Below are 121,896 nucleotides of genomic sequence, written 5' to 3'. Positions count from 1 at the left end.
TGAAGACATTTTTGAGCTTTCCAGAAACATATGCTATGGTCAGGGCAGTAACCTGGGTTGGCATTTCACTTGCTAATAATGCTGGTCCCAAATGAATCCTCTGGAGAACACAAGGAGATCTTTTTGTACATCACTCACATTTGCTAAGTGACCAAGGACTGATACTGACTCTTGCTCATCTCCCTGCTCTTCCAGCAGCTCTTCTGATGCACTGTGTACTACCAGAGACACCCTTGCTGGCAGAGCTCCTGCCTCTGTGATGGAGCACTGGCACAGGCTGCCCAGGGAGGCTGTGGAGTCTCCTCTGGAGGTTTTCAAGAGGTACCTGGATGTGTTCCTGTGCAACCTGTTTTTAGAGGGGTTGGACTAGATGATCTCTAAAGGTCCCTTCCGATCCCTACCAGTCTATGATTCTATGATTTTATGACCCCAGTCCCTTCATCTATGCATCCATCCATTCCCTCATCCATCTCTCCTTCCCTCCCCCATCCATCCATCCCCTCGTCCGTCCATCATCCAGCCATGCCATGCCCCGCCCACTCCCCGCCCACTCCCCGCCCACTCCCCCGCCCCGCCCCCGCCCCACTCATCCGTAAATCACGCCCCCCATCCGTAACCACGCCCCTCATCCTTAACCACGCCCACTGTCCGCCCCCTCGCGCGCCCCCGCCCGCGCCGCCGGCCGCGCATGCGCCTGGCCCCGGTGGCCCCGCCGGCCCCGCCATGTTGGCGCGGGCTGTGACGCGCGGAGCGGAGGCGGGGCCGGGGGGCGGCGGGCGCGCGCAGGGAGCGGGGCTGCGCTCGCTCCCGGGCCGCGCTCGGGACGTTCGGAGCGTTGCGGAGCGGGGCCCGCGGCCGGGGCCGGCCGGGCAGCCGCGGCCCGCAGGTGAGACGGATACGCGGCGACGGGCTGTGTCGGGCTCTGCCCCACTCGGGGTCCCGGTGGGGTCGAGGGCCCCCTTGTCCTGCGGGGCCTTTGCGGCCAGGGGCCCGCTGCGAGCGGCGCGGGACCGAGGCGGCGGGGAGCGGGGTCCCTTCTGCCAGGGAGGCCGCCACGGGGGCCGTTTGCAGCGCGGGAGGCCCTTTTGGGGAGGGGGGCTTCCTGCGTGCACGCGGTCGGAGGTGCCCCGGTGGCCCTGGAAGGGGGTCACCTCCCCGCGAGGGGAGGGCTGGCGCGTCCCGGTTTGTGCGGGGGGCGAAGTGGTGCTGCCTCCGCTCTTTGCAGTGGGGAGTACCGTGTGAGGGAGAAGGAGGAAGGTTACACTGGGTCTAAGGGTGCTCTGCCTCTGGGGGAGTGCAGGGGGCTCGGAGGGTAGCGAGGGCAGGCACCGGGCTCCTGGAGGTCGGGGGTCCTGGGTGGGAATGGCCGGGAACAAAGCGGAGCTGGCTGGGCTGGGGGGGGCACAGCTGGCGGATGGCTTCGGGACTGGGCTGGGACGCTTTGTGCCCCCTCTGAAAAAGTGTCTTCAGCTCTCCTTTTCCAGGCATTGTTTTGCAGTCGCTGTAATCTTTTTCTTCCTTCCCCCGACCCGTTCTGCTCATCGGTGTTTATTGTTCCCTGGTCTTTAAATAGGCCAGTGGAACTCTGGGTGCAGGAAGGAGTTTTGGGGATTAGTTCTGAGATGTAGCCATTAGAAATGGGGATGAAATTGTAGGTTGTAATTAATCTGCCAGTTTCCTCTTCTCCTTCTTTTGTGTAAAATTTAGGCCAGGCTCTGTTTTCAGTAGGTACTGTTCAGGATTTTTTGCCTCCAAATGAGAAGTGGGGTATTAATTGTGGGATATTAACAGCCCGTGGAGCCTTGTCTGGGGTCCTTTGTGTAGTTCGAGAGTTGCAAGGTGCACATCTGTTTCAGCTTTGTATGGTGGAGGGCTCCTTAGCTTGGATGTTCTGTCTGTTAATGAAACTGATGCTGACTTAGACCTGCTGGGAAGTCTGCATAACGAATATCTCCCTTACCCCATTTGAATATGGGTCATACATTTGAATAGAATGCCACTGAGGAATCTTCCATATTCTTTCCCCAGTGAGCTACACATAGAGATAATGCTAATGAAGAACCTCGGGGCACTCTCCCCACTTTGCTGATTTCATGGTAAAGCCTGTTCTGCAATCTCATTTAATACTGGAATACACTGCATTGTTGATAGTAAAGAAAGTTTGTGTAGTAACGAGGATTAAATACTATCCTGAACGCACTTCTTGTGATCTCTTTGATTCTGTGATTTTCCAAATTGTGCTTCTAAACATTTTCCTTCACTTCTGAAGTTCAAAAAACTGTAGTGAGCTGCCAGCACAAATTAACATGCTGCTCTGCTTCAAAGAAGCAAGGCTGTTTCTAGTGAGCCTTAGCTTGACACCAGGTGTCAAAAATGAATTGAAGTGACTTTGCCCCAGCCAGCATTCTTTTAAAAACCTATTTTAAAGAGTTTCTTCAGCTCTTCTGTAAAAGATTCACTAAACTGGAAGTCATCTGAGGCTGTAGTTCAACTATACTTAATCTGTAGCAGTAATAGTGGCCTGGGGACTTCTGCAACTTCTTATATCACTGTTACAACTTCTGGTGATGCCAGGTGTGAGGCAGATCAGCCAACTTACCCAGCCAGAAAAAAAGGGGTCATGCCAGATTCCCTGATTCAGTTTGCAGTGTGGTGCCACAAATGATAGCAGAGCATGTCTGTGGAGAGCATTGGAATCATCTCAAACAGACTTGTGAGGATTTGGCTCACTTAAAGCAGGATTGAGCAGAGTGAAGCAGAGGAGGGTTGTATGTTCAGCAGATATACTACAGAGGCAGCATGTGAGATGGATGATGAATCCTTCATTAAGCTCTCAAGGGGTTCAGAGGGGCAAGTGAGATGTAGCTGCTGCAGAAAGGACTCTTGGGCTGGCACGTGCATTGGCTTCAAGCACAGTGGGATGGAGCATACCAAGTATGGCCTTGCTTTCTTCCCCTGAATTCTAGTAACCCTCAATGTGATTGTGTTTTTTTTCTTCTGTTTTTCAACAGGCTTAGAAAAAGGTAGGGATTCTTTAAAAATAATAACAAACTACCTCCTGTTGAATGTGTCTCTGTAACTGTGTTCTTTAACTGTGGAGGTCAAGCCCAGGATGTCTGTATCTAAAGACATAACCTCTGCTAACTGAATTCAAAGTCTATCGATGTTACCTCAAGGTTTTTATGTCCTTAGTGTGTTATAACTATTAGAAAGAGGTAATTAGTCCACACTGAAAAGAAGCATGTTGGTAGAGACTCCAAATAAATTTGCAAAGTGTTCTGCTGGGAGTGTTTCTTCTAGCACTGCTGTATCACCTCCACAAACAGCACAAGTGAAGCCGTAAAAAATGATTTGCTTTTTCATGGTGGTTCCATTGCTGAAGTAGCTGTGATGCTTAGTACATGGCTCTTTACTTTTTTAGTTGTTGTATCTGTGCTGGCAAAGCTTTGAGAAACTGCACTATAGTAAAAATAGAACAACTGTGAAGCATTTGTTTTAAGAGCTGACGGCCTCAGAGAGTATTTGGTGTTTGTCTGTTTCACTGTATCAATAGTACAAAACTTTTTTAATGACTTAATAGCTTATGAAAGTTGATTTGAGTGGCCTCGGGCTAGGTTCACAGGGATAGATGCCTTTATCATGGATCTGGCATTGTGTATATGAGTGTCAATGTGAGTGGGAGGTAAAACCTTAAATAGATGGGGCAACATCTGTTCTGCTTTCCTTTCAAGGTTCTCTGCTCTGAGCTTTTTTAATTCTCGCAGCTGTATCTCATTGTCAAAGTACTGGATGGAAACTTGATTTTGTTTTTAACTATTTGTGATGCAATGGGTGTCTTAAAATTGGGAGATGAGAGCTTTATGGGTCAATTAAAAATGCTAGTGTAGAAGAAACATTTCTTAATGTGTTTGTTATCTCTAAGTAAAGTATCTTTAAAAAAACTAGGAAGTAATTAAGCAATGTTAGGTAATAGTCTCTGGAAGAAAAGACATTCCTCCTTTCAGTGTTCAGGCATTGATGAATTTTCCAGTTTCATCTGAATTACCATAGAATCACACAATGGTAGGGGTTGGAAGGGACCTTTAGAGATCATCTGGTCCAACCCCCCTGCCAAAGCAGGTCCCACCTAGGTCAGGTCACACAGGAACGTGTCCATGCAGGTTTTGAAGACCTCCAGAGAAGGAGCATCCACACCTTCCCTGGGCAGCCACTAAGTGTTTTACATGGTAGTAAGTCAGGATGAGAGCACACCTTTGCCATACAGAGCAGATACAGCCTGTATCCTCTGTCAGAAAGATCTGACAAGGGAACTAAGTTGGAAGTGCCTTGGTGTGGGAGATAAACGCTATTTGTGACATACTAGTGGCAGGAGTGTTTCAGAGGTGGTGTTTTTGAAGGTATCTTTTGGATTATGGGGTAGGAAGGGATCTGTTTGAACACAAGGGGAACTTGCAAGCAGAAACAAAATTTAAGTCCAATTCCTTTACGTGGCCTACGTGTTTCAGGAGATGAAAAGTACGAAAAGTCAAAACATTTCCTGTGCTCAGTGTCCTGTAGTGAATGAGGTCTTCCATGCTTATTTGGAGAAGCTGTTTTTGCGTGCTAATTTTTTGAAGAAAGCCTCAGCTACTGAGTTGTGTTGCCAGTGTTTTTGCTTTAAACATGCTGTGGGGAATATGTAATTTTGTTTCCTTTTGTGGAAACAGTGCTTTGTTGTAAGTCCTAATGACACTGGTCATATGATATCTCGAGGCTTTTGTTTTAACTGCTTCTTTGTGACTGATGCAGCTGCTTCATGGTGTGTTCTATAGTTGTGAAACGTAAGATATGTTTGGCAATGCCAATGCATTCTCCATTTTTAAAGCTACTGTGCTTGGGTTTTTTTTATGGAAAACATTTAAGGTAAGAGAAAGCTTATGTATAAGTGAAAGTAGAAATAGATTGTGAACAGAAGTTTTGCTTTCAAAGAAGTGCTCATTGCTTTTTCCCTGAGTCATAGTCACTTAAATTTTGGAGAAAACTTAAAACCTTTTTTCATTTTCATATTAAAGAGCATCAGACTTCCCAGGTGTCTCATGCCTACCTGAAACTGTCAGGTCATGCATTCCCCTGGTCTCTGAGGGACCCTGCTCAGAGGGGTGCCCAGGCAGTGCTGCATATAGCAAAACTGCTGATGTGTTTGTGTGCAGGTGTGGATGGGAGCAGAAGCGAAATTGAATGTCAGTAGTCAAAGCAGCAGGACTGTTTACCCATGACATAAGACACCTTCCTTTGGCTCCTTCTGCCTACTGGCATAAGTACTGGTTTGTCCTGCCTCTCGGAAGTTTCTTAATTTGCCTGAAGGTGGGAGGTATAAGCTGCTTTGGGATGGAGGTCCTGTCTAAGATGTTCCACTTTGCCCGAAGAAACAGTTGGCACAAAGCATGTGGGAATATGTTGCACAGGTCTCATGGCTAAAACCAGGGGTGGGATGATTTGAGTGCCTGTCCTAGCTCTGAGGACTTGAGAGTAACCGTTTTAACAGGTATTGCAGTGCTCAGCATCTCAATGTGTTAGTCACATTATGAATGGAAATTTCCATTTTTGCAGGGAAGAACTTTCATTCTTAGTGACAAGAGTAATCGGAGAGCCAGTTTTATCAGTCTGTATCATCTAAAAATTACAGACCAAGATTTAGCAACATGACAAATGAAAACCATGGTACACTGTAAATGAGCTTGATTGTACCTTCTTCTGGTCAAGTGTCAACTGTTGTTATAAGGAAAAGGAGCTTCCATGTCTTGAAAAAATAAAGTGGAACTTTTGAGGTGTACAAGTGATAATGATTAAATATTGGAGAGAATCCTGTAGGTCAAAGAAAGCAAGGATAAACATGTGTGTTTCAACCCAGTTCCTTTTCCCTGATGGTTTTTTTTGGGATCTCCCTGAAAGTGGTCTGCTCTAGTTTCAAGTTTGAATGTGTTTCACTTGCACTTCTATTTAGCATTGTGGGAAATTGATTCTTTTGAATAACTGACCTTATCTGATGATGCTAATGTGAAATAACCAGCAGGTTTTTACTGTACTGGCGTAAGCCCCAGTTCTCTGGAGTTGAAGCTCTTGTTTCTGTTATACATTGTTGTCGTATATTTTCTGTGTATTGAAATCTGTAAGAAATAAATGTGAAACATTGATTTTTAAATTATTCATAAACCTATTGTGGATTGAAAATTAACTGGAAGATTCATGCTTGAAGGGCAAAATCTGGTGCTGGAGGCTTTGGAGGTGGTTTAGATGAGGTACTTGCAGCACCAATGTGTCTCTGGGTGGTCCTGCCTTGTGCCCCAATCTCCTGCTGCAGCTGCCTTGGCAGAGCTAATGCTTCAGGCTTGAGTGATAGCAGGGTGATTTCTTTCATGCTGCTTATCTCATGGGAAGCTAACCCACTCACTAATGCTTTTATCAGTTTGCAAACTCACCCTGTGGCTACACCTTGCTGTTGTTCTCACAGGTAGAGGCAGGAATCGTGTTTGGAGGTCAGTGGACGGAAAGCAGGGACTGCTCTGGGATGGAGTGGCTAACTCAAAGCAGCAGAATGGAGGCAGTGGTCCCCCTTCAAACCAGTTGTTTCCAAATGCCTTTAAAGCAATGTTCCTGGGACTGCTGTTCTCCAGCTAGCACTCCACTTGTATAGGGGCTGAATCATCCATATGAATTTGTGCTTTCATGTAAAATTTTTACTGAAAGCATGAATTCTGCACTACAATAAGGCAGGGAGAAAGCTTTTTGTCTCAGCTCTGAAGGAGTCAAAGGGCTGGCCTGTGTCCTGCTCAGTGATGTTATCTGACTTGTGAAGGAGGCCAAGAGGGAGAAATGGGCTGCTCTTCTGCCTTGTCAACTTTTTGCTTCTCACTGCCTGACTCTCAAATAGCTTCGATGTTATGAAACAGTCACGGTTCTGGGCAAGTTTATGGCTGCCCACAGATTTTGAATAGAAGAGAGGAAGTGAGTAGCTTGCCCGTTATTTAAAGAAAGCCATGAGTAGTACTAGAATTGCACAGACGTTGGCATGTGTTCTGTATACATATGTTTTTAGAAGCTGATTATCCACCACAGGGCCCAGAGCTGTAGAAGACTTGTATTAATAGTTTATCCCCACTCTGCCTCCTCTCCCTGATCATCTTTCTGTTCACTGCTAGCGAGTAACTTTAAGTAGTAGCAACTAGAAGTTACAAAATACGTATGTGGTTGTAGTACAATCACTTATAAACAGCTATATTTGATTGCCTATTTATGTTGGAAGCTTTTAACAGGAACAGAATGTAACCACTTTTGTTCTCTTTAATGTTGGATTTGTAATTTAGCAGTGGTGGTGTTACATCTAGAAATGTGAGCTAGGCTCTTATGTTTGCTGTTCTAAGCTCATTTTATACAGCGGGACTATTTCCATCAAGATATATGCCCAATGAATGTATAAACTAAAGACTTTGTAGACTTACACCTCCAGACTGGAATCCATGAATGAAACACTTGAGCTACAAAAGAATCGAAGCGTAAATCTAGATAATTCAGCAATATTGCATTTGAATTTACTAGATTGCTCGAGTTGCCTTACATTGCTCTGTCAGTGGCCATGCAAATGAGAGCAGTCTCTTGTGGCTGCTCACATTTGTCACAGAGGAGTAACAATAAATGTGTAGGCAGTCACTCTCTGTTGTTTGTGAGACCTGGGCAATATAAAACACTGACATCTCTAATGGTAGAAGGGGTGGTGTGGGGGGTTTTGTAATCCAGGTGAGAGTTGGTACCACATCTTTCCTGTGAGTCTGAACATTTTGTCCTTAACGGCCAAATAGGGAGTTTTGTTGTTTTTTAAAGGACAGCAGTAATGATCATGTTATTGGCTATCTTGAGGTTGGTAAGAGTGTCATTAACTCAGTTACCTTAGTGATGTTGGTGATACCGCTTGGTACAAGAAAGCCTGGCCTGTATCTTTGCAAGTAGGCTAATCTTTTTTGGGGGGCATGGTTTAGCAGCTTATTTTGGTGTAAGGTTGAATATATGGAGAAGTTTGCAGTGAGGCTTTAAGTGGATGGTGACACTGCTCCCCTGGCATCTCCTTTTAACAAGAGGATAGAGACCCAGAGGCTGCTTGTGTGTGGTTTTTTCCGACCACAATTCCTTAATTTTATTTTACTTTTTCTTTATTCATAAAATGTCTGATCCTTTACCTGATGGATGGACTTCTAGCAAATGTGCTAGTTTTGATTGCTATTACATTTTAGAACTAACTTTTTTTAATAACAAGAAAATTTTTATCACTAATAAGAAACAATATTGTATCAGGTGTATTACTTAATACTGTCCTATCTAGTCTATCCTCTTAATTATTTTTGTCCCCTGTTAAACTGATGCTACTGTTTAAGAGCCGTGGTGATGGACCAAGACCTTGGTGTGATAGTGCTTCACATGCACAGACCAAAAAGACACTCTCAGTTCGCAAAATGTGTTACACTACTGTAGTCTGTCTTTCACCTGTTATTTTTGTGGGGTTTGTGTCTGGTGGTGGGTGGGGTTAAGTAGAGCAGAATAACAAAACAGTTAACATCCTAGGCAACATCTTAGTAGGCATATAGTCTAGCTTTAGCCTATGGTGGTTGCATTTTTCCCTTTCAAAACTTGTAGCCCTAAGGCAACCTGATAGATTTTGCCAGCATCTCTTGCCTATCTTCAAGGGTAAAGGCTTGCATACAGTGTTACAATAGGTGCTCGTGGTACCTATTGGTGCTGTCCTGACTCATGGAGCTCTGAGTTATATTATCTCTGAGAGAGAGCAAATTACCTCCCTGGAAGGGGCTGAGCAAATGAGAGCAAGGCTTACTTTCCTCTTAAAATTAATTCCTTGAGTGATGGTGAGTGCGCCAAGAGTCCTAGTTTCTTTCAGGATGCTGGCAGGGGTTTCTTGTCTGGTTTTGCTGTTGGCCATCATTATTGGTTTGAAGGAGGAGTAAGTGTTTCAGTGAGAGTGCTGTAAACCTTACCTCTGGCAGCTGAGACAATTATGTGAGCTCTTCTGCAGAATGCCAACCAAAATAAGCTTGGGTGGTTTAAACAGCCTAAATAATCACTCTTTGTATCAGTTGATCCTGAGTAAATAGGTTAGAAAGTACTTAAGAGCAGCTCAGCTGGTAGCCTTCTGGCAGAGAGCAGGGACAAGCAGCTGAGGATGCTGAGCTTTTCCATGGCACAGCTGTATCTAGAGGAGGAGATCCAAACCCGGGGCAGAGGCTTACAAGCTAAGAGACTGTTTGACAAGCAGAAATGTGGCTTCTCCCTTGCAAATAATCCTGTAATTGCAAGTGAAATGAGAGGTGCAATTCATAGTCCTCACAGGGAGTGAGTGTATTTTCTGGTTAGGCTGTAGTGATCTGCTGATGTGGAGTGAATGCAGTGCTGGTGAAATTTAAATGTGGTTTATGGGGATGCAGGGGATGGCTGTAGTGCTAGTTGTAGTTCTGACAGTGCTGCCAGGCACTGTGGGGTGTGGTGTGGGATTGCTCTGCAACAGTGTCCTGTCCTCCTCACTTCTGTACAGAAAAGTCCATGCTATGATTATAACCAGCTTCTGTTACAAGTTCAGATTGTTTATTCATTAGTAAAATTAATGGTAGGAGGGAGTTGAGCTGGAAAATGTGAATTTGCAAGAGAAGAGGTTGCATAGCAACACTTTATAGTCCTGAACATGGAATTAAGAATAAATAATGTTGGAAAAAGAAATGGGGGGAGGAAAAAATGAGTGGGTTGGAGGAAAAACACTGCCTTTGTGTTGACTTTGTTGTTTCAGTGCCATCCCAGATGTGTCTAACAAGTCTGACATTGTTCAAGATTTTCATTACTGAGAGCCTTTCATAAGACCCTCCACTGTGATGCTTGTGTGTGTCACTGGAGTAGCCTGACACGGCTTTGTGGAGATGGCAGGTTATGCAAAATGCTCTGGTGGGGATGATGGGAGTTCTGGATCTTAAGCTGAGTTTTAGAGAGCTTCATGCCACCAGGAACTACCTTCTAACTTGCCATCTCTCTGACTTTCTTCACCAAAATAACCTGAGAGGTTTCCTGATGACTTGTCTCTGTCATTCCTGACACATTAATAGTCTTTGCCTTTTCTGAGAGGAAATGTAGAGGAAGCAAAACCCATCAGCGCTGTTGCCAGCATCTCCTCACTCTGCTTTACCTTGGAATGAATACAAAACCTGACTGCCGTTGCAGAAGACAATCCTGCTAATTGCCTTTTGCATTTTGATGTTACTGGCAGGTGTTTTTCCTTTTTAATTGGGCATACTGTCTTTCAGCATTAGAAAGAAAAGCAGTGTCTCCTCTGAAATCCTGCTCTCCGTTTTCATTCTGGCCAGTAAGGTGGCTTCGAAATTGCTGTGAAACATTTCCCTGTAGCTTTGTGATCTTTTCAGTTCTATTGTGATTGGTGCTCTTTTTGCAAGCCCAGCCAAATAGCCTCCTGCTGTGATAGTAACTGTAGGGTGAATTTATGAAGAGCGTGCTTAACTTAGTATCATGATACAAGGTATTACTTCTGTTAGGACTTCTGTAGCTCCTGTGACTTTTATGCATTTAGTGTTTTACGTAAATGGTGGCTCTGCTTCTGAGACATACAGCGAACTCTGAGACTAGCTTGAAAGCAAAAATTAGTTCTGACTTTTTTCTTCTGCACTATTGTTAAAATGGATTTTATTTGAAGCTGTGGTCTTGCAGCATTGTGTATGAAATACTTAGTGCACATGGAAAAGAGCAGGACACCACAGATTTGTAGTGAGTTATGTGAACTTTCCCTCCAGGCAAAAAGTGAGGCTGTCCAATTTTCCACTTACAGTGGAGACAGAGCTCAAAGAGCTGCAGAAGCCAATAGTTAAATCTGTTGGAATTGCTGTACCCTACAGTCCTTTAAAATAACATCTGCAGTGAATAACTGTGCAAACATGTGTGACAATTTTTTTCTCTTCCTGAACCTTGTTCTAGATGTCAAAATTAACCTGGACTACTTGGGAATGGCGAAACATAGCCCTGGGATCCTGCCATGAACAGTAAGAAAGTTGAGATGCTTTGTGTATGCAAATAATATTTTTTTTTTAATGGCTAAGCCCCAGTGACACTGTTTCTGTTCAATTAGCAGCAACATGTTGTGTAGTTCAATGTGGACGTACTCACAGCTTTTCGTGCAGTTAAGAGCCAGTGCAGTAAATCAGAGGAGTAGCCCAGTAGGGGAGCATTCTTTGGGAAACAATTCTGGGGATTTCTCTGGAGATGGGGAAGGCTGCTATGGGTGGTGTGTTATGAAATTAGTGAGATGATAGCTGAAGAATGCTTTCCTGTAATGTGTAATTATATTGTGAGACTCCATTGTTATCTAGCGTGTAATTATATTGAGACTTCATTGTCACAGCATATCTTGAACACAGATTAGTTTGAAATGTGATTAGACAAATTAGTGGGAGAAAAAAATTGTGGAGTGGTAAAGATGACATTCTGGTTACAGTTTGTGGGAAGTCCTTAAAATGCTGACTAAGGGAAGCTGTCAATGTGCAGTGTTGTGTTACTGGTATCACTCCTGAACTGGCTGCTGTTGGACAGGTACCTTGGCTAAATAGGTCTTCAGTGTGATCTTTCATATCTGGCTTGTGTGGGGTGTTTTCTTTACATGAAATTAGTATTTAATAGATGTTGATTAAATGATATATGCATCCAAGAAAGCAGGAGCCTTTAATGATACTTTGAGTGTTGATCAAAATACTCGGATATTTTTCTTTTGTTGGTAGCCTGAAACTTTCTAGTTTGAAGGATACATAAATATTTATGTATGTACATGCTCTGTATTCTTTATCTAGCTTTTTATAGATGTTGCAGTAGGCATCCTTAATAGATACATTAAAAATTATTCTGATGAATTTTCCAAGTACAAAATAGATGACTTAAGAGAGATTGTGTGGGTGGGTTGCACGCTTGTAAAGTATAAATTTTCAGCAGACAGTGTTGATGCTATTTGTCATCCTTCTGAGACAGAAATTAGAAGGCCTTTGTATTGTGAAATATCATTATTTGGATATAATTAATTGGAAATGAACAATTCTTGGAAACTCATATCTAAACTCTTCACAGCAGTTTAAATGCTTGATATAGAATCATAGAATATGTATGATTTTATATCTATTATGATATATATCTAATATATATATTCTGTTCTCTCTATATAAATCGTATATAAATGTTCAAATGAAAACTATTGAGTTTTCTTTTGTAGAAGTCTCAGTGTTAATATCTGGGAAATATTACAACTCTGCTTTTGTGAAACCACTGTGGTTTTTAAATTGTTGTAGATCAAGTTGTGTAGCCTTGGGTTATTTATTAGAACAATTGATAAAGACAGGATAAGTTGTTTAGTTCTTTGTACAAAATAGTGCAACACAAGGAAGTACTCTTAAAGAGTGATTGCTTTCAGCTTTTTGAGAGGTTTGTTCAGCTTAGATTAAAAATATAAATGTGTGTGTTTGTAGACAATTAAATAGCTTTGAAATATTACCAGAATGCAACTAAAGCTTCAGTTTACTTTTTTCTTATCATGAATAGACTGAGCTAACAATTTAAGCTGTGCTGCTAAGAGATAAATCATTCATTCATTTTAGACTGTTGTGTTTAGCAAGCTTCACTGTTGGAAAGGTAAGATGGGGAACTTTGCTGTTCACAGGTTTACTCTGACAAAAACTTGTGGTTTCTTGTGGAGTTGAGAATGTGTATGTAATGTCAGAATAATCACACATGCATAGTGTAGTTAAGAGAAGCTTTAAGGATGGAAATGGTACAGATTGTGACATGTAGAATGGTCTTGGGTTTTTTGTTCCCCGCCAGTCAGTTATGTAAAAGTTTTGTGGCTTCTCTTCAGGTTTTTCTTTCGAGGTAGTTATTGGAGACAAAGGAGCTGGACTGTTGTGCTGGTGTTCAAGGTCGTTGTGTTTGCAAGGTTCTTAATGTTCATTTCTAGGACAGGTAGCATTAGTCCAATCTTGCTATTAATCCTGTAGTGTTAGAAAGTGTCTACATGCTATTAAGTAACAAGGTATGTTAACAACACGTGAAATGCATCTTATTCAATTCATGTCGTTTGTTTGGCTTATGATAAGCTGGTGACTGGTGTGTGCTATGTTGTGCTCTGGATAACCTTATGACCCAGTGTTTCTGGAATTATCAGTTCAGTGGTGGTGTCTTTTGAAGGTATGCTCAAAATAGTTGTTAGAAAACAGAGGAAACTAATGCCTTTAAGTTGATCGGCAGGCTGGTGTTACCTTAGCTTCCACCTTCACTCATTAACAACACTCCAGAATTAGTAAGCTCCCTGATGGTGACTGATGTTTGAAATCATGCTGGCTAACTTGATCCAGAAGCATTTTTTTCCCAGACCTTCATTTGCATATATAGATTTATGTATTTTTTTGCTAGGAGACGGTTTAGATCAAGTCTGCAGGTAAAGGACATGGCTGATGAAAATAACAGCAGGTGGGAAGGTTCAGAGTTTAGTGGAAAGTGATTCCAAGGCAGCTTGTCACAAGGATACTTGAAGGGTAGCTTAAGGAAATACCGTGGATTTAATTTCTCAGTGAAGCAGATGGCTCTGATACTCTGGCATGTGATATAGGAGTGTTGTACCAACAGGTTCTGCAACAGAAAATGGGAAGGTGGGCTTTAATATTCTGAGCTTTTTTGATTTTATTGTCAGATGATGTATGCTGACTATCCTAAAGTCACTTCTGAAAATGGAGCTTTCAGTATACTGAGGTCTGTTATTTTACTAGGAAACTGCACAGGATTTTATATCTTATTATCACTTGTTTCCAGTCTGGGGTGAAGTGGCCTTTTCGTTAACCCTTCCAGAGCAATGTTTAGTTCATGCCTCTAAATCTGTGGCATACACTCCCCAGAATGGAGCTCCTGACATAAAGAAGCAATCAGTGTAGACTGAGAGTCATAACTCTGTACTTCCAGGGCTCATGAGAGATAATAATTTAAAACCTTCCTGCAGTCATAACTGCAGAAATCCCCATTGCCTTTAATAGAGGAATGATGTGAAAGTTGTCTGCTTTATGAGGAAAGGCTGTTGGGATCTGGGGCTCTTTAGCCTAGATAAGAGGAGACTGAGGGGGGATCTCATTAATATTTACAAATATCTAAATGGTGGGTGTCAGGAGGTTGGGGCAGCACTTTTTCTATTGTATCTAGTTACAGGACAAGGGTATAATGGGAAGAAGCTAGAACCAAAACATTCCATTTAAGCATAAGAAAAAACTATTTTACTGTTGAGATGAGGGAGCCCTGGCCCAGACTGCCCATGGAAGGTGTGGAAGCTCCTACTCTAGGGGTCTTCAAAACCCATTTGGACACGTTCCTGTGTGACCTGATCTAGGTGGACCTGCTTTGGCAGGGAGGTAGGACTAGATGATCTCTAAATGCCCCTTCCAACCCCTACCGTTCTATGATGATTCTATGAAACAGGAGTTATGAATATTGTCATCGGCAGGGACCTGTTCTGGATTGTAGGTGTAGAGATAGCTGTACAATGAAAACAGCAGTCCAGGCAACTGCCACTGCCAGACCATCTGTGTGCCATGAATGACTCTGAACGATGTTTGGAACTGCAGCTGTGGATGAAGAGTTTACAGTACAGATGTTTAGGCCAAGGGCAGAAGACAGAGAACATTACTGCTGTACAAGTGAAAAAGCTGACGTGAACCCAGGAGAGTTACTAACCTATCAGCTCTGCATGGCTCTGGCAAGGAGCTGGCTTGTCTCGCTTGTGCATTCCTGTGTTTTGGAACACTAGTCCCTGCTACCTCATTGTCCCCTCTCTGTGCTGGCACTTTAAACTTACTGTCACTGCGATGTGTTACCTGCAGCTGCCTCCTTGTCCCCCTGTCCTTTCATCTCAGGCGGAGATTGCTTTGTGTGAAACTGGTCTTGTTAGGGTTCAGCCTAATGGGACAGAAGTCCATTTGTTATGCTGTAGTTACTGAAGGTCCCAATTTTGAGAGTATAATATAGAAGCGTCTGATATGGCAAAGCATTTTCCTGCTGCCTGTGATGCCAGTTTAAACTGCAGTTTTTTTACTTGGATGTGACTTATAAGCAGTGTATTCGTGATTTGATCTTCAGTGAACTGTTTTCTCTTGCTCTGATGCATGATTTATTTTATATTCCTGAAATAAGTAAAATAAAATTTTATTGAACACATTTTTGAAGTTCGTTAACAAAAGACAAGATGTAATTGCAGTTAACCAGAGTGCCAGCATTGCTTTTGGTGGGAAAGCATGTAATACAATTGCAAAATTTCCATTAGTATACGCTCTGTTCAGCTACATAGAGTTGTACTTCAGCAGTTTATTGGCTTCTTGTATGACATAGAGTTTTTCAAAATGCAGTACCTTGGTTGATTGAAGCAAATTGGTGGCTTCAGTTGTATCTCCTGTAGTCTAAGATATGAGATTTCTTTTGTGTGTAGGCTTGATTTTTATTGAAAATGTTTAAATACTTATGTACTTCTGGTTTGTAGGTGGAAAATAGTAATGGTTCTATCTGTTAATTATTGATGATCAGGTGTTGTTTGATCTATGTTAATGCTGCTCTCAGGTAATGTAACCCTGATGCCTGTTAAAAAAACTGGGAGGCTATGCTAATGTCCAGAAACATGTACAAAGTTCATGCTGAAAACGGCCTACATCAGTCTATTCTTTATCCTATTAAGATAAAAATATACTTTTAGCCACATACTTCTCTGTATTTAGAGAGAGATTCTCTTGTTATTACTACTTATTTAGAGAGCAAAGCAGCTCTGAAGAGTGTATTTGAATGTCAGGTTTTATCAGCAGCTGCTAAAAGGAACAACGCTGCTTTCCTCTTCTTCTTGTATGATTGTTCCATGGGTAGTTGCTCTATGGATGCAGGGAATATGTGGCTGCCCTCAGGTGAGGGAGATTGCCCTTCTTCCCTGCTGGGAGCCAGCGTCAGCTATGCCAGGCACTGCTTGCTCCCCATAGTCACTTTCTGTTGAATTGTGCAGCTGGTTGATTTATTTGGTTCAGCACAGGATAGGCAAGTGATAGTCAGGTCAAACTAAATGTAATGCATTATTGTTCCCAGGCTAGAATTTGGCCTCTTACTCCCTTTGCGTTTAGTCAACAGTCTAGTTTTCAGCAGTTCTGTTTTGTTAGTTTTCATTTTCATTGGTTCCTGGGCTAGAGAAAGGACTGTGTTAATGTGGTAGGTCAGGCTAAATCACAGCATCTTCCAGCTTTGTGTTTTCTGAGCATCACTGAAAACAGCTTGCCCTCTGTAGAAATGATGTATTACTGAGGTCTGTCCTCTGACCTAACAAGTGAGTTTTTTGTTAACTGTATGCTCATGTGTTTGCCACTGAGGTTGTGTAAGTTGATTCATTTAATGACTTCCTAGAGTGTGCCCCTCATGCTTCATTGTACACTCTAACATGTCTTTTGTCCCTAACTTGCTGTTGTTTCTGAAGAGCTGAATGTAACTGATACAGATAACCTACATAAGCCATGTTTATTGCGTATCAACTATGAAAAATCTAGAGCATTCTCACAGGAGACAAAATATAGGCATAAAAATAAAACAGCTTCCCAAAGTGTCTGTGATTTGTGTGCACCAGCATATGTCCAACACATACAGTGTTTTTATTTACTTCACGGAGTTTGGATTAGAATTAGTTTGACTTCTCTGTGAAATCCTAATCAATTTTGCATGAACCTTAGCCACACACTTTTTACATTGTCTTTCTAAATTCATCCTGAAGGTCATTTAATGTACTGAGTTAGATAAATTTATCATTGTTCATAAATACATGTCTCTGCTTTTGCATATCTTCAGAAATGCCAAAGTGTAACAGCAGCAACAAGAGCAAACACCAGAAATGGAAGAGAAGTGAGGAACTTGAACAGCAGTGAGAAATTTAGCTCTGAGCTCCTGGCAGGAGGAGGCAAGTTAGCGCTGCTGATTAAATTTGTCCTTTCTGTGGATGTAGTGAGTAGCTGTAAAGTTGTATGCATAGGTGTGAATTTCTCATCTTTGTGTAGTGGGCATTTAGAATCATTTAGTGAGGATGGAAAAGCTGCTAGCAGCTGCATCATTACAGTTGAAATTTAACTAAAACTGTTCTGAGTATAAAAATCTTATTTGTACCATGGAATTTGAACTATCTGAATCTCTTTGGTAATGAGAATTGGTAAATATTCATGGAATTGGAGAATTGTTTGGTTGGAATAGACCTTTTATAACCCCCCCAGTTCCCTCAACTACTCCTCATCAGGCTTATGCTCCAGACTCTTCCCCAGCTTCGTTGCTCATCTCTGGTCATGGTCCAGCACCTCAAGGTCTTTCTTGTAGTGAGGGGCTGTACGCTGAATACAGCACTTGAGGTGTGGCCTCATCAGTGCTCAGTACAGGGGGACAATCACTGCACTGGTCCTACTGACCACACAATTTTTGATGCAAGCCAGGATGCCCTTGACCTTTCAGGAATTCGGATCTAATTTTGTTGGGCGCAGTACAAATTTACTGTGTGCTACTAACTTTACTCTCTGTAAACGTTAAGAAATTTGGAGCTAGGTTGACTTGGAGTGGCCTGTTTAGGGAAATTATGTTAAGATGGGAGTAGTAAAAAAAATTGCTTTTATTTGTTAATAATTGAAAGGTGAAGTTTTCTTCCCAAGCTTTAAACAACCTTATTGAAAAACAGATTAAAGGAACATATTTTTGACCTCACTGAGTAGATGAATGGGAAGAAGATGCTTAACTCTGTACACAAATCCATTTGTGGTGCATGCTTGCCCAAGAAGAGACCAACTTTATTTATTGATTAGAATTAATTTAATCCTAACCTTAGAGTTTGGTGAAGTTGAGGGACATCTGTCTTTTGATCCCTTCATGCTGCTGTGTAGTATAGTGTTTGCCTCATGAGAGAAGCCTGTGCAATGCCCACAGGATGGTGAAACAAGGGATGAGACTGCAACAACCATCCTAATGACATTAACCACACTGCACATCATGTAGGACTTCACTTTCCTACCATCATACTCAGAAATGGCTATTTACAGTTCAGATGTAGACTTTTAAAACATCATTTATGATGGAAGATAAAGAAAATGTAGCCTATTTACTTAGCAGACTTATTTAACAGAGGAAAACCTGACATTTCTTTGAAACTACAGGATGTCCTGTGGTGCAGCAACACCAGGAGTTAAAAACCACTTTTTTTTACCAGCTGCTGTAGCATCACTGGGAGGAAGTGGGCAAATTATATGCTGTTAAGCAATTCTGTTTGATGCTGTCTCTGTCACGGCATGTTGAAAGTATTGCAAAGCACTCACTGAACTTATTATTCATACTTACAAATATTGTGTGTGATTTCCTTACACTAAATGTCCAAATCTGCCTTAAAGACATGAAATTTTAGACAGCCTCCTAGGTTAGTGTTGCTCATGACCTACTTTCTGAAGTCAGAAATTTATTTGTAATGGTACAGAGCAATTGGAAGAAAGAGGAGGGTTTGCCAGAGTTTCTGTTTTCTATTTTATGTAAATTGACCTGTTATTTCAAATCCATTACACATGTACTGTTTTGTGATCCTACCTAAAAGTACTGATTTAACTTTTGTATGTTAAAAGTACTAATTAAGAAATAGGAGTTCATGCTTTGGGCTGTGAAATAACAGGAAATTGCTTTAGAGAAACATCTAATTAATACAACTACTAATTTTTTTATCATTCATTTATTTTTATCAGTGTAAAATATATAAAAGTATAAAAATTTGAAATGTGTCTTTTTAAAGAGATATTGCCTAGTTTATATTTTGTAATGCTTGCTGCTAAATGATGTCAGCTAATTGAAGTATTAAACTTTGCCACTGTCCCAAATGGAAGTAGAAGTTCACTTGAATATTGTCTGATATATTTCATTTTGGTTAACAACTGTAAAATATCATACTCTGAGACAAATAAAAAAGAACAAGGAGTTGTTTATCAAATAGAGTAGAGCTTAAAAATGGGAGTTGTTAAAATTTTGGCCTCTTCTGTACAAATTAATGTGATTACATCTTGCACATAAGTGATTTGAGCTGTTTCTTTCCCTCTTAAAATAAAAAGGTGGCTTTAATGAGTCACAGCTTCCGCTTTAGTAAATTGTTCATGGGATAGGCAGGCTCAGGAACAACTGGGTTAAACCAAGAGATTATTTGAAAAATCTAGGGCATGTGGTCTCTCTGCTCACTTGATTGGTTTTCATAATTCATCCTTGTTTCCACAGCAAAGGACAGTGTAATATGTGAAAACAAGAAGCAGGTTTCTTTCTTTTGTTCTCCTTTATCTCTGTAATTTTATTGGAGAAAGTTAGTGAAGGGGGAGGAAAGTTAGTGAGGGGAAAGTCCTATTGTGTGTGAATGTTTAGAATGTGAGTCTTGGTTTGTTTTGTGAAAATCCATGGGATCTGCAAGGCAGATGTTATTTTGGGATGTCTGTCTGTGACTCTGCTTCAGTTCTTTTCTGTTTGACCACAGGTACATGAAGAACAGAAGAGATATTTCCGCTTATCAGAGATGATGTGGAGAGACACGTTGTGAGTAACTGATATGTGTTTTCTAAAAAGCCCATACTGCTAATATGGGAATTAAGTGTTATTTTTTTCCCCTAACTTAGAATAACTGTGTCATTTGCATAAATTTTCTTTGGTTCTGAAAAGGTGTGAATCTCGAGCCCTTCATAGAAACTGTAGACAAAGCTGATGACCGAAACAGAGATGGAAGACAGAGCAATAGAATATGTATTGTTTCATAAATAATTAACTGTGATGCTTAACTTCTCTGTAGTGACCAATCTACCTAAGGCTTTTACTGTTGACTGCTGAATGTGTTCTTAATATCAGTAAAAAACCCCGACATTGAGTATATAGATAACCTTTAGCAGGGTTAACTTGGTACTCACAGAGTATCTTCTATTAAGCTTACAGGTTCCATCTATTCTACATGACAGGATATTAGCACTTTATTGTCCTTGTCTAATTTAATTTGAATTGGAAGTCTCATATATTTGCGATTAAGAAGATGGGAGTAGTAACTGTCAATAGAAACTTTCCTCAAAGTTCATGGTTCCTGTCTGCTGGAACACAATAATATTCTAGGAGCATGCAGCTAAACTTTGCTCCCAAAATATTACAGAAAAGGAAGAACCTTTATGACGGAATATCACTGTGCCTAAATAAATACTTACAGGATTTTCTTTTATGGAAACAAGGTAATTTTTTATGATCATAATTAGGTGAAGCAATGTCTTATTTGTCAGACAGACTCCATAAATATGCTATGTTTCTCATGCTGTAGACTGATCAGCCAACTCTTTCTTTTGGGGCAATTAGTCCCCAAGGATTTCTTTATAATAGTGTCTTTGCCAGGTGCTGGTTTCTTTATGAAGCATCAGAAGTCCTTGTGCTGATTCAGGAGATAGTATTGATTTGGTTTACTCTGTGACCTTGAGATGGCTTGCTGTGGCCTCAGTCCATGGAGACTTTGTGACAGTTGACTGAGTAGCAGTGACAATATGGAATATTGTTTAATAATGTAACTTCGAAGAATAATAATCCACATTTTAAGTAAACATATTACTTTCTTTTGTGAGCAACCAGAATAGTGGATTATTTGTTTTCTCAGTCATGGCACACATTGTCCTCCTTGTTCTCAGGTTCTGGTCAGGGTCTTAGCTTAGAACTTGTGGGCAGAGCTTCCTGCTGCAGCTCCTTGAACTGCTGTGGTCTGCCTCTGAGACAGTCATCTTCTGGCAGTTATGTAGGACTTGCTAAGGGATCTGCTACTTCCTTAAGCTGTTTCCTTCATGGATGACAGTGTTCTTAAAAGCATCCTTGTTTAAATTCTTCAAACTCAACAATAGAGATTTCTTCTGATAGTAATGAGGTGAGGGAATATGACCAAATACTTGATTTAGTTCAGATTCTTTAGCTTCGATGTTTTAGGCTGCTTCCTTAGGACAAAGGAGCTTTTGATAACTTAAAATCTTTACTTTTAAAAAAAAAAACCAAAACCAAAAAACTCCTGTTGCTGTAACTTTCTAGAAAGTATAATGGTGAATGAAAAAGTTGAGTGACCATCTGATCTGAACAGACTTACGTAAGTTCGTGCTTTAGACAGGTACAGTCTGTTAGAGAAATACGGTTGTATTTCCTTGCCAGCTGGGTGTCACTTTACAGAGCCTGGAAAAAAATTGCAGTTGAGAGAGGATTTATTTTTTTTTTTTAAATGAGAGATCTCTGTTGTTAGCAATTTAATTGGAAATTGGAATTTGAACAATCTCCTTAATAAGAAATATACTTTAGGTATGAATGTTCCAAGTGCCAGTCTACATGCCTCAAAATATTTTCAGTGCTGCCACAGTTACTGCTGATGTGTACTTTTTTTTGAGTATATTTACAGATGTTGACTATATTTCAGTGTGGTAATTTTCAGAAAAGGCTTTGTGAAAAATAGACAACAGTTGTTTCATGAGGCTAGCATTTAGTTTGTACAGATGGTTGCTGTTAAGGAACTACTGGTTGCACAGCAGTCAACTTTTCATCGTCTTCAGCATATGGTTGGGTCAGGTTGTGCTCTGAATCTTAAGAAAGCAGGTAAGGCTTAGAGCCAGTGACACCTGCCGTGAACAGTTTCTGGATTTGCCTACATTAAAACTCCTCTGTGTCAGCATTAGTAGCTGCAGTAACAGGCAACATCTCTCCGCCTAGTTTCATTATTTCTGATGGGATTATTGCAGGGATGAAGATGGATGAGATACAACAGGATAGCTTGTGAATTCTATGGAGTTTAGTCCTTGTTGCAAGGTGCAAGTATAGGAGCTGATATATTTTCACAGTTCTACATGGTCCTAACCTTGACCTTAACCTCTGTGCCGTAATACCTCTCTGAAGCAGTATTTATAGTTATATAATGTTTGTGGGTTGTATAATGGAATATACTATCTACTGTTACTGGGTTTTTTTGTTGTGGTAATTACTGTGCAGTATTTCAGGTTAAAAGTGGAAAAATGTTTCACCTTTTGAATGTTCAAGCAGCAAGCTTTAAAGGGCTTAAAATATGTACTTCAACTTAGTCCATTAAATTAAAGAATAGCTTTTCTCATAAAGTGAGAATGTACAATAAAAGCTTTTTTTGTTCAGTAGTATTGACTCCTACATTCCTAAACTGAAAAAATAGTAATTCCTCAGTATCCTAGAATATTTCTACAGTTTCAAGTTAATTATTCAGTACTTAAACCAAAACAGAGGCGCTCACCCAATTCCCTATGCTGATTTTCTTCCTGATAACTGAATGAAGGTGCCTTATTATACTTGACATCTGCCCATGTCTGAGCAAGCCTAATTTGTGCAGTAGTAACAGGTACTTGAGCTGTGCCCTGGGTAATGGGTAGGTTAGGGGTGTATGTGACATGAAAGGGATATGTTGTACCTAAGCTATTCAGTTTCCTCCTCAATGGACTAAATGTTCCCTTGGCCTTCCCTGATCTTAGTAACCACATAAAGCTTTATGACCTTAAAATAATTGACAGTCAGCAGCTGGTTTCTTACCAGGATTTTTTTTCACTGCCAGTGAGGAGAGAGTGGGATCCAACTGTCATAAGTCCTGTTGTCTTCCTGGGGATCATACAGGTTTTTTTTTGTGTACTGTGTTGCTTCTGTATACTTTTTTTAAAAAAATCCATTCTTACCTAATACAACTTTTGTCATTTCACCAGTTTGGACATTTGTAGATGGTGAGGAATGAGCTTTAATATGCTGAAGTTGTAGCTGTAGGTGACTTGTATCAGTGAAAGGCTTTGTGAGGGATGGAAAATGCAGGTGAAATTCAAGTCCTTTACAGAACACTGAAGATACGGTAAATGTGGAAGTACTCAAACATTTTAAGAACATTTCTACATCCAATTGATGTTTTTGGACCAACTAATAAGGTTCATAATATTTTGATTCATCTTGCCACAACTATTTGAGAGCTATTTGGTCTATTTTGCCTATCCAGGTATGAAATTGATTAGATGACTTAAGCAAAATATTCCTTCGAATTATAAAACAATGATTTGATATACACACCTCAACATTATAAAAATTCTACTTTCTGCTACTTCACTTTCAGTGCAGTGTTTTGAGACTGTCCTTGCACATCGCCCTGACCTGGTGTCATGTGCAGCCACATGTGGAAACGGTGAGTTTTGGGTCTCTGGCCCATTGTGATGTGATGCTCTGTTACAAGGTAGTTTTTTTTTTGTCTTCGGAAAGCTTAAGAGCACTGAAGAATGAGAGGGAAAGGGGCAAGGGAGAACCCTTCTGCCACCTGTAATGCATGTTACAGTGCATGGGACTCCCCAGCCTGGTTCTTCACAGTTTACTGTCCAAGACCTGAAATACAGCATGAAGTGGTAGATGTGGAGAAGTGCCCTTTCTACAGTCTGGAGAGACATGTCTGTGGGGTATACTGGATATGAAATGCTGGTAGGGAAGCCGTCTCTGCTCTTGGTGAGGCTGTTGGCTACGAAGCCACAGCAGGCAAGTGGAGGCATTACTTTAGACACAAGGTACAGGTCAGAGGCAGCGTCGTCTTCAAGGACAGTGGTGTGTAGAGAGTGGCTCACTTGAAATGAACTTCAGAAATAATTCTCAAAGAGAGGAAGGGCCTCTGATGACTTGTGGCAGACAATTAGTTGATTATAGTTTCTGGCTATGTATTGTCTGACATGTCAATGAGTGTATGAGCAGACAGGTCTTTTTTTAAACTTTAATTACAGAAATATTTATATTAGTTGCCTCTCTGTGTTTGCTTTGAAATTTAACAATGTCTCTGCTATTGTCAGACTTGTTGCTCTTAGAGTTCAAATTAGGAAGCCCTTAATGGCCAAACCACGGATTGACTGGAGAGCCAAGATCCGTTAGGGCACAGATGCCGGAGTACGTAGGCAATGAAATGATCCCATTTTAGCTCGGGAGCACAGAGGCATGATTGTGTTTCTGCAAATGTTACACAGAGATTGGAATTGCTGAATGGTTTTGAGATAATAGGTTTGATTGCATTAAGTCTGTATAAAGGTTTTTCTTTGCCTGTGTAGCAGCTTTAGCAGTTTATTTTGCTGTCTGTACAATGTTTTACTAAAGGTCACTGTAGCTATGCAGGGAAACTCTGTTCTGATTTGGTGCAAGCATCTTTCTGGAACATTTTGAGATGTGTTAGGATGATGAGGGCAAGACAGTAGATCTTTTGGAGCTTTGCACTCTACATATTGGTGATGCTGCCATTGGCACCTTGTATCCTGCATGTTCGACTGTATTTTTCACAAGCCAGATGTTAACATTGCTTTAATAGTGCTCTGTGTACTGTACAGGCTAGTTTTGCAGTAAAGCACTTTACATAAAACACAAACTACTTGCACTGATTTAAAATATGGTTTTGTATTATGGAGTTCAGTGTAGTGGATCCTGTTCTATTCAACAGTGTCACTTCCTTTTTAGTGTATGCATCTTACCTGAAATTACACTGCTTGTAAATGGCATTTCAGGAAGTCTAAACTCATCTAGCATATGCTACTGCTGAATAGCTTTGGAACAGGATGTTGATTAATTTTTTAACATGATAAGGAACACTGTTGGAGTCTTTTCAATTAAAGAGAAGAATCCTTGCAGAATATTTTTTAAATGTCTGGTGCCCTCTTCCAATACTTCGCTCCTGAGCAACCTTGGCTCAACAGATGTTGCATCTGGATATTTGCAGCTGGATCAGAATGGCCTCTGATGAAAAGGTCTGATTGTGGTATTATGCTGTAAGGGTGAACAGCAATCAGCTTGCATCTCTTATCATCTTTAGTTTTCATGGCTTTTGATCAGAGAATCAACTTCTTGTACTGGGTTTGCAAGAGGCAAAGTAGTAACATAACAATTGCTTCTTACTTGGAATTGTAACGCTTACCTGACAACCTGGAGCTCCTGCTTCTTGCTGCAAAGCCTTGCAGTTAGTCAGCCTCATTGGAGACAGCCTTGTGTTTTAGGTTGTATACAAAAATAAATTTATGAACTTTCTTATGAAGCACATTTCTCATTTTTTAAACTTAATTCATATGAACGACTCAGTGACAAGTTTATTCTTCTGAATTGAAAGATGCTGTCTGTGCCTTTCCGTAATTCCATGTACGTGTGAAAATGCTGTGAAAAGTACAACTCAATAACTAGATTGCAGAAACTCTTCTTTAGATAATACACTGTTTGTATACCAGCATTGTTTGTCAGGTGATATTCAAAGGTGAAATAAAACATCTTTCATCCAAAGCGCTTAGAATGAAAAATGAAGGAGCAGATGGGGATCTATGGAAAATCAAACTGAGTGACTAAGAAGAAATCATTGCAATCTATCAGCATTCTGACCATTGTCAAGTGCCATGGTTGTTTGTTTTGAAGGAGAAATTATCACTGTTTTTTTTTAAGGCATTTTTGTGCTGAAGGGATTGCATGAAAGAAAACACAGAAGGGCTTGTTAGATGGTTTGTCAAGGGTTGATCTAGTGAAGGAGAGCAAATGTTACAAAAACAGCAAAGCTGTTTCTAATGCTCTGAAAGGCATTATAAAACAGCTTTTCTTGGTTGATGTGGTGAGAGGAGCAGGAGTATTGTATGGATGTGCTGTAGTTAATGAATGTGACTGAAGGAATAAGACAGGAAGACATTTCAGATGTCTCAAAGGTTTCAGAAATGTGGAGCTTTTGGGAAATTGGAGTAATTTAATTTTGTGAAAGATGGATTTTACTGGAGTAGATAACAAGGGAGGACAGGATACATCTTGACAATGTTAGAGAAGCTCTGGAAAAAATTGTACTTTTGACACGAACTCTTTATATAGGCAGCATACACTTGTGAAAGATGGCTTTTTTGCACTTTACCCAAATTGATTTGATGACATAAAATGATAGAAGACATTTGTCAGTGTAACTGCATTTCTTTAAGGCTCTTGCTAGCCCAAATGTTGAATAAGTTCTTTAGAGAACAGCACTTTTTGTGTTTCCTATATGTTCATTCTCATGCCAATGGAAAAGATCCTGCAAACAAAACACGTTATTTATTCCCCCCAGCAAACAAATTACCAGTCAGGCAAAATTGCACATCACTAATGATGTTGAACTGCAGGCAACACACAAAGCATAACTGTAGATCTGTCCAAAGACTCAGGTAGGATGTGGTTAGAAAAGAAATTAAAAGATTATTTTGATATAAATATTGTCATGTTAACCCAGGCTTTATAATGTTAAAATGCCTGAAAACCTAGTTGAAATTTTAATGTCATTTTCAGCCTTGATGCTTTGTTAGCAGAGAGAACCACTAGTAAAGGTCAGTGATTGTTTTTTAAAAAGTTAAAAATTGTTTTAAAAATACAGACTATTTTCTTTGGAATACTTTGTAGTGATAAGGAAAAATTATGTGTATCCTTGTGAAGGGGATGTCTCTTATCTTCTCTGCAACTACATGTTATGTTTCGGAAACCTGTGGTTAAATTCCTCTCAGCCTTTTCTGAATTGAACAAAGATGAGTAATTTAACTAAAAGAGCAATACATTTTTTCATTTAATTTACTTTTTGTGCTTCAAATTAGACCCAAATCTGCTATCATTTCTGTTCAGGCTTTTAACAGTCAAGGGAACAGCAAAACTTTGGTGCACCAAAGCCTTGGTCCTTGTGCTGAACCAGAATATTATGATTATATTTCCTCCTAGATGTCCTTGTGTTCTTGGGGCACATTTAAATACAAGACAAGTTAATTAAAAATTAGTATCCTAGATTAGATCCTGTTTTTGCAAGCCAAAAGAGGACTAATTGAAATTTGTGATAGTCAAGGGAATAGCAGAAATACAAGCAACAGAGCTGAGCAGTGGAGAGTATTCATGCAGAAAGATTTTGTGTGCAGTAGGAAGATTGGGATAAAGGCTTTTCATTGAGATGAGTAATTTTTAGATTTTTTTTTTTTTATTTAACATCAGACTTTTCAGTTGGTGCAATTTATTCTTGAGTAATTTTTTTTTCTTCTGCTGTTGATAGCCTTGACATATTTCTGTAAACCTCTCAAAAAAGCAGTATAGAGATAGACAGCATGCAGATACTTTTGGATCTGAATAGATTTTGGAACATGGCTCATCTGCTTTGTGGCTTTTCTGTGACTCATTTTGTTTCTTTGAACAAAAAACCCTACTTTTCTGATCAAGTACAAAAGGTGGACTCAGAGATCTTTGGCAGCTATTTACTGCAACTTCATGTGTTCTCCCATGTTAAACACTTCAGTGTGGTTGCTCTCATCTGAAATTACATGTTACATTTTATCGCCTTTGGTCAACAGTTTGTGGAGTTACTAACTTGTTCCGCATCGTTCTTTCCTCAGAGGGGAGATGTCAGCAATGCTTCATGACAGGTACGCTGCAAGTACCTGAATTCCAGCAGAGACAGATGTCAGTGGCGTTTTTCCAGGATTGCAACCTGGAAGCCTTTTTTTCCCATCTGGAAAATTGAGGCATTCTCAAAGAGCAAGTAACTTAAACAAAAAGACTAAGTTAAGGAGTTAATTTCTTCCTCAAATGTGATTTTCAGACAAAGCAAAAAAAGAAACCAACCCAGCTTTAGTCTTAATAGTTCTCTAATCCAAGATTTCTGTGGATTTTTATGATTTACTTCATCCAGCTGCACTTGCATCTGCTTTTAGGTATCTGAAGACCGATTTTAGAACAAGGAGACAGAAACAGTTACTTATCAAATCTTTCAGTCTGCTTTTTGTCTTAAAATGTACTGAAATCACCATTTAGCATTTCCTGATTGCAATCTACCTGTTATTTAATCTTTTGGTACTTATTCTTTGTTCTAGAAAGAAAAATCACAGAATTAGGGCAAGAGTAGAAATGCTCACCTTGCCTCAGAAGAAATTCCAACAACCTTATTTCAATGTCTTCCTTCTTTGGAAAAAAAAATCATAAGAAAGGAACAATTATATTTTAACTAACTGAACCTGATTTCAGGAAGCTATAAAATTGTTTACATTTTTATCTTGTGTTGTACTTTGTACACCTGTAATAGTTTTATCTGATGTGATTAGTTTTTTGGAGTGACTGCTTTCATTCTAACGAAGAAGGGAGAAAAATCCGTACGCCTCCAGTGCAGTATCCTTCTGTAGAAGAGAGATGTGTGCTGTGTCTTTGTTAGTTTTGGTGCTTTTTGTTGTTGAATTAGGTACTTCATCCTTAATAAAAAAGAAATGATAAGCTTAGATGCCTGAAGTTCATAATGAAATAGCTGCTGGTCAAAAGTTTCTGGCACTGTTTGTCAGGGAGCTTCATTGTGCCAAGAATGTGAGATTTATTTGATTTGTTTTCTGAGGATGTGACAGGGATTTTGAAATGTAACAGCATGAAGAAGTGTCTCAGGAAGGAAACAGTGTTGACAGGATTTGTTTTCCCTTGTAGGTATTGAAAATATTGCTGCATCAAATGGCATTGTTCATGACTAGCAATTTTCTTTTAATTCCATTTAAGACCTCTACATTATTCGGTTGGATTCTTAATGCCATTTAAGCCTTTAATTTAACTAGATTAATATAAAGAACTGTTTTGACCATTCTTATAAGAATAAATGCTCAATTATTTCTGTTCCAAAGGCTGTATTGATATTAAACCTTTGTTTTTTAGACTAAAGAAATCTAATAGAGCTGTTTCTTTAGTTTCATTGATTGAACTTGTGTACTTTGAACTCGGTCTAAACAGATAATTCATGGGACAACAGTATAAATTATTGAAGCCATGTTTTGACAGTAGCCAAACAATTTCTGAAGAATGATCCAACTCATCAGTATGCTGCTCTCTGCTTCCGGGGGGATTTTTCACTAGTTGTTTGATCTTGAATCAGATTTTCTGCTTGTTTTCAAAACAGACACACAAGTGCCTTTTGTCTGCTTATGGTGACTTGAGCATATTCAGTCTCAAGTTTCGCTTTTCAGACTTCTATATTAGTAAAATTCTTGTACACTGCGGTCACTCAGTGAATGCATAGAGCCTTTTAATAGTGGTTTGGTCAGTCAGTTCTGCTTAGCACAAAGAGTGGCTGTTTAATGAATAACGCTGTAAGACTTGAAGAAAAAAAAATAGAGTTTGCCTTAGAGGAGAGTTATGTTCTCTTTGTCCTCAAAAGCTTTCGGTGTCTAGTAATCACAAACACTACCTCTTCGTCCTATTTCCCTTGAATTATTCTGTTGTACATGATTTTATTTAACAGTCATACCCCACTCTATCCATATCAGTGATGTTACAGGCATTTTCTCTCCTCTTTAGGTCCATGAATTTACATCCTTCCTTCTTAGGCATATGCACTTGACTATTTTAGAAGCATGTTTTCATTTCAAATGAGAATATTGGCATTTTCGTATGAAGCCTTTTGAATATATTCATGCAAGAACTAAAGTTAGCAAATAAAGAGCTGGAAAAAATCCAGTGGATTTTTTTGAGGAAGTGACAAGTTTCATATTCCTTGGGCACTTGTGTTGGTCACAGCTGGTCTCAGTATTGTGTGTATGACAGTATATTTGTTCTTGTTTGGGAGGAAAGGATTTCTTAACCCTTTCAGTAGAATGTTTTCCTCAGTCAAACCCTTTTGGAATGGTTGGTTAAAAAAAGTAATTTGGAAAGCTAAAAGTGTTTCCAAATCACTTTTTTTAACCAACCATTCCAAATGACTTAATCCTTACTGAAGTAAAAACTGACTGCTTTAATGTTGTCTTCCATTTAGATAAAATATGTTTGGATTTTTTTTTCCCAAGTTTGACTAGGTAAAAGTAATGTTTTCTCTTTGGAGTATCTGAAAAACAGCACAAAAGTTGCTCTTATATGACTAGAAATTTATGTGCAGGCTTGAATATTTTGGAAGCATAACATAGGGTGTACTCCTATTAACTTTTTTGCCTGAAGAAAGGAATGATGGTTCAAAGCAGAGACATTCTCTTTCATATTTAAAAGCTGGTTTTTGGTTTTGGTTCAGGTATGTTTATGGGTTAACTGCAGTTAAACTCCCTCTGTACGTGGTTTCTGGATCCTAACATCTGTCTTAATGCAGCTTTGTTGTGTATGGTTTGTAAACCAATGCCTTTGACACATGAAGTATTTGCAATTTGATGTGGGAAGTAAATAGATGTGGATCTAAAATAGTTTATATTATATATGAAGGCAGTAAGCCTACTGCTTTTAGTGAGATGGGTAACCTTGCAAACTAGGCTAGCTGCTTGGGGAATCAAGCTGCTTTGTGCTGTGTTCAATACTGTATGAGCAGTTTTTGCTGAAGGGATCTCTCTGGAAAGTTCTCCAGCTGGTGACATGTTGGTAGCGGTGTAATGACATCTCATCCTGATTGTCACCTTCTCCTTTTTGTTTCTGTACCTCCATCTTCTGTCTGTATTGGTTGTAACTGTTATCTTGACGGCAAGTGCTGTGCGTAGTGTTACGAGTAACTGTTTCACAGCTCATTTTGGTGTGTGTTTGAATTGATCCAGCTGAAAACAGAGACTTTATCCAAAGTGATTTGGTGCTTATAGTAAGGTGCTTTAGCGTCCTAAATCTAAAATAATCTGCTCAAATGGTGTGTATAGTGTTCTCCCTTTGTGGGAGTGTGGGATTTACTTTTCTGCATGCAATTTATCCGTTGTGCCGCTATATTTAAACTGGGCCTGTCACTTCTGTGTGCAGACTGGCATAGTTCTTGAATTCATAATGCACAGAACACTGAAAAACTTTTAACTCCTGTTGTTTCAAAAATTAATCATTTTATTATGCAGTTTAACCTGCCTCAGCTAGAAGCTGATCATCTAAATAAACACTTTTGAAATAAAAATTGTCTTGAAAGGCAACAAAGCTGTCTTAAAATTTCTTATTCTTGTAAATGCTTTTGGTGCTAATGTTCAGCCATAATCAATATCCTTCCCATATAGTGAAATATGGAAGAATTGCAGTGTTCTTCAGTCATAAAGGGAAGGGGAAGAAAACACAAAACTTTTATGTGTGCCCCTCTGGTTTAATTTCATTTTGCTGGTAAGACTGGAAGCCAACTAATTTTGAAAAGGGAAGTATACCTTTCTTTGTGAGTGCTAAATAGTTTCGTACTTCCTACATTTAAAAAGAAATGAATAAAAGAAAGCCCCCAAACAACTGAAGGATGTGTGTATTTGTGCCTTACTTGAAGGGACTCCCCCAGTGCTAAAGAAACTTACATTATAGAACCCAACAGATAAAAACCACACCTCTACTTGTGTAGTTTGTTTTTCTAATTATAGACATATTCTGTATGTATCTTGGTGATAGATTTCTGATGATTCTATTGTCTTTGGACATCTGGGATGTGGCTGTGACTCAGGTTTCAGTTCACTTGGATGCAAAATCGGACATATCTTGGAAAGTAATTCCACAGTGGTGGAGGCTATGCTGGAAAATCAGGATACTTGGTTTTGTTTGGGTGTTCACTGTATGGGGAGATCAGTAGCTTTTAATCTGAAACTGATTTGTTTTAATGAGCTGCACTTAAAGCTTGCTAATATTGTTAAAGATGTCTTGTAAGAATGAGAGGTGCTACATTGCATCTGCATCAGTGCCTTGCCCTGGACAGTGAAAGTTAAAACAACCGTTAAGTTTGCACATGATCTGCAGGTGTGTAACAGATGTATCCTGCAGGACGAGTGAAGGCTGTTAAGGGAATCAACCCAGTTTCTTAGAGAGTATATTCTGCTATGGCTTGGTGAGTACCAATCCCAAAACCAGATGCGTATGGAAATCAGAAATCCAGATATCAGTGTGACTCCTTTGGTTTATGGTAAATTTCACAACTGAAAAGGACAGTGCACTGTTGAAATGCAGAAGTATGTCTGGGATAGAAAACTTTCAGCTGTAACTACTAATACTCTACCTCGTTATGATATTGTGCATATATTTATGCCTGACCTTCCCGTGACATTTATGAAACCTGAGCATCTTGCTAATCTCCTTCCACCTTCCAAAGCTATGTTACCACATCCAGCTCCATCCCATTGGATTCCAAACATTTTGAGCATGCAACTGCCCTGTTTTAAATCCCAGACTTCTAGTCTCGTTCTTGTGCTCCAGCTCACCTGTTACAGGCCAGTTGAATCAAAGCTGACAGCCAGGTGAGTGGAGGTGTATCAGCCAACGATCTGGAAGGAAAGTTAATTTGAAGTGAATGTCTTAAATCTTTAAACACTCTCAATTTACTTCTGTAGTCCCAGAGAGCATAGAGGTCATGTATCAACAAGTCAGCAAGTTCTTCTACCTCTGCTGGACAAGGATAGCAAAGCCGTTTTCAGTTGCTTAAATGTGGATTGACGTGACTTGAGTGAGTCAGTGATGTGGGAGTGAAGCAGAACATTTGAACTGAAGCAGAGGAGTTTGCAGGCTTTGTAAAGCTGTTCCCTCCCGGCTAGAGCAGCATCTTTGGCTGCTGTCTGGGCACTTTGCTCTCACAGTGAGGTTTTCTCTTCTCTTGTTCTGTCTCCCCAGTAATTAGAGCTCCAATGTGACTGTGTTCAATTCTGTTTTCAGATAATTAGAGCTCAGGCTGTATAGTAAAAGACATAGAAAGACATAGTAGTCTGTCTTGGGCTTTGCTCCGGGCTTTTTTTTTTGCCAGGACATCAGTGAACTGTCATTGTAAACCGGAAATCCTTTTCATTGCTGCTGTTTAGTGGGGTGTGACAAAGATGAGGGGTAATTAAGTGATGCATGATGGCTGGATCTGAAGGTTCACTAGCAATCTCTCTGCTATGCAAGGTTTTAGGAGTAATGAGGAGTGTTGTTTAAGAACAGGAATGGCCTTGTTCTCTGAACAGTTAACATACTAGCTTATAAGACCATTTACAATGCAGAACTTGGGAGCCAAGGGAGGGAGAAAGAGGGTAAATGAACTGAATCACATTACTGGAATTTGCTGTTAAAAAGAATTTATTATGTGCATTCAACAAACAAAGCTAAGGCTCAATAATTTTACTTAATTTTACATGTGCCCTTTAGATTCTATCTGCTTTCATCAGATTACAGCAATGAAGTAAAAGCTTAGTCACACTGTGCTTTGTGCATTGTTCTAGGGTGTTGGAAGAAAATAATCTCAAATAGATTGCTTCTCTGCAAATACTGGATTTATTTATTTTACATCAAATTGCTTCATATGATGGATGAGAATCCTGAACAGTTTTTAACTGTTTGTGGAATGTAATTATTTAACATCCCTGGTAGTCTTCAGAGAGGTCTTTTCCTTTTAATAAATCAGTATTTTGTGCTTGAATTGAGTATTGCCATTGCCCCCCTCCCCCCAGAATCCCTGAAAACACTTGCCAGGACCCAGCCAAATTTTGTCATACTTAAAAAAACTATTCTCCCCAGCAGCTGTTTTTTGTGGTGCAAAGTGCTATTCATTTGCTTATATTTCAACTTCAGTGAAAGAATCAAACAGAAGAAGGTATGTTTTTGTGCATGTTGTTGCTTGATCCAGGATATGAGCCAGAACATAAGGTTGCAGAAATTGGATGAGAAGCATGAAAGAAAAAACCCTCTTCTGTAGTAATGTTTATATAATACTCCCGTGGCCTAGCAGTTGTTGTAACTGTTGGTTTCCCTGCCTAGGTTTATTATTCACTGGATGGTTTTTATTTCAGTGTTCCCAGAGACTCTTGTGGCAAATGTTCATCTTATCTCAACCTGACAAATTCTTCAAGTTCAGTACTGACCCTATTGAATAAATATCTGGCTTATTGCCTTGCCTTCTTCCTTTCTTAATCTCACTGCTGTATCCTGTGCTTTTGGATTTGGAATATTGTGTGGCTAGCTCAGCAGAGATTTCCCAGGTGCCCCCAGAATTAATCTTGCCTTCTTTTCGTGTTCCCAGTATATGCTATTCAAAGGCCTCAAAAGCTTCAACTTGCAAGGATTTTAGTGTCATAAAAGTAACGAGTTCATTTGAGATTGCCTTTGAATCACTAGACACCAATACTGCTTTCAGTTTAAGGTTTGCAATTTAGAGTCAGTATTCCAAGTAAGTGAAGAAATGATTTGCTAAACTGCCAGAATCTATGCAGTGGCAGTTACAGATATCTGTAAATACATGGACAGGCAGGAACAGTTCAAGCATGACTGATGTCAGTGCTTGACTTGTTAAAGTAATCAGATTTTTAGAAAACATTTCATTATGTGGCATTCTAGCATTGCATTTTCCAGGCAACACTGTGCAATATGCAGCAAGATTTTGTTCAGGTGGTTGCAGTTGTATTTTGCCTGGTCTGAGTTAGTATCGTGATTCTTATGAGATCGTATTGTGCAACTTTGGTGTTATATTCATTCTTTCTGAGGTTCTTTGAAAACCTTTCAGGCATATAAAGTGGTGTTACAGCATTACTTCTGGTATTGTTTGTGATGAAAGTAACGTTTTGTACTTGTCATGATGTGTATACACCCTTCTGCATATTATCATTTAGTTTTGTGTGGGCAAAATGGTAATTGCATCATCTCCAGAAACCAAACTGCTGAACTTAGGAGTAAAAAACCTTAATTGTAAGAACAGGTTAGAACAAAGCTTTGTTTAATGTAAGTTTTGCTTGATTTGGAGATCCAGGAAAGTGATTATATAATGGGATGTGAATGTATATAGCTGAAAGAATAGGAAAGGCTTGTGGGAAGGTGTGATGAGCAAGTGGGTATCCTTATACACGTCTTTGTATTTCAGCTGGTTCTGCTGCTTATATGTAACTACTTGAGCATGGGCTTGGATTTGTCTGATATCTATCACCAAGTTTCCTAATGATGTTTCAAATTCGTGTAGTTGAAGTTGAGCAGTTTGAACTTAAAGTGAAGAATTACAACCAGAAATATCGAATTTGTGCATCAAAGATTGTCTAAGGTTGGAGAATTGCTAAATGTTGGTCTTGTGAAGAACAGTGGAGCATCAGAGTTGACATGCTTGGAGTCAGTTATCCACATAATTTATTAATGTTATTTCACACCTAATTCTGTAGCTTTTTTCTCCTTTCACTGAAGATGTGCTGCTTTTTCTGCTTGGGAAATTGTCAATGGAAATTTGACATGTAGAAATGGTTTTATACTGAAAGCTCAGGTTGGAAATGATGAAAAATGTCTTGAAGTCAATTTAAACTCATCCTTCCTTGTGTGCTTAGCAGTACAGATTATATGGCATTGATCCAAGTATAATACGGAAGGAATAGTGTTTATACTTGTTCTTGCATTTATATTTGCCATATTATGATATTAATGAAGCTTTGGTAGTGGGAGGTAAGGTGAGGAAGTTCGATTGCTGGTCTTGTGTGTGACAGTCACCTACTGTGCGCCTCAGTACTAACCACTTCTAAAAAATTACATTTCACAGTTGCTGTCACAAGAAATGGTTACTGAAAAGCTGATGGTATAATAGCTGAAGCATGTTATGTGAAGGAGTTTCCTCTGTTACCTTTTCACCAGACAGCTGGTAGTTTCATTTTGAACCTTTCTCTTCATTGTGTTGCAGAGGTGGTGAATAATGACTCCCTCTACACCTTTAGCATGACTTTTGTGACACCATAGGCTCTTAATGTATTTCTTCTTGCCTATCTACTTTCCATGCTAAGGCCAATCTGCAAGTTGTTCTTTGTACAGAAACCTCTTCACAAGTTTGCTTATCTTTTTAACTCTGTCTTTTATTCCTTTGCTGTAACTGATGAGATGGGGCAAAAAGCTGAGTAGCTCATACATCAAACCTGGTAACATGAGAAAATGATACTGTGTTTGCACCAGGCTTAGGAACTTTTAAGAGTGGACACAAGCTAGTCCAAGCTTATGATGTTGTACAAATCAACTGAAACTTGAAAGAAAAGTAGGATTTTACATCAATGTCCTACATGAAGTTAGCTTTCTGGTTATCCTGGCTTTTTACCATTTAAGTACTTATTTTCATAAATTTCCATGTTATCTTGTAGAGCAGTTCTTATTAATACCAGAAGGTGGCAGAACTGATTTTCCTAAAAGTTTTTTCATTGCAAGAAGCACAGGATGCTACAAAACTTATTTTAAAGCTGTAGGTCAAATTTTGGTCTAAAGCAAGTTTTATCGGCTTCTCCCTTAATAGTGAAGGGAGCTATTTAAAGGTATACTCATTCTACTGTTTTTCAAAATGTGAAAAACTGTGGTGGGACCCATGCTGTCTCTTAGATCTGAAGTTTGTGAAGTTGGAAGTAGTTTAACTGATGTGCAAGATGAGAAGTTGTCCATCACATGTGCAGTGGAATTCTTTCCTCAGCTGTGTTACAGGAGCCTGGTTTCCCATGAATGCTTTGATAATTTACAAAATGAGACCAATTCCTGCCTGTTCTGAACTCTTCAGGTTAGCTGGTGCAATGCAGGGATAAATTATGAATATGGTAACATATTAATTACAGTTTTATGTTGTAGCAGCTCTAACCACATACTCATTGATAGGTGTAGCAACGTTAAGTGCTTGAACCAGTAACCTTTTCCGTGCAAAAAAGGCCAATAAGCGTTTAAATTAAAATCTCTTATCAGCATAATATGTATTTTGTTCTGGCAAACTGGAAACTTTGTCCTTTTGGCAGTGTTGCTGTGCATTTAATGTCAAGTTGATGTAATAAGGCATTAGATACCATGTCATGTGATGAGTTCTGCCTTAGAGAAGCCTGAGCAATGTTTTGGTAGTGGAAGTGTTGGTACAGGGGTGCCCTGGGTGGGATGAGGCTGTGACTGCCCTGGGCCAGACCCATCTAGGGTTTGTTTTGTTTTAAACCCTTTTTAATTTTGTTTGAATAAATGATGCAGGAGAAAACCAAACCTTGATATATTGAGATAGATGGAATTTTTTTTCTTTCCTTCAGCACCCTCTGGCAGGCAAACAACTGAACTGCAACCTGTTTTGACTGTAAAAAAGTAGAGAACTGCAGCTGCAGAAGGTGCTGAAATCTGAATGTTTCTTGTTTTAGCTGACTTTTGTACAGTCTTTTGGTGCAATATCAGTTCCCCCAGAGGACCTTTACATCTCATCTAACAGTTTGTTTTTTTCCCTGTAATGTGATTTGTCCTGAGCCTGCTGTGATTCTCTGGGGCAGCACAGAGGAGTGATGTGACTGTTTTGCATAAAGGTCTAGTGTTCTTTGTAGAATTATATTATTTTTGCTGACTGAATTGCCATCAGGGCAGGTTGGAAGGGAAGTGATGCAGCTCTGCTATCGGTAGCTGTCACCTTCGACCCACCTCATGCAATCCTCTTCTCCTTAGAGCTTTCGGTTTTTGGGTGGGTGTTTTTTCCAGTTCTGTGTTTCAAAATGAGAGTTTTCTAGGGTGAAGTGATGTGATCACATGTACACCACGGTAAACATGTAGAAAACTGCCTTGAGTGTGCAGTAGTGCAGGGGAAATGGCTCAGCAGCGGGACCTGTAGAAGCTGCAACATAAACCTTTCTCAAAGCAATGAACTTCAGTTTTCCTTAGGAGTCAGATGAAGTTTTATGAAAGAAAGGTTTATAATCAGGAGATTTTAAACCTCTTGATGTAACTATATCATTGTTTTCAACTCAATATGTTTAGCATTCTTCTCTGGGCCTTCCTAGAAACAGCTTGTGTGTAGACTTCTCTGTACATACAGTTATTTTATGCAAAGCAGTATGTCCTCATTTAATCCTAAATTATGCAAATAATTATGTTGTCACTAAATAGGGAAGTTGTAACTGCAAAGTTGTTCCAGTCTAAGTGACTGTCTTAAAACTGTCACTTTAAATCTGCTTCTGGAAATGAATTCATAGCTTGTATGTTTGCCTGTCATAAACAACTTCAGTGAAGTAAATAACTTACATCTTTTGAAACTTTGCCTAGGAAACGTACAGTTTTCTTTACTTTTGTATTCTCAGACATGCTAGAGAAGAAAGCCGTTTGTAATTTTCTTTCTATAATTTATTATGCAGGAGTTTTGACACTTGCTGAGTTAGAAACTGAATACAGTGATACATTTCAGAGAAATATGAAATGTGGAATGTTTAACATGAAGTGTCATTTTGTGATCTGTTTTTATCTTCTGGAAAAATCTAACTGTAAGCAAGGTGTACACATTGAAAGTCTCTTATTTTTAAAAAAATTATAGTAACCATGAAGATTGTGCTAATTCTCTGGAATGAACGTGTAGTCATTGATTCTACACCTCCACACAACCCATTCAGCTGAAAGTGAAAGACTGTGACTTTTGGGTCATTTGTGTAACACCCAATAGTGCGAATTTACAGAAAATCTCCTTTTATTGCAGATAATAACTAGCTATCTTCTGGAGAGGTAGTATCTAACTGCAAGAATATTGCAGTTAAGACTGGTCCACGTAGTCAGGGCTGAAAGGATGATTACAGGCATTGTTGAGGACCAAATCTTCCTTGAGCTGCCAATGTACATCTTCAGTGTCTGTGCTCCTGGCCCTCTTTCCAGTGAAAGAGCCTGTGAAAACTGTCCATTTTTGTCAGTTTCCACTGCTGCTGTTGGGAATGGAAGAGCATCACAGTAAGAGACTTGGTTACTCAATTTTGCATTCCTTTTGGGAACAGACAGTGTGGAAGTTATCACTGACTGGATTTGGTGAGAAAGGGGGTCCCAAGGAAAGAAACCACATTTGATGTTTGGCTCCCAGGTTGCACACAGTGATTTCTGACAGCCTGGACTTGAAGTATCGGCATCTTTGTCAAAACCTTTTGATCTCCTCTGTCAATCTTTCCTGAGGGAAACATGTCAGACTGCTCACGCTGGAAGTTCTGTGGATTGCAGTTTAACAGAGTGGATCCATCAGAAGTCACAATGCAGTGGGAGTTGTTGTGCTCAGAAAAAGTTAATCTTTTTGTCTTTTAAAGAAATTGAGTCATTACAGAAACACACAATACGAGCAGGGATCAATGTGCTTTATTCTTGCCTCCTCATGCCCACTCTGTTCAACAAGGACTGCTTTGTTGTAGGTGTGCAGGACCACAAAAGCTCACTCCAGTGGATAATGCCAATATGGTTTAGGGAATGCCAAATGACTAACAGATTCCATGTAACTAATGGAAGAATGAAAGAAAAAGACTACAAACTTTTATTTTAAGAATATTGAACCAGCACATAACCAATGTAATATGCAGTTTGCTGTCTGTGGTGCAGGAAATGCTGAAGTTGTTAGTGGCTGGTGCTCAATCATAGCCTCCTTTTAATTACTAAATTGTTTCATATGTTTATATCATATGAATGAGATGTGTAAATGTATTTGGACATACTGTACTAATATAAATTGAACAGCCAACAGACCATAACATCTGTGGAGGAGTTGTTTAGAAATTCTTTGTAGTTCACAGTTTGACCTAATGAAAATAACTGTTGCTTCAGCCCAATTATTTTCTTCAGGGTCAATCTGGCTGCTGTGACTGTACATTCAGATTGATGTGGGGATTTATTAAATATAATCACCTGGGGAAGATGAGCGCGGTTCTCTGAATTTGATGTTAATTCAAAAGCATTTCTTCTTAGCAGTATGTTGTCAGCAGACTACATGGACTTGGATCAAAAGTTAGAAACCTTCATTAACTCCCTTTGGTTTTACCTCCTACTAAGTGTTTTAAGACCTTATTTTACCTCATGTCTTTTATGTAAGAGTAGTTTGCCTAAGCAAAGCTGTATTTTAATTATTTTTTTCTTGCATATTATATCTTGTAGCTTGTCATTAACAGTGCATCTTGACTCTTGGAAGTGATTTCTTGCTAGAAATCTTAACTCAATTTTGGAGCAAAGCCCTCTTCAAGAATGCACACGTGAAAATGAAGGGCATCCATAAGTGTCACAAAATATAAACTACTTTAATAGCTAGAAACACATACTTAGGAACAGATTTGAAGTTATTTCTGAGACTCTATATAGTTATGAAATGTACTTTCGGATACATTTTAAATATTTAGAAGGATTTATTAAAATAAAAAATGTATTGGAGCAATTAACTTTGGTTGTTTCTTGTGTGTCACCCTTTTCCTGTCAGTTTCTGGGAAGCTGACTTAACATTTAGCCTAAGTTACATTTACTAAATGGTTTTAAGAGTATCTGATTGTGACCTGATGGAAATGATGTGGGCTTTTTTTAACTGTTTACTGTTGCTGAATAATATCAGAAATTTAACACTTGGACCATCAAAATGTGTTTCTTGTTAATGAATGGTAGTTACAAGGACCAGGCTGTGGGGTTTTGAAGAATGTATGAAATGGAAAAAGTCATTACTCAACGTGATTATTTCTCAGTCAACCAGCTGCTGCCTCTTTGGTTTGTTGAAGAACATACATTTTTGGTAGTCTCAAAAATCATGTGAGAACTCGAATCTTTCCTAACTGAGGTGTCTGGGAAGGAAGAGGAAGTGGCTGTGTCAGCTGCTGGGTAATATTTGTCATATATATGTCTATATATATCTCTCTATAAAAACTTCTGTATGTATATAGTGCATGTGTAACATATATATACAGATGCTATATATACACATGCATATAGTATGTGTATGTATATTTAGGTATAAAAATAATTTTCATTGAAATGATGTATCCTAAAATGTTACTGCAGCAATTTCATAATGCAGGAAAAAACTGCTGAGTGGGTGGATGGCAAACTGCAATGCTTCTTATTAAACATGTGGTACATGCCGAGTGACTGCTTAACTTAATATTTAAAGATTTAGGGATTTTTTTTTTCCTATCCCATTTCAGAAATGGCCTTACAGATGTTACTGTACAGACAGGAACCTGTACTGCTTACAGCATTTAGACAGAAAGGATTGGCTACAAACCTAGTTTATCTCACTTCTTTATGCTTTACAACTTATGACTATTCCTTGTTCCTTGAGCAGTCAGCCCAATGTAAAAAGAATTCAATATATTTGATAGCAGCTATTTTGTAAGCATCTCTGTTCCATTTATAAGGCTGTATGCATCTTGATGTCTACAGTGCAATTGCTTCCAAGAGATGCTGTAATTTATATCTAGTGTCTGAGGGTGTTTTTTCCCCCCCCAGTTATTAAAAAGATTGAGACAACGTAGCAGATAGTAAATCAAAGTGTGTGTATAATTCTCAGAACTGTCTTCAGCTGTTTTAAAGCTTATTTCTTAATTTACTTCAATGTAATTGAAAGACTCTTTCTTTGTAAGGAGATCTTTGAGGTTTCTGGAGAAGTTGTGATTTCAACAAAAGTATAGCCAGGTGCATATTACCTTTTTTTTCCCTATACTTCAATATTTGGGGAAGGTTACAGTTTCGCTGTGAGGAACTGCAAATGTTCCTTTGGATTCCTTGTTATGCAGAGATATGCATTCCCTTCCTAGGAGTTGAGTTGGACTAGATGATCTCTTCCAGCTCTCGAGATTCTGAGATTCTGTGAATTTTGGTATGAATGTTTTAACAATATATGTTCAAAGGAATTGTATTAATTAGCTGTCTTGTATATAAGGCAGTGCTGTCAACACCATCATTTAATTATTCTTTTCCAGTAACTGGAACAGCTGCAGTTTAATAGATTGAAAAGCCAAAGGTGGAGACATAAGAAGCATCCATGTGAAGGGGAAGGAGCTGAGTAAGGAAGCCAATTAAACTATCGCTGTCATCATTATTTATTCCTATTCAGTGTCTAGACTTGAACTTTCACTTCCAGATTTGAAGTTAAAGTTATTACATTTGAATTCCATGGCTCTGTGAATATTTTACTGGGTTTTGGGGATTCTATTTTATTTTCTCCTGTATTAAAATGGCTGTGTGTAGTAGTATAGATCAGCTCAGCAGACTGGTAGTTGTAAGATACACGGAAGATCAGAGCAATTCTTTCCAATGTGAAACTGAGTTTTTTTCAGTATGGAGTGAGCTTTGCTAGTGCTACAATCATAAAGCAGAGGTTTTATCACATGGCAAGGTGCGTGTTCTAAAACAGAAGCGTGACTTTGTACCAATGAATCTTTAGAATGTAACTGTTTAAGAAAAGACCCTTGGAGATCTGAACGTATTTACCAGTCTTAATGCTGCCATTTTAACCTTTTTTTCTGTGTTGTTGAGTCTGGCATCTTCTATGAATAAATGCTTTATTGGTAGCAAAAAGTCTAATGTTAGAAAACAGTATTTGTGACAAATACTTAGATCTTTCTGTTGTCTGCATTTCTACATGAAGCTGGGAGATGTAAATCACACTGTCACTGTAACTTTGAACATTTTTCTTTCTGTAAAGCTTAAAAGAAGCCTGGGGTTCTGGAAGTGCAGAAGGCTTTTCAGGTCATGCTAGAGAGGGTTTGCAAGACTTGAGAACGTTTCCATATAGCATAACCCTCCTTCCACCTAGTGCTTTCAGTTCCTCTGATACTTGGTAGATGAATAAAAGGGGAGAGGTAAGCAGCTTGTTGGAGCGGAACAGAGAATCTTTTAACCGCAGAAAATCACTTGACTGAGAAAATATTTTTTTTGTTTTGTTTTAACAGTTTAAGGGCTGAAAAAAGAAGTTAAACTCAATCTGTGCAAACCTATGACAATCCCATGGCATGGTTAGAAGTTAACTTTTAGTTTTCTTATAAAAATTCATGTGTCATTCCAAGGTTGAGTAATTTAGACTAGTAAAGTTTTGTGGTGCCACTGGGTTCTCATACATCTGTCTGACTTTTTCTTCTTTGAACAGCAGTGAATGAAGTCTTATGGGAAATGCAGAGACAGTTTAAAGGTTTTGTTGGAAGTATACATGGCCCAGAAATATAAGCCTACTGTAAGAAGAGGTGTTATGCAGGTAAAAGGCAATGAAGGCACATGTGTTGAAACAACATGGTAGCAATTTAAGTGTTCAAGTTGCACAAAGCAAGGAGGAGGATGTCAGGAGACTAAGGAAGAGAATGAGAAGAGGTTTTGACTGCATTTCTATCTCGAAGACCAGGGAGAGCTTGGAGATGAAAAGATGCAGTGATCATCACACTTTGAAGGAGTGGTTGTGTGTGTGATGTGCTCATGTGCTTGCACAATACAGTGCTGCCTGCTTCTCTTGTTTGGGGCCAAATCTTGCTTCTTGATCAATAATGAAGAATGGTTTTGGTGGAGGATGGAGGAAGAGAGATAAGAAATGCCTTGGTCTGTGAAGCACTCTTTGGGGTTTTTTGTGGAATCAGAGCTGCACTGCTATACAGCCTCAGTCAATAGCTTCTGACCTTGCTAATGGCTGAGGTCTGTAAAATGGGAGCTTGGGATCTTGCCTTTGGTATTCTCGTTTCCTTTTTTTCTTTTGCCACCTGTTCAGTTACTTTATGGAGGAGTTTTCTGTGGAAGTGCTTGATAACCTGGCAATTACTTTGCTGTCTGTCTGCTTGGTGCAGTTTTGGAAAAACTAGTGTGGAAATTATAGTTTATTCTCATCTTTCGTATACAGAAATAATAAATATAAATAATAATTTATAAATGATAATACTTTTGCTCTTGGAACATGAATTTGCCTGTGAGAGAAATACAGAAAGCGAACCCCTTGAATGATCCCAATAAGGTGTTTAATCTGTGCAGTTATTATGGGACTTCAGCATTTAAGAGTTCTAAACTTAAAAGCAAATCTCCTATTTGGTGTATTTTCACAGCACTGCTCTAGGAATAATTATTTTCTTGGGAAGCAGGATTCTGCACAGAGTTGGAATGCTCCTTTTGGCCCCCAATACCAGTTAATTTGAGGACGAGTGGCAAAGTGATGTAATAGAACAGAAAATGTAGTATATTTAGTGCAATACACTCCATGAGATCAGATTATTTTTCCTATGTTTTTAAATGTGTAACTAAACTATTATTTTTAACTCTTAATTAAAGTAACAATAATAGACTGTGTTTTTTCCCTTCTCTTAGGGGTAGTTTGTGTAAAAGCATAGAATGCATTTAGATTTTCTTTTTCCCTGGGAATATGTAACCAATTTGTGACTGTCAGAAGAAAGGGGTTTGTGGGTTTTTTTCATTTTAACGTGCAGATAGGTGATTAATTTCTCATGTGGTTCTTTTGCAAGTGAAAAGCATTTGCCCGTTTTTAGAGTAGTACCTGGCATGCTGTTTCCTCTAATTCCATGTCTTGTACTTTGGCCATCTATTAAAGTAGTGGGTGCAGCATGTTAGGAGATCATTAAGTTCGACAGTGCTTGGGATTCATATGCTTTAAAAATATATTTACTGTTACTATTTTTGTTTCTGTGAAGTTTCAAATTAGATTTCTTGTGAATTAAAAGGAAAAATAAATGGGAACTCAAGTAGCCACTGGAGAGTAGATATTGGAGGACTAATGTTGCTCTGTAAGGTGAATGGTCTTGGGGTCAAGTGAGAAGTAGCTCTGACTTCTGGATGGGCACTGATTGACTTAAATACTAGTTAATGCTTGGGAATGACTCTGTGGCTTGAGTTGGCTTTTACTTTACTGGTCGAAAGTAAAGAGATACTTTTGAAAACATGTCCCACTGATTGTCCTTAACATCTGTCTCATATTATTAATGCTGTTGTTAATGTTGTTAATAAGAGTGTAATCAGCTCCCTGGGGATGGCAGAGCAAGCAGCTAGAGACTTTAAAAGCAGTTACCAGTTGTTGCACTGACTGCACACTCAACGTGCAGAAGGGAGTGAGAACATTTGCTTATTGTATTTTAAGACATTTTCTGCATGATGCAAATGCAAAAGCAAAATTGAATCCATGATTTCAGAATTGTGATTTTTTTTTTTTCCCTTTGTGTTTATAATTCAGCTTAACGTTTTGGCCTTCAGAGAAGTCATGATCTAGTAGTCTGGTGTGATGTATATGTATGAGGCTCTTGCAGCAATACTTACAATGCGTGCAGGCAGGCATGGCTGTTGCATGTAAATGCATGAATTCTTTTATTGAAAGTAAGATTTCTTTATCCTAAAGCTGCATACTTGCTCTCTTCAGGGCTAGTGTTTCTCAGTATTTGTAATATACACACTTGTCCTACACGGCATACGTCTATTCAGCATTCAGGTAGCAATTTCCGTGGAATTTGTTGCTTGTATTAGTGTTGTGTGTAATTTAGAACTTCCTTAAAGCAGTTGGAGAGAGCTCCTCAATTTTTTGTCAAATAGGTGCATCTGGTATTGAATTGGCCCTTATCTCTGACCATCCTGGGTTATTTTGGTTCTTTGCCTGTGATGTTATGGTAACAGCTTCAAATGCCCAAAAGTATTTTGGGCAAACACTTTCAGAAATGATGATCAGAAGCAGCAGCTATTCCCTGGTGATTTAATTCCAAAAATAAACTAAACAATGTAGGCTTCACTGTTACAAAAAAACCCTATGAGAGTGTTATTAAATGTTATTAAAACATAGAAATTGATAGAAATTCTGCTTCTGGTTCTATTCTTAGTTTCTGAATAGCGTGACAGGGTGTTGGCTTTTTTTTGTGATAGGATTAAGCTGTCCTGATGAACAGAAAAATTGTCTGCTGTACAAAGTCTGTTCTGATGTCTGTAGATTAAACATCTTAGTGTTTATTTGGTATAATTTGGTGATACATTAAATAATTGTTTTTCATTCTGTTATATTCCTATAAGGGAATCTGTATAGTCAAAGCTCAACTTCTTTTCACTAGAAACCTGCTATGCTTATGCATGATATGCTATTAAATTCGCCCTTCCCCTTTTTAATAGCTTGCCTTCTATGCTTCGTGCTGGCATCAGCCCCAGGAGGTCACCAAGTGGAGCACAGAGTTGCAGAGTGGTCCCTTATGGACACCTGCGTGACCGTCTGCTTTGTCAGTTCTTCAGGCAATTTGTGAGCTGCTGGGGAGGGGGGAGAGGCGTTGAGAATTAGGTTGTTGATAGCGTCCCTACAAAGCCTGCTATTAACAGCGTGCTACTCTGCTTCTCTACTGCAGAAGACAGAGTGATATTTGTGTTCCCATAGCATGTTGTCAAATGCGTGAGATTTTGCTCATCCTCCTTGGAAATGAGAATAGGAAAATGAGAGCATCCTGAACCAGAAGCTATTAGAAGAGCATACAGAAACCTGCAGTGATTTGCGCTTTATTTTGTCTTCCTAGCTATGGATTAGAAGGACTGATTTTTGCAATGGGCTTTTTCCACAATGGCATTCTTGTATTGTTTGGTCAGAGCTTGCACAGGAGGAAAACAGGCTGCTGAATTTAGCCACTGATCTCTATTAGCCGTGGCCTAAGGCTATGCTGAGATTTATATCCCATTTGTATTGTTGCAGCTCAAAAGAAGAATGTTCAGAGGATGACAAGTGTATTCTGAGTAGGTATGTTGTTTCATTTTCATATGAAACCCATTTTTTTTCCTGCTTCCATTGGTCAGAAATGAGGTTAATAGGAAGAGAATATAGTAGAGTGCTGCAGTGTCCCTGTTAAGGTAGAACAATAGCATCAGAAACAGTTCTTTAAAAATTAGCTGCTTTTATTAAATAAAGCTGCATTGTGCTGGTGTGCACAGTGCAGTCTTTCCTTTTTTTTTATACATCTACTGCAGTCAGCGCTTCCCTAACGAGGTGGCACTATTGTTGAGTTAGAAGGATAGAATCATCATATTGCTTTAGGGGACAGCAGGATTTAAAAGGAGATGCCTTGCAGCCCTGTTTTACAGATTGGAAGCATCGGTTTAAGGGCATTGGCAGAATCATTTCCTTGTTCTTAGCAGCAGCCACTGCTGTGTCAGTAGTGTGTGGAATGGAAGTCCTAGTTGGTAGTCTGTTATGGAAACGCTGTTTACTGTTATTGTAGTACCGTGGTGACAACATGCCATTGAAATGGAAAACGAGCTCTCCTGCTATCTGGAAATTCCCAGTTCCTGTGCTTAAAACATCCAGGTCATCGCCACTTTCTCCAGCATACATGTAAGTGAGAGAAATGAGGATAATAAGGTGGGATTGCTTTCGTGAGACTACCCTGTGGCAGATTACCCTATTGTATATTAAATGACATTGGCACTCAGAATTTTACCTTGCTTTCTATGTAGACCCCCCCCCCAGATTTTATCCTGGATGTTTCATGATGGATGTTGTGTCGAGTCTTTCCCTCTTTGTTGGAATGTAGAGAAATCGTGCAGGTTAAGCCATATCCATAATACTAGTCGTATCTGTTCATTTGAAAAGTTCGTGTTGCTGTTAATTTGTAGAGCTGATCCTGAATTGACAAGTTAAGCTTTGAAGCAGCCTTTCTTTGTAATGTATATGCTAACATTTCCTCCTCCTGACTGTTACTCTTGGAAATCAAACGTGAAATCACCTGCTGTATTGTACTGCACTTTTGTTCATGTAAGTTCTCATATGAAAGAAATAATCCTGCTTGGATCTTGTTTTAAACTTGAAAGTCTTAACCTTAATACAAATCAAATGTCTTTTTTGCAAAGTTATAATAAAAGCTTAACACATAGGTATAAACAATTCAGATCTGAATATTTACATAGTTAGGCAATTTGTCCATGTAAAGTAGCTTCACATAAGAGTATTTTAATACACATGGAAACAATATGCCTTTGTCTTGCCAAATCTTGATGGAGCTTTTGTTCACCTTTTGTTGCTGTGAGTTCTGTGTTAGCATATACAGGTGGCTTTTTTTTTTTTCCTTCTGTGAAATAAAACTAAGCATATGATACTGAATTGCTTCTGCCTTTATTTACGGAAGCACCTCCTTCAAAATGAGAGTGTTGCTTTAAAATGTGCAAGTAGCAGTGTAGCTGACTTCCCTATCTGGAAATTACTGTGAAGACTTATTACCTTCTAATAGTATGCAAGCCTAATTCCTACAATATTAGTGCTTTTGACCTTGTATTGTTGTCTTGCAAATAGGCTTTTGCTTCAGCTACTGTAGAGGTATGCTGTGTAAGAAATAGGTATTTACAGGTCCTGTAAAGGTCGTCTTTGATTGTTGCTGAGAATTGCATTGATAAGCAGTGGAGCTGAAAGAATACAACAGTATGGTGGTCACTATTGTTCTCGGTCAGAAAGACTGGCACTGAAGGACCTAACCTGCCTGTGTGGAACCTGTGCTGTGCAGATTGCCATTCAAGATTAATTTTCATGGAAATGCTACAGTCTTTTCACTCACTAAATGCACCAAATATGCTTAAGGCTACCAGAAGAGAAACTGTTTCCAATAAATGATTACTTAGTCGGAGTTCCTTAAAAATACAACTTAATACATTGAAAGTATCTTGATAAAAGAGTAAAAAGAGTAGTAGTCAGGCTTTTGAACCTATTTCAGAGAAAATGTCTTTAGAGTTGTATGTTATGCTTTTGTTTTTTTCAAATATAGTACTTAATAAGTGCAAGAGAAAATATGTAGCCTAGTCTCATTTGTCTGCTGCTGAAACATACGGTTTCTTTTGTGTCTTGACTTTAACTTGCTCTCTGTATGATCTGCCTTTTATGATAGAGATCAATTAGCTGATTATCTCTGTGTGTTGAAAGTATGTGCACAGGTTTAGTGATCATGCTTAACTATAGGATGTTGAGCTTATCTGGAACGTGTGAAATATGTGATCTGCAGCCTTAATCAGCTTTTTAGAAGGGCTCAGTGTATCCCAGTGTCCATGTAGATTTCACTGGCACCCCGTCCTGACATTAGAAGGACTCTTAAATGTAACATAAAATATTTGATATACTTTATTATAAAGAATGAGAAACGTGATGAAGTGACACCTATTTGCTTAGGCTAGCTGATATCAACTGATAAAAACCCCCTTTGTAATTTAGGTTGAACCGGTAAAATAGATGTCTGTTGCAGAAATTACAGCCAATTTGCTGATGTTCTACATGGTCTGATGTTTTTCACATATGTATATATTTATAAATTTTTTATTAATGATACTCTGCACACTAGGGAAAGGTTTAGGTTTTGAGTAAAAGATTGAGGAGTAGATGGCATGTGAAATGGAACGTGTGTTGATGTAAAATAAATGTCTGTAAAACTCTTGAATTAACAGATGAACACTACTTGGTATTTTGGATCTAGAGTATACAAGGATATAATTGATTTTTAAATTCTTTAATACTTGACATACTAATCTTAGAAAATAGGTTTGTAGTGTATTTTGGAATGTAAAGTAACGAGGTCTTAAAGACAATTTTTTTCTGTGCTTGAAATTCCAGTTGTTCAGGTTTTTCTAGTAAAGCTGACGTGAACTTTAAAAGCTTCATCATCCTTATTAAACTGATTGTCAGGACACATAGATTTTATTAGTGGGTTGGTTTTGGTCTGTGTACACAATATTTGAACTCTGCCTTAGTTTCCTTGTATTGAAATGCTGAGATTGGCAGTTAAGAGCATGTATGGCTTCTTGAATGGACCAGACACTGCTGTAGAAGAGTCAACTGTCCTACAAGCTGTGCAGCTGTGCAAGCTGCAGTGTCTGCTTGAGAAGTTTATGGTAGTTCCCAACACAGGGAATGAATATGAAGAGCTCATCTCAGATAGTTCTCTGCTGTGGGGAAATTTGTGACCAGGCAGTACATGAAATAAAAGACCTGCTGAAGTTGAGCTGATGGCTTTGTAGGCGAGGATGTGGTTCTGTTACGAGAAAGTCTGCTGATTTCGGTCGATCTGGTACTGCTTTCCTGGCAATGGGAAGGTGCAGCAGTGATCTGCTGCCTCTTGACTGGTGACTGTTTACTACTAATTATTTATTAAGGATATTCTCATTATATCCTGACTCCGAGAAGTACTTCTTCACATTATACAGAGGGCAAAGGCTGGAGGGGAATGCAGACATCCCCTGGTTTCTGTTGGAACTAATGTGGAGTAGCTTGAGCTTTCTCCCAGGTAGATTGGGAGATCCAGTGACATCGCATAGGGAAAATCAGATGGAATTAGAATTGGAGCATTGACATGTGACTAATACATGTAGTTGTAATGCAGCCTGGCTTAGGCTATGAGTTAGGAATGTGCAGAAAAAAGTACGTGCATGTTGCCTTTGTCAAGCTGCTTTACATTTTCCTTTACGATACGAACAGCATTGGGGCTTGGAATATAGATTCCTTTTGTCAAAATACCTGTGAAAACTGGTACGGCAAGTTTATGCTTCACTAGTGAAACCATATTCACATTTGTGTTTACTATGTGGGGACAGACCTAGGTCACTTACGTGGGCAGGTGAGCAGTTTCAGCAAGTGATTCAGAGGAAAGCACAAAGTGAATACTACCGAATTAGAGAAGAGGTATTTTTTTGCACCTTAGCTGTATATTGGTAGCCACATATTAAAACCAAAAACACATCTGTGACTGCCATAAGCATAGGTTAAGAATTGGAGCACTATTTCAGAGAAAGTGAGGAACAAATCAGAATTTATTTCTATATAGCAGCTTTGGGCTGTAAAGAAATGTCATAGAATGTTAGGGGTTGGAAGGGACCTTTAGAGATCATCTAGTCCAACTCCCCTGCAGAAATATACGTCTCAAGTATTGTTCACTGGTGCTGTCTCATACATTACAAGGAAAATGCTTTCTTATTTCACACTAGTGATGTAATTTATATTGCTTACTAACATTTTGCACATCTTCCATTAACATGAATGGGAGAAATATGTGTGAAAATTCTGGAAATAGAAGTACCTTGAAGTACATCTACAAATAATTCAATAATGCAAAAATACTATTTCGAAAAATACCACGCCATAGGCTTATTCTATAAGCCTGTGTTCATGTGAGATGATTCCTAGCTGTTTTCTGAAAAGTTAAATGTTCCTTTAAGTGTATTTAGTCTCTGACATGCTGTGTTGAAAAATAAGTACATAAAAAACACCTTAGTACAGAATAAACTTAGAGCCTTCTACCCTTTTACAAGGAATAAGGGGTTGATACTTTTAACAGAAGCTGTCTTTGCATGTGTTTTCATAAATAACTGACTAATGTTACGAGAAATAAATGTGATATTCCGAATATACTGCAGCCAAAGGGTTTGCAACACACTCTACCGTGGGTCATGTGGTTGGGAAATTTGTATGATAGGAAATGCTTTGCAGTAATGGAAATCAGTTACTGTGCAGAAAAGTAGAATAAATTCTTAATACTCTGGAGTAATCAATGTTAGTTTTAGCTGCTTATATAGGTTAATGCTTTTGTGTCATCTTTCAAACCTCTGTTTTGCTCTACAGTGAAAGCTCTTTGAATTTCTACCCTAATTAAATACATATAGAGTTTATGTTATACTTAAATGGGAAAGGTATAAATGAAAAATTAATTAGATGATTTCTTTGTGAATCCACTCTGTCTGTCTCTACTGTCTTCATTTGTAATTTTTAGTAAATAAACCCTTTGTTGGGCTCTTGAGCATCTGACAGACTAGGTGGTATTCACACCAAAACAGACTCACTTATCTGGTAACATTTCCATTTTAAGCAATTATTTCCGAGGTGTGGCAAATTTCAACATGTTGAAAATCAATGTCCAGGTCAACCCAAATGTATGTATTTTTAAACTAATCTGACAACACATGCAAACAGATGAATTGGGTGGGTAGGGAACAGAAGGGCTCACATCTAACAAATAGAAGACTACTCCTAATCCCATCAATTTCATATATAGAATTCTCATTTATGCCTGCTGATCTTACTTTTGCTTTTTAAATAATAGGTATTTTAACAGATTATTCTAAGTTAGAAATGTGGAATTTAATTATAGTAATATAGAACTGGTAAAAACAAGGGCATTGGAAAACCAAATCTGGTTATCATGAGGTTTCCCAGTACAAGTGTGTTTTTTTTACAGGCTTACAGGTCCTCAAAATTATGTTCTCCTCCTTATAAAGCATGATGTTGCAATATTGACATTTTGTTGTGACATGCTATAGCATCTTTATTGAATTGTCTTGAATATGTTACTGAACCTATTCTGCCAGAATGTCAGTTCTGCCAGTTTGTCACTTTTGCTATTATTTCCTTCTTATTGTGGAAAAATCTTGTTGTCCCATTGCTTTCTGCTCAGTGGCTTTTCTAGTGTTGCACGGTGTATTCTGTTGAAGTCTGGATGGGGATACCTATGGATTTTCATCAAGTACTTGGTGAATATTGGGGTTTTAAAACAATAATCACTTGTTCTAAATGGTAATAGTGGGAATTGTAGTGTAATAATGTGTAGCTATAACACTGAAGTGGAAGTGCACATCTATATAATTGCTGTAATATTTTGTTCAGCAGTGACTGAGATTGTTGCAATATAAAAGGTGCAAAAATGTGTGTGTTCATGGTGGACAAGTCAGTCACACCAGCTATCTGACATGCTTAGATTTAAACCCATTATGTAGAAGGGGAATAAAAAGTGTAGTTTAAAGTAACTAATGCCTCCATACATTCTCCCCAGGAGACTGTAATAAAGGAATGCAAAACCAAGTGTGAGGTGACAAAGCAAGAGGAATGGTAGAGCAGACCTAGGCAGCAGAAAGAGCAGGAGTTAATTACCAAACCCTAAGGTTTGCTCACTACTTTTCCTGGCTTTTATCAAAATTATTCTGTACAGTATATAGGGGAAAAAAGCCGATACTCTGGAAAAGAATTGTTTCTAAATCTATTACAGGAATAGAGTAGGATATAAATTCTACGATCAAATCTTGAATGTGCAGGTGCCACCTTTTTTGTGTATAGGATATTTTTGTAGAGAGGAGCTATTCCTATGTGTATGAAAACTAACTTGAAAGACACATCAGGTAGAACCATAGTCTGCTGGTGCATGCAAAATGGTTTTAAGTGTTTTGCAATGCACAGGAGGTATTAAGCTGCCTTGCTAAAATGATGGCTTGTCTTTTGAACACGAAAGACAAAATATAAAGGGCAGAGAATAGGATGTGCAGTGTCAAGTCCAGCCTAAACTACAAAACCTGTGAGTGGCTGTTTATTTCCTTGACATTCTAAAAGCTAAAATACAAGTATTTCTGCTTCTGTAGAAAAGCTACAAAACATATATTTGCTTTGCCTTTTTTTAATAGTAGGAATCAATAGACTAACATCAACTTTGGCAAAAAGTTGTTAGAGAACCGTTTCTAATTTAGCATCATTAAACAATCTGAGTCTGCAAATTTAAGCTACAAATGGCTGAATGAATGTAAACCCTTTGTCAAATAGATAAACGTGGATGTGATACTAAGGCTCCCAGAGAGACTAAATACTGTTAGGAACAAAAGCTTTATAGCAATGACGGAGCCAAATATTGCTTTGTTTCTGTGGAAAACAAATTTGAATTAACCAGCGGGCTGTAATTATGCTGCAAACAGCTTGAGATCTCTGATAGTTTAGTTGTTTAAGAAGGAATTTTGAGAAGAACATTTTCTCTGTGTGTATCCCTGGGAAATCATACTGAAATGGTTGCTCAGTCCTTTCTGGTGGCTTTGTGGGACCTAATTTTGTTGCTGCCGTTGGTCACAGTGTGGTCTTACAAGGAAGTGATAAGAAAAATGTTTGAGTGATGTTGGGAATATCCTGATTTCTGTGATGTTCCTCTTCCCACTCGGATCCATTGACGCTTGGACCCGTGATCATGTAATCTGAGTGTTTCTAGAAGCCTTCATCATTTCTGTTGATGCCATGGGCTTGTGTGCTTGGACAGAAACTTTTTGTCAAGATGGCAATTTGTGTGTTCAAGTCCAAAGAGACTTGACTGTATTTTTTAAAAGAAAGAAAGAAATAAAAAAGGTTAAAGACCTGACATATATGCACTAGTCTCTAAAACTTTGCTTCTATATTAACTTGAGTTGCCTTGAGCCAGACTCTGGTTGAACAGGATTCAGTGTCCCTGTCCTTCAAGTAAGTTTGTGTGTGTTGATCCCCTTGTGGCCTTGCAGAGCTGCTCAGACTACATTGCTTCAGTACAGTTTCCCCTTTGGACACTTCTTAAGCTGGCCATTGCAATGAACATCTCGTGTCTGAGCAGCAGCTAAAGTTGGTGAGCTACCTACCTCTGCTTGCTGCCCATCAGCAGGTGATGGCCTTTGTCCTTCTTTGATGGTTTCAGGGGTTTGGAATACCGTTGGCCAGGGCCTTGTGAAATTAAAATGCCAGTTCCCCCTGGTTTTATCTGCTATGTAGAGCCTGGTTTTCTTGTTCTCCTTTTACAGAACACCTTTAGTTTAGGGGAAAGGTGGAAAATGGATATAGAAACATGTATTTGTTTTATAATGTAAGAAACAGGAAGCTTTATTTTATCCCTTTCTCCTGGAGTAGAGATTTAGAAGAGCTCAGTATCATTGATGTTACTAAACAAATGTTTAAATGTTCTGTTCTTACTGTTGTCCCAAGCAAACAGCATTAAATGGACTAGTAACCTGATTAAATGCAAAGTGTTTCTAGTTAACAGCTTCTACTTCATCTGTTAAAAATACACCCTTTAAGCTATTGGGTAAAAGCAGTGATATCTGAAGCTGGCAGCATGGAACTAGTGGTCATAATAAGAAAGGGGGGCGGAAGCATGTTTCCTATGCCATTATAATGCTTTGTGTATATCCCAAGTGATTGAGGTTGTGCCTTCCAGTGCTCTTCTGGCATTCATCCTACTTTCAGACCTTTAGCAGTAGCCTGTGTTAGTATCTGTATGCCCCCAAAGAAAATACTGACGTGTTGGTTGCTCCGTTAAGAGAGGAGTTAACTTGCTCTGTCAAACTATCAGAACACAGGTGGCCTTTTGGGTTTTTTAATCTTTTAAAATGTAAACTTGCATTTTCTGTAGAAACCTTTGCTGTATTTTTGTACTAAGAAACCATGAAGAAATTATAAAACTGGTTAGTTTTAGTGGGTTTCTGACACCACAAAGGAATTAAGTTAGAAATGCCTGTTAAAAATAGTAATAAAAGATGTGATATTATTTTAAGGGATGACAACTGTTAAAGTAACTTCTTTGCCAGAATAAATGATTTCCTGAAATTGTATGCATAGAAAATGCTGAAAGGAAGACATGTGAAATATCATGATTATGTACTTACTTTGTTCATCTGCATTATGTTAATATTTGAATTTCTTGAGAAGCATTATGAGATTTTCTTTTATACGATGCTGCCATATCAGTTATGCTTATTCAGCTCCTAGGTGGCTATGTAATTTATCAGGGAATTCCTAAATTCATTACTCTGAAAGCTGGAACATCTGTTTATAATGGGAAGACAGTAAGATAGTCAATACTTAAATTATTTTTTGGCAGACTAAGCATACTAAAATACTTTTTGGCAGATTATGCACACAATGTAAAGAATTACTCTATATTGAATAGTAACTGAAAGTTTCATTGTGTTTCACTGGCCTTTTCATTAATCAGTACATGAACAAAAGAAATGTATAGCTGCATGTAAAGGATAGCCTTATAATGTACCACATTCTTTGATACATCATAAAGTAATAAAGATTGGTTGGATAAGAATATATTGATACGAAGTCAGTTTCTTTGTTGATAAATACCAGAGTACTGGCACATGCCAGGAGTGATTGTTGAAGATGCCGTTTACCAGAGACCAGAACACTTGCAATCACGGTTCATTGAACAGTAATTTGACAGAGAAAATAAGGTTATAATCCTTTCAAAAACAAGCTATTGAGATTCACCAAATTAAGAATTCACTGTCTGGCCAATATGGTTTTGGCAGGCTTTTACTGAGTTACATAAAGACTGTGGGTTTTAAATAAATCAGAGAATATGCTCTCTAAAATATCTTTAGCTGTAGGCTCCACCTCTTACTTTGTTTTCCGAGACTGTGCACTGTCCTCTGACAGAGCAATGGTTGACTGATATAAACGAACAAATCCCCAATAATATTCTTAGTTGCTTTGTTTCTGTTGCATCAGAATAAGTTTAACTCCTGAAGAAAACAGAACAGAATATTGTTTTATTTAATTCCTGCCACTGAGCTCTATACAATATGGAAGCTCCATAACTTGAATATTCTAGTTGAGAGTAAAACTTGTCATAGTTTCCACAGACCCCTGCTTATCATGGGTCACCTGGATGACTTAGAGCTTCTTTAACAGGCTAATAGTTGCTAAGTGCTTTAGAAAGCAATTTACCTCTGTGAATCGTGTTACAACTGCAGCCAGCTCAAAAATAATCATTAGTATCTGCTGGGAAGTTCCATTGCTTAAAGCATATTTTGAAGGAAGACGCAGATAGCAGCTATGCTATAGATGTGAACAACCGTGTTTGTCAGCAAGCCTTCAGCAAAGGGTTTAGTGAATAAGGTTCAAGGTCTGGCTACTGGATCTGTATCCTGTCCCCAGTCACAGGATTAGTGACTCTATTGCTCTCTATATATTTCTGTTTCTCCTTCAAAGTCAGTTGACAGTTTCATAATTCACTGCATTTAATCTAAAGAGATAGCATTTGGAATTGGGAACAGTAATGGACAGAAGTCCTGTAAATACTTAGGTCTGTCCATGCATTTTCAAATTGCTTAGTTAGTATTCTTCGGAAACACTAAGCTCCCTAATGTTTGGGCCAGTCTAAATATTGACTTATGCCACTTCTCCATATGCAGATGGTAGCAATTAAACCTTGAAGCTCATGAAGACCATTGAGATGTTTCACCTTCCTGTAGTCTTTTCATTAACAGAAGTCATGTGGTGGTGTTGGGACTCCACTGGTTACTGGTGTGGTAAAAAGATTTAGGGAATTGTTTACCTGACTAGTACTTAAAAGCCACTGGACTTGTGTCTCTCAAATCAATGAGATATTAAATAATACTACTGAATTGTTCCATTTGAATTTTTTGTCCACTGAGGTAGTGCTTAGCTATAGATTTTGCCTACCTGTGCAGACAAAAAACCACCCCAACAACCAACTCAAATGCAGCCCCCAAAATTCAGTGTAGCCTCTTCAGTTAGCTTTGCAAAACTTGAACTGCTGTAGGTTGTGGGATTTTTTTCTTAGCTTAATGTTTTGTTTGTTGTCTTTCTAGCTGTAAAGTAGTTGCTAACTGCATAGTAGATGGACAAGATTAATATCTTTAGAGAGTAAATAGATGGAAGCTAATCTAGGAAGCAATCACCTAAAGAAAGCTTACTTTTAAGGATATGTTTTAATGGTAGAAAGCAAAACACTGTAATTTACAACGCTCTCCAGACCAAGTGTATATATTGAAAGTGGTGTTAGTATCTGTAGAGCAACTTGGTGGGAATGATCCCTACATGTTATTGTAGTTTTAGCTGCCTCCTTGAAGTTCTTTTTTAACCTCGGTTAAAAATGCTGCTGCTGCACTTCTTGTTTAATGATTTCTATTGATCAGAACAGTAACATTAATTAGAGAATGAATTAGCTTTCTTCTTAGGTGGTATGCTTAATTGTGATATACTGTACTTACAATAAAGTTAAAAAAAGTCAATATGTTTACATTCATTATTATCTAATTAATTATAGTGCTTAGCAGACCTATGTTAATGAAAATAAATAATACCTTTGGTAAGTATCCAGATGAGACAGATGTACTTACTCTGTTTTTCTTGGGAGTTTGGTTGGAAATAAAGTGCTTTACCCATCTGTTCTGGATGTGAATGGCAGAGTTATTTCTGATTGTTCGTTTGCAGCCCCTCCCAAACAGAAATTTCATTCTCAGTACTTGAAAATGTCTTTGCAGTGCAGTTTTAAATTACTCGGGTTGTGTATGATAGAGTGCTTGGGTTTTGCTGTTTCTTTGTGTATTGGTACCAACACAGTGAATAAGAGCTGTTGCATTTTCACTTTGTCTCACAAAGACGGGTATCCCTTGTATGAAGATAAATGCTGAAACTGATACAAAGCCAATGACTAACTCATAATTTCTGCTTGCTCCAGGAGTGCTCTTTCCCTCTGAGTGAATGTCATAAGGCTGGCATTCAGGGCATCAGTGCACTTTTGTCAGATCTGATTGCTGACTTGCTTTCTAACTTCTGCCAAAACCAGCTCCTGAATGTCACTTTCTCCATAATGGGAGAGGTACTCTCCTTTGCTGCACTGTTAAGCTGTAGGTAAAAAAGATGGTGTATTTAAAACCCATAACCAAACAAAAACCCACAGATTCTTTTAATTTGTCATAATTGTTTAGATATAAAGCAAAACCCAATATGTAAGTGATACCATTTGGGTTTATTTGAATGAGTTTATTCTCATGTAGTTACATGCATCCACGTTAATGTTTGAGACTAGAAATGTAACACATATTCTGTGGTGAATTTTTACAGTGTGGAAGTTTGCAATTTTTAATGCCTAATCCACCCGCACAAGTTCCTGTACGTACAGGAAATGTGGAAGGGAGATAGTGAAAAATCTCTTCTGCATAAGAGCATCACGTTGTGAGCAGCTGAGCTTATACGTATGATATAGGTATTAGACAACTATCCATGATGTGCTGAAAATCGGGTAGGAGAAATAACTGCTTCAGTATTGCAAGTATTTGGAAATGCGCTGTATCTGCCATTGACTGTGCAGTAGTAACAAGACATCTTATGCTATGGAGGACCTCTTAGGACAGAGCTTGAGAAGTTGAGTGTGATATGACCCATTCAGAGAAACTCTTCCATTATCACTGCCATTCTTGGGGTAAATAAATGAATCATGGTCAAGGTCTTTGCCTTCATTTGTAAAAATTATGAAGTATGTTGGGAAATAAAAGTTAAATGGTGTTTGTGGTAAAAAGACCAAACAGCCAAGAAAGCTGGGATGTTGTACTTTTCCTAATGTTTTTAACTGTATATCTTCTATTTTCCTCTTCTGAGTTTAGAAAAAAGAGTATTTAAAAAAGCCCTTTACATAATGGCTATCTAATCTGATGTTTCAGAAGATCTTTCATGGGTAAATAGTCAGATTCATGCCAGTTGAATCTGCTTCCTTCCCACCCACGCTTACAAGTCTCGCCACATTATTTTGTGTGTATAAATTTAGAGACTGGATGTCCTTTGAAATTTTCCTTAGACTCTTTCCTTGATGTGATTGTATTAAAGTTAAAACAAATGACCACATAAAATCCCTAAACTAAACTCAAAACATCAGAGAACAAAGTGAACAAAAACATTTTAAAGGTCCCTTCCAAACCCTACCATTCTATGATTCTATGAGCTAGCAACTGTTTTGCTGCTGTTTTACATCATTGTATACACTAGTTGGCTGCCAAAGGTAGTTTGGAGAGCACTTTTCAAAGGTATACCCTGTAAAACTTCATTTAAATGACACTCTGAATTTGTTTTAGAAAATTAGAGATAATTCTGTTTCAAAAATGACACAGTTTTTGCATGCTGCAGGACATACATGCTTATTAATTTTTTCAGATGTCTGAGTATTGAGTTCCTACATTGGAAGTCAAAGCTATTTAGATGTGCCCTTGTTCCTCCTTTCTGTTATGTCTGTGTGCATAAAATCTCGCTGTTTCAAACCCATGTACACTGTTGAATGGTGAATTTGTTTTGAATTTGTTTTCATAGCTGACCTTGCATACCCATGGGTTTGAACAAAGAACCTCAGTACTGTCAGGATAATGTGTGAGTTTCAGAAACTACTCTAACATAGTCTGTGTACTCCCAAAATGGTGAGGGGCAGATACTTGTTTTAAAAAAGAAACAGAACTTTTTTTTTTTAACAAGAAATGGGAGTTATTTTTCATCTGCACATTCCAAATTTGTCCTGTGTCAAAACTTGGCAAGGGGAGGAAAATTTTAGCACATTCTTGTAATTTATTTCAAGTAATTTCTGAAACTTCTCTTAGAGGCCAATGTTTTTACCTGCATGTTTAAAATGTGGGAAACGTTTCGTAGCTGATACTTAGAGCAATTATGTCAAACTGCTATGAATCTTTCTTTGGAACATGGAGCCTTTAGTAATAATAAAGCTGCCCTCATCTGTAAATTAACAGCTTATATTTGCTAATTAATATTGTGTATATATGCATTATACGGCTATGCATGCTGTAGACAGCACATTAGAACATGGAAATTGCAGGAACTAGTTAATATTTCTGGAGCTGAAATTTATTTACATTTTATAATTATTACAGGTTAGTGTAGTAAGAATCTCACATAAAGAATCTCTTTATGTAAACCTAATTTACATCTCAAGATTAAAATGGAAGGCTAATAATAGTGCAGTAATTCTTTAACAATTCTACCTAAAATTAGCTCTTCCTATCTAGATTTGGACAGTAATTGCTTGGAATCAAAACCATAAGTATAGACTTCATGCTAACAAGTCTTAAATTAAGAAGTGGTTGCCTGCAGTAGCAAAATACTGGATGTCGTGTCCTAAACAAGTTGTTCTAGTTATGAGTTTCTAAAGGTAGCTTAAAGTTACAGCTTCAAACTCAACTATGTATGGTTTCTATTATTGTGCTCAAACTTGACCAAGATAATGCCAGCCATAAGAATGAAATGACTGAACTGTAATATTTTACTTTAGAGCTTCAGTCTTTTCATTTTTCTTGGCAATCTGATAAGATACTTGATTTTGAGAACTGGACAAAACCCCTGGAAGCATCCTACAATTCTGGAAGCACACACAGAAATAATGTGCGAGTGCCTTAGTGAACACGGAAGAAAAGGGAAAAATTTTGAGCTGGAAATGAAGCTTTTTATGCTGTTTTAGAGACTGTTAACACTTCACTTTTTTAGAATAGCTGAAGGGAACCACTAAGGACTGATTCTGTTGCCTGCTGGTGCTTGACATGTAGCCTTCATGCTGTTACATTTCATCCCAGAAGACTATGGTTTTAATACACAAGAGCACTGAATGAAAATGAGTTTGATCTTGAGGTTTCTTTCTTCTAATCTTCTCAGATCTCTGGTGGAAGAGGAGGATCCTCATATGAAAGTGTCTCTTGGTAGCAGCGATATGGGCATCTCTGCCCACCTGCAGTCTTCGAAGACAGGGACCACAAGATTTTTCACCAGCAATACTCACAGTTCTGTGGTATTACAGGTAATGAAATGTTACTGTGTCAATATTGATCTGTATGGGAAATTTCAGCTCAAAAAAAAGGAAAAAAAAATGTCTTCACCCAATAGACTTTATCAAAGTAATAATTACTAAAAAGCTTCAAAATAGTACATGTTAGTGTGCTGTGCTGACAGTGCCCACAAGCAAGCATGGCTTCACTTTGCCTGCAAATTAAAGGCTTGACTTTTAACAACAGCTTGTTACAACCCAAGGAAATGGTCAAGGTTTTTTATCTCTGTCCAGTCTCCATTTTGAAGCCATGGTATCATTTAAACTATCAAGTGACAGCTGTATCAAAGAAGCTCACTTGAATATAACCATGGAATTACGTTAAGCAAATGCTTGTACTGTCTCTTGTGTGAGAGCTGCCTTTAGGAATGCTCCTCCTTCATGTCACGAAGATGGCAGAGCCTTGCCAGCTTTGGTGTAACACCCTGTGCTGAGTGTGACTATATGGCACTACCATGTAATAGAATGTTCCTCTAATGGATAAAAATATTATCTTATCTGAAGCTTGAAGAACTTAGGAGATAAAATTACTTTACTTTTTGTTTCTGCTGGAGATTTTGCATACTATACTGTCTCAGCCTCACAGCTTTCATAGCTCTTGCTACTTTCCAATGCAGTCTTTTTCAGAAGTGCAGATTACCTGTATGACCCAATTTGTTGGGGAACTGCCACTTATCTTTTTGATTTTCTGCCTAATAGATTACCTAAGTTTTGGGACAAATAATTGGACTTCTTTTTTAAATTCAAAGAAACTGATGATTCTTTTGGTTTAGTTTCTAAGGCTTGAGCACGTGCACATAACCCTCCCTCATTTGAACTGTAGGCAGAGCTCACAGCTTATTTCCTCCTAATTCTTTTTTTTTTTCTTCAAAATTTGAGCAAATAGAAAATGTACTTGTAAAGCCTTTGTTGGTAGGAACTACAGGGAAGTAGTTTGAGTCATTGAAATACATTAGTTTATATAATCCTGTGTTTGGCTTCTGATCTGTGTGAGCTAATAGCTCATTTTTCTATTTGCACTCTGTTCTTTTCTGTGTGACAAATGGGAATGTTAATTTCTCCTTACTGTTGCAGTTTTAAAAATACAACCTTGCTTTAAGATATCTTAAACTTTTAACCATGTGGGCTGATGCCAAGGCTTGCCTGAGTGTTAACTCCATAAATACAAACATTTACATTCTTGTTAGTACTAGAAAAACATCAGACATGCCCAGTTGAAGGAGGATTTTAAGTCTGAGCTCCTGTTCTGCGCTGAAAGAGAGGAATATTCCACCCATCTCCTCCAGTATCCCAAACAGGGCATATCTTTAGAGAAAAATCTTACTCTGGGATGATGCTGTAGACTCCTTTTTTTTTCAAATCACATTTAGCCATTACAAAGAATTAAAAAAAAAGATCAGATATACAATGTGAGCTTGTTTTTGAGTTTTTGCCATGTAAACTTTAGTAATGAATTTGATAATGATGAAACCAGGCAACAGCTTTCCTTTCAGGCCCCAGTGTTTTGCAGCCTCTTAAGATTTCTAAGCACTGAAACTGATGTGAAACTAAAATATATCTAGAATGCATGTGTGTCCAGAAGGGGTAGGTCCAAATAGATATCAGTCTGTACCTGAAGAAGTTGCTGAGATGCCAGCTTACAAAACAAACTTCTTTGTGAAAAATAACTTAATTGGTAGAATAAAGCTACTTGGTAAAGCCCAGTGTACTTTGTATTCTTTGGCCATTTCTGGAAATTAATAATTATTCTGCTTGTTTTTTTCATAAGATGATAAATTAGTTCTTAGTGACTTTTTGGAACTACAGTACACATCCACATAAAAGTAAGTATGTATCTACACAAGGGAGAAACAAAAGAAATTCCTCCCAAATCAAATGGATGTTGATGTTATGCTCTTCTTGCAGGGTTTTGACCAGCTGCGAGTGGAAGGTTTGCTTTGTGATGTGACACTTGTTCCAGGAGATGGTGATGAAGTGTTTCCTGTTCACAGAGCAATGATGGCTTCTGCAAGTGATTATTTCAAGGCTATGTTCACAGGTGGTGTTTTTGTTAAAGTAATGCAAACTACTATCTCCAAATTGCTGTTGTTTGGACACTGATACACTTAATCTTGTGTGTGAATCAGCCCAGGACTGCAAACAACTCTCTGTACTTATCCTCCCCTTACTGTTGCATATGGGTTTTTTAATTAAACCATGATTTTTTAGTTTGATTTTAGATAACTATATGAAATTATTTCAACCCAATCATAATGATGGTATAAATATACCTACCTGTCTCTTTCAGGAGGAATGAAGGAACAGGATTTAATGTGCATTAAGCTTCATGGTGTTAACAAAATTGGTTTAAAGAAGATCATTGATTTCATTTATACTGCAAAACTTTCGCTTAACATGGACAACCTTCAGGACACTCTAGAAGCTGCCAGTTTTTTGCAGATTTTACCTGTTTTGGACTTCTGTAAAGTATTTCTTATCTCTGGGGTAAGACTTAATACTTGTTTGACATGTACAATGATTAAGGCCTGGATATGATTTGTTGGAGTTTGTTTTTTTTAGAACAACGACTATGCAATAGTGAAAGTTAAGTCTAAAACTTGCCATTATTCAATATTTGGATTCCTAGGAAACAAATTTGCTTTACACTTTTTGGAAACTTTATTCTCCTGAGTGTTGTGTACAGTGTGAGTTTGATATAAATGTTACACCACAAAATTCTTCTAATTCCTATCTGCATTGCAGTGATGATAGTCATAATTCCAAGACTTATTACAGGATTTCTTAGTTCATACCCTCACACTATATCCTTCCATAAGAAAGCTACTTGGTGAGTTGAAGCAAAAAAAGTCGTGGAAGAGCAACTTGCTGTTGCTGTCTGTGATGGTCACCACAATTGTGGGCTCTGTTCCTCAAACCAAAAAGATTTCAAGGAAGTATATCAACAGAGAGGATCACATGCTCCCTTCAAGATAAACATCAAACAGTTTTGCAGTTTTCTCTATATGAAAAACAAACGTCTGATTTTGTAAATGTAAGAGAGCTGTTGAAAATTCAGCTTCTTAAGTGGTAACTGGCGTCCTATGCAAGCTTTTTCCCAGGTTCTGCCTTCATGGGAAAAGGTATGTTAAGGAAAGAGATGTGCCATTTATCTGCCTCCAACCTCTTATTAAAAGCGTTAGAATTATAATAATCTGTTGTTTGTTGAGCATAGCTCACATTCACATTTGGTCAGTTTGGGTTGTTTTTCAGAGATTTTATTTTTTTAATACCTTTTATTACTTAAATCTCAGATACCAGAGGTTTCAGAGTCTCACTGCACGACTGCACTCATTCTAGCATTATAGTCAACTTACTGCATATATTTTCTGTGCTTCAGTTATGTTCATTTCATTTTATTTCTGTAGTTAAATCAGTACAATCTCACAAGATACGGTTATCTGTTTTCTCACTTAAATGCAGTACATAAGTGATATCAATATATGATGCCTTGATAGTTCCTGCCCTACAGTCTTGTATTAATATGACTCTCTGTCTTCCCAACAATACGAAGTGTGTACTTGTTGGGTTGCAGAATGGGAGCTGTAAGATCTGTAAGTGCTGTCAAAGCAGTTCTGCTTAGAAAGACACTCAGCCGTTATTTCTAATGTTTCCTGGAGGTTTCCTGATGTTGATGTTAACTGCTGATACACTTTACTAGAAATCTCTCTTTACCTGTAACAGGGAAACTGGTGCATTCTGCGTGAATTATAATACTATTTGGAATTCATCTTTCTGGTAGTCTGTAATGAGAAATAAAGAAACTGGTGTTCCCATTGCTGCTCAGAGTACAGACTCAGAATTGTGACCTCCCTAATGAAGTCATGTACTGGGATTTATGTAAACAGGAGGACTCCAGGCTGCAAATAACAGCAATCTATTTCATAGAGAAGGTGTTTGAGGCTTTTAGGTTCTGTAACACTACTATTTTGCTTTTGATTTTGGCTTCTTTGCTAAATGGCCAGTTGTCAAAAAATGTTGCAATAATGTTTCATTAATCTTAACACTTTTAAATCCTTCACCACCTATTTTATGTTGCTTAGGTCTTTTTAACTTCCAGAATGGTGCAGTCTGTCTCTCCAGAGTTGACATTGGTATAAATGCCAACTTGGAATAAGGTCCTGGTGTTCTTTTAAATGGAGGATTTGGAATTGCCTCCCTTTGATGGGAGGGGAGTCCCAGGGACAGCATGTTGCTATTTCCCCTTTCTGGGTAGAGCAGCTGCTTGTTTATTTTGTTTTCTTAGGGAAAGAGCTTCTTTCACCTTAAATTGTATTATTCAGAAGAATTTTTTTGTAGCTTAAAATGCTTGTGTTCTGAAAGTTCCTTAGCTTGCAATGTTGACTCAGTCACTGGTTTGGTTCAAGTAAGAAATGTCTTGTTTGATACCACATTTTGAAAGAATCAGGAGGACAACTCATTCTCTTAATTTTATTGATTCTCGTTCCTGAAATACTTGCATTTAAACCGATCTCTAAACGCTTTCATTTATACCGATACGTAATCTCATTGACTGTGTCACTCTAGAGGAAATACAAAACTGAGTCTGTGCTGTTAGCCTAGTTATGTTCTCAGCATCTGTGTATGAATACTTTTTGAATTAACTTATTTTTTAACTTACTGGAACAGGAACAAGACTTGGTGAACAAATGGGTTGGGTTTTTTATTCTTTTTTAATTACTGTATATTAGCTTTACAGAGATTGCTCCTGTTTTGCTAGTATCACTTCATTTTTGAAGGACCATTTTTGTATTGAGATTTCTGGACAAGTCTTGAGCTTATTTCTACAGAAATTAGCTGTCTGAACTTGGCATCTGAGAGCTGATGTAACTGTTCCCAGACAAATACTTAATTATGTTTCAGTTGTCTAGGGAGTCCATTATTAAGGAGATTATAGAAGCCCGTTTATGTAAAGCATAATGTAACTGTGTTATTTTGTAAGTGTTGGAAATATTTACAAAGAAAAGCATAAACATAAGGTAACAGCTTAATTTGTGTAAAAAAAAAAACAAAACAACCCAAACAGTGAGACCTTCAAAGAATAGTATATAACTGACTTGTAAGTGCTCTTTTATTTATTCTACTTTTACACTCCTGTCAAGTAACTCCTTGCTCACTAGTCTTTGTTCTGCAGCCTAATAGACTCCCAGAGAAATGCTGGAATACTTCCTAAGACATTTTCAGTCTTACTTTTAATATTGTTTTTAAATATTTACAGCTATACTATAGACTAGGACTACTCTCAGGTTCACATCTAAATAAGCCATAATATAATTAAAATGAGTAAAAACGCCACGGAAGTGTTTTCAGAGTAGTAAGTGCTAGAGACCACACAATAATATTTTAGCAAAAGTAGCTGCAGTGTACAAAATGGAGAAATAGGAGAAAACTATCAAAGTAAATTACAGCACTCAGGGGAAAATCACAGGGTAATGGGGAAGGGGATGTTTTACTCTAATTAAAGAAAACAGTCTGAAACATTGTAAATTAACGTCTTGACTCTGCCTTTTATATAGCTACTTAGGAGAATTTTATTCCTTCTATAATTGGGCTTTACATTTTGGTAACAATTAGCAAATTGTCCAATATTGAAGACTCAAGATTTGGAAGTTTGTCTTGTCACAAGAACTTGGTTAACTGAGGGTGGAACAAGATGGTCTCAGTTTTGTGGGAATGTGGGATCTAACACCAGGAATGTCTCTGCCAGAGACTAGAAATCAACCCTTTCTAATGTGTGGCTATGATTAGTTCTGTTTCTGAGGGTGGTCAGATTTCTGTGCTGTTATTTCTGGTCCCACAGAAAAATTGAGAATTTCAAGAGAAGGTAAGCTCTTTTAGACTTAGATGCTTTGAAACAGTGTCAGGTACTTCAGTGTCTAACAGTGACCGAAACAAAAAAAGTAAGTTATACTCTCAAATGTTTTGTGATACTGGGCCTGAGGACTTGGTTTTCTTGGCATGTTACTTTTCCTGAGTTGCTTTCCAAGGCTCTCATGCTTGCAGTCATTTTACTTTGTGTCTAGTTTTGTAGTATTTTATAGTAAATTAAGTTTTTACTTGGCAAAACTTTACTTGGGAAGTAATTACTTCAAAATTTTAAGGAATTAAGTCAGCTGCTTTCTCAAAGTACCTTGGCTCCTGCTTTGGTTTTTCAGGCTGTGATAAATACTGTGCTGTGCTTGACCTTTCTTTTTTGAAAAGCTTTTTAGTATTTTCTGGAACTTTGGCTTCTGCTTTGTAATGAGCAATTACGAGTAATATGAATAAGCAGCTCTGCTCAGCAGTTGAAGCCCAGGTGAAATAGGGTTTATTTAAAATTCCAAACTTCTTATGAAGCTGCTGAGGTGTTTGACTGGTTATGGCTTTTACCTCTTTCTGTGTGACTATCTTTACTAGTTACTGGATTCACTGTACAGCCAGTCTTGTTACTTCATCTGTTATTTCCATTTCTCCCATTTACTTAAGGGAGATTTCCAGAAGTAGCAGTTCTTTGTTTGTTGATGAGCTCCTAATGGACTGACTTCTGTAAAGAACCATTCCTATGCCTCTTATAAGTACCATAGCATGTCAAACACTTGAGTTCCTTAAGTGTTTAAGTAGCATTAGTATACTGTAACACTGTCCAATTTTGAATATTTAAGTACAAATAACTTGCATTTCATTCTGTAGATTTTTTTTTTTTGGATTAGGACTCAAGAATGTCTAGAGTATATCTTTTAATGACATAAAATCTGTGCAATATAATTTAGCCTGCCACATTGATTGTTATCTTAGAACTCAGTAAGATTGTAATTGTATTTCTGCCAAGGAAAGTAACCTTTAAGAATATATTTTATATGGTACTCTGATTTGAGCTGAGTGGTAGAATTTATTAGTGAGCCAAACAAAGAGCCCAATGTCATAAACATAGCATGGAATGCTTGCAGTCATAGTATGGAACCTGCTTTAGCCAGGGGGGTTGGACTAGATGATCTCTAAAAGTCCCTTCCAACCCCCACCATTCTGTGATTCTATGATTCTACATACAATTCCAGTGGATTTATTAAAGCAGTGTAGGGTAAACTTTGTGAGAATTACAGAGTGACTGGAAACTACTGATGTCATGTCCATCAGTTACTAACAGTGTGTCATGTGTCAATAAATTTCTCAAATGTAAGCAGTCCAGGGTTGTATTCAATTGCATAGGTTTATGGTGTAACATAGTCATGATAATACATCAACTCATTGCTTGCTGGGAGTTTGGTGACTGCTATGCATTCTGCAGTAGATCTAGATACATCATTGCATCCTGCACAGCATGTATTAGTGGTACAGAACATGAACCTTTTTTTTTTTTTGCTTTGATCTTTCAACTTCATGCATGTCTTTTCTGTATGCAGTGATATCCTTCTTTGTTTACCTTGATATGAAGGAAATGCAGCAAGTCTGTAGTTTGATGCCAGCAAACGTATTCCAAAGTAGTTTTAAAATAACTATATAGGAAGAGTTCAGATTGTGGCATACTGGAAGTCAATTCAATGATTTTCTATGGCTTTATTTTTATTAGACATCTCAAAAGACATTTTCAAAGTAAAAATGTCCCATTTCATTTACTTGACACACACTCATCTTACAGATAGGACCTGATTACAATATTAGTGTTTTTGAGATGTAGAATTAAAACTGGAACCTTTGACTATATGAAGGCGTTTGAGGGTATGTGAATGAAGACTGTAGATGACTGCAGATCTTAACTGTAGGGCAAGTTAGGTCGGTTTTTAATGAATTTTTAGAATCTCCTATCCCCATACTCATTAGGCTTTTGAATTGTCTAGTATTAAACAGCAGTGATCAGATTGAGTTATCTAGTATTAAAATCTTCTAATCTCTGTCATGACCAGAAGGTCATTTGAAGGTTTTTGAATTCTTAGGCTGCAATCAGGTCATTGTCCTCAATCTTTATAATCTTTTTAAAAATAACCATGAGATTCAGAAGCTTAAATTCTACTGGCATTACAAATATAATGAGAATCACCAACTTGTGGACGTTGTCAATGTTGAGTAGGACTGACATGCACAGCGACGAAAAAGCTTGAAATAGAATAAGGATTGAATGCAAAAAAGCTGCAATTCTCAGCAAGAAGCATTTGAAAATTGTCTTGCTTGGTATAAATGTCATAGAGCTTGCTGAAATGTATTGGCTGGGTTCACTGGAGACCTCCTTTATCCTTGCCATTCTTCTGCCTACCTCTGACTTGGATCCCAAGTGACTTCAGAGATTTGGGAGCCAAAGATACAAGAAAATTAGATACTGCAACAGTGTAAAGGAGATGATTACCAAGATATGGCCACTCAAGTATTGAATTAAAGTGTAATCCATACTGCTGAAGTATTTAATGTGCTGGGTATTTCCAGGACAAATCCTCCTAGGCTCATTGTTTTTAACAAATACAGATAGGAAAAATAAAATTACTAGCTTTGTCCTGCCTTTGACATGTATTTAGTTTTGAAGGTATTCTGTAAGAGCACCACTGAAGATCTATTGTTGTTCCTTTCTAAGGAATGGATTCATAGCATTGAACACTGTAAATAAATTGTCTCAAATATGTGGCATGTGAGAGGTATCTGTGCCATTCTCTTTGGCTGCATGATGACAACACAATTTTCATAATGGTAGAAAATGTCTAATGATGAGTCCTACTTTTGCATTTTTCTCTGTAACCTTGGGCTTTTCCTCTCTCAACAGTATTTTCCACGTCTTTCTCACAAACATGTTTGCCCAGCTTTTCAGAGATGAAGTGCTTATGATTGCTGTGTAACGTCATTGTATAATGTATTTGACATAATTAATATATGCCATCTGCTTGTTACTCGTCTCATTTCTTTCTTCAAAGTGAGGAATATGTTGGGTCTCTCCTTGCAGTCATGAATATATACATCGCATTGAATATTTATTGGCTCGTGTAAATCACCTTGAGAGTTGGGAAATGATGAAGAATTGCTGAATCTATAGTATTCATTGAATTCTACGTTATCACTTAGACACCAAATTAAGAAAGTGTTTTGATTCCTCTTTCTGTTTACTTAATAGGTTTCTTTGGAAAACTGTGTTGAGGTTGGGCGAATTGCCAACACGTACAATCTCACAGAAGTGGATAAGTATGTTAATAATTTCATCCTGAAGAACTTCCCTGCGTTATTAAGTACTGGTGAATTTGTGAAACTCCCTTTTGAACGTCTTGCCTTTGTGCTTTCAAGTAATAGCCTTAAGCACTGCACTGAACTTGAACTCTTCAAGGCAGCTTGTCGCTGGTTGCGCTATGAGGAGCCTCGGATGGAGTACGCTGCCAAGCTAATGAAGAACATCAGGTTTCCGCTGATGACGCCCCAGGATCTTATTAACTATGTTCAGACAGTAGACTTCATGAGAACTGACAACACCTGTGTAAACTTGCTTTTGGAAGCTAGCAATTACCAAATGATGCCATACATGCAACCCGTTATGCAGTCGGAGAGGACTGCCATTCGGTCGGACAGTACTCACTTGGTGACGTTGGGGGGAGTGCTGAGGCAGCAGCTGGTTGTGAGCAAGGAGTTACGGATGTACGACGAGAAAGCCCACGAATGGAAATCCTTAGCTCCCATGGATGCACCCAGGTACCAGCACGGCATCGCCGTGATCGGAAACTTTCTTTACGTAGTTGGGGGCCAGAGCAATTACGACACGAAAGGAAAGACGGCGGTTGACACGGTGTTTAGGTTTGATCCTCGCTACAACAAGTGGATGCAAGTTGCATCTTTAAATGAGAAACGCACCTTCTTCCACCTAAGTGCCCTCAAAGGACATTTGTATGCAGTCGGTGGTCGAAATGCAGCGGGTGAGCTAGGTGAGTGCCTCTCCTGGAGCGTGGCTTCTTGCCTTGCTTTTTAGGCCTTGAAAGACTGTGCTGCCCTGTGAATGGGTAGAGAGGAAACAAGTTGAAGTTGTTGGCATATAGCTTCTTTCTGGAAGTAATGCAAATGCATAGAGAATTTTTATCTGCATAGCATTTGCAGTTAATTTTAGAAGGACTTCCACCAAGACATTTCCAAATAACATGTGTCTTGTATATTGATGCACAATATCCAGTATTTTCACCATCATCAAACACAGAGCAAGCCTGTGTATCTACCTGTGTGTGTGTGTGTGTGTCTGTATGTATATAAGTGCAAATATATTAAACAAAATTACTTAAGCTGAGAAACCAAAGCCACTCTTTTCACTCTTAAGGGATACACAGCTCTCTAACTGGAACTCACTGTTGAGGGTTGAAATGAAGGTTGCATTTTAAGAAATACAAATTTTCTGGAATGGTAGTTTTGAACTAGTCCTTTTGGGTTTTGGTTTCTTTAAGAGTGCTAATGACTGAATGGTTTAACTCTCTCATAGAGCAGTGAGATGCAGATCTTCTGACATTCTGGACTTTTTCATTACTAAAAATGTTATCCTTTGCCTGTGACCTTGTGACTACATAGTTAACTTATATTAATGACACTGTCTTGCTGCCTCCTCTTTCTTTGGTGCTTTTTTTGTCAAGTAAAATGAATTGTCATTTGCAAGTGGGGAGAGAAAAAGATCAGTTTCAGGGAAAAATGCTTAGAAGCAAAGAGTAAATACTTGGTAACTTCTAATTTAACAAAAGGCTGTAGAGGATGGCCCATATTAATACACTGCATTTTCCAAAGCCATAATAGTTTGCATTTGCAGTCAAATCTGGGAGTGTACACTCAGTTGTAAATTTGTGTTTTAAAAATGAAATGTTACAGTGATTATGCTAGGAATTTTAGCATAATATGGTATTTAAGCCAGGTGTAACATTTCATTATTTGACTTGCTACTTCCAGCCCAGTGACCTGCTCTAGATGGTCCTGCTCTGGCAGGGGGCTCGGACTAGGTGATCTTTCAAGGTTCCTTCCAACCCTTAAGATTCTGTGTCTGTCAAGTCTTTGTGACACTCTCTTGTTAAGACTTGTTTTTTAAGAATGCACTGCTATCCCAAGTGCAGTGAGAAACATGCTTAATTGTATCAATACAAATCCTAATTTGTGCTTCAGCTTCTGTGATTTTAATTAATGCCTCCTAGTCGTTCCCATCCATGCTTTGTTTCATGATCACATTGCAAACTTTGTTTAGTACATTTATACAGTACATTGCTTCCACTACGCAAAGTGGGGCTGTTTTTTCTACAAGTTTAAAATGCATTCTAATATTTTGATGAAACAAGACATTTAAAAATGCCTCCTACTTCCAAAAGACATGGGAAACTGTTTGCAATAACTTGTTTTCCCTAGACAGCCATTTTGTGAATCGGATCCTGAGGTTTTCGGGTTCTGTTACATCTCACTTTACCTGAAAAGACATTCTAAAAGCAAGCTAATACCCTGTGAAAGACCAAATGTACAAGCTAACATGTATTGATCTTTATCTTGAGTATCAGAAAACCTGACCTTCACTGAGCTGTTTTTGAATGTTGTGAATTAATAGCAGATAATCAGATTTCTATCCTTGTGTACTGTACCATTCAAACAGAGCAGTGTTATAAGAATGTCAGTGAAAAAATATCAAGCCTAACAAAATCAATATGGAATAAGTGTCACTAAGCCAGTGCAACCTGTGTGTAAAGCAGGCCTTAAGTGCAGTGTTTCTCTTAAATTAGATCAAGCAGTGTTGTTCTGCTGACCTCAACTCTTCTGCAGATTTAATTAAAATACAAAACCTATCACCTGTCTAAAATTCTCCAGTAAAGATATCATTAAATGCTGCAACCGTCTCTATACAGGCCTGAAAAATGTCATTTGGATCATTCTGCAGGAAGAGCACTCCATAGATGGTAAATGCTGTAGCTGTCTGATGCTTTTATTTGGGACTTCAGTTTCTTTTCTTGTTAATTGTGAGGCAAGTCACTTTTCATTTTCATGTTTCTTTCATAAACCTTGACAGCCAAAAGATGAAATCCAGCTTAAACTTCCCTTTCTCTTCAGATGAGAAAAACACTCAGACTTTTCATAGAAGAGAAGGTCAAATAGGTGTTGGACAGGTATTAAAGAAGTTGCCCTTGGGTTCAAAGTAACTTCAGTCTGTCATTAGAGAGGAAAAATTCCCGAAGCTTGAAGTCAGCTTTGTGGAAAATCAGCTCTTACAGACAAGGGCTCAAGGATTAATGTTACTAAAATTAATTTCTTGATTATTTTTTCTCCTGATATTCCCTGGAAAGAATAAAAGTGATATTCTTTTGAGACTCACTCTATCAAGCCTTCCCAAAACAATTTTCAGCTGTCTAATCTTCTGTCTGTAAGTACTATTTTCTACCTCAGTAGTATGTGCTTTAACAGTAATAAACAGCAGCTGTTTTACCAGCACGTGCCACTGAGAAGTTGGTTCCTTGGTAAGGATGAGTGAATTTGCAGATATGTGGTATGTTCATTGGAATGTGGTAAATGTCTTTGGAACATGCTGAATTCTGAAATTATGATTCAATTTTTTCAACCCTGTGACAATTCAGGGCTCTGTAGAAGTGTACACTACTCCTAGAAGGATTGTACCTAATTCTGGTTGGTTCTTTTTAAGTGTCAAAGCAGGCACTTGCCCAAGGTATTCCCAGGAGGCGGGGAGAGCAACACTCAGGCAGGAGGAGGAGACCAGCCTGGAGAAGGCAGGTGTTCAAAGGGCAATACAGTACTTTTGGGGAAAGGAGACAAAGGGAAAACCAGGTGTGGTTTGCAGAGAATACTCATGAAGCAGAGCTCATCTGTAATTTCCAGGTGTGCTGCTGTGCAAGAGCACTGGATTGCTGTTTTCTCAAACCAGTCGATGTTTGTAGCTCTGTCAGAGTTCAGTTGTGGTGCTTATGGAAGAAGCTTTGCCTTTAAGTCTTTGAAAACTTGTGCCATTGGGTGCTTTCCATGTACTTCAGACTCTGCTGTTGATGGGACTTGTGTGGAGTTGGAGGGTTTTTTTATATATGGGCTCTTTCTAAGCACTTTAGGGGATGATGAGTTGTGACTAAACCACAGACTCATTGATGCCTTCATCATCATGCTGTAATAAAGACAGAAAACTTTTATTCCGGGGCAGAACAGTTACATGTTCTTCTGACCCCCTGTCCAACAAATGGGAAGGCATTTATTTTCCAGGTGCCTTCTGTGATACTTAACCCTCAATTCAAACAACTCCTTATCTAAAAAATTCTTTTGTGACTCTGTATAATATATACCTTTTTTAAATGTTGATTATTGGGAAGAAAAATATTCATAATTGCCAAGTTTGACTGTTTGCTATCTGTGTAGCACTGTGAATATTGAACCAAAGTGAAACTGGAGGACCTCTTGCATAGAAGCTTATTTTGAAGTGGCTCCTTGCTATGCTAGGGCCAATATTACTTAGGGCTCTGTTGAATTTAACCAAGTCAACTTCGAATTCTACAGAAGCAAGCTGTATTATACAAATCACATAACAAAATGAAGATCCTGGGGCTTGGAACATCACACAGAGTTGCTGAGTGCTGCTGTAATAAGGCACATTAGAAGCTACTGACAGAGAATTGGTAAATATCTGTATACTCCTCAAATAGCATCACAGATGGCACTATAAAATGAGCGCAGACTGAGCATCCCTTGGGACTACCAAAGCTTTGTGTCTTTTTGAGATTGCTTAATTCTATTAAAATGAGGTCTGTGTTCCCTGGGTTATGGTAGTGAACAGATCAGAAGTTCCACTGTTAAACATAAATAAAGCCCGATTTGAGTCATTCATGCTATTGGGCACTGATGGACTGATAGATCTTTTGAGTGTTTTTTGAACTGTTCTCTGTCTGGAGATGATGTATAGAACATCCTGATGCCTCTCTTACATTGACAAGCACCTTTAATAGCTGTAATTTTGAACGTTTTTTCCTTTTCAGTGCAGAGGGAGATCTTGTTAAGAGAGAAAAGTTGGCGTGACCTTGCAAGGAAACAGGGAAACAGCTACACACAAGACCCAAACAGATCAGTAGGGCTTTTTTTTCAATTGGGAAATAATTAGCTTTGTTTGAGCATAGCAGATTTGAGATTGAGTTGGAATGATTTTCCTGAAGTACTGTCAAACAGTACTTTAAGTTTTCTGGTGATGTTTGAGAAGATTTTGAAACCACATCATCTTGGAGTCAACAGCATGTTTTCTCAGATAGCTAATGTCTCTACAATGTGATGATAGTGATAGCAGTAATGTATACAGATTTCTGCATGTCTTCTCCTTGCTAAAGTGATCTTTTGGCTATGGTTCTCTCTTAAACGGAATCCATAGTGCAGAGTGAGATAAACAGTTGTCCAGCACTGAGTGTTGCATTAATCTGGTTGCTGCTGGCTTTGCGATTGCTCTGCACATACTCTGCTCTTCCTGTCCTTACAGTGTGTTTGAAATTTCAATTCTTCACCTCAGCACAGAGTGGAAGCACTATTGCAAAGAAGGTGCCCTTGTTTTTGTGAAAGCAAGTAGGATGATGATTTTGGTGCAGTATAGCAGTGAACAGCAGGTTGGAAGGGTCTGCTGGCAGGGTAGAACTGGGACAGCTATAATTACTTGCACGTCAAATCCAGTTTTCTCTACTCTTGAAATTTCTGCACATCTTTGTTTTCTTCTGATTGCTAAATAGAGCAGAGTAGAAAGGAACTTTCTTTTAGAGAAAAGAGTCTTGGAATGGATGAGTACATTTATACCAGAGAGAGCATGGGGTTTATATAGGGATTGGACAAATACTGTGTGTGATTTCAAGATGGCAGTGCATAGAAATATAACTCATGGATTTAATTTCAGATGTAGTTTGTAGAATCAGTTCTTTGTGACTATACCTTTATACGGGCAAGAGAGTGTCTCCAACATTCACTGACTTCATTGCTAACTCCTTGATGGATATACAAAGTCTGTAGGATGTAAAGAAAACCCAACCAAAGTAGATGATGTTTTTTACTTCATTACAAAAAAATCCCAACAAACCTAAAACATCAAGCCTGACTTCAAGAATTTTCATTGCAGAAGAATGCTTGAATGCCTTTTCTTACCTTTCATCATGCAGACTTTTTATCTCCCTATACACATGTGTTATTTGAAAGGCAGCTGAAGGCCCATCGAGAAGGGCTGGGTTAAGAAATGTGGTAAGAAGATGGCTAGATTGTAGTAAAAGTCGTTCAGTGAAGAGCTGATCTCTTAGAGAAGACTTAGGAACTTGTCCATATTGGGCAGGTTTTTAAAATCATGAACTTGATATGTCAGCAGTAGTGTATAGACATACTGCAGGGACTTTGCATCAGATTTGTGTTTTTTTTCTCCATCATCCCAAGCCATGAGAAGGATGGTGTAACTGGGAGTCCCTGGGCAAGGCACTTTTACAGAACCAGGACCAGTTCAGCCTTCTATAACTGTTTTTAACGAAATTAATAATGTCATACCTACCAGTCAAGGTGTATAATTTGTTTTGAATCATATGTTTTGCCTTAAATAATGAATGTAACGTTCTGGACAGACACTTCTCTATGTTTCTTACATTTCATCTTCTTGGCGAGGAGATGCTGAAGCGAGATGAGAATGAACTAGTTGTCAAACAGTAACTAGTATCTTCTATTTTCAGTGTGTCTACTCAAGATATTAATTGCATGGAATTACGAGATACCATCCTGTTTTGCAGCAGTAAGGAGGTTGTGCCTTTTACAGTAGCTGAAAGATAATTCAGAAGGTCACTTTAATGTGCTCTTTGTGAAATTTTTCCATGACTAGGGATTTTGTTTTAGTGGTAGTCTGAGACTGTTGCTATACTTTACTCTTCCAAATGCTGGAGGAGGATTTTTTTAAAAGGCATTATGGAGTTAGGATGAGGTACCTTATAGTCACTATATGAGTGTTACTGATTGTACTGTATGGGCCTGGCCACTACTGCTAATTGTGTAGGCTTCTGCTAGCACTAACGAGTTTCTGCCTTTAAAATGGAAATTTCACATACTTTTAAATTTTTCCGCCTCCTTCAGTTAGGTGTAATCATGGACTGCCATCATTATCCTTGATTCTATAGAATTGGTTCAGATTTTCTACCCTTGATTAACTAAGAAGCTTGTTCTAGAGTGTGTAAATGTCCTTTTCAAAGATGGAGTTTTGTACACATAGTTCATAAACATCTCTCTTCAGAGATTAAGCATTGTATAAAAAGGAATAGAATCTGATTCTTAATTATTTAAAATTAGGTTTAATTTGTCTTTAAGATAACATGATTATTGATAATTGCTTTGTGCATTGTAAGGTCACTGTATTGCAGGGTTTTTCACGGTCTCTTGCCCCGCTGGTCATATTGTACTATTTAAGCTGCCAATCTCTACAGCTTGCTCAGCACCATTATTAAGTCTGTTTTCTATTCTCAGTGCTTATGGCATAGCCCTTTTCCTACAACCCTGTATGTCTTCCATCCCACTTGAAAGAGAGATTTCCTTCCCAGAAGTGCTTTCTGCAAGGATGCTTGGGCTCTGGGTTTCTTTTTAACTTAGTACTAACCTTTGCAGTTTCTGATTTGATAAATCCTTTGATAATTTTGACATTCTAGTTCACAAAGAACCCCACACAAATGGAGCCGTATCAACACAGGCACTGCTTCTCTCCATTCAAGACACAAGAAGAAATATTCAGTACATTGAATTTTGATAAATATTTCAACTTATATTTTGGTGAAACTTGGCCTTTGGAAACTGTTTGAATGAGTAACTTGCATATGCTGTATGTTGCTGTGCAAATACTTCTTAATAAAACATTGCAAGCCAATAGGGGATTAGTCAACAGCTGCTGTGCCCTTTTGAGGACTTTAGTAGGACCATTTCAGTGCAGAATACCAAGAAGAAAATCTAGCCTGATTCTTCTGCAGGGGTGGGACGTTGCTGAAGACATGGATCTGTTCTGGTCGCCAAAAGTATTGGTCCTCTTTGAGATAGTTTTAAAGCTTATTCCCTGTATCTCTACAGCAGACACTGAAGGGTATTGTATGAGAGGAAAGGGCAGGAAAGCTGAATTCACCCAGCCTCCTTACCATTTTCTCTGATGTCCCACAGCTGTACCTCTGGCAGGGTTCATGAGCCAGGGCAGGCTGTGTCATGCAGGCATGTATGTCAAGCAGGAATGAGACAAGTGGAAGGCAAGAATGCAAGAGGAGTTTTTATCTTCCTTTTTGTTCCTCTGGGATGAAGCTTGAAATTTTTCTATTTTGTCTTTTGACATAATGCTCAGTAATTCCCTTGACACTTTCTCAGCTGAACAATGTCTCTCATTGAAACTACCTCTGTTTATGAATATATTACTGCCACTGTGACTGTACTCAAAACCAAACTGCCATGCTAGCTCCAACATTTTAATATTCTCCTTTGTTTTCAACAGCCACTGTGGAATGTTACAATCCCAGAATGAACGAATGGAGTTATGTCGCAAAAATGAATGAACCCCACTATGGTCACGCTGGAACCGTATATGGGGGATTAATGTATATTTCAGGTAAATATTTCCTATACTCATATCACCTCTGTGAAAGCATTACTTATCTGACTTGTATTTCAGTGAGAGACTATAAAAACTAGTCTGTGGTTGCAGTAGGTTTGCCGTGGTGTGAGCAGTGATGCAGTGTCATACAAAGCCAGTCAGATAGCACACATATACTGCAGAGTCTGAGAAAATTGTTTTAGATAACATTGTGCATTTATAGTAAATGATAGCCCTGAATTCCAATGCAGTCATTCAATTTAACTGGCGTAATCCATTTTTTTTCTGTGGCTACAGCACACGGATATCTTCATATAGCAATAACTATTAAACACATCCACTTTGATACATCTTATAAAGCATTGGAAATTTTAATACTTGAAAGAACACCTGCCCTTGCTGAGCTAACAGAAGAGAAATTAACATTTCTGTGTTAATCACAGTGCACAAATGATGCCTGTACTTTCAGTGGGCTTTCATTTGTAATATGCTCAGGCCTGTACGTCACCGAGGTTATTGTTTCATTCCATTGTTTTCCAAACCAGGGGCAATAGGTTTTCTGAAAAGGGGATATCTGCTCAGTTTTTAAAGCAGATGCAATCTGTCTGTCAGTGATCTGTATGGAAACCACAGACACATGTATATTTTCTTACTGGATCCTTGTAAGCACCGAGCAGAAATACAGGGCAGATGTGGGCCAAAGTTGCTTAGCTGTGAAGAAATGTCAGGGAGATGGAGCAAGGTGATCCTCAGGGGTATTTGGAAGCAGGAGGCCTTGTGCCAGTAGACTAGGAAGGATTTATTGTGAAATTTACTGTAAGGTACAGCTTTTTCTTTAAGTCCATTAGGCCAGCTTCTAATCTTTGTGCTGATTTTGTACTTCGCTGGCTATTTTGCCTGTTTCACTGCAGGTAGAACATGTATATGCTCCCTGCTATTTATTTTTTTCACGTAGCTGCTCTGTATTTCCCTCAGATTTTTCTTCTCCTTCTGTTTTCTTGGATATCCCCATGAGTCTAGACATTTCTGGAGTTGAAAATGTGAGGATTGGTTCCTTTATCATTAAAGCTTCTTCTCTCAGGCAGGCTCCCAGCACTGACACTACTATGGCTGTCATTAAAAGTCTCAGAGCTGGACACTCCTGCTATTTTTTCTATATTTAATTCTGACTGGCCAACTGAAGAATTAAGTAATAATCCAAGTGTGATAATTCAGTGTTAAATGATTAGCCCAGCAGGAGACTGTTCAGTAGCAGTGTGTTCTCTGCATCTTTTTTAGCACCTCAGATATAGTTGTATGAGGTCTTAAACCCTAGCTAATAAGCCTACAGTGTCTGAAATTGGTGTGACCGCTTTTTGGCCTGCCTAGTGACCTTGCAGAAAAGTGTGGGACATTTCATCCACTGATGGGAAATTGTCCTGTGATTTCCCCTGAAGTGTCTCCAACTGCTTTTTCAGAGAACCATGAAGGTGATAAATACAGAGAGAATCATTGTCATCTATTAATAGAAGAATATTTGAAATCTGTGTCTTCTCTCCTTCAACTCAAGCTGAAAAAAGTTTTCTGAAGAAAATTCTGCTATATGATTAGGAGCAGTTAAAACACAGTAATATAGTATCAGAATTTGAAAGAGAAATGGATTCCTCTTTTCTTGGTGGAGAGAAACAAAACTGGCAAACTGGGCAAATGTAAGCAAAGAAATAGTTTTACCAAAATGAAGCGTAGGTAACAATGTTATGTTCTTTTAATCTTCCAGTAACTAATGAGACATGGCTTCTTTCTGTGTTCACATTTAAAGGAACAAGGTACATCTGAAATGTCATTTGAAACATGCTACATATGTGATAGTAGTCTAATGGGAAAGACTTTAATGAAACCTCAACTCATTCATGAAAATGTATGTTAGTTACTTATTGCTTATTATAGTGAAATCTGCTCTAACATGTGTTTTATTTCTCTAGGGGGCATTACCCATGACACTTTTCAAAAGGAACTTATGTGTTTTGACCCTGACACAGACAAATGGACTCAGAAAGCCCCGATGACGACAGTCAGAGGTCTGCATTGCATGTGTACTGTAGGAGACAAGCTCTATGTTATTGGTGGAAATCACTTTAGAGGAACAAGTGATTATGATGATGTTCTAAGCTGTGAATATTACTCACCAACTCTAGACCAGTGGACTCCAATTGCTGCCATGTTACGTGGGCAAAGTGATGTTGGGGTTGCTGTCTTTGAAAATAAAATCTATGTTGTTGGAGGATATTCTTGGAATAATCGGTGCATGGTGGAAATAGTTCAGAAGTATGATCCGGAAAAAGACGAGTGGCATAAAGTGTTTGACCTTCCGGAATCACTCGGTGGCATTCGAGCCTGCACTCTCACTGTTTTCCCACCGGAGGACAACACAGGGTCACCGTCTAGAGAATCTCCTCTGTCAGCACCTTAGAAACATCCCTTGACTTATGATGTTGTAGTAAGACCTTTGCACTGCATCATGGAGTCTGTTCTTTTTCTCAGTAGTTTCTGTTAGGCTTAGCCTACGGCATTTCCTACGATTACTGGAAAACAAAGAGACTTTGACATTATTCGTGCTGTTTGTTTGGCCTAGAATGTTTGTCAAGTGGTTAACAAAAAAAAAGATGTACTCACCTGAGCCAAATGTTTAACAAATGAGAAGATAATTGTCTATAAAAATGTATGAACTAGGTACGTTATTAATGTTGTGTATTGGGCGTGAGGTACCTTATAGCTTACATTTGGAAACCCAACGAGTCAGATTTGAAGGCTTTGTATTGAACACGTTCTTTCACTAAATTTCAGAGTTGAAATCCTTTTTCCTTTCATTTTTGATCGCTGATTACAAGGGGAGGTAGACCACATCAATGTGAACTATGACAGAAGGTTGCCAAGGGGCCTGAGCTACCTCCCTCTTTTCACAGAGTACTTTTGACATATCTGTTTTACCCACCTGACTTTGTGGGTGCTTTCAGAGCATACCAAGTTTCATAGGCAGAGGGGAGAAATGAAATAATTTATTAGCACTATCCAGGAAGCAGAACCTTGTAGAAGCTGGGAGTTTTTTATAACATGTCAAATGTTTTTCCTGAGTCAGTTGAGTGATGCTTCAAACAAAGGACTTTAAATGTTTGGGCTTTGTTTTTTCAGGAATTGGCTTCCCTTTGCATGGGAGCACACACTATTAACAAATGGGAATTCAGTGCAGTTGTATAGTCTGCTGTATGCCTGTACTGAATATAGGTAGATAAGGGCTAGAAACATTAACTGAAGCCACTGAATTTGACTAAATCATTCCATCAGATCAAATTTAATCTACCTTTTCTCCTTTGCTGTTGAGATAACTTGCATAATGTGTCCTCTGTATAGTCTCAGTTAATAAGGTTATTTAGCACAAGGTGCAGCTTCAGCGAGAGAGCTGCTTTTGCTCAGTGAACTTGGACTACCACATTTTACCTTCTTTTTGTTCAATAAAACTTTTAACTGCAGTTATTCAGTCTAAGCTACCTCATTAATGTATTTGGTTTTCTTCCTCTGCCTCACTGTCTCCAGGATATGCATTTCGTGTGTGTGTGTGGGTAGATTAATTTGCCAGGAAACCAGTGCAGAAGTGATCACAAATGGATGGTTTTGACCTACTTTTGAGAAGCTATTTTGATCTGTTGTGTTCATTTTATTGTTAAGGACTGACAAAAGAACAAACTGTCTTGATTTAGTTTTTTCCACCCCTGCCTTGGAGAACTACTGCTTATATGTGCAGCCATGCAAGTTTACAGAAACCTTTCTCTGCTCCAAAATACAGTGCACTGCAAACAAACTGCAGCCCTGAGTGCTTACAGAAGGCTAATACAATCATGCTTGTTCTGAACTTCCCATCATGTGTTGCACTGGGTTTTCCTAATGAACAGAGGGGCATCATCTAGGGAGAACCATTTAAATCAGCTTATTTTATTGTACTGCAAAGCTTAAGAGACTTTTGTTGGGAGCATGCTATTTGTGTTTTGTCCCTGCTTGACACATCAAGCAGCTGTATTACTGTGGTGTCAGTTTTGGAAGTACTGATACTTATTCTTTATGCAGTTTACTGGTAATGGTCCCTACCAAAATGTGTGTGTGAGCTTTAGGTTTTATAATTGTTTTGGTAAAGATCAAAATCCATTCTTCCTCTTTAAAAAAAGAGGAAATTAATAAAAGTCTTAATTCGTTTAGCTGTGCAAGGTTGTTACAGGTGTTAATAGTAGCACCAGTGGATACCCTTGGAAAGCAGCCGCTCAAGGTAAACTGACTCATCACCCTAAGAATACTCTTCTAATCCTGTGCAAAGCACCGGATAGGAAAAATGTTGCTCTGTTGTTGTAAGTATGTCAGTCATTTAAGTGTCACATGCTACTAGGTTTTTTCTCCAACTCAGACACCAGGTTTCAGAGTCTTGAGTTTAAAACCCCTGAAATCCATATCCATTTCTGTTTTCTTGATTAAACTACAGAATAGTTGAAATAGTTGCAATTCTTTTGGGATAATGTGAATATGTCTTGCTGTCTGTAGCTGGGAATTGGGGGGATGCACTGTTAAAAAGTGTGTGTCTTCACTGGCATTCTTCACTTATAAGAAGCTTTAAGGTGGGTTCTAACCATTATGAGCTGGGTAGAAATCAGGATATCGAGGTTTTGAGTCCAAGCCTTGAGAATAGCCCAGGAGCTGGTATATGGCCACATTATAGAAATTTGGGTTTTTAATGACTAATAACTCTTTGCCTTTTAAGTAGAATACATTTTTTTTTTAACATCATTTTGTCATCAGTGTTGGATACAGCATAGTGGATTAAATGTAGGGCTTCAATCAAATCAATCTTGGGGGTTTTTTCTTGTCTCTCCCTCAGGATTAAATTGTTCATAATGGATCCACTCCTGTAGTAAGGGCAGTGGCCCAGAGCCTTGGGGTGATCCAAGGCCATCAGAGTCCTGAAAATCTCTTCATCCAACAGCATGGAAGAAGGATTATTATTTTTTTAATCCTTGGTTGGTTGTAGGAATAACTTGAATCTTGGCTGTCCAAAATGTAGGATAAACTTGAGGCACAATCATGGCACGTAGAAGTCACTATGTGAGGATGTCTGGACAAGATCACTCAGTTGTAGCACTCGGTAGCCACTGATTTGAGAGGACTGAGGTTTCACACCCTCCCCATTTTCTTCCAAGCCCTTAAATATTTCTCTCACATTTTATGTATCTGATTCCAGGTAGGTTGGGACATGCAGAGTATAAAGTTAGGAACATGACTGAGACTTTCTGGTGGCACCAAGCATATGTCCTGTGCTTAGGGCTGCTGATGAGAAGAAAGCTGTAGCCCTGTTTTCTCTCCCTTTCCTTACTTCCTCCCCAAAGAAAACCCATGCTATTTATAAACACTAGATCTGGGAGTTCTTAAAAAGATGTCTCACATTCTCCATCTCACTCCTCTTTTTTGCTATCTGTTCCAAATTAAGATGAATTTGTTCAGTCTTCCATTAACACCGTGTGGCATGAGGAACCATGCCATGCAGTAAACAGCTGCAGCTGAGGGTTGCTCCAGAAGATGTACTACTTAAGGAATCTCATTTTCCTCTTCCATATTTATGCACTTATAAATGTGGACTTTCTGTAATTTAGATAACTTGATAGAGATGATATGTGCCATATGGTTGCTGGGACAGATTCCAACTTCATTAACAGTGCACTGGCTGAAGGGAAATAGCTACTATTTTGAGCAGTATAAAATCAGCCTATCAATTAGCAAAGAAATTTAAAGTGTCAGGAGGTTTTTTTTCAGAAGTCCCTGCTCTGAGTCTTTTCCTTCTCATGCCCTACACAGAGCTGACTTTGCTGTATCAAGCTGTGCTTATCTTACTGCTTGGCCATAGGTAGTGGTTTAGAATTAGGCAGAGGAATGCTCAATGTTCAAGATACAAATATGAAGGCTGATAGACAAGAGAAACCTCTCTATTACTAAATCTTCCTTGCACAATGTTCACTGAGTGGAGAGAAGGACCTCCTGGAAGAATCCCTGAATGTTGCAACTGGTGGACAAAACCAATGCCCTGAGAGCAGGAGCATTGTGAACCTCCAGTGATATGTGACCTCCCGACAGTGTGGCTCTTCAGCTTCACAGTCATAAGTGCTGCAAGCAGGGTCTGGATGGAGATCTGAGCAGAGCAGGGCCCCTTTGGCCTTAGCTGTCCATGAGCTGAGTTCCAGGGCTGGGTCTTGGTAGAAGGGTGTGATTACATCCTCATTCTTCTAATTCTCCAGTTTGCTAAAGACAGACCTTACTTTTCATTGTTTCTTTTCTAAGCAGCCCTGGAAAGTCTGTCTTCTCTTATGCATTATGCAGCAGCAAATAATTTCTGATGCTCTTTTGATGCTGGTTTTCATCCAAGGTTTGAAGGATGTGTTTTTTCCAACTGTTTACTGATTATTTATTTATTCTCTCCTCAAAACCACTAACATTTTGTGATCTGCCTGAAGGTTAGGTGATGAGTCAGGTTCACACCTTTTTGATATCAACAGTAAAGACTGTGCTGTCAAGTAGCTGTATTGACCATACATGGAAGGCATAGGAGAACCTCACGAGGAGACACTGGTGGTTTTATGAAAGCAGTTCTTGGATTGCTGCAAGTAACTGGGCTTGTTGCAGGAGTAGGTAATGGAAAGTCTGGTACAGATTTGTCTAACACAGTGCAGGTTGCTTCTTTTGGCTCTGAGCCTCTCCTGCTCAAGTGTGAGAGGTGGCTGCAGCCTGGCTGTGTGTCCCATTTGGCTGGTGCTGAGCTTCAGCAGTGCTGAAATAGCACTGACACACATAGGGTGAGAGGACTTCCCCATCTTCCAGATGGATAACAGCTCCAAAAGTGTGGTGGCATCTCAATCAGCTGCGCTCTGATGTTCCTTCCTGTTTGTTAATGCCTCTGCCAAAGTGCTGCATGTGGCTGCTGAGTGATGTGACCCATCGGCCCCTGAACCTACCTGTGCTGCTCTTGCAGAGGGTGGTATACCCCTTGCTCAATTTTTGGTGTCTGCTCACTAACTGTGGGCTTTATCCATGATGATTTGACAGCCTTCAGTAAAAACACTCACCAGGGCTAGCAAGGGAGGCAGTCTGGGCAGGTTTGTGCCCTGGTTGGCTGCAGATCCTGACTCAGATGCACGTTCTCAGATGCCTTGCATTCGGGTGTGACTATCAGACTGCCTTGTGTGCCTTTCACAGTTAGTGTTCTGAGATGCTTTGGAAGTGCCCAGGCAAAAGACTCTGAAGGGGCCTCTTCCCTGGAGGTGTTTCTTGGTGATTGGTTCTTTGTTTCTTGTCTTTGAGAAGGCAAAGCATGTGATGTCAAGCCCTTAGCAAGGGACACTCCAGGCATCTGAATTTGCTAAAACTACTAATTTGGGTGTGTTAGGCAATTTCTTTGGGTTTTTTCTCTTCTTCCTACTCCCCTTTCCCTTTGCTTGGAAAATACACAGATGGCTTAGTGTCTAACAACTCAGAATATTGGAGGGGAGTGTTTTTTCCCCACAGGCACCTCTGCTGCTGCAGATCAGAGCAGTTGTGGCACTGCAGTCGCTGTCGCAGGGGCTCCCGTTACCATAGCGCTGTGGAGGTGGCATCAAGGAGAAGGTCACAGGGCACGAGCTCAACTGCAATAATTATTTCAGTAACTCTGCTAACGATAGTAGAACTGAGCTGAAAATCTTCCTGAAAGAGTCGAGACACACAAAGTCACCTGCTTTTTCTCTATAATTCAAGAGAAACTTGGTCTGCTCCTAAATGCAGTCAGTTTTGAAACCTAACCTTGCCTGGAATCGCAGGGGTTAATCCTGTCTGTACTTTCAGATGAAAACTTCAAGGCTGGTAGGTATGTGGAAGTGTGCAAAGTAGCTTGCAGTCCCAGCTTGTGTCTTCTGCTGTGCTGTCTGCTCTGTATTTAGGCTGTCTTGTCTTGCTAATCACATCACATCTGCCAGCTGGCTGTGGCTGGAAACAAATTGTAAACAAGCTGTCAAGGTGGAGTGGGCTGAATTGCTTAAAAAAAAAAAGGCAAAAAAATCAAACCACCTTGAATGGCTGAATAAAAATCCTGAGTGGCTGAAGAGCAGCTAAATGTTCTTTCTTCCTTTTTTAGCGCTTGTTCCATCGTAGATGATGTGTGACAGTTTGTACATCAACGTTTGTATACTGCAGTGGCAAATATTGGCATTTTCAGTCCTCCTTCTCATTGCCTGCAGGAGGTGCTTTTCCCACAAGCTCCCGCCTTTGCTTTCCATCATGAAAAAGGTGCAAGAGTTTAGTGAGCTTGCTCTTAGGAACTGTACAGCCCCACCAGCAACATTTGTCTGTTGAGACCTTTCCAGTTAATATTTTTGGGCTTCATTTATCAAGTTTGTGTAATAGGAAGACTGGTAATATGACTGCAGACAATGTAAGATCAAATGCATCCTGTAGACACAGAAGAAAGCTTTACAGCTTACTTCTGTGGGAGTTACTAATGAAACCATCTTACCACCAATAATTGTGTGTTCAGAGCTGAATAAAGTGATAAACAAGAAGAATGTAGCAGGGGAACTGGTTTTCCTTAGCTGATGATGTGATGTTGAATTCGCAGATGCAATGCTTTATGTTCATTTCGGGTCCATTTTCTTTCCAGCTCCAGTGAATTGATGTGAAACAATGAGAGACATTTGTGTGTAGGTTGTAGATCAGATTTATGTGTCTCGATGAAAAGCTTTTTCAGGTAATTTCAGGCTTTAAAAACAAGAAGTCTAGAGTGTATTCCTGGCGTCGCTGCAGGTGAGTTTCCTTTGTGGCTGTCTCCAAGCAGTGAGGGAGCTTTTTTTTACAAAAACAATGATAAAATTACTGGTGGAATGAGTTTTGTGGAAGTTATAATGATTTGTATTACTTTAGAAGTAACTTTAGTAGAAGTGCTACTTACCTTTCAGCTTGTTTGATAAGTTCTTAGGGCTTTGCTGCTTAAAGGTGGGGGAGGCCAGGGAAGCATTCAGGCTTTGTGTGTGCCCTTTGCCAAGGCTGTCTGCTACCCAAGAGTTTCAACACCCTCCTGGGGCACAACTTTCCTCTACACAAGGGATCAAACAGCCTCTGTTTCCACAGGTGAGAGGGTCCAGATTCATTTTGGGCTGCCTCTGTTGTTACTGTGTTCCCCTCACTCAGCTATTTGAGTGGGTGGTCTCCAAACCGGGTGTCTTCTGGAGGATATGAGAGTTACTTTGGTCACTTCATTTTCTCAATATAGAAGCTAAATAAAGCAGAGAAGGCAAACGAGCTCTTGCATGCAAAGTGGTATTTGCTGTCTAACCAGATCCCAAGAGGGTCCTACTGCCAGGCAAAATCTGTAAGTCTGAGATTTGGAGGGTTTTGCTGTTGTTTTTTAACTCCCAAAGACTTGTCCTGTATTTCAGAAGGCGTCATTACGTCTCTCACTGATGGGTAATCTTTGTTATGACAATAAAAATAAATGTGTTGGGTTTTCATTTTCCTGATGCTGTTCTGTAAAGTAACTAGGTGTTTTCTCTTCCCTTACTTATCAGCAACTAGGCTATTTGTTTAGGTAACTAACCTTGAGGTTAGGAGGAGAATGAGAAGTCCTGATTTGTGCAAGGCTTGAGCTCAAACCAGTCCCATGACCAGCACTCTCATGAGAGGTGCTTGATTTAGTCTTAAGAATTCCCAGTTGCTTGTTTTAATCTTTCTGTAAAAATACCTTTTTTATTTTTAATGCAAGTTAGGCCTTTGTGTGAAAGGGCAACACAGGGCTGGTGCTGCATCCCACAGCCCATCTGCAGGGATGATGTGAAAGCAACACCTGCTCTGGAGAAATTCAACAAGCCATTGCCTGCGAATCAGGGGCCAAGTTCTTACAATGAAGGGAGTTTGGAAAGCTATGACTTAAACCAAAATGAGCCTGGTGTAGATGTAGAGCACTTTGATGAGGTGCTGCTTTCTGCTGGCACATAACCCTGCCAGGTGGGACTCGTGTCAAGGGCTTTTGAGAGGTACCATAAAGGGAAGGAAAGGACATGGTTGTGGTATGGTGGTCTGAGCAGCATGAAGTGTATGGTGTAATGTATAAATGCCAGAGATTACTACTGGCTTTTGCATGTAATGGTTTGGCTTTTTTTTTACTCATCATAAGCAAGTAACTGATTGCTCTGACTATTTTTCCCACTCAGAAAGGCTTACAGCCATCATTTAGTCTCTTTGATGTATTTTCCATGTATATTAGTCTGTGCTGTTGCATTAGATAAGACTAACCATGATTTGCTAATGAGAATTACTGTATTCCCAGAGACAAACCAAGAGTATTTTTAGCAAGGGATTTTTACACTAACGAGATCACCAAGAGGTTACGTGGTTGCATTAAAAATTGCTGTTTAATATACAGACATCTTGCAAAGGATTAGACATTGTAAATCCAGTGCTCTCTCCAAGTAGGATAACATGACATGATATTTAATTGTCCACTCTAGACTTTTGTCATTTAGTGTGTCTAGCCATGCTATTAGTGACTTATGTCAGAGAAAGCCTGCTGTGACCTTACAATACACAGTCCCTCTGCATCTTTCCGTCAGGGCAGTCTGTTGTTCAGGAATAGAGGCTTGGCATTAAGTTAAATAAACTTCAGCTGTAAGGAAGGAGGAAATTAAAACCAAAAAAGCATCTCTCAATGTGTAGAAGAGCCCCTCTCCCTGAGGCTCATTGTCTTGGGATACCTGGATGGGTCTGGTGGCCTGGGATTCCTTGAGCACTGGCTCCAAACTGCCTTAGAGAAGGGTCCTGAAGTTGCCCTTGTGGAAAGGAACCTGCTTTGAGTCTCAGATCTCTGGGAAAGACCAGCAATGGGGATTAAAATACTTCCTTTAAAATAATTAAACCCAGAGGTTTAGCAGTAACTGCAAAATGGGTTAATTCCCAATTGGAGTTGTCTCTTACTAAGTGTGTGATGGCGTGAGAGCCGACGTGCAGAGCTCCCACCAAACTGCACTAAATGAACTCCTGATGGATTTTCTCCTCCAGCAGGATTAAAGCTGCCTTCCCCAAATTAAAGCTGCCTTTTTCATGTAAGGAGTGCAGCAGCAGAACTCACTGGCATGGTAAGCAAGCTGATCACAGTACTCTTCACCCTGATTAATGGAAATTGTCCTTGAGGGGTGCTTGCAAATGATAAATAAGCACATCCACCTGAAGTATGACTGTGGGAGCTCTGGCGTAGGTTGCCCAGCATGGAGGGTGCGAGCTCAGGTTCCTGGGGAGGAAAAACTTCATACATAACACCTATGAGTGAGCAAGAGTTGCTGACTCTGTTGCTGCCAACACCTTGCTGCCTCTGGCTCAGTAACAGGTCTTAGGACCCTACCTGGCCTCTGTGTGACAAGGCTCCATCCTGCTCCCTTTTGCTTGTGATGGCCCCAGCCATGGCCCTTGTGTCGCTGAGCTCGTGTGTGCATTGAAGTTGCTGTGCTTGGTCAGTCCTGTGTGTGTGTCCCTGACCAGAGCATGAACACATCCAGGAGGCTTTAGAAACCTCCCAAACACCTTTAGAAACACCTTCCCTGGGCAGCCTGTGCCAGAGCTCCCTCACCTCAACACCAAACAAGTTTCTCCTTATGTTCAAATGGAACTTCCCCTGTTCCAGATTGTGCCTGTTACCCCCTGTCCTGTCACAGGGAGCCACAGAAAAAAAGGCTGTCCTTATCCTCTGAACACCCAGCCTTTAGGCTTTATAAGTGTTGATAAGGTCTCCCCTCAGTTTTCTCTTCTCCAGGCTTAACAGCCCATGGTCCTGCAGCCTTTCCTCTTAAGCACTGATGCTCCAGTACGCTGATCGGATTGGTGTCCCTGTGCTGGCCTCTCTCCAGTAGTTCCCTGTCTCTCTTGAACTGGGCAGCCCAGAACTGGACACAGGACTCCAGATGTGGCCTCACCAGTGCAATGTAGTGGGAAAGAAGAACCTCCCTCAACCTGCTGGCCAGATGTTTCCTAATGTCCCCCAGGATGCCATTGGCCTTCTTGCCCACAAGGGCACATTGCTGCCTCATGTTTAGTTTGCTGCTCACCAGAACTCCCAAGTCTGTCTCCTGGAGCTGCTCTCCAGCAGGTCATCCCCAGCCTGTCCTGGTGCATGGGGTTGTTCCTCCCCAGGTGCAGGACTCTGCACGTGTCCTGTGAACTTCATGAGGCTCCCCTCTGCCCAATTCAAGCTAATGGAGATCTCACTGAATGGCAGGTTGTGTCTGAAGAGGTGGAGCTTGGGGCTTCAGCAGGAAAATAATGAAGGACCTGCACTGCCCAAGCTGCTCTTTGGGAAGCTCATGGATCCACACCAAAACAAGAAAATCCCAGCAAACTGCTTGCTCAAGGAATGCCTGTGGGACACTGTGAAGCAGTGAGACATCCCTCAGCTTGTAGGATTTTGCTGGGATAATTTTTCTTCCTGCAGGTGAGAAGACTGGAGCTTGTGAGAAGGCTGGTGTGAGCAAGGGTATGGGCTGCCTGCAGTACAGAGAGCTGGCCAGGCTGCAGGGCTCAGCAAAGGAGGGGAAGGTTGAGGCTGGCTTGGTGGCAGGCAAGATACAGAATGTGTTAGAAAAAGTGAAGGAAAAAGGAGTGCAGTAACAGGACTAAGGGAGCATTCACCAGAAGGAGATATGCAGGAGCAAAGTCTCCTGTGGGATGGCCCCTGCTCCCAGATCACAGTTTGGAGGGTCTGGATGAGCTGGGATTGCTGCTGGGCTGAGGGACAGCTGCTGTGCTCGGTGGGCAGACTGCAGCTTCCTCGGGGGCAACTGAGAGCAACTGGGCTCTGCACTTGCCGTGGGTGTGAATCTCAAACCCCAGGTTGTAATGAGATTGTCATATGGAACAAAAAGTGGTGTTAAAGAAAATTAATAAATGTCAGAATCCATGTGGAAACCCCACAGGCCTCATTACTCATGTGCAGCCTGGCACCCCCACCTAGAACTGTAATTTCCAATTTCATCATCTCTGGCTGACCATAGATATGAATTCATTCAAATAGCAAGGAAGGAATTAAGTGTTAATTTAACAAAAAGGAGAAGCTGCTAAGGAATTAGATTAGATTCTTAAATTAAATATAAACCTGTAAAAAGGCTTTCTGAGGGTTCCCAGCCTGTCTCCTTCACAATTCTCTGCAGTAATAAAACAAAATGGTATCAAGTGTCTGGCAAAGTGCTGAGGTACTACCCTCATGGAGCTGGAGAGTGCAATGATCACTTATAATCTCTTTTTTTTTTTTGTGAATAAACTGGAACATTTCAGTTTGCCTCCTTGCTATACCCAGAGCAGCTCAAGCTGGGAGCAGCCAACGCTGCTGGCAGGAGTAGGTGAGTTGGAGGCACAGCCTGGGCTGCACATCATCCTCCAGCAGCTGCAGGGGCTATACTTAGCAGCAAGGTGTCAGGGCTCATGTATCAAATTTTAAATAGGGTTTTAAACCCCTTTTCTCTAATGGAGCATTCGCTGGTGCTCCATAATTAAAGCTGTGTGCCCAGCCAGCTCTGCCTGCAGAGGGGGAGGTGGGAGCTACTGGTGCTTCCCTCCTCTCTTCCCGGCTTGCCAGAGGAGGCTTCAGACACCTGTCACAACGCAGATAAGGACAGAAGCAAATTAAGATTTAGGAATTTCTTCTGGGACTTCTCTGGGGCAAGAAGAGGTTTTTAATTGGTTTTCAATTCTGCCACAGCCAAAGGTCTTTAATTAGGTTTTACATCATTCTCTGCTATCGTGCTCTTTTTCTGCGCTTGGCCCTCTGTGATCTGGGCTTCTGTTAACTGATAACATGCACAATTTGTCTTTGTTTCAGAAAGTCAAGGTGCTGAGTGATTTCATGTAGATGATAAATAGCAAATGAATTGTTGAAATTTAGTCCTGCTAAGGACAATGTTCTAGTCTAATGTTGCTTTGTTTAGCCACTGTGTTTAGCTTGTCTGATAAATATCACATCAAAGGCCTGCTAACTTTATTGTCAGTTATTTCTTTTTCCTTGCATTCTTTAGCTGGTGAACTGGTTTGAAAGTTTTCAGCTGGAGGTGTTTCCTTTTTTTCTTACTCATCCAATTTTTAAAATAGCCTTACAAATACCCTGCCTTGCTGAGCTCTGCTGTGCTATTGACAATTTTGGCAAACAGGGGAAAAAAAGTATGCTTGTGTGATCAATCAATTGTTATTTTAATGAAGCTCCTGCTCTGCAGGGCCATAACTGGGACCAGCAGCTAGTGGCTTTGGTGCAGGCAAGTGTGTTGATAAGCAGCAGAACCCCTTCCCTTGTGCCTTGTGCCAGGGGCAGCTTAGCCTCAAGGATGTCAGCCCTGACAAACACCTTCCAAAGTCAGTAAAAATGATCCATATGTCTTGAGCAGATTTAGGGTTGGACCAAAAATGCATCAATACTCTAGCAAGAGTCTGAGTGGTGGGTTGTTACTGAAGTCCAGACAAACAGACTTGTTAAAAACCAACCAAACAAGTGTAGAACCACTCTGTCATTTATCCTGTCTGACTGAATAAGAGTTAACTCTTGGGACTAAATATCTTCTGGGTATTTTCATTGACTTAACTGGACTTACTAAGAGTGAATGCTGCTGTGCTCTACTGCATGTTGTCAGGAAAAAAACCTTTATCAGTAGATGGAGAGATTTGTGTCTATATAGTGATTTAGTCTATTTCCAATAATATTGGTATGCCCCAAATCTGTGGTGGTTTTGGAAGTCATTGTCTTCCCTGTGCTCACATCTCCATGTGGACAGACACTGTGCTGGACATGACACTTTCAGTATCCAGCATCAGGACAAGGGCTTATGGACATAAGCTGAAACACTGGAAATTTCACTTAAGCACAAGGAAAAACTGTTTTTTCCTGTGCAGATGAGGGAGTCCTGGCCCAGGCTGCCCAGGGAGAGTGTGGAGGCTCCTTCTCAGGAGATTTCCAAACCTACCTGGACACATTCCTGTGCCCTCTGATCAATGGGAACCTGCTTTGGTGGGGGGTTGGGCTGGAGGAGCTCTAAAGAGCCCTTCCAACCCTGACTATTCTGTATGATTATGTGGATGATGTGGTGCTATGTTTCAGCAGTGCAGGTGTTTTCAATTGTGATATAGACAGAAAAAGTGAGTGAATGTGTGGGAGATGGTGAGCTTGGAGGAGCTGCTCAGGACAGATGCTGGTGGATCCTGTTGCATCACTCCCTGCTTGGGAAACCCTCCCTTGTCTTCAGCCACAAGTGCAGCACCAGCCTGGGGGTGAATCTGCAGCTCCAGCTCCTCTCCAGCACCATTGCATGGACATTTTCCTCTCAATGACTGACAGTGCCATTTGGATATCTCTTCCAGCTCTCTCAGCTTGCCCAGAACCCCAGGTACCTTCAGCCATCGATTCCCTGTGTCGCACCCATTTCCTTTGTATCTATTCAGCTCCCAGCAGTGCAAAGCAGGAGGTTAATCCCAATTACAACAAGGGCTTATGTTAATAAATAAATGGTAAGGGCTTTATCCAGGGGGGAGGGGAAACCCAAACAAGTGGTCAAACCATATTAGTTACACCATTTAAAATTATCTATCTGCATGGCAGAGGTTGCTATTATTAGTAATTGCCATGAAGAGGAAGGAGCCTTTTCATGTGCACCTGGGACACTGAAGGAGATGCTGCTGATTTGTGGAGTGGGATATGCCTCATGCTTTAACACTAATTGATCATTAGATAAAAAGCTGCTGTTCCTTAGTCAATATCCATAGCTGACCCCTCTCTCTCGAGTCTTGTGCTCTCTGCTGGATTTTCTTTAAGAACAGCACCAGTTCAGGGCAGCTCCCTGTGATGCCAAACACCCCATGGCAGCTGGAAGAAGTTCCCCAAAGTTCTCTCACTCTGACTCCTGTCCATTGCTCCAAGGAGGAGCTCAGCTCCCACTGGGGCTCTCAGGGAGGGTTCAGTGCTCCCCAACACCTTGTCAATGTCCACGTTTCAGCCCCTTGTTACCACTGCAGGGAGAATCACCATAAAAATGGTTGAAAATGTTTATTTGGCAAGGGAAAGGCTCTGTTAGACCCCATGTACACTGTATGGTACATGCACTGTATGTACACTGTGCTGTGTGCACATGATGGCCTCAGGAAGGATTGATTGGTGACCAACAGAGTCTGCAGACTTCCTTAGGAGCTCTCCCTCTAAAACTTGCAGGAATCAGTTTGGTAGATAGATTTCCTTGGATAAAATTAGCAAATTGAGTGTGCTGAAGAGCCTGAGAGTTTAGCTTTCTATCCTGGGAGGCGTTTCATGAGGAGCGGATGTTCAGCAAAATCTGTTGCTCGATGCTGACTCCACAGCTGATCCAAAATAGCAAGAATTTTTCCATAGATATTTATAAAAGCTATTTTATACTTAAAAATCTTGTGGAGATACTGGTATTAATTTCTGTTTATGCCCTGTCTTGTAATTTATCTATTTATTCTCCTTCTTTGAAGATCCTGGTATTTTCAGTTTAAAACTTCTCTGGGAAAGAGTGAAAAATGACACTTGTTGGTTTGGGGTTTTTTCCCCCCTGTGAAAAGTGCAGTTTCCAATGAGCACACATCCTCTACAAGACATATACCTTGATGTGAGGGGCTGTATGGCTCTGCCTGCCCACAGAAGAGCCCAGACCTACATCTTTGCCCAGCTCCAGCTTGGATTCCTGCTCAGCTTAACCAGCCACCTTGCAGTTGCAGAGGGATTGGGATGTTTTTGGATGGACAATCATCACCTTCCCTCAGCCGTGCCCTTGGGAAATCCAGCAGTGGCAGTTTGCAGGGTGCATGGCCACCCTTCATCCCTTGTGCTGCTCTGAGTGTCAGTGAGCTCTTGCCTGAGCTTTGGTCCTCCAGCATGGGGCTTGTGGGAGCAGGGAGGTGCTCCTGCTTTAATAATAACCTACTCTTTGTCTCAGCAGAGGCTGTCAGGTAAATGGAGTGCAAAAGTATAATGAGTCTGGCGTAAATGGGAGAGCATTAAAATTAATGCAGTTTGTTGATGTAATTGGTAGCTCATTAGGGTGAGTGCTGAGCTTTCCTCCCTGCCATGCCATGGTCCCAGAGCTGCCCCCACTGACCTTCCCAGTGCTGGCAGGACCTGCAGCCCTGGTGCCAGCCTGGCAGCTGCCCGTGCCCCTGACCCTGTGCCCCCAGGGGCCTGGCTGAGCTGAGGGAGTCCTGCAGATGGTGACAAAGGATGGATCACCTCCTGGCTTGATGCAGGACTCGCTGTCACCCTGCATGGACTAAACCCTGTGCACCAGCTGAGCCCATGGAGCAGAGGCGTTGCAGACACAGGCTTCAGTGGCTGCAGTTGGAAAACCTCTTTTTCCTCCACTGCCCTACTGGGGTTTTTTTTTCCAGGGTGTTTTACTGAGAGGCAGATGGGAGCATCTCCTACTCCCTGTTCTGCATGTCTTGCACAGAGGAGCTCAGATGCCATCTGTGTCCCCAGGCTGAGGGCACACAGAGAGCAGAGCTGGGCCAGTACTGCAGCGACCTGTGCTGCTGCTTGGCAGGGTAACAGCCACCTGCACTGGAGCCACTTCAGCAGCACCACTGATTGCCCTTCCAGAGCAATGATGCTGCTCGAGTGCCCTTCGATTTGTTCCTGGCCCAGACGTCTCTGCTCTTCAGGATGGTGCTAGAAATTGCTTCATTATAAAGTATTTCACAGCAGCAGACCTTGAAAGTTTCTGAATTAGAAGCAAATTGCTCTGTTGATTACACTTTTTTTCCCTCTCAGATCTTGCTTCTTTGGGAGATGAAACGTGTTTCTCATTGCTTCTCTTCCCAGGGGCCTGGGGCAGTAATTACCAGCCCAATGCAGAGCAGAGGCCAGTCGTGTCTGTTTTCAGCACAGCCTGCTCTTTAGCTGTGTTAGTCTCCCTCATCTCACCACCTTTTCTCTGACTTTCAAGCTGACCATTTCAGGGTTTAAAAAGAAAAGGAAAAGATAAGCCTGGTAGTACAGTGCAGTTTCACACAGGTTTGTTGTTTCATCTTTCTCTGTAAGACAGTTGTTGCCTTGGACATGAGCCTGGTGTGTTCCTTGAACATCACAGCTGCTTCCTAGACCAGGGTTCTTAGTGGCCACCATGAACAGGGCTGTTGTCACTGGTAATGTCCTTGCTCTGTGAAGTCCCATTTCAGCCCAGCTTGCTGGCAGTCCCCACCAGCTGCTTCCTGCTATTAGCTCCCAGCCACTCCACCTCCAAGCAGTAACTCACACAGGGAGATTTCCCTGGCATGCTCTGGATTGATTAGAGCAAGTGTGTCCCCCTGTCCCAACAAGGTAGGTTTCTTACAAGGAATGATTTCCTATGAATGAGAACACGTGGTCTTTTGTTCTGTTTTCCACTTGTTTTTATCCTGTTGTCTTACAGCTGATTCTTACATTCTGATAGAAAACCAGAAATGCTGCCCCACTAATTAGATTTATCACAAATGCCCAGCCTCCTAAGTATTGACAATTAACAAGTGTTCCTCAGATGGAAGTAATTGTCCAATATGGGAACGCTGACAAAGCAATAGAGAGATTCACAAAGCACTGAAAATCTGTGGGTAAATCTGAAGCTGTCTGCTATGGGTCTTCTCCAAGGCAAGGATGCAAATAATGTTAGTCATCAGAATGAAGCCATGGGATTGTGTGATTGAAAAGATTCTTGCAGGCTGATCTGTCTGGAGGCCAATGAGATACAGCTGAAGGTATTTGGGTGACTGCAGCTTCCTCTCTGTAGCCTGCAATAATTGAGTGAGAAAATTAGTCAATACCTGTGTACATCTCTTGTTCATATTGTCTGTGATCCATCTAATCTCATATGTAGGTCTTTTTGAAGGTGCCTCTTTTGCTTCTCTGTGCTGGGATGGAAGAATAAGAGAAAAAATAAATACATCTTAATAGAATTTGGTATTGATTCTTGTAGCACAGAACTGCTGAGGTGATGGGAGGCTATGCCCTCCGTGGAAGACCTATTTGGGCTGTTTGAGTGATGTGGTGCTGGCCAGAGTTAGGAGAAGAAAGGATAACAACGAGGCCTGGGTTAAGCTTTCTCCCCACAGAAAACTAACAACTGTATTTAAGCATCATGAACTTTCACAGTCAATCTTGCAATTTTGCCTTGTTATCAGCTGCTTTCTTTGAGTATATTACTTCTCTCAGCCTCCACATTTCAAATGTGTTTCTGGATCTAACCACCTACCTCTGACCATTTCATATGTTTCAGTGCATAAGATTTCCTCACTAACTTTGTGGCACAAATGGGAAATCTACAGATGCAGAGCCCATGTGGTTTGTCTGGTCTCAAGCTTTCCCACTCTGGAAAGCAGGGAGGTGATTTGTGGTATCAGCTAATTCTTGCTGTTGTCTCTGCCTTGTTTTGTTCCTTGCCAAATGCTAGAAAGTGTGTTGCTATTGTCTTAGGCTTCTGTTTGGAAGTATCAGTTCCATAACTAATTATGTATGAAATCAGACTGGTTTTTTAGACACTTTGAAGTTTTTACAAGCATGACATGGAGTAAGAATAGTGCAGAAACAAACCTATATTTCCCCTTACTTTGAAGTCACTAGACCCACATCTAATTGCCAAGTGATTAAGACTGAGTCACCACTGTTGTGTCTCTCCCAAACATAGTTTTCAAGCAGTATTAATGCTCTTAAACTGTTTCAGAAGCAGGAGTGCAGGAGCTGCAAGGTTAGATTCTCTGTGCAGCCTGAATGTTATGCTGAACTCCAAGTTGCCTTTTGGTGAGCGACAGCATTACATAAAACATCAAAGCCATTCAGTGTGCTGCATGGGAAAAAAAGCCCTTCCTGCTTAAAAAAGCAAAATCAATGATGGAAGACATTGCTTAGTTGTCTGTTTCTACAACTTTCCCTAGTCTTTTTTTAAGAATCATTTATTTATAAGTTGTAGGATTGATGCCTGAGCTGCTTTAAAATGAGAACCTGAGGATGCTCCAAGGTTAACAATTGTATCTTTATTTTCATAGAGTTCTGTTTCAGTGATTAAGAGCTATGGCACCTGGTGATAACAGTTACCCACAACAACAGATAATTGAATGGGTTTAATGGAGCCTTGATTTTGAAATACTTGCTTTGAATGACAATGCACAGAGTTAAACAAATGATGGATGAGCAAGATTAAATGAAACAGAACTCTAATCTGCCTTATATAAAACAGGAGACATTAATATGATTCTAAAATACCTGTACTTAAAGGCTATGAATGTCACAGTCAAGGAGAACGTGGGTGACACTAGCAGATGTGTGCAGGGTCTGGCTGCAGTTTTATCTAGAGTGGGAGCCCTTGAGTGAGATGAATTTGAAAGCTGAGTGCCTGAACCATTTGTAGGAAAGCACATGTTCATTCTGACTTGATGGTAGTGGCAGCTCAGGAAGGTGTGGAGTTAGTTGTGGTCTCATTGGGTCCATCTGGACTTTTGTTCTGCCCTCCAGTCCACTGGGCACTTGATGTTACAGCACTTGTGTCCCTTATGATGGCCACTTTTGGAAGATGGATGAGATTTCTGCAGAAATCCACACATTTTCTTTTTCAAGCCCCTCAGGTGTGAAGAGAGCAGCTGGGACAAGGTGCTCTTACCCTGCTACCATCTTAAGCCTCTCAGTGGCATTTTGGAAACGACACCACGTCGGTGAGACAGACAGTGCTTCAAACCTATTTTAAAGAGATACATAAAGGTCACTTAGGGATTTACAAATCTAACAAACATTAGTTGGGCTTTCTGCACGTGTACAAGGCCAGCCAAGGGCAGAAGCCTGCTGACCACTGCTCTCCTCCAACAAAGCTATCTGCAGTGCCAGCTGAAACAATGCACTTGTCCTTTGTCACACTCATCTCAGGGAGGTACTTTCCTTGTATCTCTGCCAGGAGATACTGTAGAAAATCAGGCAATCTCTTCAGATCAAATTTATTCTCTCTAGTGTCAGACAGAGGGCCAGTGCTCAGTAGGTACAAATGAAAGCAATTTGCAGAGTAACATGGGGTTAAAAAGGCAGTCCTGTTGTCTAACAATCCAGAGGAAAATAGTATCAAAATAATAACATGGTTAATTAAAAAAGTCACAAGTCTGCCCTGATCTGCTTATGCACTGTTAGAAATGACAAAGGCACTGAGTGTGGTTTCGTCCCAACGTTTTTCAGCAGGAAACCCCAAACAAGCGTGAGGTTGGGAGTGAAACCAGAAACACCAGGGAAAGAGGGCTTTAAAAAGGGAAAGATATTGCAATGTTCTCATTGTGATCTAAACTCCAGGAAGAGGCCACAGCTTTATGCATTTGGAGCTGTGTTTGTCCAGGATGTGGGAGATGCTACTTGCAGGAGCTGTGTGTCTTTATCCTGACCCCACAGATTCCTCATGCATTGCTCTGCAGGAGCATCTCGAGCTTGGTGTGATCCAGGGATGCTGCTGGACAAACACCTTCTGGGAGTTTTGTCTTTTTTTTAGCGTTCTTATTTTGTAGAGGTTTGGGTTTTAATCAGAAAAGGAAAGATATTCATGTTCATCCTCCTGAGACAGCTTTTCTTCCAGGAAAAACAGAGACATTCATGGTTGTACCCAGCTGGGACTGGGTTTTTTTCAGACCATCTTGTTAAAGATTCAGTTCAGAGCCATATTGCTTCTGCACTGAGTCATCTGGATCAAGAAAACGACTGTTTTCAGCCACCAGACTAGGATGATAAACAAGTCTCATCAGACATTTTTCAGGGTCATGGGTTAATAACACCGTAAATCTAAGGGTAAATTCTCTGAAAGCCACAATGAAGTCATAGTCTACAGCACAAAATGTCAGCTTTATTGTTTCAACCTTATCTATCTGAGAAGAGCAGTTATAGGTAATTTGTGAGTTGTGCAAAAACATGAACTCATGCATAATAATCTTAATGGAGCTTGTTTACATCTTCTTGTGCATAATTAGCAAAGCATATGATCCAAGTTGTTCTCCTCATTTAGAGCCCTGTTTTGGCTGGTTACCGTAACAGAGTTGGTGTTGCCAACAGCTATACTGGCTAATGTTTTCTGATAGATTTAGTGTGTGATATCTGTGCACAGCAGTAGGATCTGTAAATTTATGACAAAAAAGATCAAAGCTATCATAAACAGTAATAGCTGCTGGAAGCAAAAGCTGTGATCCCAGCACTGGCCTTTCCTCGTGCCATGCACAAGCAAGTGTCATCAGCTGTGGCTCGTATGAAAACCTGACACTGAGTGACTGGTTGTATCACAGCCTTGAGATTGTGCTTTCTAATCAGATATGCAGAGTGGGTAATTTTAGTTTAATTAGGTGGTGCTGGCTGGACAACCAACAGCATAATGCTTATCTACACTAAATATGATTATTAAACTCTTTCGAGTCCTTGTTTATTGACACTTGGGTGCTGGAAATTGGTCTTTTAGGTTGTCTTGTTTTTTTGAGGTGGGTTTTTTCCCCTACTTTGGCATTGTTTTAGAGCACCCAGCTAAATTAAAAGCAGCAGTAGATGTTGTTTAACATCTTTCTGCCCACTGTATAGGGAAGCCAGTGTTGTTTGTATCACTGTAGTTATGATACTAGTTCTGAGGCTGATGAAGTGTGTGTTGCCAATTAGGATTCAATGAACATTTACCTTTTTTCCCTGCTTTCAAGTCAATTCTGACTCATGCAGATGTAATAAGTTTCTGAGAAATTGTTTATGTAGCCTGCTCCGACGGGAGACTTATTTGCAGACAGATCTCAACGAGTTACCTCTCCCTATTCACTCTTCATCATGTTGTGATGTGTAATTTGCTTGCTAATTATGTTGTTTGCTCCCTTCTTCAATTTATGAAGCTCTTTTAACAGCAAAAATCAGTAGGATTGAACAACCCAGGTGGATGGGCTCTCCCAGAAATCTCCAGTGACTAACCTGGCCTCTCCATGGCCATCTCTTGTGTATGTGCCCACTCTCTGCTCAGCGCTCTCTGTGCTTTCCCTCCCGTCCTGCTGCCTTCATGCCCCTTCCTGGGCAGGGCTCTCCTGCTCCTGCCTTCCTTACCTTCCCTGCTTTGCTTGGGCAAGAACTGGGGGCTATCACACCTAGCACTTGGTGCAGAGCTCCTGTTTTTCACCAGGGATTTCAGTTCCTTCTTGGCTTGCTGCAGGTTGATTTCCTTGTGGTCCCCCTGGCCTAAAGTATTGGAGAGAGACGTTTTAGGTAACAGATATTTGCTTATTGTTGAAAGAGCTGCTGGAAGGGGGGAAATATGGCAGCAAGAGACTACATAGGCTAGGAGAGAATGCAGCTGAAAGGAGGGAGAAGATCAAACTTCACAGCACTTGAGTCCACCCCTATCAAACCCCTGTAGTCAGTCAAGCAGCTGCAGCCGCTCCCCTTTCCTGGAGCCAGTGAGCATCTCCCATGCTCGAGGCAGAGCTGAGCCAAGGAACTGGAAACACTGGGTCATAGCTGCTCCATCTCCAGCTCAGCTGCTTCTCATGACCTCCTCTGGTAACTTCTTCCAGTTTAGCTGCTTTTCAGGATGTATTGTGGCAGCCTTTGAGTGACAGCTCCTTCCTTCTGAGGGGCAGGCAATTGTGCTTCTCCCTGACACCCCTTGGTGTTTCCACCCTGCTCCAGGTTCTCTCTCCCTTGACTTTGATGCCAGAATCTTCAAATAATGACTGCTCATTAACACAGTAGAGCCAGACTTTAATTTCCCCGAATCAAAAGCCTTTTATAGCTCTGCAGTGTGTATGATTTATCCAGAAGGTGTATCTGCTTGAGCTGGAGAGAACAGGTATGCCTTGCATGCAGCAGTGTCCCACGTGTACAGGCAGAGAAATTGCTTATCATGTCTTTGCTATAAATGAGGTTCTTGCAAGTAACTAGTGAGCTCAGCACGGACTCCTTCTGAAACAGAGAGTCTCATCTGAAACCTTTCATTTTTGGAGCTTTCTGGTCCTGCTGAGCTTTAGTGGTGCAGTATCTGCAGCACAGAGTGCTCCCATCCTGCAGTTCTGCTCCAAGTACTGCTTGGAGCTGGTATCCCAACCCCCTGTAGCATCCTGCACAGTCTGGGCTTCTGGTACTTTATTAGTTTCTAAAAAAAAATAATAATGAAAAGAGCAATTTTCCTTGGTATTTCAGAGATAAAGGCAAGATTTTTCCAGTGAGGTGCAATTCAGTTAGGGATGCTCTGACATTACTGCATTATTGCTACTGATGGAGATGGGATGCTGCTGTTTTGATATCTTATGCTGCAGTGTGGAGGCACAGATCTTGTCCTTGATCATCTCTTCTCAGCCCATCCCTGGGACCAGCAGGACGTGGTGCTGCTGCAGGCACCTCCCTGTCTGTCCACCAGCTCTGCTTCCCCAGGCAGCATTGTGCTCCCTAGTGATGACCAAGGAGCCTGCAGGCAAGAGTCCTGGGGCAGAACAAGTGGAGTAGACAGTGTGGAATTTTTGTTCAGGTGACTATCTCAGGGTAGGATGAGTTTTCCTGCAGCATGGGCCCATGGATACTATTCCTTTGTACCGGCACCCTTCTCCCTCCTGAAATTGCATGGGACCAGCCCTGCACTGTCTCTCAGGAGATGCCAGGCTGTTTCTTTGTGGCTGTTTATGGCTTCAAACGTTTTTCCTTTTACTGCCTACTTCAGATGCAATAAAAGAGAAATGAAGGGACCATTAAAGGAAAATGGTCTTCTCTGGCATTTATCCACGCTGTGGGATGTTTCCAGAATTGCTCCTGAGTGAATGCTGCCTGTATCCCTGCACCATTTGCCCTCTTACCTTCCACCTGTTAGTCTCTTGCTGGTACCCCTTTTCTGGGGCCGATTTCCCTGCCCTCCAGCTTGCTTTGCAATGCACTGGAGACCTACCAGTGGGTAGAACTTGGTTGCAAAAGGCAGAGAGGCAGGAGCCTGTGGCTGGAGGCAGGGCTGCAGATGGGAGCACAACCAGTGCTTCAGGTAGTTCTGCATCTTTTTTTGAGCCAGGCCAGCTGGCTTCAGCCTGTGCTGAAAGGCTTGGCAAGGTGCTACTCACTTCTTAGCTTTCCATATCTCTGTTGAGAGGGTTTGATACTTTAGGAAGCAGGAATGGAGCAGGAATGTAGGTCTGACCTTATCCTTATGGTTTATGAATACAACTCCTAAATGTGTGGATCCTGAGCCAGTTCTGCAGCAGGTCCTGATGTTCCTGCAAGTGGCTGAGACTCTAGAGGAGAAAAATAGTGTGAAAGCATGTATTTAAAACTGGTCTAACCTATATGCACAGGGAGAGTTTTTTGGAGTGCAGGTTTTCTGTGTTCTGGTGTTAGGGAAAGTCTGGGCTGAGCATGGTCACTTGTCAGGAGGATACCAAAGGCAGAGTCCCAGCATAAGTGCCCTTCCTCTGCCAATCCTCATGAATCAGCTCCAAAGGCATTAAAGACAAATGACTGGGGACTCATTAGCAGGGACAGTGACATATCTTCCCCTGGCTTTGGTCCTGGAAACAACTGAGCAGCTTGGAGATTTCTAAAACCACTGCAGTGGGATGTGGCCACCTGAAATGGGGTACCCTCAGCAGCAGCAAACACACATCCCTTCTTTTTCTTTCCAGCACTGCTGTAGGAGGCAGTAAATGATGAGACTGCTATTGATTTTTCATTTAGAGCTCTTGCCTTGTGATTCCTGCCATCTGCCAGGGTTGAAGGTACCTCGAAGGCATCTTTATTTTAAATCTGACTTCATAACCGGTAAAATATTAAAGGAGGGCAAGATAACCTTGTCACACAAATTTGATGCTGGTTTTCAGATTGTTTTCTTTATAATAAGTTTACAAGCTTGGTAGATTAAGGTAAAAGGATTATAGGAGTGAGTCTCCCCCCTTGTGAGTCTTTCTTACTTGGAAAATCACACCACCAAGAATTTATAATCAGCAGCAGCATAATCTACATCAGTCCAATGCTGACTGTAGAATAAACTGATTTTAATACAGATAAATACAAGGTGAAGTACAAGGCAAAATAAATGTAGGAAAGATAGTGAGTTTTTTGCTTTAACAGAGTGTTTCAGAGGAGAATTTATGGTTTACAGTTGCCAGAAGTTTTAGTGTTTCCAATGGCCCCGGGTGTCTAACCTGGGGGGGGTTGGGCTGGTGTCAGCTTGGTTAGAGCTGAAGAGCTGAGCTGAAGAGCCTCACTCATGCTGCTGGAGCAGGCAGTGGCCACACAGCTCTTGGCACTGCTGATGCTCCTACAGCATGGTCCTGCACCTCCTTCAGCCCTTACAGATGCAACAGCTCCATCCTCAGCTCTGCCCTTGCCCAAAGGTCACCGTCGCCGTGTGTTGCTTTTTCCTTTCAGTCCAGCAAAGTCTTACAAAGCCTTGTGCTGGAAGGAAAAGCTTTCTGCTCTCTTTTTGCTAGTGCTCAGAACTGTCAGCAGAGACTTAATTTGTCCTTGCCAATTTGCAGCTCTCCGTTGTCTCACCGCTCCAGACGTGAGCCCATCCCGGTGGCCGTCAGTACTGTTGGTGGGTGGAATTGACAGAGATCTTGCGTGGGCAAGGAAAAATCTGTCTCTGAGCTTGTCAGTAGGAGTCTGCAGAATATTGCCACAGGTAAGCTCACAGGAGTGAAAGGGCTTGCAAGGTCTGAACAAACCTGAGCGTGCCTGAAGGCTGTGAGCGCAGGGCTGAGCTGGGGGTGTGCAGAGCTCACACACCCCACGGGCTGTATTTCTGTTCTCCATGGTTTGAGCTGGTCCTGGAAGGTGGTGGTGACAGCAAAACCTGACATTTTCTGTCTGACAGCTGCAGAGCAGCAGCCTTGGGCTGCAGCAATGGATTCAGTCCTCCTGTGTCTTCTGCACAGCCCTGCAATCTGTAAGTTTGGTTTGGTGAAAGAAAAGCAAAAACCCCAATTTGTTCATTTTTGACATGAGCATCTGTTATTTATTGGACAGGTAACAAAGGGAAAAGACATTTCTTATTTTTTTTCTTGCTTTTTATTTTTCTAATTGCACCACACAGCTCTCCCAGCTCATGTGCTGAAAGCAGTCATTTCTATGTGAATAAAGGTGATTATTGATTGTTTCTTTGCAGTTAGGTCTGTCTATAACGTGTGTGAACACAAGCCCCTTGCTGATCTCTCTGCTGGTGCTCAGTAAACCTACCAGAATCAAGATACTTTTTAGTTTAGTTGTCTTTTTCTTTAAAATTCTAAAGGCTGACAGGACCAGTATCTCCCAAGGAATTGTCAGTGCATTGTTAGAAACCCCGCTAACAGTAACATTATTCATCTCGTGAGATGCGCCAGAGAATCAGACCAAGCCTTCTAAGCACCAGAAAACATTACCAGAGTCTCCTTTACAGGGCTCCTCGTGGCTCTTTGGGATGCATTGCAGATACCATTAGAGACATTCAAGACAATCTGTGGATATTAAGAAATTACTGAATAGCAAGGCAGTCAGGGAATGCAGAAAGTCATTTGTGTGCTTGCTCCAAGACAAGAACTACTCACATGAAGCTCTCTGCCTGCCCTGATCTCAGAGATCCCATCCCTCACAGGACCAGTTTCCAGAGCTCACAACCACCCAGGCCTGTGGTGCTGCCAAACCCTCCTTTCCTCTGTGAGGAATGGATATCACAAGGCATTCATCCTTGTCAGCCTCCTCAAGATCTGGTTCGTTGGCATTTAATTTGCTTTATCTTTGTTTTTCCCTTTTCGGTTGAGTTTGCTTGAAATCAGATTTCATCCCAGCGCTTCTCCCAGGGCAAACTCCAACTAACTAAGAGACTGGCTCTTGAATTCACAAGCACAAGATCACTGCTAACGTTACCTCCTTGCCTTGCACTCCTGGCTCCTGCACCGAAGTGGTTAAGTTTCAAGCTGAGGCTTCTGTGGGATAACTAGGGAAAAAAATGGCATGTTCCATAACTTTTGTCTGCCACAGGAATTTCTGCTTCTGACCTTCCCCTTCACCACCTTCAGCTCCTCTTAAAAGCCTCCTATGGTGGTTGTGCTGCCGCTCGGAGCAGTGTTTATGGCTCTGACCGTGTCACGCACTCGCTTCGTCAGGCCGATGTGTGAAAAGTCACAGAGTGATCCCAAATTGCCCCGTTCTTGTGCTGTCTGCAGCTACAGAGAAACAAGGAAAGCGAGGTGCTAATCGCTTTGGGCAACGCGAGTTCGGGCGTGCCTCAGCAGCCTCGGAATACAGACTGTTATATCACAGGATAAAATTAGACTGTGACCTTGAAACCTTTCTGTGGAGCTGGAGCCTTGAAGCCACCCACATCCCATGTAATTCTCTGGAAATGATGCGCTTTGATAATGCCTGTCTTTCATTCTGAGAAGCTTAAATCTTCTCTTACGGCACAAAGTGCTCCTGCCTTCTTTCCCAGACTTCGTCTCCCTCCTCCTCTCTCTGCTGTACTCTGCATTTCGAACACTTTCTCTTAGAGCATCTTCACCAGAAAAGCTCCTTTTTATCATGCAAAGAGCAGCGTGAAAGAGAGCGCAGCACCGATCCTCGGCTCTCCTCAAGAGTCACTGCAACTGCTGTGTTTATCTCCCAATCTCAGCTCCCCCGGCAGCCCATTCATGGGGAGAGAAAAAAATCCCTTCCAAGAAGAAAGCAAGACTGAAGCCTTGATTGTAAGTAGGTTGTGCGGAGAGGCAATATTATGTGCTTAAAAAAAAGCAAGCAAACAAACAAAAAGCGCACACAAAGAAAGCCCGTGTCTCCTTTTGTGCTCTGGATGCAGCCTGGCTGCTCTTGATGGGAGAGGAGGAAGGAGCAAACGGCAAGAGAATGTGACCGCTTAGAGAGAATGAGTGCTTTGGTACCTGTGTTTAGTGACAATGCTGACTGCCCCTCCGTTAATAACAGCTGTGTTTCCAGTTCAGTGCAAGTATAATAAATCTGTAGCAAGTCTGGGTAGACCCTACTGATTTCCACTTCAATGGAAGCAGATAGCAAAGTCAGGGCTTTTGAGACACCTAATCAATGAGAAGGCACCTCAGAACACAAATGCAAAGTGCTAGAAACTCCAATAGCCTCTGTGAGCCCAAACCAGTCTAGTTGGACTTACTACCAGCTGTAACACTATCCCTTCTATTTCATTTGATGCCAGTTATAAAGAAACAACAGGGTGATAAACAAGAATGTTAAATAAGTTAGAACAGGAACTGTGCTTTCTAGTTTGGTTTTGCACTCTTCCTTGCCCTGTCAAATAGTTCATTAACAACTATGATTTAAAAAGTCAGGTTTTCAAACTAAGCATTGAAAAATGGCTTTAAAAAGCAGACTCCTCACAAGGGTTTCCAAGTTATGTAAAAAACCCACTAAAACCAAGGCATGTCTCTTCTGGATCTTGACAGTTAAAAGCTCTTTCCTGAAACATCTACATTTTAAAGCACAGAGTAATAATAATGAAGTCTGCATATCTGGAAAGGAAGAGTTTACTGTCAGCAAAAGCCTTTGATTGCTTTTCCTTGCGAATAGTGTGCTTGCAACAAGAGTTGACTCTCTCCACTGGATGTAACACTCACTGTAAAACAATGTGAATGAATCCAGTGCCAGAATATCCATTTGTTTCTTCCTTCTTCTGTGAATAACATGTTGCTAACAAGCACTCTTAATGATAGAGTGTTTTGCAGTTGCTGGAGATGGGGATTTGGTCTCCCTCGTAGACCCCAGCATAAGTGTGAAAGAGAGACTTGAATGAGGCTGGGAAATGTTTGCTCTTGCAGTGAAATGATTAAAATAATCTCACCATACATAATACATAATAAGAGTGTAGGTACCCTCCTGAGATAGCTGAGGAACCCTTTAATAATGAAACACTTCACCTCTGAGAAGGATGGGTCTTTTGAATTACCTAGGTCTTCAAAGAAATCGTTTCTGGTTTAACTGGAAAGATCTGATTTATCTCTAGAGAAACCCTGGGCCATTCTGAAAATGCATTTGTGCTCACTGGGAATATTTGTACTGTCCTTGAAACAAAAGTGGGAGAGGAGATGGCTCCTGGGGCTGTGCTTAAAGCTGTTTTGGGTGTCTCTTGTCATGCACAAAAGCCTGAGAGACTTTTGAAAGTTCCTTAGAGGATATATTTCCACTTGTACTTTCTCTCTTGGTCTCATGATCTCTTCTTGTGTATTTTCCTTTGTTTCATTAGCACTGTGTATCACTTGACACTCCATCAGGATGATGGCCTGTTTACTGTATGCAAATAGTTCCTGAATGATGCAGGAATAATTATGAGTTTGTGTATTGGTTTCCTGAACTGGCACATTGCCAGGAAAAGTCACTTCACTTGAATGTGAGCACAAAAACATGTCAACACAGTCAAATTAAAACTGAAGGAAGAGCTCACCTTGAAGGGAACATGCACCGTTGAGCCACTGCAGGAAAAGAGCAAAGTGCAGCTGGAGCCTGATAGCTGCAACCACAATGCACGGACTTGGTGGGGAACTGGGGCAGGGGTGTGCAAGAGGAGATGGTTTTTTTGCATTGTAACACCTCTTCTGAGCTAAAGTACATTCCAGGCATCACCTTCATATATGGTAAGCTGTGGCTTGACTCATTTATCCATGCCAATGGAGTGATTTGGTGCATTGGGCTATAGGACCAGACCTGACCATGCACACCCTTGTGCTGTTCACTGGGGGTTTGAACCTCTTTGTATTTCCCCAGGGTTTGTGTACTGATGGGCCTGGGTCTCAGTTCAGTGGCTGGGGCTGATTGGGGCTGGTGTTGGCACTCCTGAGGCCTCTGTATCTCTCTCTGGAATGCTGGTGTATGCTCTGTCCCATCCTGGCAGAAGTGCAGACAAATTACCCTGGGTAATTTCATGTCAATTAATTAAATTGAAATGGAATATTAAATTTTATTTCTCTGCCATTATAATCTCCTACAAAATCTATGTCTGAGTAGCCAGAGAGAATGCTTCTAACCAGATGAACTGACCTGCTTAGAAGAGAGGACTTCACGAGCTGAAGGCCCCTTGTTCTCTCTTGCTACCAAGGAGTGTGCCAGCTGGGCTCCCTGCTCCGGCATCATCATCTCAGCAGACCCACTTTGTGCAGCAGGTCTAGAAAGGTGAGTGGAGGTGATTAGAAACCTTTTCACTAAAAAGACTACAAGTACTGAAGGTCTTTTCTCCTTTCTAATATCTCTCCTAAGAGGAGGTGGAATGTTCAGTGAAGAGTTGAAGCCAGACATTCCATAGGCACAGAGAAACCATTGAAGAGCTGTTCTCAGTTGGTAATACGGGCTCGTTTTGGTTTGAACTCCTGTTGCTCCTTCTAGTAAGCTCTTTGCTAGGTTTACATTTAATAGTTGCAAGCTCATGTGCCTCTGCATAAATGTTCCAGTCATCCTTTTCCCTCTGAATTTCCTGCCAGGACAGAGCTGTTGGTGACAACCTACTCTGCACCAGCCTTAGTGTATTGCTACTACAGTGCTCTGTGCTCTGTTGTTTGGCAAGGGTTAATTAAAACAATTGTGAATGATGCTAAGATATTGGCTGAATTAATGTTATCTGAGATATTTTGTGTGTATTACAGCACAGGAACACCTGGAAAGGTATAGAACTGTCCTGTAACTGCAGGAGTCCTTGGCTCTGCTTCAGGTTTGGTGAGTGTTATGCTGGAGCAAAGTGTGCTTTTTGGTGAGGATCAGTCTAAACTCATATCTTCAATGTTGATGTTTTTGAAAGCATCATTTAAAAGAAAAATCTCTTTCCTTCAAATGTTAGCAGCAGACATGTTATGCTCCCAGTAGATCTGGCACTCATCAGAAACAGAGTTCACTATAGAAACTTCTAGTTAAAAAGAGAACTAATTAAAAAATCATGATAGTTTTATTACTTTTTGGTGTCAATTTGATTTCTTAGCAGATAGAGATGTAATATTTCCTTCATTTGCCTTGCCTGCTTCTCCTCCTTTCACAGGACCATAAGCTCAGTGACATTTATAAGAAGGTGAGCTGCTGCTCCTTGCTCTGCCCACCAAGAGACAATGGTGACTCAATGAGTTTGAGCAAATTCCCACCTGTGGACAAAGTTGAAGGAGAATTTAATGACTCATCTTGGACAATCAGCAGAGTTAAGGTTCCTGTATGATATTTTTCTTCTCCAATATCACTTTTTAATGAAATTTGAAGGGATGAGTAACTCCAGAGTGCTTCCTCTTGTCCATCTCCTTTTTTTTTAACCAGATTCCTGTACTAGGAGTCATGACTGGGATTCCATGGCTGCATGCACATGGGTCAGCCTGCAGAACTGAGCTGTGAATTCTGTTTGGATGCTCCTGGTGCATAAGAATAATTATGTTTCATCAGTATCTCTCAGTGTGGTGAGTGCTGGAGTCTTCCCAACTTCCCTCTTTGAATCCCTTCCTTTGCCTGGGAAGGGTTTGGGGAATGCTGACTGATGATAGCCCTTTCTGGTGGGGTTCAGCAGAGTGAGAGGCTCTGAGCTCTTGTCTGACCCTGGCTCACCCGTGCCATTGGCCACCTCTCTTCTCATCCATTCATGATTTGCCTTTGCCAAATGCTCCAGGTGTGCTGGGCCCAGTGTTACAACCTTTTCTCTTGATGTTTGTGATGATTTCATTAGCAGAAATTCAAATTGATCCTCTTGGTGCAGAGCTGTGTCATTTTCTGGCTGGGGATTTGCAGCAGAGAAACACAGACATCTGGCAGCAGGTCCAACTCACAAAGCTTAGCAGGTCCTGAGAGGGAGAGAACAGAGAAAGACAAGGGAATTTCTAGTCTCTGCCACCTCAGGATGAAGGAAATGGAGAGGCTGTGAGCAGCCTCTTCTACCAGTGCCAATGAGAGCAGCTTGCTGGAGGGCTGAGTTTTCACCTGCTGACTGGCTGGCCTGCTCTGCCTAAGCAAAAGGATGTTTAATTGGTATGGAAATGAGCCTACAACATCCTACATCTTCTTTTCTCTTCCTGGAAGCTTGCAGGGAGGGTGAATGGGGATTTGAGCTTTGCAGAGATCTGAGATATTTTTTCCCCAAACACAAATGCTCAGCTTGCTCTGCTCCTACTCCCTCTTTGACATTTTCCTTGTTTTTCATCTGCTTTCTGTGTTTTCCTTATCACGACAATGGCAGTAAAAGATAAACACTGCAGCCAACAATGCTGTTCTAATAAAGCTGCAGTTAAAATAGCAAAGAGAATGCAAATTAAATACCATAATCATTTAGAAGATGTAGTTTCTATTAAATATAAGTACTTTCCATCCCAGCTTTAGAACGTGGGTGGATTCTATTACATTTAATTATTTTCCTAGAGGATTGCAGGGTAAAGGTGTTTTACAAACACACAGATAGCCAATGAGGGCGATTTCTTTAAAAAATGGCACAGAAAGGTGCAGTTGTTAAACATATGGATGACAAAGACAGTGTTATTGACTCATCCTCTCCTTTCTTTTCAAGTCTTGCTTGCTTCTGATGTTGCTTTTCACCAGAGCTCTCAGAATGAATCTTTCAGAAATGGTTAATTATATATTTATACATATAAACACCAGTAAAATTTGTTCCTTAAAGCAATGAATATTCCTTTTGGCTTCAGAACTGGATTGAATACCCAAGAGCTGAGTCTTTGGGCTTGGGCTTGAGTGCTGAGATTCAGCTCTCTGCTTGGCTGCTGCCTGTCTCCAGGGGCACTGCCAGTCTGTAGATAAAACATTTTTCAATATTTGCAGTTTGCACTTGGACATGTGAATGCTGCAGCCAAGTCTTGGCCAACAGGAGATGTCTGCTTTCCTTCCAGCTGCTGTATAAAGCCGTGCTGCAGTTGCAGAAACCATGCTGTCACAACCTGCTCTCCCCAGGTACCATGCTTAAATGGAGCTCAGCACTCAAATCCTTCTATGGATCTGGGCTTTGGTGACCATTTCCCAGATAATTCCAGGAAACCTTGCCAGCCTGGTGCCTCTTCAGAGCCAGTTGCTCAATGCCATTGCTTTACAGGAATATTGAACAAAGCTGACTGCTTGCAATTTGGTGAGTATAGCTGAAGGTTGGCTGCAGCACATCACAGCTTTGTGCTGTCTTCCAGTCAGTCGTTGGCTCATCTTGAATGACAGTTCCTGTTGTCATTGTATCCCTCTGGAGCACTCCTGGAGCTCTGGCAGGGCACAGACCTGGCTTTGCAAGAAGCTCTGGTATTCCAGTAGTTTTTGCCTTCCAGGGGATCTGAATCACCTTTGCTGTTTCATTTGTTCTGCATTTCCCTTCAGAGAAAAAGATACATCAAGGACCCAGGAACAGGAGATGGCTGAGAGAATGTCCTTGCCTTTACCAGCAGCCAGCTCACTGAGCTGTGTGTGCTGCTCACATCCAAGATCTCAGGGCTCATCCAGCTGGTGCTCACGGGGTGCTCCAGTGCCAGGAATGGCCATGCTGAGCTTGGGATTGCTGCAGAGCTTCTCATTTTGCAGGCATTAGGTTCAGTGTGAGAAGGCACAGCATGGCCTGCACAGGAGCAGCAGCACAACACAAGCACAGCATAACACTTCCCATAGGAAGGTCTCTCTGGGCAGAATTATCTTGAGACAAAACCACACTGCACTGAACAGTACAATTAAATCATGGAGAACTGGGAGAAAAAAGAAAAGAGAGTTTTAAAAGTCCCAACCTTTTGTCCATGTGCTCTGCAGCTCAGCAGCACACACCAAGAACACCACAAGTCCCCTGTCCATGGTGGGTTTTGGGTGTAAGGACTTCAAAGCCTGTGCCAGTTGTCTGAGTGGAGATACCTGGTGGTGCCTGGGTTTGGGTAGGCCCCTTGAGTACCTGAAAAAATTGTACATGTGTCTCAAATCAGGATCCAACTCCAGTCCATGCTCTGAATTAGGTTTTCTAAGTATTCATAGTGCTGTATGGAGAAACTGCATCCCCGAGTGCTTTCCCACTGACATTTACATCAAGTGCAGCACCTTTGCTGAAGCCGAGCCTGAGATAAACATGGGCATGTGAGAAGAAAGTTAGCTTCCATGTTAATTAATTCCATGGAAGCAAAACAGTAAAAAGGCCTGATGCTATTTTTCACTGTTTTATGGTGAAAATGGAGGGAGGAAAGAGTTTGTGTGACCCGTCGGTGCTAAACCTCATCGTCTGTGTATGTGTGAGAGTGGCTGTTACTAGAGCTTTCAAGGTTAATGTAACTGATCTTATTTTGTTGACTGAATAAATGATTATTTCCAGAGGGATTAGTTATAATTCAGAGGTTAACACATTGTTTCATCTTTGATGGTGTTTGAACAAATCTTTCACATTCAGGCGAATGGCCCTGCTAGCTCAGCGCTTTTTATTAGGGATTCCTTGCAAATCGAACTGTTGTGCTGGATCTTCACATTAGAGCTAAAAGAGAAACATTGTGGTGAAGCACTTTCTCCTTTGAAAATGCCAATTCATTGAAAATTAAAGGTTTCACAGAACTTTTTGCCAAGATGTATGGCCCTTCCTTGTTGCTTTGCCAGTTGGCACGTTGGGGGTCCTGGGGTTCTACACCCACTTTCCTTGGAATCCTGGCTTGCACGTAGCCTTTTAAACATCTGCAGCAGGTGGTAAAGGGTAAATTCTGCAAAAATGCTGAAAAGTCCCTCTGTGGGGCTTTGTGCACGCACAAAAATGACTTGGCACGTCTCAGGAACATGAAACAGGACTGAGAGGAAAGGAAGCTATGTGCTATCTGAAAGCACATCTTCTCTAGGAGCTCCTATTGTGCCAGCAGCCCACTTACTTATCTGGCACTCAACTGGAATATGCTGCAAAGTGGAGTCACCTTTGGCTCCATGCACAGGGACAAGGAATATATATTTTAAGCAAAGCATCTTTTCAAACTTAATCAGCCAAAACATTTGTAAGCCTCATCAATGCAGCTTGCATAGCTTTTAATTGGTACTATTAAGTTTGTAAGGAGGAGGATACACAATAATATAAGTGTGGATATAGAGATATCTTCACAATATTTAGAAGTACATCAATTTGCCTTTGAATGAGACATGTTAATGAAAGAATATGGCCTTCATAATGCAAACCCTTTGCTTTCTCACCAGGTTCTGCTGCAGGAATCACAAACAGGAGAGAAGCTCAGGAAGTTACAGCATCACTTTCTGTTGGGCTGCTGATTTTTCATCTTTGCAGAAGTCAGTGCTTTGGAATGTTGCAATACAAAACAGTTCATTTTCCACAAAAGCAAATTCCTGCTTATTATTTTTTTACTACAGCAATATCTTGGACAGATTAGTGAGTAGCTCTGGGGTTTGAAGTGTTGTGACCTGGGAAAAATGTGCTGCAGGTGGATTTGCAAGAGCAGCAGTACCGACTTGATAAGTGGGTCAAAGGGGTTGTAGTGTGCTCAGCACTCAGGGCTGGGCTACAGCATGCACTGGGGCTCTTGGTAAATAATTTGCCATGTGTGGCATGTCCTGAGAGGCTGCTAAGGTGAGTTCTAGACATTTCCAAGCTCCAGCCCCTCTTTTTCATGTAGAGATAATCATTCTCTCTTCAGTAGCAGATTTTGCCTCTGCCTGCTGGTAAATTAACATTCCTCTGAGTACTTCTGTCTCTGCATCTGCCTTGTGCAGCTTTCCTCCAAGCTACCAGCAGCATCCTGTGCTCTCCCTGAAGAAGGTTCAACTGACAATTGTCTTCCTTCCCTCATGCCCTGTGGAGGTTGCTGCCCTCCTGCCACCCCGTTTCTCATCAGAGACATCTCCCTGCAGAGGGTGAGCTGGGAGGACTGCTTGGGCATGGCTGGGGCTCCTCTGTTGTCATATAAATCAGGCAGGAATCTGTAAGAGGCTGTGCAACATGAGGGAAGGGAGCTGAGGCTGTGGCACAGAGAAAAGTGAGGCCCTTGGATGGGTTTGTTGCAGGAACACATTAATCCCACTGATGGAGTGGGATGTGTTGCTGGGCCTCATGTCTTTCCCATCCCTTCCCATGCAAGGTTCCTGCTGAAACACTTGGTGCAGGCTGGGCCTGGCTGCCACCCTTGGGGCTTTCTGGGTCTGCTGAGGGCTGGCTTAAATTAGACTTGCATTCAATCACTGTTTTGATAGTCTGCAGAAAAGTACTGCTATTGGCAACAGGAGCAGAAAGAACATGAGCAGCCCCAAATGGAACAAACCAAAGAGAAATGCACTTGTCTAGCTGGGAGCCTCTCTCCCTGCCGAGCTTCGGTGTCTGGCAGCAAATGGCAGAGGTGTGAGACCTTCTTAGAAGCAGGTGGCAGGCATCATTTCTGAGAGAGAGTATTAGACAAACTCAAGAAATGGGTTCCAGGGAAAGGTGAGTGCTCTGAGCTGGTTTACTTTCAAATACACTTCCCATAAATAACAGCTTCCAGGCTTGAGGTGCAGTATGATTTCAGTGTTCCTGTCAGAGATTAAATGAACTGAGACCCTGTAAGCCTCACTCCCCAGACTTGCATATCTAATATTTTGTAAGATGTAAAGTTTTCCCTGGCTCTTTCTATTTACTCGTGCACATAAATAAGAAATTATATTGAGCCTGTTGTATCTGTCAAGATGTGGTCCTGTGGGGAGCCCTGTGCATGTGTGAGGGTGTGCTGAAGGAAAAGGAAGCATTCCCTACCAGTTCTAGCTTGCTGTTTCTCATGTTCCATACAGAAATTTACCATTTTTATGCTCACATTTCTCTTTACTGTTCTGGGTTATCTACCTAAACAAATCTGTACCTCTGCAATGAGAAGAGTGTGGAAGCTTTACTCACTTCTGTGGTTGGTGTTATGTTTTACAGGATTTTCCATAATTAGCTCCCTTCAGCTGTAGTTTTTCCTTGCAGTTTTGTCATCCAACTGTCATGAAAGTCTCCCAATGTTACTGTAAGTTAACAGCTTTTTTTTTGTACCAGGGGTACAAAATCACATCCATATTTGTGCATAATTGTACATCATCTTCCTTCCCCTCTACTCTGCCCTGGTGATTCCTCATTTGGAGTACTGTGTCCAGTTCTGGGATCCTCGGCTCAAGAGGGACAGGGAACTGCTGGAGAGAGGCCAGCACAGGGACACCAAGATGATCAGGGGACTGGAACATCTTTCATATGAGGAAAGGATGCGGGAACTGGGGCTGTTTAGTCTGGAGAAGAGGAGATTGAGGGGACATATTATTAACATTTACAAATATCTAAAGGGTGGGTGTCAGGAGGTTGGGACGTCCCTTTTTTCTAGAGTAGCTAGCAACAGGACAAGGGGTAATGGGATGAAGCTGGAACACAAAAAGTTCCACTTAAATATAAGAAAAAACTATTTCACTGTGAGGTGATGGAGCCCTGGCACAGGCTGCCCAGAGGGGTTGTGGAGGCTCCTTCCTTGGAGGTCTTCAAGACCCACCTGGATATGTTCCTATGTGACCTGATCTAGGTTGACCTGCTTCTGCAGAGGGGTTGGACCAGATGATCTCTAAAGGTCCCTTCCAACCCTACCATTCTATGATTATGTGATAATTAATATGTGAGGAAATAGACATACCAGATTATTTTCATTGCTACATCTAAACATTACTGTGTTTCACCTTCCTTAACAACCTTGTGGGAGTTTTGTTTAGATATATATTCCCCATCCCTTGCTTGATATGCACAAACCTCCTGATATGCCCAATGTTCTAAAATCAACATGTTTAACATTTTGCTCTCAATTCTCTGAAAGAAGGAAATTTGAGGAAAATGGAAGAAACCAGTCAAATGTTTAAAAATTGTCCCTGTGAGGTGATCAATCTTTCTCAAATAGAATTGTGACCACTATCATGTGTAAATTACTATTGATTTGATGGTAAAAAACTTCACATTTTTATTGCTTTTTATTTTATTTGGCCTTTCCTTCTGTATCCCTCAGTACTGTAACTAGTTATACCAACAATTTATGGTCACATAATAAATAGTCTTCACAATTTAATTAAAAAGTCAAGCAGCATAACTATTTATCAAGCCCAATGAGTAAAGATCCTGCCATTTTTGTACCATAAATCAGAATATATACTGTCAGTTTAATCTTCTCTGTTTGGAGCTGATGCATCTGTGGCATGACATTGTGTTGGTATGAGCACTTGAGCATTTTCTAAACCACTTCAAAGTTAGCCCAACAGCTGTAGTAAGCTCAGGCTGCATTTGCATTGCTGATTGTCCTCAGCAGTGGATTATCCCTGTGCTTTGCTGGGCTGAACCATCTGTGGTGGCAGGTAATGATAAGTGTGGTTGCATGAGTCCCTAAAGAAACATCTTTTGAATGTCTCATGGCTCTTGCCACAAGACAGTGACATTTTCTGGATGTCAACATGTTGTTTAGTCGTATGGAAAGGCACCAGTGGCTATTGGCATATTGACATTTCACTGCTGTAAAACTCAATTTAATGGCTTCTATCATTTATCACAGACAAATTGATGGGTCACTCACCTGTTGTCTATGGAAAGGTCAGCTGCATCTGCCTCACTGGGAAGGGTGGTGCATGGCAAGGAGGAGCCCTGGCTCTTGTCTCCTGCCATTACTCATTAGGATGCTGTTTATTACACAGGATTATAAAGTTGTCATCTGCTTCAGGCCTCAACTGGGCAGGCTGATCCTTTTCACTGAGCTGATGGATCCATCCCAAGTGCTGCTTTAGTCACCAAATTAAGCAGAGTTAGAAGAAATTGCTACATCTGGAGTAACACTCATTGTTAAGTCTACACAATTCATACACTGAACATGTATTTCAGGTTTATCTTTCTCTGGTGTATGACAGTGGCTTACTTACAAGGGTTTCATCCTATAGTTTATTTATTGATACTGAAATGAAAAGAAAGAAATGAAATGTGGGTATGGAACACACGATACCTGCCTGCAGCTATTGCAGGTGTGTCCTGTTGGAATCACTGCACTGACATAAGGGTGGTGATACTCTGTCATGTGTACAGCACTAAGTATTTTTTAATAGCTTTTTGTTCAGTAGACAATGTATCTAATTGTTTGGGCACTGCTGAGTACAAAGGACAGGCAAATTTGTCTTTGATCCTCCTCCTTTCTTCCTTTCACCATGACAGAGCCCTTGTGTGGAAGTTGTGAATAGATCAGGTAAACTCAAACCAAATGGGATTTACAAGACATGGAGCTGGTGTTCACACTCAAACAAACAGAAGAATCCTGCCACATGCACTGTGAAGACTGGATGCAATGATTTTGATTGTGAGGAGTGGATCCAGCTTATACTAATTCATTTCATAGTCTCCTGAATTCACAATTGGATTATTAAGGATCTTAATGAAAGGAAACCAAAAACGTGACTTTCACTCACTTTCATTTAACAGATAGATAATTTCTTGTAACAGAAGGAAATCAAAGCTTCTACATTTTCTGTGCTATGAACTTAAAAAGAGGTGTGGTTTGGTCTTTTTTCGTGTGACTGAAAGGTTTTAAAATGTTTCTAGAACGTTTTTCATTGAAAAAATGCCTTTTGCCTTAGAACAGATTGCATCTTGCAAACTCTGGGGCCTTCCAATGTCCTAGAAACAAACTTTAACATCCCAACATGAGCAGAATGTGGCTGAAATTGGGGCATTTATCTGCCTCTTTCAACTTTCATGAAAACAGTGATTTAAACCCCAGAATGCCAAAGAAAACCTTCTGGAAATTTTCCTGCGGACGTGAATGAGACCCCTCTACCATCTGGGGCTTTGTGGAGGGAACCTGCTGTGTTTGGGGTGCTGTTGACATCACAAAGGTGGTGAATATTGGGCTGAATCCCTAAAAGCAGATCTGTCAAGCCTTGGATGCCTTTCTGTGCTGCTGATCACCCTTATGTCCTTTTTCCTCACCTATTGCAATGGTGAGCCTTCTTCCCTCTCTCTGTGCCCTCCCCAGGCTCCCCTCTTGATGTTTCATTAATTTGCAAGTTATCAGAAAAAGAAAACAAAAAAAACAAGCAAAAAAAGGTAGATATCCCCAAACCCCATCTGTGGGCATGGAAATAATGGTCAGTATTCCTGCCTCAGCACAATGAGACGAGTGAAGACAACAGCCCCAGATGTGGAAGAGCAGCAGCCCCTTAGCTCTGGGATGCTGCCCTGGTTTTACAGTGTAGCCAAGAGCCCTGCATCTCCTTCAGCACAGTAAACACTTATTTTAGCCTCTTTCCCCTCTTCTGTATGCTCTTGCTGTTTTATCTGAAAATGGAATTTCAGTGCTTTTCATCTCCTTCCAGTCTGCTGAGTACATGTATTTGTAAAGGCATCGATGGGGAAGTGTGCAGTACCTCTAAGAGAAATGGCTGGAGTGCCCTATTGTTTTGTTGCAGTTTGTCTTGTGCACATCCCAAGGTGGTTGTGGGCTCCTCTAGGTTTTACACTGGGAGAGGAATAAATTGCTCACAGATGAGAACCTGAAACCTGGTAGGAACTAGTTGCATGGACTGGGCCAGGCCAAAGAAATGCAATCAATGCTTTGGTCTTCTGGCAGTGAATTGGAAATTGAGTGTGGGGTGGTAAGAGCTGCTGCCTGGCACCCTGCCAGCCTGATCACCAGAAGAATCCATTGGTAAAGCACTAAATGTGGAGGGAATTGAAATTCAGTTCAATGGAGGCTGAGTAGGTGTTTGTTCAGCAGATTGTTTAGACTTCAATCATGATTAAGCCTTTTAGTTAGATAATTATTCTACCAGCTGATAATTTGAGTTGTATTGCAGAACAATGTGCTAAAACATCTTCAGTGAGAAGCAGCAAAGATGTGTTTGGATTCCTTTTTGTTCATTTCTTGTACATCATCATGTGAGTTCTTATGTTTTCTAATTAATTTGGTTGCACTGCACACATTGCTCTCTACAAACACTGACTTCAAACACACATTTATTGCCACTGCCTGTGACACTACTGCATGGGAAGCTGGGTCTCATTACAAAAGGCTGAGGTCTCTGTGTTAATTTGTATTGGGTCTGGAGATGTTGTTCCACTTCCAGCTGTGCTGTGGGACTTGGGGCAAATTTCCTGGAGAGGGTATACCTGAGTTTTCCATCTGTATAATTTTAGGATTTGAGGTCCTTGTTTCTCACAGGTTTCCCTCTACTAAAAGCCAAGTTGCTTGGTAGTTCCAAAATCTGTGAAGTAAAATCATCTATCTGGTTTTTTTTTTTTTCAAGTAGAAAGAAATAGAACCTGTGTTTTCCTGCAATGTTTTCTTTGATTTATGGAATTGTTGTGTGCTGGGATGAAGAGCCTTACGAGTCTAATGGCTTTTGCATTGTTTTTCTGTAGGACATAAGCCATAGCAGGGGACTGGGTCACCCAAATGCGATTCAGTGCATAGCAATGAGCCTCAACCTGTGCTGGGATGGAGGTGCTTGGATGCTGTGGCAGCAGGAAGAGCTACTGTTTCCAGACAGTTCCTGTAATCCCTTGGACTGACGCTACAGTGAGGAAACCTGAGCATGCTGCAAGTCATCAGATGTACCAAGTTCTCCATATTGCCAGGGAAACATCTAGTTTTAGGCACAGCCCTAAATGTGCTTTTGGCTCAGTTTGCTCAGTCTCATCTCTCTTGTGGACTCCCACTCTGGCTGCTGTTGGTGGAAACTGGGACTGCTACAAAATCAGAGAGGGGAAAAATGAGTTTGGATATATTGGCAAAGCAGAAAAGTACAAAGGAAATGGGGAACAAATAAGGAAAAAGTGAGGTACTTTGGGTTTTTTCCATCTGAAGGACAGAGGGCTTTGGCTTGGGTGTTTGTGAGTTTGGGGATTTGTGATGCAGGTCCCAAAAATTGTACATTCCCAGGCAGGGGATTTCAGGGACTGAGGCTCATTATGTCCCCTAGAAGACCCCAGGAGAGGGAGTTGAACTGGTCCAGGTGATTCTTGACAAACGAATTTGTCCCTGCTCCATGCAGAGGATGGATTAGAGAACTCCAGAGGCACTTTCCAGTCTACAATCTCCATTATAGTACTGCAAATTTGAATTAGTGATAATAGTAAGGCATACAGGAGCTCTGGGTGAATGTAATTGAAATATATCCCCTGACATCCTCATTCTTCCTATCCTCAGCAAAGCAGGATGATGAGAGCTTGTGTGCACTTTGTGTAGACAAATATTTGTGCACAGCACTTGCCTAAATGGAGGTCTAAAAATCCAGTTTCTGGTTATCCTAAATGCAGCAATGCAGCCTGCAGTGTTTTGAGGATTTTTTCCAGTTTCCATTGCATTTTTAATCTTTACTTGAAT

The 121,896-nt window shown here is 40.3% G+C and overlaps 1 protein-coding gene across 7 annotated transcripts; it reads left to right on the top strand.

Annotated features, from left to right (window-relative positions):
- Positions 1 to 770: 770 nt before the first annotated feature.
- KLHL13 (kelch like family member 13) lies at positions 771 to 82,112 on the top strand. 7 transcript variants are annotated; one of them, XM_062006716.1, is made up of 10 exons: positions 771 to 886; positions 11,014 to 11,078; positions 19,607 to 19,665; positions 23,240 to 23,308; positions 60,899 to 61,040; positions 62,973 to 63,105; positions 63,355 to 63,551; positions 70,174 to 70,969; positions 78,508 to 78,621; positions 80,568 to 82,112. In XM_062006716.1, exons 4-10 carry the CDS (start codon positions 23,286 to 23,288, stop codon positions 81,053 to 81,055), a joined length of 1,893 nt encoding a protein of 630 aa, XP_061862700.1. In that variant the 5' UTR covers positions 771 to 886; positions 11,014 to 11,078; positions 19,607 to 19,665; positions 23,240 to 23,285; the 3' UTR covers positions 81,056 to 82,112. The 7 variants fall into 7 exon arrangements, with proteins under 7 accessions (XP_061862700.1, XP_061862701.1, XP_061862699.1 ...); XM_062006717.1 differs by lacking the exon at positions 23,240 to 23,308; XM_062006715.1 differs by lacking the exon at positions 23,240 to 23,308 and having other exon boundaries at positions 11,014 to 11,101.
- Positions 82,113 to 121,896: the final 39,784 nt, after the last annotated feature.

This window comes from Colius striatus, chromosome 13, assembly GCF_028858725.1.
Source record: "Colius striatus isolate bColStr4 chromosome 13, bColStr4.1.hap1, whole genome shotgun sequence".
NCBI classification, from domain to species: Eukaryota; Metazoa; Chordata; class Aves; order Coliiformes; family Coliidae; genus Colius; species Colius striatus.
The sequence above is the reverse complement of the archived record's forward strand: the minus strand, read 5'-3'. Positions and strand labels throughout refer to the sequence as shown.

Bases quoted from the DNA above. Each gene is read 5' to 3' on its own strand.
- KLHL13 (XM_010201812.2), top strand. From the start codon at position 46,935: ATGCCATTGAAATGGAAAACGAGCTCTCCTGCTATCTGGAAATTCCCA. The intron at 47,033-60,898 runs GTAAGTGAGAGA...TAATCTTCTCAG, and splicing joins CCACTTTCTCCAGCATACAT to ATCTCTGGTGGAAGAGGAGG. The intron at 78,622-80,567 runs GTAAATATTTCC...TTATTTCTCTAG, and splicing joins GGGATTAATGTATATTTCAG to GGGGCATTACCCATGACACT.